This window comes from Macaca fascicularis, chromosome X (assembly GCF_037993035.2).
Source record: "Macaca fascicularis isolate 582-1 chromosome X, T2T-MFA8v1.1".
Classification (NCBI taxonomy): domain Eukaryota; kingdom Metazoa; phylum Chordata; class Mammalia; order Primates; family Cercopithecidae; genus Macaca; species Macaca fascicularis.
In genome coordinates, this window is record NC_088395.1 from 56,465,351 (window position 1) to 56,609,529 (window position 144,179).

Genomic DNA, 144,179 nt, shown 5'->3' on the forward strand with positions numbered 1-144,179 from the left:
GAGTCCATTTTGGTAATTTAATTTTTTCTAGAAAATTATTCTTTCATCCAAGTTTTTGGATTAGAATAGATTGTACAAAATGTTCTCTCATGGTTTAAAAAATATTTTATTAATCTGTGGTTATTTTCAATTTCTCAATTTTAATTTGATAAATTGGACCTTTTTATTTTGTTGGTTGGCTTAGTAAATGATTTATCTATTTGTGTGTGTGCATAAGTGTGTATGCATAGATTTACGCATTTAAAGAGCTAATACTTCACTTTATCAATACTAATGCTTTTTTTATGAAGTTAATTTTATTTTTATCATCTTTGTTAATATCTTCCTTATGTTTCCCCTAATTGTATTTTACAATTGTACAATTGTATTGTACAGTAAAATAGTACCTACTTCACAGGGTTGTGTGTTAATACGTGTGAATTGTTTAGAACAGTCTCTGGCACTAATGGTTAATAAATATTATAATTGTTATTTGTAGTATGTACAATTAAGTCTAATTTATTTAATTCAACTTGTCTTCTAGTTCAAAAATGTAAGTGTCTCAGGCAAGAATTTTTTTCTTGTGAGTCTGTCTTTGGATGCATCCGAAGGGTAGTATTGTCATTATGATTATTTTATACATATTTGGCAATTTCTATTTTAATTTATTTTTTAAGCCAAGATATTTTTGTCTTTTTCTTTCTTTCTAATTTCCATATGGGTGTGAAAATTTTTCATTTCTATTTTTGTTTATGTTTTGTTTTATTGTTTTGCTGCCAAAGGCTATGGTTTCTACTATTTCTATTTTTGGCATTTTTGAAGTTTATTTATAACAGTATATTTTAAAAGCAAATTTACATAAGTACTGAAAGTTGATTAGCACTTGAAAGTTTATTCTCTGTTGTGTGGAGTTTCATATTTAATACCACTTATTTCTTATACACTTGTGGTCGTCACTGAAAGATGAAGTTACCCATTTCCAATTGTATTTTATTCCTCTTTGAACTTTCAGCAATGTTTGCTTTATACATATTAATACTATGTGATTTAGACAGAAAAAGTACATGACACTGTATCTTCTTTATGTATCTTCTTAGCAGATCATATCCCTTCACCATACCTTGAAAGCAGTCTTCTTTGCCTTTGTTTGAGGCTTGCAATTTTTTTTGTTGCATTATTTTTTACTTCTGTTGCTTTTCTCTCTCTTTTGGAAGCACTGGAGAATAATTTTAATTCATGACAATTAACACTTAATAATTAGCTGCCTGCTTGCTGTGATCAGACTGTCTGAGTTTGAAGTTCCATTACTAATTCTGTGACCTTGGCAAAGGACTTAACTTCTCTGTGCTTGTTTCCTCATCTGTAAAATAGGCAAAATAGGGTAAATAGTACCTACTTCATAGGGCTGTGAGTTAATACATTTGAAGTGTTTAGAACAATGTCTGGCACTAATGTTTAATAAATATTACAATTGTTATTTGTAGTAGATAGGCAAACAGAACTTTAATTCTACACTAAGGAAAGTCAAATGCAGATCCTTATAGTATAAAATAATTGTCTGCCATTTTGTTCAAACAAAAAGTAAAATCTCTTTATGTTATATAAGCCCCATGAGTCTTGACTTGAGTCTTGGTGATTAAATCATACCTTGAGGCATTTGGGTAGGTCCCTTATACCTCTAGTCTTAGAGAAGCATGGTGCTTTTTATTTCATAGCAACTGCACACCAGGCACATGTGTAAGACTTTTTTACACACACACACACACACACACACACACACACACACACACACCTCCTTAATATTTTAAGGGAGTCACTAATATTTCCATTTTACAGAGGATATAACTAAGGCTGAGAGAGATTAGACAATTTGTACAAAGAAACAAAACAACTGGAGACTGGGCTCCAACCTAGGTCTTCCAGAATCTGAAGCTCAGATGCTTTCCACTAGAAATGCTTGCTTCTTGAGGAGAAAGACAATCCTTTACACATATTGTCCTGACTACATGTCATAAGAGGCTCTGCCTTCATTTGATCTCAGAATGCAATACTTACTGGCCAATTAAAGACAGTGTGCAGGGTACTCTGCTTAGTGCTATAGTCAGCTCTCCAAAGAAGCTCACGCCAACAACAAAAAAATGTCATTTACTGTTTAGTTACAAGAGATGTGACTGCCTCTTTTTGCAGTCTCCTGGAAGGCATCTCTGCTGGCAAAAGCCTAGCTACAATTTGGAGCAATGACTCTCATTTCTGGTGACACATTAATATTGCCTGAGGAGTTTTTTTAAAAATGAAACAAATGCTGGCCCCACCCACAGAAATTCTGATCTAATTAAACTTAAAGTTGAGCCCAGGCAGCACAGCATTTTAAGCACCCAGATGATTTTATTGTGCAGCCAATGTTGTAAACTTCTAGAATTTTTTTTGAAGCAACTCAAAAAGAAAGATGTGCTTGTTGTTCTGAAATCATGTGCCAAATAGTTTGATTTATTATTGTTATGGTAATGTAAAGAGTAACTGTTGCTCTCAATCAAACCTCTCCCTTCTCCTGTATAATCCTGATTAAGAGATTAAAGAGACCAAATCATGTCAAAGATAACAACCACAAAAATCATCTTTTACCTCTCTCTTCATCATCTATCATATCTGATCTGTTACAATTTTCTGGGTTTTTTTTTTTTTTTTCTGCCATTGAGACATCTCTTCCATGTATCCTTTTTTTTTTTTTTTTTTTTTTTTTCCATTCTCTTTCCCACATCCTAGCCCCAGGACTTGACAATAGAATCTTGTTTTGTTTTGTTTTTAACTCTTTATTTTGAGATCAATGTTGATTCATGTTCACTTGTATGGAATATTATAGAGAGATTCTGTATAATCTTCACCCAGTTTTCCCCAGTAGTAACATTTTACATATCTTGTACAACATCGAGAACAATTTCTTGCTTGACATTGATGCAATCTACGGACCTTATTCAGAATTCACCAGTTTTACTTGCCTCATTTGTTATTGTTAATTTTTATAAAATTTTTGGTAAAATAGACGTGCCATAAAATTTATCACCTTAACCATTAACCATTTTTAAGTTGTACAGTTCAGTAGTGTTAAGGATCTTAATTCATTTTTCTACCTGTAAATTCTCCTTTTTTTGATCCAGTCTGCACACGGTTGCCAAGATGATCTTTTAAAAATAAAAATATAAAGCTACAAAACATATTTAAAATGATCTATGAAACCCTTCATAATGTTTGTGGTTTCTGGCCCTCTAAACTCAGTGAAGTATCACCTCATCCAGCATCACATCTTGACTGGTTTATACAAAGAAGTTACATTTATTTATTACAGAGTTTGAGCACTTTTAATTTTTTTAATCACTTAGTATATTTTGAGAATCTCCATATCAGCATATACTGATTTGCTTCATTCCTTTCAACTAGTTTACAGATTGTAATTGTATGGACGTACCAACATTTATTTAACTACCAACAGACATACAGGATGTTTCCAGTGTTTTGCTATGCTAGAATGCTACAGTGAAGTTCTTTTTTGTAAGTAGAATTGTTGGGTCAAAGCTTATGTGCGTTTTTCATTTTGATAGATATTGTCGAATTTTCCTTTAAAAAGGCTGCAATTAACAAAACACACAAATACACTGTATATTACTATAATTTAAAAAATATTTTCCAAAGTGTGACTTTTAAAATTTTTGAACTACTTATTTCTGTTTGCCCACTTTTAAATGGAACTTTTGTTTATCTTATGGATTTATAAGAGTTATTTTAAATACTACGAAGACTAGTCTCTTGTCAAAATAGTTACAATATTTCTCCAAGTTTGTTTCTTGTCTTTTGACTTTTTTTATACAGGGATGTTTAAATATTAGGTTATCAAATTATGAGATATTTAGGTTTTACATTTTTCTGAAAAACTTTTCTTACTAAAAAATTGCAAAGTAATATCTCTCTTGTTTTCTAGTTTTATGATTTTATTTTTTGCATTTAAACTTTTCATCTATTTGGAATTATTTAAGGTATGAAAATAGGGTAGTAATCCAGCTTTAATTTTTCAAAATAATGACAATAATAATAATAATAATACCAACCAAGAAAATGATTAACAGCTGCTGGTTGTTTACTCTGTCCCATGCAGTATGCTAAGTGAAAATAACTAGTGAATTTTCCCAACAGTATTTATTAATGAAGCTATCCTTTCCCCTTTTGGTTTGAAATGACACCATTTTCATGTATTATAATTCCACATTAGTTTGGACAATTCTTAACCTCTACTGACACAAACTATTTTAATCACTTTACCATTCTTTTCTTAAACAGCTTAATTAATTATTTATATACCATAAAATTCACACATTTAAAGTGTGTAATTTAAAAATTGTTAGTATATGTAAATAGTTGTTAAACTGTGTCCATAGTCTAAGTTTAGAAAATTTCATGATGCCAAAAAGAAAACTTAAACCCACTAACAGTCACCCTCCATGCCCCCACACCCAAAGCAACCACTAATCTACTTTCTGTCTCTATCAATTTGCCTATTCTTGCCATGTAATATAAATGGGGTTATATAATATGTGGCCTTTTTTCTGTCTGGCTTATTTTATTTAGCATAATGCTTTTAAGGTTCACTCATGTTGTAGCATGTATCAATACTTCATTTTTTATTCCTGAAAATATATTTCATTTTATGGATATACTACATTCTATTATCCATTCATCAGTTGACAGACATTTGGATTGCTTTTACTTTTGGACTACTATGAATAATAGTGTTATGAACATCTCCATTAAGTCTTTCAGTGGACATATGTACTTCTCTTGGGTATACATCTAGGCATGAAATTGCTGGGTCATACAGTAACTGTATGTTTAACATTTGAGAATCTTTATTTAACAAAAATGGCCTCCAGCTCCATCCATGTTGCTGCAAATAACATAATTTCATTCTTTTTATGGCTGCATAATATTACATGGTGTATATATACTACATTTTCTTCATCCAGTGAACTATTGATGGACACTTCGGTTGATTCCATGATTTTGCTATTATGAATAATGTTGCAATGAATACACAAACACAGCTCTCTTTTTGATATATATATGAATATATATCAAATATACATCAATATATGTATCAAATATATATATCAAATATATATATCAAATATATAAATATATACATATTTGGAGATATATATATATATATATATTTTTTTTTTTTTTTTTGCCCTTTGGGTAGATACCTGGTAGTCAAATTGCTTGGTCTAATGGTAGTTCTATTTTTAGTTCTTAGGGAAATCTTCATACTACATAAGAATCTCAATTCTATTCCATTGATCTATATCCTTATACCAGCCACACTGTCTTGATTATTGTAGTTTTGTTATAAGTTTTGAAATTGGAAAGGATGAATTTTTGTGTTTCTTTTCCAAGACTGTTTGGGTTATCCTAGGTATTTTGCATTTTCATGTAAATTTTAGGGTCCATTTGTCAAATTCTGCAAAAACAAAGGAGTTGAAATTTTTATAGGGATTGTGTTTAATATATAAATCAACATGGAGCGTATTGCCATCTTAGCAATATTAAGCCTTCTAACTATGAACACTGGATTTCTTTCCATTTACTTAGTTTTTCAATTTCTTTTTCTTAATTAGAAGACTTTTTGTTTACAGAACTTTTAGGTTGACAGAAAAATTGAGTTGAAAATATAGAGCTCCCCTTATACCCCTAATATTCCCGAATTGTTTCCCCTACTATTAACATCTTGCATCAGTGTGTTACATTGGTTACAATTGATGAGCCAATGTTATATATGCTATGGATTTTGACAGGTCATTAATGTCTTTTAATAATGTTTTGTAGTTTTCCATGCATAAGTCTTACACTTATTTTATTATATTTATTCCTACATATATTATTACTGTGATACTATTGTAAATTGATTTTTCTTAATTTCATTTTTGAACTGTTCATTGCTAGCATATGGAAATACAATTAACTGAGTTTTAATATTTACCTTATTTCCTGTAGCTTTTCTGAACACATGTATTACTTCTCATAGTTTTTTCAGTGGATTCCTAGGGAGATAATATACTTATAAGACATGTTGGGGAGAAGGTGCAGCTCCCCGCAGAATGCCTTGTGGTCCAGCCCGGCAGGTGGTGGAAACATTCTATCCCTTGCAGTGGGGCCAGGGGAAAAATGAGGTGGCCCAGGTGCCAAAGGCTGCTGCCAATGCAAGTCGCAATTTTTGAAATCAATATTTTTTTTGCATCATGTAACTGATGCCAATGCTCCTCGAATGAATCCCTAAACAACCCAGCCAACTCAGTGAGGGAAGGAAGGGACTGAGCTGTGAGGAGAGTGAACCCAAGAACCATGTCTACATGGGATTCCTTTAATCCAGAAAGTTGCTAATTGACAAGAGCTTTCAGCTAACCAGATTCACTGAACTGAAGGGCACAGGCTGCAAAGTGCCCCAAAATGTCCTGCAAAAATTGCTGGAATCTTTATAGGAGAACCACTTCCAAGAAGATGAGCAGTTTCTGGTAGCCGTTAATGTCAAAGCTTGCCATTGGAATGGATACTTGTGTCATTCCTTTGAGGCACGATGGGCTTTCCTTGGTTCAAACCACGGATTACATTTACCGATCATAGACGACCCTTTCATGATGGGCAGGATGGCATGTGCCAATGTCCTCAGTGACCTATACACAATGGGGGTCACAGAATGTGACAATGTGCTGATGCTCCTTGGAGTCAGTAATAAAATGACTGATAGGGAAAGGGGTAAACTGATGGGTTTTAAAGATGCAGCTGAGGAAGCAGGAACGTCTATAAGGGCTGGCCAAACAGTATTAAACCCCTGGATTGTTCTGGGAGGAGTTGCTGCCAATGTCTGCCAGCCCAGTGAATTTATCATGCCAGACAATGCAGTGCCAGGGGATGTGCCAGTGTTGACAAAACCCCTGGGGACACATGTGGCAGTGGTTGTACACCAGTGGCTGGATATTACTGGAAAACAGAATAAAATTAAATTAGTGGTCACCCAAGAACATGTAGAATTGGTCTACCAGGAGGTGATGATGAACATAAGGAGGCTCAACAAGACAACTGCAGGACTCATGCACACGTTCAATTCCCACGCGGCCACCAACATCATGGGCTTTGGGATTTGGGGTCTGGAGCAGAGCCTGGCCAAGTAGCAGAGGAACAAGGTGTCGTTTGTGATTCACAATGTCCCAGTGCTGGTCAAGATGCCTGCGGTGAGCAAAGCCTGCAGAAACATGTTCTGCCTCATGTACAGGACCTGCCAGGAGACATCAGGAGGCCTTCTGATCTGTTTACCACATGCGCAAGCAGGTCGATTCCATGCAGAGATGAAGTCCCCCAACTGTGGTGAAGGCCACCAAGCATGAAATTATTGGGATTGAAGAGAAGGGCAACCACACAGCCAGAATCATAGACAAACCCTGGATCAAGTGACCATTCAAAATGTGAATCCCACGCCTGGGGGCCACCTCTTAACCTAGACAGAAATAGCTATTTGGTTTTGTTTTTGAATAGATCTGTTTCCCTTATCATCACTTGAATTAAAGACTATAAACAACAAAATCTCATTGTGTCTACACATCGGGTGACCTTAGGTCGATTTGTAAGTGGATACAATTAATAAAATAAAATACATTGTCTTTTTTCCTGTTACATTAACTGAAGATGTACCTAATCTTGAGGCAGCTTCTGAGTTGAGAATTATTATTATCTGATACTGCTGATTTGTTTTGAATCTTTAGATATGTATCTCTTGCCACATAGGCACTTTTTAAAGGTGCTTTTACATAGCACAGACATTACCAATAGTAGTTAAATAGCAGTTGGTGTCTTTTCATTTTATGTATATTTATCATATAAGTCTGATTTTTTTTTTTAAGTGTTTTGAATGGTTTTCTGGAGAGACAGCATTGGTAAGTGGTACAGGATGGTATCCCAGTGGTAAGAGGGTTGCATGATTCCTTCCAGTCTTTGATTTTAAAAGCCTGGTCTTGTACTCCAGAGCATCTCAGACCCAGGACATTCTCCAATAGTGCATCCAGTTCAACATGAGAAGTGCTTCACTGCATAGAAAACACTTAGAAGAAGAAAAATAAATCTTACTTCTTTTTTGTAGCCTTCCTGATATTTACAGTAATACCATTAACTCTTCTTTATTGATAGCAAAAAATGGATACTTTTTGCCATGTAATTAGGTGTTCTATACTGCAACAAGGAATTGCCTTCTGAAAGGAGGTTCATATATAATACTCATTTACATTCAATATATAATTAGCTATGCAAATAATTTTAAATATAATCAATAATAAAGACTGTTCTGTGGATGGTAGTGTTTAATACATTTTATATTTTGTAGAGTGATTTCAGCCTTTTATTTGCTTAAAATCAGCAACTAGGCCGGGCGCGGTGGCTCAAGCCTGTAATCCCAGCACTTTGGGAGGCCGAGGCGGGTGGATGACGAGGTCAGGAGATCGAGACTATCCTGGCTAACATGGTGAAACCCCGTCTCTACTAAAAATACAAAAAACTAGCCGGGCGTGGTGGCGGGCGCCTGTAGTCTCAGCTACTTGGGAGGCTGAGGCGGGAGAATGGCGTGAACCCAGGAGGCGGAGCTTGCAGTGAGCCGAGATCAGGCCACTGCACTCCAGCCTGGGAGACACAGCGAGACTCCGTCTCAAAAAAAAAAAAAAAAAAAAAAAAAAAAAAAAAATCAGCAACTATTTAGCCTAATTCTTAGCATTATTTTGTCCTTTGCACCAGCACTTTTTTATGCATGCTTTTCATGATCTGTGTTAAATATCTGCATTGCAAACATTGCAGCTTGAACTTAAACTTGTTATTCAAATAAATATTTAATTTTTAAATTGTTCTTGTATAATCAGATGCCCCTTTTAGTATTATTTTAGAAGCATTGGGAGGGTTTTGCCTAAAGTACAATTTATCTGGAAAATCTCGATTTTAGTCTTATAAAATTTTAAGTCTTTCATAGGACCTGTATTATCTTGAATTAAATTTTGTAGTTCTAGAATAAATAGGCAATCTAAAAACGTGTTATCTGGCCGGGCGCGGTGGCTCAAGCCTGTAATCCCAGCACTTTGGGAGGCCGAGACGGGCGGATCACGAGGTCAGGAGATCGAGACCATCCTGGCTAACACCGTGAAACCCCGTCTCTACTAAAAATACAAAAAACTAGCCGGGCGAGGTGGCGGGCGCCTGTAGTCCCAGCTACTCCGGAGGCTGAGGCAGGAGAATGGCCTAAACCCGGGAGGCGGAGCTTGCAGTGAGCTGAGATCCGGCCACTGCACTCCAGCCCGGGCTACAGAGCAAGACTCCGTCTCAAAAAAAAAAAAACGTGTTATCTGTGTTACTTAAAGCAGAGGCTTTCTTATATTTTAACCTATTAAACAAAGAGGAGACATTCCTGTCATTAAGGACAAGGGCACTGGATCCTCAAGTTCGCATCGTCAAAAAAATAAAACGAAAACAACAACAATAAGCAGCACATCGTGCAAGTTTCTTATGCTTTCTGCTCACAGGCACCAAAGCCGCACATGTAAACCAATCGACTTCTTGCCAAAGGAAGCCACCCCTGGAAAGATGAAGCTCCCTGGAGGAGGCTTTAACTTTGACACGTCCACCTCCAGAAACCAGCAGGCAGCATTTATGCATGTGTAACTGGACCTCCAGTCCTAAGTATGGTGTGCAATACAGAAGAGTCTGCTATAGAACTAAAAATAATTGGACATTTTAAAGGAATTAATACAGATGTTGGTCCTCAAAAGTTACAAACCTGTAAAATAAAGTGTTTTGGAACCCTCTGAGTAAGATAAACATAAAATAACACTTGTCACCCACTAACAGAAATAGTTGTATATCTTCCTTACTAATCCGTATTCCTAGTTGTCCTGGCTAGAACATTCCAGAAAAATGTTGAATGGAAGTGGCAATAGTAGACATCCTTGTCTTTTCCCTAATCTTAGGTGGAAAAAGCTTTCATTCCTTCTTTATTGAGTATAATGTTAGCTGTGGGTTTTTCATAGATGCCCCTTCCAGGTTGAGGAAGGTCCCAGCTATTCCTATTTTCTTAATGTTTTTATCATGAAAGAATGTTGGAGTTTGGAAATACTTTCACTGTGTTTTGTTGTTGTCTTTTTTTTTTTTTTTTTTTTTTTTTTTTGGAGGCAGAGTCTCGTTCTATCCCGCAGGCTGGAGTGCAGTGGCATGATCTTGGCTTACTGCAGCCTCCGCCTCCTGGGTTCAAGCATTTCTCCTGCCTCAGCCACCCGAGTAGCTGCGTTACAGGCGCCTACCACTATGTCTGGCTAATTTTTGTATTTTTAGTAGAGACGGGGTTTCGCCATGTTGGCCAGGCTTGTCTCGAACTCCTGTCCTCAGCTGATCCACCCGCCTTGGCCTCCCAAAGTGCTGGGATTACAGACATGAGCCACCACGCCCAGCCTACTGTGTCTTTTAAAACACTCATGTAGTTTTAAAACATTACTATATTAAGATGGTGTATTAATTGATTTTGGATTTTAAGCAAGCTTGAATTCGTAAGTTAAATCAAACTTGGTCATAGTCATAGTTTATGTAATGAGAGTTGGTTTGCTAGTGATTTGTGAATGAACTTTGTGTCTGTATTCATAAGACATACTGATTTGTAGTTTTTGATTCATGAAATGTTTTTGTCCAGTTTCATTTCATTAAAATTTTTTTACTTTACTTTTATTTGACAAATAATTATTGCATATATTTATGGTGTACAGTGTGATATTTTGATACATGTATACATCGTTAAATAATCAAATCAGACTTATTAACATATCTATCACCTCACATATTTATTTTGAGAGCTTTCAAAATCCACTATTTTAGAAATTTTGAAATATAAATTATTATTAACCATTGTCACTATACAATAGATTACCAGAACTTATTTATCCTGTCTCCCTGAAACTTTCCCTGAAACTTTGTAACCTTTGACCAACATCTCGGTACTCCCCATCTACTCTCCACTCCCCTCAGCCTCTTGAGGAGCCCTAATGAGTTAAAAGAAAATTGAAAAAATGGGCTTAGCTGGCAGAAACAGGAAAGGGGTAGAGAGGAGCAAATGTTCTGAGAAATGGGATCAACCACAAATAGCTCACTAGCACACAATCATTCTGTTACAAGCAGTCAGCTCACAGTCCACCTGCACCCAAGAATTTTGTCTGCAAGCATTCAACTCAAGCAGCACAACCTTATAAAATTCCCTTTCAGCTTCTGCTGTTTGCAGACAGCCTTCTTTCTGCTGTCTTGCTTGTTGCTTTCATCTTCTTTCCTCTAATAAATCTGCCTTTCTAAACTCATTACTGTCTCGGTAAATTCTATTACAACCTACATATTGGCCTCAGGCAGTTATTGACCATGACACCTCTGGTAACCACCATTTTATTCTCTACTTTATGAGTTAGAATTTTTAGATTTTACATATAATTGAGATAATACAGTATTCATTTTTCTGTGCCTGGAGTATTTCACATAGCAAAATGTCTCAAATTCATCCATTTTTGTCACAAATGACAGAATTTTCTTCTTTCTAAAGGTCAAATAGTAATCCATTGTGTGTATATTACCACATTTAAAAATTCATCATCAATTAATGAGAACTCCAGTTGTTTCTACATATTGGCTATTGTACATAATGCAATAAACATAGTAAGGCAAACATCTCTTTGACGTACTGATTTTAATTCCTTTGGATATACACCTTCTTATGAGATTACTGGATGATATCATAATTCTGTTTTCAGATTATTGAGGAAACTTTATGTTTCCCATAATGGCTGGGAAATTAGTAAATTTACCTTTCCACCAACAGTGCACAAGGGTTCGCTTTTCTCTATATTCTCATCAAAACTTAAATTTCATCTGTTTCATAATATCCATTCTAAATAGTTGTGAGGTGATGAGGTGATATCTCATTGGGGTTTTTCTTTGCAATTTTCTAATTATTAGTGATATTGAGCATTTAGTCTCACGTCTGTTAGAAATTTGTATGTCTTCTTTGGAGAAATGTCTATTTACGTCCTTTGCCCGTTTTTAAAAAGGTGGTTACTTGTTTTCTTGTTATTGAGTAGTTTGAATTCCTTATATATTTTGGATATTAGCTCCTTATCTGCTTTATGATTTGCAAATATTATCTGCCAATCTGTAGGTTATCTCTCGCTGTGTTAGTTATTTCTTTGCTATGCAATAACTTTTTAGTTGGATGCAATTCCATTGGTCTATTTTGCTTTTGTTGCCTGCACTTTTGAAGTCATATACAAGAAATTATTGTCCAGACCAATGTCATGAAGCTTTTTCTCTGTTATTTTCCTAGTAGTTTTACAGTTTTGATCTTACATTTAAGTATTTAATCCATTTGAATTGATTTTTGTTTATGGCATAAGATAAGGCTCTAATTTCATTTATCGGCATGTGATATCCAGTTTTTCCAGCACCATTTATTGAAGGGACTATCTTTTCCTCAATGTGTGTTATTGGCACCTCTATTGAAAATCAGGTCATTGTAAATGTGTGGTTTTATTGCTGGGCTTTTTATCCTGTTCCATTGGTCAATGTGTCTGTTTTTATGCCAGTACCATGCTGTTTTGATCAATTTAGCTTAGCTTTGACATATATTTAGAAGTGAGAAAGTCTGATGCCTCTATTTTTGTTTTGACTATTCAGGGTCATTTGTGGTTACATACAAATTTTATAAGCTTTTTTTTTTTTTTTTTTTTTTTTTTTTTTTTTTTTTTTTGAGATGGAGTCTCGCTCTTGTTGCCCAGGCTAGGGTGCAATGGCATGATCTCGGCTCATTGCAACCTCTACCTCCCAGGTTCAAGTGATTCTCCTGTCTCAGCCTCCCAAGTAGCTGGGATTACAGGCATGCGCCACCATGTCTGGCTAATTTTTTGTATTTTTAGTAGAGGCAGGGTTTCACTATGTTGGTCAGGCTAGTCTTGAACTCCTGATCTCGTGATCCGCCCGCCTTGGCCTCCCAAAGTGCTGGGATTGCAAGCGTGAGCCACTGTGCCCAGCAGAAGTTTTTTTTTTATTCTGTATAGAATATGATTGAAATTTTGATAAGAATTGTCTAGATTGGTAGATTGCTTTGGGTTATGTGAACAATTCAAAATTTTTCTCTTGTTTCTCTAGTCTGTATTTCATATATTTTTGCTCTCATCTTTATTATTTCCTTCTTTCTATTAACTGTGAGCTTAGTTAGTTCTTCTTCTAGTCTCCTGAGGTAAAGCATTAGGCTGTTTGTTTGAGATATTTCTTCTTTTTTGACAAGGACACTTAGTGCTATAAATGTTCCTTTGAGAACTGTTTTTGGTCCATCTCATAAGCTGAAGTATGTTGCATTACTATTTTTGTTTGTCTAAATATGCTTTTTATGTATTTTTCCAATTTCAATTTTTAATTATCGTGGGTACATAATAGGTGTATATATTGATTGGGTACATGTGGTGTTTTGATGCAGGCATACAATGTGTAATAATCACATCCGGGTAATTGGGGTATCTAGCACCTCAAGCATTTATTACTTTTTGTGTTAGGAACATCCCAGTTTCACTCTTTTAGTTATTTTAAATATACAATAAATTATTGTTGATCATAGTCACTCTGTTGTGCTGTCAAATACTAGATTTTTGTTCATTCTATCTAACTATATTTTTGCACCCAGTATCCATGCCTGCTTTTCTTCTCCCTGCTACAATTCCCAGCATATGGTAACCATCATTCTACTTTCTATCACTATGCGTTCAAATGTTTTATTTTTTAAACTCCACATACGAATGAGAATGTGCAAAATTTGTCTTTCTGTACCTGGTTTATTTCACTTAATATTATGTCCTACAGTTCCATCTATGTTGTTGAAAATGACAGGACTTTATTTCCTACAGTTCCATCTATGTTGTTGAAAATGACAGGACTTTATTTTCTTTTATGGCTGAATAATATTTCCTTGTGTATATGTAACACATTTGCTTTAGTTGTTCATCCATTGATGAACACTTAGGTTGCTTACAAATATTGGCTATTGTAAATGGTGCTGCAATAAGCATGGGAGTGCAGATATCTCTTTGATATACTGTTTTCTTTTTTTAATTTTTTTGGATATATATTGAGCAATGGGATTATGGGATCATATGGTAGTTCTGTTTTTAGTTGAGGAAACTTCACACTGCTTTCTATAGTAGTTGTACTAATTTACATTCCTTCCAACAGTGTATGAAGGTTCCTCTTTTTCTGTATTCCCACCAGCATTAATTTTTGCTTGTCTTTTGGATAAAGCCATTTTATCTTTGGTGAAATATCTCATTGTAGTTTTGATTTTCATTTCTCTGATGATTAATGATGTTGAGCATTTTTTCATACACCTGTTTTCCATTTGTATGTCTCCCTTTGAGGAATATCTACTCAGATTTTTTACCCATTTTTAAATCAGATTATTATATTTTTTTCTACAGAGTTGTTTGAGCTTTTTACATATTCTGGCTACTATTCCCCTATTAGATGAGTAGATTGCACACATTTTTCCCCTTTCTCTGGGTTGTCACTTCATTTTGCTGATTGTTTCTTCTGTTTTAAAAAAAGCGTTTAAGCTAGATGTGATCCCATTTGCTTATTTTTGCATGGATTGCCTGTGTTTTTGAGATATTACTCAAGAAATGTTTGCCTAGACCAACGTCGCGGAGAGTGTCTCCAATGTTTCCTCTTAGTACTTTCATAGTTTCTGGTCTCAGATTTAAGTCTTTAATCCAATTTGATTTCATTTTTGTAGATATCAAGAGATAAGGGTCTAGTTTCATTCTTCTGCATGTGGATATGTAATTTTTCCCAGCACCATTTATGGAAGAGACTCTCTTTTCCCCTTTATATGTTCTTGGCACATTTGTTGAAAATGAGTTTACTGTATATGTGTGGCTTATTTCTGGATTCTCTATTCTTTTTTTTAATTTTGCACATTAATTTTTTATCCTGAGACTTTGCTGAAGTTGCTTATCAGCTTAAGGAGTTTTTGGGCTGAGACAACGGGGTATCTTAAACATACAATCACTTCATCTGCAAACAGAGACAATTTGACTTCCCCTCCTCTTATTTGAATACCCTTTATTTCTTCCTCTTGCCTGATTGCCCTGGCCCAGAACTTTCAATATTATGTTGAATAGGAGTTGTGAGGGAGGGCATACTTGTCTTGTGCCGGTTATCGAAGGGAATGCGTCCAGCTTTTGTCCATTCAATATGATACTGGCTATGGGTTTCTCATAAATAGCTCTTATTATTTGAGATATGTTCCATCAATACCTAGTTTATTGAGTTTTTAGCATGAAAGAGTGTTGAATTTTGTCAAAGGCCTTTTCTGTGCCTATTGAGATAATCATGTGGGTTTTGTCATTGGTTCTGTTTATGTGATGGATTGTGTGTTTTTATTTGTTGTTTTTTTATGTTGAACCCGCCTTGCATCCTAGGGATAAAGCTGACTTGATTGTGGTGGATAAGCTTTTGTATGTGATGCTGGATTTGGTTTGCCAGTAATTTATTGAGGTTTTTTGCATCGATGTTCCTCAGGGATATTGGCCTGAAATGTTCTTTTTTTGTTGTATCTCTGCCAGGTTTTGGAATCAGGATGATGCTGGCCTCATAAAATGAACTAGGGAGGAGTCCCTCTTTTTCTATTGTTTGGAATAGTTTCAGAAGGAATGGTACCAGCTCCTCTTTGTACTTCTGGCAGAATTTGGCTGTTAATCTGTCTGGTCCTGGATGCTTTTTTGTTGGTAGGCTATTAATTATTGTCTCAATTTCAGAACTTGTTATTGGTCTATTCAGGCATTCAACTTATTCCTGGTTTAGTCTTGGGAGCGTGTATGTGTACAGGAATTTATCCGTTTCTTCTAGATTTTCTAGTTTATTTGCATAGAGGTATCTATAGTATTCTCTGATGGTAGTTTGTATTTCTATGGGATCAGTGACGGTATCCCCTTTATCTTTTTTTATTGTGTCTATTTGCTTCTTCTCTTTTCTTCTTTATTAGTCTAGCTAGTGGTCCATCTATTTTGTTAATCTTAAAAGAAAAAAAACAGCTCCTGGATACATTGATTTTTTGGAAGGGTTTTCTGTATCTGTATCTCCTTCAGTTCTGCGCTGATCTTAGTTATTCCTTGTCTTCTGCTAGCTTTTGAATTTGCTCTTGCTTCTCTACTCTAGTTCTTTTAATTGTGATATTAGGGTGTTGATTTTGTATCTTTCCAGCTTTCTATTGTGGGCATTTTGTGCTACAAATTTTCCTTTTAACACTGTTTTACCTGGGTCCCAGAGATTCTGGTACATTTTGTCTTTGTTCTCATTGGTTTCAAATAAATTATTTCTGCCTTTAAAAAAAATTTACTCAGTAGTCATTCTGAGTCAATCAGGTTGTTCAATTTCCATGTAGTTGTGTGGTTTTGAGTGAGTTTCTTAATCCTGAGTTTTAATTTGGTTGCACTGTGGTCCGAGAGACTGGTTGTTATGATTTTCATTCTTTTGCATTTGCTGAGGAGTGTTTTATTTCCAATTATGTGTTCGATTTTAGAATACATGCTATGTGGTGCTGAGAAGAATGCATATTCTGTTGATTTGAGTGGAGAGTTCAGTAGATGTCTATTAAGTCCGCTTGGTCCAGAGCTGAGTTCAAGTCCTGTGTATCCTTGTTGATTTTCTCTCTCATTGATCTGACTAATATTGACAGTGGGGTGTTCAAGTCTCCCACTATTTTTGTGTGGGAGTCTAAGTCTCTTTGTAGGTCTCTAAGAACTTGTTTTATGAATCTGGGTGCTCTTGTATTGGGTGCACATATATTTGGGGTAGTTTTATCTTCTTGCTGCATTGATCTCTTTGCTATTATGCATTGCCCTTCCTTGTCTTTTTCTTTTTCTTTTTTATCTTTGTTGGTTTAAAGTCTGTTTTATCAGAGACCAGGATTGCATCCCCTGCTTTTTTTTTTCTTTCCATTTGCTTGGTTAATCTTCCTCCATCCCTTTATTTTGAGCCCATGTGTATCTTTGCATGTGAGATGAGTCTCCTGAATAGAGCACACTGATGGATCTTGACTCTCTTTCAAAGTTGCCAGTCTGTGTCTTGTAATTTGGGCACTTAGCCTGTTTACATTTAAGGTTAATATTGTTATGTGTGAATTTGATCCTGTCATCATGATGTTAACTGATTATTTTGCACATTAGTTGATGCAGTTTCTTAATAGTGTCATTGGTCTTTATATTTTGGTGTGTTTTTGCAGTGGCTCATACCAGTTTCTCTTTTTGATATTTAGTGCTTCCTTCAGGAGCTCTTGTAAGGCAGGCCTCGTGGTGACAAAATCCCTCAGCATTTGCTTGTTTGAAAATAATTTTATTTCTCCTTCGCTTATGAAGCTTAGTTTGGCTGGATATGAAATTCTGGGTTGAAAATTCTTTTCTTTAAGAATGTTGAATACTGGCCCCCACTCTCTTCTGGCTTGTAGGGCTTCTGCCGAGAGATTCGCTGTTAGTCTGAAGGGCTTCCCTCTGTGGGTAACCAGACCTCTCTCTCTGGCTGCCTTTAACATTTTTTCCTTCATTTCATCCTTGGTGAATCTGATGATTGTATGTCTTTGGTTTGCTCTTCTCAAAGAGTAGCTTTGTGGTGTTCTCTGTATTTCCTGAATTTGAATGTTGGCTTGTCTTGCTAGGTTGGAGAAGTTCTCTTGGATAATATCCTGAAGAGTGTTTTCCAACGTGGTTCCATTCTCCCTGTCACTTTCAGGTTCACCAGTCTATTGTAGATTTGGTCTTTTCACATAGTCCCATATTTTTTGGAGGCTTTGTTCATTCCTTTTCATTCTTTTTTTCTCTAATCTTGTCTTCATGCCTTATTTCAGTAAGTTGATCTTAAATTTCTGGTATCCTTTCTTCCACTTGATTGATTTGGCTATAGATACTTGTATATGCTTCACAAAATTATCATGCTGTTTTTTTTTTAACTCCATCAGGTTATTTCTGTTCTTCTCTAAACTGGCTATTCTAGTTAGCAGTTCCTGTAACCTTTTATCAAAGTTTTTAGCTTCCTTGCATTGGGTTAGAACATGCTCCCTTAGCTAGAGGAGTTTGTTATTCTGAAGCCTACTTCTGAAGTCTACTTCTGTCAATTTGTCAAGCTCATTCTACGTCCAATTTTGTGACCTTTCTGGAGAGGTGCTGTGATCATTTGGGGGAGAAGAGGCATTCTGGTTTTTGGAATTTTCAGCATTTTTGCACTGGGTTTTCATCTTTGTGGGTTTATCTACTTTTGATGTTTGAGGCTAATGATGTGCAGATCGGGTTTTTATGTGGGAGTCCTTTACGTTGATGTTGATGTTGTTGCTTTCTGTTCGTTGATTTTTCTTTTAGCAGTCAGCCCCCTCTTCTGCAGGTCTGCTAGTTTGCTGGAGGTCCACTCCAGATCCTGTTTGCCTGGGTATCACCAGTGGAGGCTGCAGAATAGCAAAGATTGCTGCCTGCTCCTTCCTCTGGAAGCTTCGTCCCAGAGGGGAACTGGCCTGATGCCAGCTGGAGCTCTATTGTATGAGGTATCTGTTGACCCCTGTTGGGAGATTTCTGGCAGTCAGGAGGCACGAGTGTCAGGGACCCATTTGAGGAGACAGCCTGTCCATTAGCAGAGCTGGCACACTGTGGCGGGAGAATCCCTCTTGTCAGCATCAACTGGTCTCTTCAGAGCCAGCAGGCAGGAACGATCAAATCTGCTGAAGCTGCACCAACAGCTGCCCCTTTGCCCAGGTGCTTTTGTCTGTAAGCCCCTGACTGGGGCTGTTACCTTTCCTTCAGAGATGACTTTCCCAGTGAGGAGGAATCTAAAGAAGCAGTCTGCTCCCAGCTGCTTTGAGGCACCCAGCCCAGCCCTCCCAGCCTCCTAAGCACTGTCAGGGGAAAACCGTCTACTAAAGCCTCAGTAATGGCAGACTCCCCTCTCCCCACCAAGCTCAATCTTCCCAGGTTGACTTCAGACTGATATGCTGGCAGTGAGAATTTCTAGCCAGTGGTTCTTAGCTTGCTGGGTTCCATGGGAGTGGGTCCCACTGAGGTCTTGCTCACTTGGCTCCCTGGCCTCAACCCCCTTTCCAGGGGAGTGAACGGCTCTGTCTCACTGTGGTTCCAGGTGCCACTAGGGTATGAAAAGATACTCCTGCAGGTAGCTCATGTTTGCCCAAACAGCCACTCAGTTTTATGCTGGAAACTCAGGGCCCTGGTGGTGTAGGCACATGAGAGAACCTCCTGATCTCCAGATTGCAAAAACTGTGGGAAAAGCATACTAACCCAGCAGGATAGCACAGTCCCTCATGGCTTCCCTTGGCTTGGAGAGGGAGGTCCCCGGCTCCTTGGACTTTCTGTGTGAAGCAATGCCCCACCCTGCTTCTGCTCGCCCTCCATGGGTTGGATCCACTGCCTGATCAGTCCCAATGAGATGAACTGGGTGCCTCAGTTGGAAATTCAGAAATCACCCTCCTTTTGAATTGGTTTCGCTGGAAACTGTGGACCAGAGCTGTTCCTATTTGGCCCCTTCCCTCAGCTAATTGAGTTTATATTGTGCCATTTGTCCATTCCACCAACCTGGAGGATTTGAGATGGTAGGCACAATGGAAATGTTGTATTATGGGCCAGATTTTGCAAATGGATTGAACAACTTGTCCAGTAAAATGAGTCCCACCATAACTGTGCAATTCAGAAGGAATTCCCAAACTGGAATGATTCTAACAAAATTTTCCCTATTATTAAGATGGTAGACCTCCAACAAGGATATACTTCTACTCAATGAGAAAACATACAAACTAAGACCAGCACATACTTGAAATTTTGAGATCTCGGCATGTTGATAAAATCCAAATGCCATACTTCAAAAGATCCTTTTGGCAGAGGAAAATGACCTTGGGAGCCATGTAAGGACTTGCCAGGGTTGTTTTGGGTGCATAGCAAATTGAGATTATACCTTTTGGGATACCATGGGAGATCGTTTCCAAAAGTATTGTTTTCCCCATGATATAATTTTTTCTGGGGCCCAGTGAGTCATTTCATGAGTAAACTGAAGGAAAGGGCATTGTGTACCTATGGGAACTATGGGTTTTTTGTTAGGCCCTAGCCATAATTCCTTACTTGGGGCAAAGATGCCTCCCTTTTGCTCCCAGGTTTGTTTCTCTTTAGGGGTAGATGCTTGTTGATATTGTAAAATAATGTTAGTAAGGGTATTTGTAGGACAAAATGTACATTCCCATACAGGACAGGCCGTCTTTCCTAGGGCGGCACTCTTTGCAATAGCATCAGCTAGATTATTTTCTTTTGCTTTTTCGGTGTTATCCTTTGAGTGCCCAGGAATTTTTATAATTGCAAGTTGCTTTGTCATCTGAATTGCTTCTAGTAACTTTGAGACTTGGTGCCCATTTTGTATGGGCTGTCTGGATGAGGTAAGAAATCCTCTCTGTTTCCACAGCGTGCTAAAATCCTGGGCTACTCTGAAAGCATATTGGCCATCGGTGTATATATTTGCCACTTTTCCTTCAGCTAATTTACAAGCTCTAGTTAATGCTATTAATTCAGCCATCTGGGCTGATTTGATTCCTTGGGGTTGGGTGCTTTCTATTATGTCTGTTATGGAAGTGATGGCGTATCCTGCCTGGTAATGTCCCTGGTTGTCACTTAAATAAGAGCCATCCATGAACCAAATTAATTCGGCATTCTTAATCGGAGTTTCCTGTAAATTTTCCGGAGGAAAGATTAAGATATTAGTTGATAGATTGTGGTCATGTTTCTTTTCCTTTTATTCACCCAGAAGGAGGAGCAGGGTAGCAGGGTTAAGAGTGTTACAGCACTTCAAGGTGATGTTGGGAGCAGAAAGCAGGAGCACTTCATAAGAGGTGAGGCGGCCAACAGAATAATGTTGAATGTGGTGAGAGCTTAGAAGAGATTTCACAGAGTAGGGGACATAGATGGTCAGAGGGGACCCTAGGAAAAATTCTTTGATGTTTTTGCATAAGGTGGCTACAGCTGATATAGCCCTTATACAAGGAGGGTGCCCCCTGCAGCTGCATCTAACCGTTGACTGAAATAACCAATTGGTCTGTGATTGTCACCATGTTTTTGAGTTAATACTCCTAGAGCATTTCCATTTATTTCATTTACAAAGTAGGAATAGGGAAGACTATAATTGGGGTGGCCTAGCGCAGGTGCTTGGGTGAGAGCATGTTTTAGATGTTTGTGTTGTTTCTCCCCCTCTTCCCAGTGGATTGGGTCTGGCTGGGTCTGTTTTAGTTTTTTATGTAGGGGTTGGGCCATTAAGGAGTAGTTTGGAATCCAACTCCTGCAATAGCCCATTAACCCTAAGAATCCTCTCAATTGCTTTTTAATTTTGGGCAGGGGAAAGGTCATAACAGCAGAGATTCTCTCAGGGTTTATTAATAGCCCTCTTGGGGAAATCATATTTCCCAAATATTTAACTTGGGGGAGACAAAATTGTAATTTATCTTTTGACACTTTGTGTCCCTTAGAGGAAGCTGTTGTAATAGGTGGACAGTATCTTCTCTGCATTTTGGTAGGGGGGATAAACACAACAATACATCATCCACATACCCAATTAGAGTAGATTAATTTGGAAATTCATTGTCATCTAAATATGACTTAAGTATTTGAGAAAAATAAGTAGGACTTTCAGAGTAGCCCTTGGGTAAGACTGTCCATGTGTATTGGCAATTTTCCCAAGTTAAAGCTAAACGATACTGGCTATTTTGCTCTACAGGTATGCTAAAGAATGTACTACATATATCAATAACACAGAAGTGGCTGGCAGTGACAGAAATATTGGACAGTAAGATGTGGGGGTTAGGAGCAACAGGGTGTCTAGGAATTATTATTTTATTTATAACTCTTAGCTCTTGAACAAATCTCCAGCCTTTCCCATTGACTTTTTAACTGGGAGGATTGGTATATTGCAAGGGCTGGTGCAGGGTATTATGAGTCCTCTGTCTAAATAGTCCTGAATGATTGGTTTGATTCCTAGTAAGGCTTCAGGTCTAAGGGGATATTACCTTACATTTGGCAAGGGTTTGGACTTATTTAAGGTTATCTTTATAGGAAGTGCTGACTTAATTATCCCAATATCTTTGGAAGAGTTTGCCTATAAGGAGTCTGGTACCTTAGATTCTTCTTGTCCAGAATCTTGATTAACTTTCACAAGCATACATGTGGGCTTTTATAAGTCTTCTATATCTCCAAAGTTGAGAATCATTTCTCTCTTCTGTGAAAATGAGACGTGAGCATTATGGGTCTCTAGGAAATCCTGTCCCAACAGGTGTATGGAGGCACTATCTACTATAAGAAAAACGTGATGCCCCACTAGTTCTCCTAATCGAAATTGAAAGGGATTTGATTTAAAGGTTATAGTAGAAGAGTTTCAAACCCCTGCCATTTGGAATTTTACTTTACTCTGAGGAAGAGCATTTTTAATCAAGGTAGAGTTGTGGACTGACAGTGTAGCACCAGTGATGACAAGGGCTTTGGTATTTTCCCCATTTATGGATATTTCTACTTCTCCTAAAGTATTTAATTAGAAGTAGGGGAAAACCCTCTCTATTCCCTCGAAGCATCCCTATTCTGATTTTTGAGTTGCTCTGGTGCCTTCCTCTGGAGCCCTTTGCCCTCTTTGTGCAAGCACACATTTAGGTTTTTTGTATTCTTTTTAAAAATGTCATTTCTTTTTGCAATAGTGGCAAATTGCTTCCTCTTGGGGTTGCTTAGATCTCTGGGGACCAAGAGATCTTTGCAAACTCCCAACTTGGTTACCGAGTTGTAAACTCATAATTTTAAAGACTGTTTCCTTTTCTTTTTTAATGATTGTTTGTGACACCTGGTCAGCTAGGGTGACTAGGTGGCTAGTGGACAAGGAAGCCCAAGCCACATTATTCCTCTTTATTAGGGTTGCTAACTCCTTATGTAAACCTTAAATATACCCAGAATTTAGTAAGGTGTCACTTCTACCATGCTCAAAGTTTTCAGGAGGTATTCCTGAGAACCATTTGAATGCCTTTTCCAACCTGATATAGAAATCAGACACGGTTTCATTTGGGCATATTTTACATTGTTGCACCTTTGCCCAATCTATAACCTTGGGGAATATCTGTGGTATAGTTTCACAAAGGCGATTGCAAAGCTCTCTGGATTTCTCCCTTCCAGTTGCATCTAGTTCATCAAAATCTTCTAATGGCTGTTTTCAATCTGCTACTCTAAACCATTCTTCAGTTTTGTTTTGGGGGACCAGTGATTCAATCAGCTGACATAGTTCAGAGAACTCTGGATCATAAGTCTTAAGCATTAATTGAATGGCCTTAGCAAACCCAAAGGGACCTTTGGTCGGATTGGGGAATCCATATACTAGGGCCTTTAACTCTGATTTGGTCCAGGGGGTATATATCATGTTAGGACCCCCTCTGCCTGTGGGTTTTACTCTAAAAGGAGCAACTACTATATTATTTTCTCTGGCCATTTCTGGTCCCCCTGTGGCTCGAGGTAAGGAAGTAGGGGAAGGAGGAGGAAAAATGAAATTGTCCGGATAAGGAAGTTCAGAGAGCAAAGGGTCAGGAGGAGCAGAAGGGGAGAGAGTTTCTGGAGTCTTACTGATTTCAGAAGTGGCTTCTACTAATTTCTTTAAATCTGAGACGGTTTCAAAAATTTATTTTATCAACTTCATGAAGAGAGGCAAGCTTATTGTTCCCTCTTTTGGATGATTCTAGGTGCCAGCTAAAGTATGATTCCCATTCATTTTCTTTGATTTGGGAGCCTAATTTTCCTATCTAGCATGCAGAAAAACCAGTTTAGGGATATCAAAAGTTTCCTATTTTGGAAACCTTAAACCTAGGTCATCTTTAGTAAGATCTGCACATTTGCATAAATACTTGCAAGTAAAGGCACCATAATCATTAAACATAAACCCAGCTGGGGTGCCCATAGGGTGCTGCTTTCCTTGACTTTCTTCTTTTTTGGAGGGTTAATTTCCCATCCCCTCTTTCACTCTTTTTTTTTTTTTTTTTTTTTTAAAGAGGAACTGACCTGTGGTTTAAGGTTTTTGTGTGGTTTATCGATATGTGCTACTTGTGGGCAGGACTCTACAGTGTGTCACCACTGAGTCATTTCTATCCTCTTACGTGTCTCAGTTTCTTTCTTCAGAGGTCTATCACCTCTGAGAGGGCTCAAAACGCCAGGTGATCAGCCCTTATATGAGTTTCTTGGATGAGCTTTTAAAAATTACTATTTGCTGGGGAGTTTCCTATAGGGCCACTATACGTCACGGGGGATCAATCTCCCAGTCACCCAAGGGCACCTTTCAGCTGGGAGGAGCAAAGTGCCCTTTCTCTTTAGAGCTGAGGAACTCAGTCTCTCATTTTCTTATGAAAAATAATAGTTTACTTTCTCATGCGAAGTGCGCACAGACAAGCCAATCGAGATTAATTTTGAGAGAAAAGGCAATGGAGAAAGACCCTTTTGAACGCACCTCTGAAACTAATATTGAGATTTTAACCAACTTCCTAGGAGAAAAGAGAGAGAAAAAAACCAGCTCAGAATAAATCAAGGACCATCAACCAAAATGGGAGGTCCGGGGCTCAGGAGGACTTACCAGCTCCACTCGAGGAGAAACTCGAACTCAGTGAGGCTTCAGTGGGCCCCTGATGGTAACTTAGCTCTGGTTTGGGGCAACTCCTTTGGGAATCCTGAGTCTTCTCTGAGGCCCAATGTGTTTGGGTGCCAGATTATTGTCAATGAAAAGAGTCAAATTCTGTAAAATATTTGAAGGGATTTATTCTGAGCCAAATATGAGTGACCATGGCCCATGACACAGCCCTCAGGAGGGCCTGAGAACTTGTGCGGAAAGTGGTCGGGGTACAGCTTGGTTTTATATATTTTGGGAGGCATGAGATATCAATCAAATACATTTAAGAAATACATTGGTTTGGTTCAGAAAGGCAGGACAACTCAAAGCGGGTGCTTTCAGGCTATAGATACATTTAAACATTTTCTGGTTGACAATTGGTTGAGTTTATCTGAAGACCTGGGATGATGGAATGGAATGTTCAGGTTAAGATAAAGGATTGTGGAGACCAAGTTTTATTTTGCAGAGGAACCTCTCAGATAGCAGACTTCAGAGAGACAGCAGGTCGTAAAATGTAAAATTGGACCTAAAAGAGTGCCTGGCTCTTAGTTGATTATCTCCTGGATTTGAAAAGGAAGGAAAACAAAGGGGGAAGGGAATTATCTATAGAACGTGGATTTTTCCCACAAGAGACTTTCCAGGGCAATTTCAAGGTATGGCAACAAAATATATTTTGAGGCTAAATTTTTTTTCCTTGTCTCATGATGTTACGCCAGAGTCAGATTGAAAATAAGTCACAATACACAGGGTCAAATAAAACCCATCTGATGAGAATTTATGGTTTGTAGGGCATGACTCTCTAGACCCCTTAGGCAGGAATTTGGGCAAGATAAATAATCAGAGTTTAGTCCTCAATAGGCTACTTTTAAGTTGGCTTTGCTGGAACTTTACCTAAAAATATGCTATTTCAGTCAAAGTCATGGTAAAATAGCCAGTGTCTCCAATTGTTCAGTTCTAAAAGACTCTTACTAAACTTATGCAAATAACTGTATTGTCATAAAATCACAATCTGAATTTTAGAGAACTCAGAGAAAAATATTAATTTGCTTACAATAACACACTCCACCCAAATGATCTAAACTATTAATATAAATAACTTAAAAGAAGCAAAATTTTGACCCTTCTTTAACCAGAGCAGCAGGTTTCTGGGCAAGAGGTTTGTTCACCTTGAAATTGCCATTTATATGCCAAAGAGCTCATGAGAGCTGTCTATCAGACACTGCAAAATATAGCAGCTCCTCACATAATTAGAATCAGTCCAAGAGAGAAAAGAGGCTCGCTTCTCAGAAGTATCTCCTTGTATCCCCAGGTAGCATGATCCTATGTAAACCACTTTTATTTTATCGTGGAACTCTTTTGGACACCATTATTTCCATTAGCATACGAGTAGCTTCAGTTAACATTCCATAGCATGGCTGTAAATGTCCCTTAAGTGGAAATTATCCAGTCCAGTAGTTGTTTTTGGGAAGAACTCACTGTCTTTTGCCGTACACCCCAATAAATATTCCACAAAAGGCTATGAAGTGGAGAATTTGTCCCAACTAGCATTCCAGCTTCTGCCCTATGTTTTGTGGGTTCAAATAATCTTACTAGTTCCCATTTAGTGTGTCCAACTAATATTTCTCAAAGAGCAGATTGACATGCCTTCAGTTTTATAGTACTAAACAGAGGAAATATCTCCCAGTTAGATACAATACCCATTTTCATAAGACCTTTTAGGTAAAGGGGTCACCACTACCTTACATAAAGTCTGTTTAAATATCTCAAATGTCATAATTCTATTAACCTGTGTTTTTAATGTTCTGGTCCCAGGAACTTTTCTTTTCAACCCCCAGATCATGTTACCTTTCCTGGTGAAAAAGGGTTTGGATTCCCAGCAGGAGGAGGAGGAGCCCAGGGACACAGGCTGTTCTGTCAGTTTTTTTATTTTAATTTATCACACCATTGCTCCAGGCAATGGCAGCTTTCTCTTGATAACCTTTGCCTTCTGATTTTTTTTTTTTAATGTTTCAATTGGGGCAGATAGTGAATAACAATAAAATAAAATTTCTATCATCCTCTGGGATGAGTCCTTTGACTCCTTTTTTTCCCTCTATTTTTTTTTTCACTGTTAATTACCCCAATGTTCTTTAAGCATCTGTAAGACCCATGAGGGACAGCAAATTTTATAAGGCTTCTCAAACAGTCTTATGATTCTGTGGGAGAGGTACCCATGTAAAAGGGGCCCCCTTAACCTCCAAATTTACCATGACCTGGGTAATAGGCATACTTGATGGGAGAATATCCCAGTCATCGTAAAGCCAGTCCCACATAACTTGCATATGAAGCATCTTATTGCTTCATCTTGGGTGTTTCACTTGTTATTTTATAGAAAGAATTGAACAGTCCCGTTCTCAGGGCAAACAGACCTTACAGTGGCATTTATATGATCCACTAGGCTGTTCTTTCAGGAAAAACCTTCTGTTCATTTGGATCACATATAGTCATCAGTGATTGTTGAATAGTGGGTCCTGCATTAACCCAAATAAGCTTTCGTTTCTTAACATTTAAAATTAAGGATTTTGTCCTTAAAGTGGTTACTTTTACAATCTATTATAGTAAAGGTTTCTCAAGCAGCTAATGATACCAGTCTACAAAACGGAACAATTCCTTTACATTATACCCTCTGGTTTTAATAGTTACTTGGTTTTGTCCTTGCCCAACAGTGACTATCTTGTTGGTAACCACGGGTCTCAGAGGTAACTTTTGTTGCCCTGGCTTAACTTTAATTTTTAACCATTTAGTTTTATTTGTATAATTTTTCTTCATTTTCAAGTGAATCTTAAATAGTCTCTGAACTAAGAAGAAGTATTACATTTTCTTTAGCAAAAACCACATCCTTGTTTTTTTATAAACTTCACCCAAAACACTTTTTATGCTCCTAGTATTTTAACTTTTAGTAACCCAAATTCCCAGTGGAAAAAAAACCAGAGGTTACTTAACATGACTTTAAGATTTTAAACTATTAGAGATAATTTGGATATTAAATTTACCATATTAATATTACCAAACATTGCCAAAGTCATGTGAATTAAAAATCATCTGAGCTAGCTTCTATCAGTCTCATAAGCTCTTACTTTTCCTTAAGTTGAATGATTAGAGCTCTTTCATATAGTCTAATAGTAAAAATTAATTCCACATGACACATATAAACATACAGATAAAACAGACATGCAGACAAAAACAAATTCAAAAGATTTTTAATCTGGTTGTTTTCAAAAATCTTCTCCTTTATTTTAGATTATTAATAAATAAAACATTACCCTGAAAGTTGAAGGAGAGAGTTACCATGCCAAGCTTTCCCAAAAGAGAGAAGCAGCAGGGTAGAGCTTCTGAGATATCAATCTGAATAATTTCAAATGGAAATATTATAGAATTTAAAAATTAAAAGCTTCTTGCATTAAGAGCAACTCATTGTTTTTAAATAAAATCTTGTTTTAACCAATTCTTTAGTTTTATATAAGTATATTTTTAATATATACTTATATCCAGCAGCACATCAAAAAGCTTATCCACCATGATCAAGTGGGCTTCATCCCTGGGATGCAAGGCTGGTTCAACATATGCAAATCGGCCGGGCGCGGTGGCTCAAGCCTGTAATCCCAGCACTTTGGGAGGCCGAGACGGGCAGATCACGAGGTCAGGAGATCGAGACCACCCTGGCTAACATGGTGAAACCCCGTCTCTACTAAAAATACAAAAAACTAGCCGGGCGAGGTGGCGGGCGCCTGTAGTCCCAGCTACTCGGGAGGCTGAGGCAGGAGAATGGCTTGAACCCGGGAGGCGGAGCTTGCAGTGAGCTGAGATCTGGCCACTGCACTCCAGCCCAGGCTACAGAGCAAGACTCCGTCTCAAAAAAAAAAAAAAATGCAAATCAATAAACATAATCCAGCATATAAACAGAACCAAAACAAAAACCACATGATTATCTCAATAGATGCAGAAAAGGCCTTCGACAAAATTCAACAGCACTTCGTGCTAAAAATTCTCAATAAATTCGGTATTCATCTCAAAATAATAAGAGCTATTTATGACAAATGCACAGCCAATATCATACTGAATGGACAAAAACTGGAAGCATTCCCTTTGAAAACTGGCACAAGACAGGGATGCCCTCTCTCACCACTCCTATTCAACATAGTGTTGGAAGTTCTGGCTAGGGTAATCAGGCAGGAGAAGAAATAAAGGGTGTTCAGTTAGGAAAAGAGGAAGTCAAATTGTCCCTCTTTGTAGATGACATGATTGTATATCTAGAAAACCCCAATGTCTCAGTCCAAAATCTCCTTAAGCTGATAAGCAACTTCAGCAAAGTCTCAGGATACAAAATCAATGTGCAAAAATCACAAGCATTCTTATACACCAATAACAGACAAATAGAGAGCCAAATCATGAGTGAACTCTGATTCACAATTGCTTCAAAGAGAATAAAATACCTAGGAATCCAACTTACAAGGGATGTCAAGGACCTCTTCAAGGAGAACTACAAACCACTGTTCAATGAAATAAAACAGGACACAAACAAATGGAAGAACATACCATGCTCATAGATAGGAAGAATCAATATTGGGAAAATGGCCATACTGTCCAAGGTAATTTATAGATTCAATGCCATCCCCATTAAGCTATCAATGACTTTCTTCACAGAATTGGAAAAAACTGCTTTAAAGTTCATATGGAACCAAAAAAGACCCCACATTGCCAAGACAATCCTAAGCCAAAAGAACAAAGCTGGAGGCATGATGCTACCTGACTTCAAACTATACTACAAAGCTACAGTAACCAAAACAGCATGGTACTGGTACCAAAACAGAGATATAGACCAATGGAACAGAACACAGCCCTCAGAAATAATACCACATGTCTACAACTATCTGATCATTGACAAATCTGACAAAAACAAGAAATGGAGAAAGGATTCCCTATTTAATAAATGGTGCTGGGAAAATTGGCTAGCCATATAAAGGAAGGTGAAACTGGATTCCTTTCCTTACATCTTATACAAAAATTAATTCAAGATGGATTAGAGACTTAAATGTTACATCTGAAACCATAAAATCTCTAGAAGAAAACCTAGGTAATACCATTCAGGACATAGGCATGGGCAAGGACTTCATGTCTAAAACACCAAAAGCAATGGCAACAAAAGCCAAAATTGACAAATGGGATCTAATTAAACTAAAGAGCTTCTGCACAGCAAAAGAAACTACCATCAGAGTGAACAGGCAACCTACAGAATGGGAAAATATTTGCAATCTACTCATCTGACAAAGGGCTAATTTCCAGAACCTACAAAGAACTCAAACAAATTTACAAGAAAAAAAAACAAACCCATCAAAAAGTGGGCAAAGGATATGAACAGACACTTCTCAAAAGAAGACATTTATGCAGCCAACAGACACATGAAACAATGTTCATCATCACTGGCCATCAGAGAAATGCAAATCAAAACCACAACGAGATACCATCTCACACCAGTTAGAATGGCAATCATTAAAAAGTCAGGAAACAACAGGTGCTAGAGAGGATGTGGAGAAATAGGAACACTTTTACACTGTTGGTGGGACTGTAAACTAGTTCAACCATTGTGGAAGACAGCGTGTCGATTCCTCAAGGATCTAGAACTAGAAATGCCATTTGACCCAGCCATCCCATTACTGGGTATATACCCAAAGGATTATAAATTATGCTGCTATAAAGACACATGCACATGTATGTTTATTGCGGCACTATTCACAATAGCACAGACTTGGAATTGACCCAAATGTCTGTCAATGACAGACTGAATTAAGAAAATGTGGCACATATATATACACCATGGAATACTATGCAGCCATAAAAGAGGATGAGTTCATGTCCTTCATAGGGACATGGATGCAGCTGAAAACCATCATTCTCAGCAAACTATCACAAGAACAGAAAACTAAACCCTGCATGTTCTCACTCATAGGTGGGAATTGAACAATGAGATCACTTGGACACAGGAAGGGGACATCACACACCAGGGCCTATTGTGGGGTGGGGGGAGGGGAGAGGGATAGCATTAGGAGATATAACTAATGTCAATGATGAGTTAATGGGTGCAGCACACCAACATGGCACATGTATACATATGTAACAAACCTGCATGTTGTGCACATGTACCCTAGAACCTAAAGTATAATTTAAAAAGTGCATTTTTAATAATAAAGTCCAATTTTTTAGAAAAACTCTTTATTATAATTTTTTAAAATTATAGCCAATTCATCACAGAACATTTTTATAAATTCCTTTTATACTAACTTTATTAAGACTTAGACCATTCACGAAATGCTTGGACTTTCTGGTTTGTTCTAAATATCCCTCCTTGTTGAACAGCTCAGTTATTTTATTTTAGGACAAAAATTCACCATGTAAGTCTCTCACATAAATTCCTTTTCTTGTAAGCTTTCTTACCAAAAATACTTCTTTATTTCTATAACTTTCTTTGCATCTTTTTTATTTCCTGGTTCCTTTTACCTTGTTTTATACAAAACCTTTAAGTAAGCTTTTAATTAGACAAAAAATATTCAACTTTTAACAAGCACACACATTATGTTAGAATATTTTTCTACAATAGAATTTTCTAATTGTAAATTACCCAGATAATTAATGAAGTACCTACTATTTAATTTAACTTTTGATTCTAGATTATAATGCTTGTCTACAAGTACTTACCCCATTAGATTTACCTAATTATTTTATTTCAATAGTTTACCTAAATTATTTATAAAAACTGTGATAGTCATCACTTAAATTTCTTTTCCTATGAATCATTTTATAGCCTGCGAATTTCAAATGTCTACCTAAGTAAGAATGTTGACATTAAATATATGATTATTTTGCCAAATAATTCAAGATTCAGCTCTTTTCATTAAATTAATATTAATGTCTTATTTATCAAACATTACACAAGCAAAGAACATTCTGTTTTGGGCTGGGCTTATAGTTTAATAACACTTACGCCAAATTTGACACCTTATAGTATTTGGCAGGGATAAATATAAAATCTCTTGATCAATAAATATAAACAAAAATGTATGCTATTAATAAAAATTCTGAAGACATTTCTAATATTACTTTACCAATAATTTTACAGCTAGATTATTAGAGATTTTACTTAAATAATGTGAACTTAAAAAGCAGTTAAGCTTATTATTTAATTTATGAGTACTCTAAGTTTAAGCCAAATTTGGTATCTTGTTGCCAAAAGCACATAAGAAAACGCATGTTTATGCACATAAACACACAAATACACCCTCATACAAAGATTCTATAGCTTTTACTTTAGAATTACGGCCATAAGATTTTAATAAAAACTCATTGGTTTGCAAAAACAATAACAAAAAGAAATGGATGCAAACAGTGTATTTTATCTCAGTAGAAAAGGAACAACAGACTTAGAGTAGGCAGAAAAAAATGCAGAAAGATAGAGAACTTAGGAACTTAATAGTTGCAGGTCAAACTTTGGGCTCTGAGTTTTCCTTGATGTAATTGTGCACTAAAAGACCATAATATGTCCATTTTACACAAACACTGCAAGTAGAAGTGCCATAAAACCAATGTAGTGTCTGAAAGATCATTCTCCTTGTTCTTTTTGTTGTTGTTAGAAGATTATTTGTGGCCTAGAATTTAGTGGAGTGGGTTGAAGTGTGCTGTCTGTGGGTGGGACTCGACAGTGTTTCACCATTGAGTCATTTCTACCCTCTTATGTGTCTCAGTTTCTCTCTCCAAAGATCTAGCACCTCCAAGAGGGCTCAAAGCACAGAATGACCAGCTCCTATATATGCTTCCTGGAAGAGCCTTTTTAAACTAACTTTGTTGGGGATTTCCTATAGGGTCACTGCACGTCATGGGAGGTCAACCCCCAGACAAACCCACTTGGCCTTCATTCACCCAGAGATGCCTTTGGGCTGGGAGGAGCAAAATGTCTTTTCTCTTTGGAGCTGAGAAAACTCAGTCTTTCATTTATCCACAAAAGTGACAGTTCGGTTCCTCACACAAATGCTCAGACAAGTGAATCAAGATTAATTTCAGGAGAGAAGGCAATGGAGAAGACTCTTTAGAATGTACCATTATATTAAAATTAGGATCTTAAACAACAACTTCCTAGGAGGAAAAGAAAAGAAAAAAAAAACAGCTAAGACAACTTCCTGTAAATTGTCCTCAGCCACCCCTAACTTTGTAGCAATTTTCTGCCATTACACATACCAAGGACAAATCCTCTTACAGTACAAGGTAATATCTGGTACATCCAAAAGCCAAATATGTCAGGTAACACAATACAGGAAAGCAGACATTTAGATCTAAGAAGAATCTGCCCATGACTCCTGAAACTCCACAGAGAAAACAGAGTACCCCAAAAAGAAGTGAGTGGCAACTTTGTTCTGAGTTCTTTAAGTTCAGTCATTAGAAGCCTTCTCTAGAATTTTCTTGGTACCAAAGATGGCAAAAGAGAAAGGAGAAATAAGGTGGAACCAAAGTAAACAAAAAAAATATTTTTTTAAGACAGGAAGCAAACACAGAAAGTACACGATTTTGTTTTGTGTTGTTTTGTTTCTTTTGCAGCTGTGAGAAATTTTATCAAATTCAGAGGCTTATACCACATAATTTGGAATCCTCATTCGGATTTGACCAAGTCAGGTAGAGTTGGTGAAATCTGATGGAAGAAAGAGCAGAATAAACAATGACAAAATAACACAAAAATATGATTACTGAGTGTTCTAAAAATAAGGAGAAATTAAGACAAGCTGGTTGTTAATCCTAACTTTAGCCAAGACAAAACCTAATTCAGCTACTTACCTAGGAATGGATCTCAGGCTGAAGACTGTTCTCTACCATTTTCAAAGCAGGAAAAAGCTCAAGCTTACCTTCCTTATTGGAAGGAAACTCAATCTCCAGAAAGGAGTTACCTGTCTTCTTTGTCATAAAAGCAGAAAAACTTCCCTTCCTTGTTGAAAGCAAGTAAAACTCCAGAAAATGAGTTGCACAGCAAAATAAACTTTGGATATGAACCAAATTTTGGAAGATCAGGGATTCCCTGGAGGAAGGAAAGCTCCCAGGCCTCAGCAAATTGTTCTATTGGTTTGAGCCATAAAGATAGCTCAAGCTGGTACCAAGCACTGATAGGGGATTTGTTAAAGGTCAGGGCTGGCCTGGAGCAGTGGCTGATGCCTGTAATCCCAGCACTTTGGGAGGCCGAGGTGGGCAGATCACAAAGTCAGGAGATCGAGAACATCCTGGCTAACACGGTGAAACCCTGTCTCTACTAAAAATACAAAAAATTAGCCAGGCGTGGTGGGGAGTGCCTGTAGTCCCAGCTTCTCTAGAGGCCGAGGCAGGAGAATGGCGTGAACCCGGGAGGCAGAGCTTGCAGTGAGCCAAGTTCACACCACTGCACTCCAGCCTAGGCAACAGAGCGAGACTCCGTCTAAAAAAAATAAATAAAAAATAAAAAAAGGTCAGGGCCATCTCCACTCAGTGTCCTTCCATTGGTCACCAATTTGTGAACCTTAAATATCTGAGGCAGATCTCAGTCAATTTAGAAAGCTTATTGTGCCAAGGTTAAGAATGCACCCATGACACAGCCTTAGGAGGTCCTGATGACATGTGCCCAAGGTGGTCAGGGTACAGCTTGCTTTTATACATTTTAGGGAGATAATACATATAAGATTTACATTGGTTCAATCTGGAGAGGTAGAACAAGCTGAAGTGGGGAGTGGGGTGAGGGGGTGGGGATATCAGGTCATATGTAGATTTAAACATGTTCTGATTGGCAATTGGTTGAAAGAGTTATCAATAAAAATGAATGGGTTATGATAAAGCGTTGTGAAATACTAGGATTTGTCATGGAGATGAAGCCTCAAGTAGCAGACTTTAGAGAGAATAGACTGTAAATGTTTCTTATCAGACTTAGGGTCTGTGTCGATGTTAATGCTGGAGGGGTATTATGAGGTATGTTTAACTCCCACTTCCTGTCATGGCCAGTTTTTCAGGATGAATTTTTGGGTGCCCTGGCTGAGGAGGGAGTCCATTCAGATGTTCGCAGAGGCCTTCAACTTTTATTTTTGGTTTACAGCCTGTATCTTTCTTTTCTTTTCTTTTTGTGTTCCTGTTTCTGTTGTGTCTTTGTCTGGTTTTGGTATCAGGGCAATATTGACCTCATAGAATGAGTTTAGAAGTATTCTCTCTTCCTCAATTTTTTGGGAATACTTTGGGTAGAGTTGGCATTAGTTCTTCTTTAAATGTTTGGTAGAATTTAGCAGGGAAGCCATCAGGTCTCAGGCTTTTCTTTGATGGGAAACATTTTATTATGGCTTCAATCTTGTTACTTGTCATTGGTCTATTTAGGTTTGGGATTTTTTTCATGATTCAATCATGGTATATTATATGCTTATCCATTTCTTTTAGGTTTTCCTATTTATTGTTGTATAGGTGCTCATAATAACCTCTAATAATCCTTTAAGTTTCTGGAAGTACCAGTTTTAATTTCTCTCTTTTCATTTTATTTTCTTTTATTTTAGTCTTCTCCCTTTTTTTCTCAGTCTGGTTAAAGGTTTGTCAATTTTATCTTTTCAAAAACACTTTCCATTTTATTGATTTTTTTGTATTTTTTAATTATTTCAATTTCATTTATTTATGCTCTAGTCTTTATTATTTCTTTTCTTTTACTCATTTTAAGTTTGTTTTACTCTTGCTTTTCTAGTTCTTTATGATGTATTGTTAGGTTGCTTATTTGAAGATTTCATACTTTTCTGATGTAGGCATTGCTGGGCAAGATGCCACAGCCCTGGCATCAGGAAGTGGTTGACTTGTGTGTTGGTAAGAATTTACCAATGACAGTATAGGTTTGAAAAAGGAAAGTTTTATCAGAAAGAAAGAATGCTGCAGAAGAGAGCAGCTGGGTGCCTCAGAAAGAGAGGACTGAGTGCACCATGGTGGATTTTCCTTAGGAGCATCTATGGACCTTACAGTGGGAGCTGAATGGTAATTTACATGATAAATGATTACAGTTGTAGACATTTTGGTACCTTAACGTCAGCAAGGGTTTGCACAATGAGTTTTGGCATGCATACATTCCAGAGATGTATAGAAATTCTAGTTACTTATAAATTTTAAGTTGAAAGAGGCATAGGACCAGGTGCCAAGTTTAGATAATAGGGAAGTCTAATTACTTATAAATTTCTCCCATAAGAAGTTTTTGTCTCCAGATGGCCTGCTTGATAGTCCCCTGAGAGTTTTTGCTGTCTTCATTATATTTCTAAATTCCTCAGATAAGGAGATTTGTCTCTGGGTGGCCTGCTTGATGGTCACCAGGTGATTTTTGCTATCCTCATTTTCCCCCGATAAGTACCTTGGCAAATTTTTTGACCATTTATATTCCCCCACGATCATGTTTACCTGCTGCCTATTGTGGTCTCAAGAAAGGGAAAGCAGCACAGTGAAGAGGGGCATCAAGTCTTTGTGAATACTTCCTGCTGAAAGGGGGAATTGATAGAATAGGTTGTGTTTTTCCCTTTCTTGCTCTCTTTCATGAAAAAGGAATGAAGTGTCACGAAAAACTCATTTATGGGTGGGAAGGCCAGATTCCATTAAGAGTCCCCATGTAAATTGAAGTTGCTGTTGCAGGCCAGTATTAGGATTGCATAATCATCTGAAGATGGAATTGTTGTAGTATGGAAGATATAACCTTAATGAGAGCATTAAAAAGGCAAAGACCAAATATTAAAAGAAAAAATGACAATGAATAAAGGTCCAAGGAATGGGGGAAGCCAAGTGGTTTTGGAAACCAATCAGTAAAGGTTTTGACCTTGCCTTGGTTACTTTGGGAAAGTATGTGTAGCCATTTGGCCAGTTAGAAAGTAACCTTCCTCACTCACCACAGGTTAGGAACCCTGTACAGGGACTGTATAGACAAGATATTAGGCCAGTTTCCCCAAGGGGCTTTTATTGGCTAAGTCAAGTTTGATTCCTTAAAGGAAAGCACACCTTCCCAGTCAAAGCCTTGGTAAAACAACCAGTTTCTCCAATTGCATCTTGTTGGAAAAGAAATAAAATTTTACTGTACTTTTTCAAATAACTATATTGCCATAAGTTGAGAATACTCACAAGTAGTTTCCAAATTCTGGAGAAAACAGGCAGAGAGAAATGAATATGTTCCAAATTTTGTTCACAGAAGTATACCTTACTCAATTTTTAAATGCTGTAAATAGATCAAAATACGTTTTCCTGACTTTGAAAAAATGAAGGATTAGCAACATTTAAAGCAAAAAGTTAGAAAAGATTACTTTAGCTTTCTATTAGTTCAGTGCATTCGGTTAACTCTTGTTCTGATTGATATTCATGAGTATTTTAGTTGTTCATGAGTCCTGTTTTCCTTTATTCCAATGTCACAATCTGCAAAGTTATCAGAAATCTGCATTTAAGAGCACCCCTCAAAGTTCCATAACTGATTATAAACCATCTTTTGAAAAAGATCAAACAAGACAACAATCGTCCGTGAATGACAGAATGTTTTCGGGTAGTCACAGTTAAAAACATGATTGACAAAGGAATTTGGTCATTTCTGTGGTTTACAATAACCTAACATAATAACCCTAATTATGATTGATAGCATATACTCAGACATTAGAATTTTAGAAATCTCATAAAATTTTGGAGAATATATTAATTTTATTCACTAAAATATAGCCTGAAGAAGGTTAAACATTATTTTTATTTTGACAATCCCATGTAACTAAACACGTTATAAGATTAAAACACTTGATATTGTGAAATTGAATTCCAGATTATCATAAGTCACTTATTTAGCAAAAATGATGGCTCAAAAAATTTCTTTAAACTTTACTTATTAAGAAGGAAGACTTGGCTTTCCAAACAATCTGTCTCTTGTCTTTCTCTTCCTTTTTTGGTAGTTTATTTGCAAGGCAAATAAAAATCATTCATTATCTTTTAATATTACATGAAAATCTTGCAAAACTCTTTTTACAGAAAATCTTTCTCAAAACAGAGAAAGCCAAATTTCACCCTTACATTGTTCTACTATTAATGTCAACCCCAATTTTTTAATGAAACCTCACAGACAATTCAATCCAGTCTTAACCAGTTTGACCATGAGGTGAGATTCCTATAAACTTTTTATAATCCTTTACAAATTTTTGTTAAAAAGCAGATCAGTGCCTTAAAAAACCTTGTTTTTTTTTTTTATTCTGGTGCTCAATTTATGGAAAAAACAAATAATATCCTTTTGAATTTACTCAATTGTTCATGCACAGAATTTCTTTTACAAGATTAATTTTTACAAACCTTCCACAACTTGTTCAAACCTTTAGCTTTATCTTATTTAATTTAAAACAATCTTGTAACCCTCCAAAGTAAGCAAAAATTTACATTGCCCTGCCTTCTTATAATCTACTAAAAACACATTTTACTTTCCTTAAACACCTTGCCTGAAAATCTATTTTCAGTACTCTCAATTACATGTTATAATGGTAACTCTTAGCAAGTGTTCATTTTAGTGTAAAACTTGGTAAGTTATTGTAATTATGTACTAGATATAGATAGGATCTGACTCTTTCTAGCATAGTTAGGGTTGTGGTTACCTCCATATGTCCCCAGTCCTTACCAAATTGTTAAGCAGGCAAGTGTAACAGTTTTCAAAAGTCAAAGAAGCAGTTTATAACCTTAAAACATACAGGAAACCTACTTTTGAACCTGTGTAATTTAGATGACATATTTACATTTTGAAGATATTTGTATTTTACCAATAATCTTTAAAATTGCTTTTGTTTTTCAAAGATTAGAGTTATGTGAACTAAAAGGCACTGCAGCTTCTATTTTTCCTTTAAAAATATTTGATCTAATCACTTATTTTTCTCTAGGCCAATTAATTAGAGCTTTTTTATATCAACATTACATACATAACAAATATACAACTACAGAGACAGACAGTGAAAGGACACAAAGATAGATGTGTACCCGCCCCCCACCCGCTACACCCTTGTTCTGCTCTCTAATCTTTGCACAAACCAGAGATTTCGTAAGTTCTGTGAGTACCTGGTTTTCTGCACGTACCAGAGATTTTGTTTTGCACGTACCAGAGATTTTGTAAGTTCTGAGGCAAGGTCACAAGACGTGTTTAAGTAAGATAAACTCTTGCTGCCCATAAACCTGCTCTCCCGCCTCAAAGTTTGAACCAAAATATCAGAAATGGCGGGAACCAATCATAGTTAGCCAAATCGCCTTGTTCAAACACTAGCCAATCATATATCTGATTTGTATAATAACTCTATGCCCACTTTTCTTAGACTATATAACACTGCTCGGAGCTCAGTGGGAGAGCTCTCCTGCCCGTCTCGTTTCACGAGCGAGGGAGAGTTCCAGGTTCGAACCTGTAATAAAGATCCTTGCTGCTTAGCTTTGACTCTGGACTCTGGTGGTCTTCTTCGGGGAATAAACGGTCTGGGCATAACAACAGCAGAAGATCCAGTAGTTACGAGATTTTTCATTTGCCAATCTCCTAATTGGATTACTGGCCTTAGGGTGGAGACCTTCAAGAAACAGGGCTAGGAAAACACGAAGTTTCCAGGGGCCTAATAAGCAGGTTTAGCTGGAAAACAAAAATTTTGAGAGTGATCTATCCACTTTTAATTCTTGGTGTTCCATGAGTAAAACAGGTTTTTGTTTTTGTTTTTTTCCGAAATGGGACCTATGGCATCTTCTGTTTTTCCCAAGCAGCCCCAGGCTATCAGAAGTTATCTCATGTGTGCATTAAGAGTGGCAAGACAAAATGGGGAAAAATAATTCAGTTGACTGAGAAGAAAGAAAAAAAAAAACTTTTTCCAGCAAGAAAGATCCAAGAAGATAAAAGACATAAAGCCATTTTAAGTATAGCTATATCTCAGTTATCCCTTTTAATTAAGCTGACTTTTAACCATAGCGCTCTCAAAAACATCCTTTTACATTCCTTATTGTCAGGCCTCTGAGCCCAACCCAAGCCATCACATCCCCTGTGACTTGCAAATCCGCATCCGCTGTTACTTGCATGTATTCACCTGTGACTTGCACGTCCGCATCCCCTGTGACTTGCACGTATATACGCCCAGATGGCCTAAAGTAACTGAAGAATCACAAAAGAAGTGAAAATGCCCTGCCCAGTCTTAACTGATGATATTCCACTACAAAGAAGTGAAAATGGCCGGTCCTTGCCTTAAGCGACGACATTACCTTGTGAAATTCCTTTTCCTGACTCATCCTGGCTCAAAAAGCTCCCCCACTGAGCACCTCGTGACTCCTACTCCTGCCCGCCAGAGAACAACCCCCCTTTGACTGGAATTTTCCTTTACCTACCCAAATCCTATAAAACGGCCCCACCCTTATCTCCCTTCACTGACTCTCTTTTCGGACTCAGTCTGCCTGCACCCAGGTGATTAAAAAGCTTTATTGCTCACACAAAGCCTGTTTGGCGGTCTCTTCACACGGACGTGCATGACACTTATCACCCAACTTTAGCCAGGTCAAGCGGCCCATATTTCTGGCTTTTGAACTTTGCCAGAAGTAACCTTACAGGTGAAGCCAACAAGCCTCAACTAAGGTTATGACTTAACCATGAGTGTACGAGGTATTTGCAAAGAGGTGATAAGCAGTTTTTACAAAATCTAGAATCTTTAAAGATAGCTCAAAGAAAGGAAGATTTTTAAAAGGAAGCCGAAAGTTGTTTATGGAGGGGGAAAACATCAGCAAATTGCAAAAGTCACATAGTTATTAACCAGAAAGTACTCATTTCCTTAAGCCAGGATTGAATGTGGGCCACCATTGTAAAGTGGCAGAGACCAAAAGAAAGTATACCATGTGGTGACAAGGTCAAGCTCCCAAGGACATACAAGAGGGAAACCTCATCCAGTTTTTTGTTTCAGAGACTTTCAGCAAAGTTTGTTACTGACCAGTTTGCTAGTGGGCTTATGGAGTCCTAAGCCTGTGTTCTATTCTAAGGTATTTCTCCTTGTAACAGAATCATACAGAAAGTCATACAAAGGGCACCAGATTGGCTACAGCTTACAACTAGCCTCATAAATCCTTTTATACCATTAGTCAAACTTTGCAATAGATATAAGCAGTGATTTATACCATTCATTCAATTGGTTTGCACAGGGAGAGAGAGGCCAGAAGCCTGACTGGAAAAAATGTTTACACGTTGCTATGTCAGGCTTCTGGGTTCCCTTCCCCTGAGCTATGGAGTCCTATTGACCCTGGAGCCCTGTGAAGTGGGAGCAGACAAAGAGGTTATCTGCATACCTTCCTCAGGAGATTGCTCAGGTAGAATTGTAATTTTTTCCCACTTCAATTTTAAGCGAAGTATTTTAAGGTTTGGGAAAATTAAACTTTCCCTGTTTGGGGGATGCATTCAAGGGGAGTGTCCTGCGGTATGGAGGCTCAATTACCCATCCACGAAGAGAGGAGAGAGGGACGAAAAAAACAGGAAAAAGAACGTGCTTTTTTTCCCCCCCCAAAGGTGTCCTAGTGATTAAGAAGGCATTTGAGAGAAGCACAGACTGAAGATGGTTGGTTACCCGTCTGGAAAGAGGGAAAAAAGATGTCCCTTAGTTCCTTTCCCTTCCCAGAAAATACCCAGGGTGTACGAGGGAGAGAAAGATGGCATTCCCTTTTATCTTCTGTCCTTATATCTCTGAGTCCCAGCGACCTTAGCAGGTGCCGACCATGGGTGCCAATGCAGCCTTCGCCCATGTAACACAGAGGCATATAGGTCAGAAATATCTGCACTCTCTTACACGCTGGCCTATCCTCTCTTCTACAAGTAAACTTTGAGTTTCCTAGACTTTATCTATGCCATGAATATGAATTTGGCTGTCTTCCATGAAGTGGGAACCCAATCAGCAGAAATTAGTCTTGCTCACTCCCTGTGCCACCTAATATGGTTTGGCTGTGTCCCCACCTAAATCTCATCTTGAATTGTAGCTCCCCAAATCCTCACATGTTGTGGGAGGGACCTGGTGGGAGGGAATTGAATCATGGGAGCAGGTTTTTCCCATGCTGTTCTTGTGATAGTAAATAAGTCTCATGACAACTGATGGCTTTCTAAACGTGCAGTTCCACTGCACATGCTCTCTTGCCTGCCACCACGCAAGACATGCCTTTGTTTCTCCTTCACCTTCTACCATGATTGTGAGGCCTCCTTAGCCATGTGGCACTGTGAGTCCACTGAACATGTTTTTCTTTATTAATTACCCAGTGTTGGGTATGTGTTTATTAGCAGCGTGATAACAAACTAATATACTCACTACTCTGCACCCCTTGGCTTCCATTGTTGCCTGCCTTTGGATCCTTCAGATCTAGTTTTCCTTACTAAGGCTTAAATGTGAAGCTTGGAATTGAGTTTGGGACAAAAAGGTGCCTCCGGAGGGTGCATGGATTCATTTAAATTAAGTCCCAGGCTGCCCTCACCAGATTTGCAGCCAGCAGCCAGCAGGGCTTCTCCTCCATTGCTTCCTTTTCATAATAAGAGTGCTAAGATGAAGCTGTGGAACCAGACCCTCCTCAAACAAGGGAGAGAAAGGAAGTCCTGTAAATTTGGGACTTGGCCTAGTAAGGTGCCTCCCAAAAGAGAGAGAGAGAGAAAAAAAAAAAAAAAAACCTCATTAAAAAGCTCCCTGTATTTGCAAGGCTATGTGAACTCCTGACATGGTGGAGAAAAGAGAAAAAAACAGCTTAGGTGCAGAGGAGGGGTAGCCACCTCCGGAGAAAAAGCCTCTTGCTCTATGCAAATCGGTTCCTTTCAAAGGGTAAAAAAGCCTCTTAATCACTACATCCTCCCCACTTCTAAGAATACACAGAAACCACATTGTACTGAATTACATTTCTGAGGACTGGGCAAAGTGCCCATTCTATCCAGTAATATTTCTGCAGTTTGCAACAACACCTCTAATATTGTATATAAAAAAGAAGACAAGTGCCACAAAAGAAAGAATAAAAATGCCATTAAAAAAGACTGGATTGGAACAAAGCTGACATTTTCTTGTTTTCATTTTTATTTTTTAAATTTTTAATTATTTTATTTATTTTATTATACCTTAAGTTCTATGGTACATGTGCACAACGTGCAGGTTTGTTACATATGTATACATGTGCCATGTTGGTGTGCTGTACCCATTAACTCGTCATTAACATTAGGTGTATCTCCTAATGCTATCCCTCCCCCCTCCCCCTACCCAACAACAGGCCCTAGTGTGTGATGTTCCCCTTCCTGTGTCCAAGTGTTCTCATTGTTCCATTCCCACCTGTGAGTGAGAACATGCGGTGTTTAGTTTTGTGTCCTTGTGATAGTTTGCTGAGAATGATGGTTTCCAACTGCATCCATGTCCCTACAAAGGACATGAACTCATCCTTTTTTATGGCTGCATAGTATTCCATGGTGTATATGTGCCACATTTTCTTAATCCAGTCTGTCACTGATGGACATTTGGGTTGGTTCCAAGTCTTTGCTATTGTGAATAGTGCCACAATAAATATATGTGTGCATGTGTCTTTATAGCAGCATGATTTATAATCCTTTGGGTATATATCCAGTAATGGGATGGCTGGGTCAAATGGTATTTCTAGTTCTAGATCCTTGAGGAATCACCACACTCTCTTCCACAATGGTTGAACTAGTTTACAGTCCCACTAACAGGGTAAAAGTGTTCCTATTTCTCCACATCCTCTCTAGCACCTATCGTTTCTTGACTTTTTAATGATCGCCATGCCAACTGCTGTGAGATGGTATCTCATTGTGGTTTTGATTTGCATTTCTCTGATGGCCAGTGATGATGAGCATTTTTTCATGTGTCTGTTGGCTGCATAAATGTCTTCTCTTTTTTTATCTTTTATTTTTAAATTTATTTTAAAATTATACTTTATGTTCTAGAGTACATGTGCACAATGTGCAGGTTTGTTACATATGTATACATGTGCCATGTTGGTATGCTGCACCCATTGACTCATCATTTACATTAGGTATATCTCCTAATGCTATCGCTCCCCCCTCCCCCCCACCCCACAATAGGCCGTGGTGTGTGATGTCCCTTTCCTGTGTCCAAGTGATCTCATTGTTCAGTTCCCACCTATGAGTGAGAACATGCGGGGTTTAGTTTTCTGTTCTTGCGATAGTTTGCTGAGAATGATGGTTTCCAGCTGCATCCATGTCCCTACAAAGGACACAAACTCATCCTTTTTTATGGCTGCATAGTATTCCATGGTGTATATGTGCCACATTTTCTTAATCCAGTCTGTCATTGATGGACATTTGGGTTGATTCAAAGTCTTTGCTATTGTGAATAGTGCCTCAATAAACATACATGTGCATGTGTCTTTATGGCAGCATGATTTATAATCCTTTGGATATATACCCAGTAATGGGATATCTGGGTCAAATGATATTTCTAGTTCTAGATCCTTGAGGAATCGCCACACTGTTTTCCACAATGGTTGAACTAATTTACAGTCTCACCAACAGTGTAAAAGTGTTCCTATTTCTCCACATCCTCTCCAGCACCTGTTGTTTCCTGACTTTTTAATGATCACTATTCTAACTGGCATGTGATGGTATCTCATTGTGTTTTTGATTTGCATTTCTCTAATGACCAGTGATGAAGAGCCTTTTTTCATATGTTTATTAGCTGCATAAATATCTTCTTTTGAGAAGTGTCAGTGAATGTCTTTTGCCCACTTTTTGATGGGATTGGTTTATTTTTTTCTTGTAAATTTGTTTAAATTCCTTGTAGATTCTGGATATTAGCTCTTTGCCAGAGGGACAGATTGCAAAAATTTTCTCACATTCTGTAGGTTGCCTGTTCACTCTGATGATAGTTTCTTTCCCTGTGCAGAAGCTCTTTAAATTAGATCCCATTTGTCAATTTTGGCTTTTGTTGCCTTTGCTTTTGGTGTTTGAGTCGTGAAGTCTTTGCCCATGCCTATGTCCTGAATGGTATTGCCTAGGTTTTCTTCTAGGGTTTTTATGGTTTTAGGTTTTATGTTTAAGTCTTTAATCTATCTTGAGTTAATTTTTGTATAAGGTGTAAGGAAGGGATCCAGTTTCAGTTTTCTGCATATGGCTAGCCAGTTTTCCCAACACCATTTATTGAATAAGGAATCCTTTCTTTATTGCTTATTTTGGTCAGGTTTGTCAAAGATCAGATGGTTGTAGATGTGTGGCATTATTTCTGAGGCCTCTCTTCTGTTCCATTCGTCTATATATCTGTTTTGGTAACAGTACCATGCTGTTTTGGTTACTGTGGACTTGTAGTATAGTTTGAAGTCAGATAGTGTGATGCCTCCAGCTTTGTTCTTTTGGCTTAAGATTTTCTTGTCTATACAGGCTCTTTTTTGGTTCCATATGAAATTTAAAGTAGTTTTTTTAATTCTTTGAAGAAAGTCAATGGTAGCTTGATGGGGATAGCGTTGAATCTATAAATTACTTTGGGCCTTATGGCCATTTTCACAATATTGATTCTTCCTATCCATGAGCATGGAATGTTTTTCCATTTGTTTGTGTCCTCTCTTACTTCCTTGAGCAGTGGTTTGTAGTTCTCCTTGAAGAGGTTCTGCACATCCCTTGTAAGTTGCATCCCTAGGTATTTCATTCTCTTTGTAGCAATTGCCAATGGCAGTTCACTGATGATTTGGCTTTCTGTTTATTTATTATTGGTGTTTAGGAATGCTTGTGATTTTTACATGTTGATTTTGTTTTCAGAGACTTTACTGAAGTTGCTTATCAGCATAAGAGGATTTTGGGCTGAGACGGTGGCATTTTCTAAATATACAATTATGTCATCTGCAAACAGAGACAACTTGACTTCCTCTCTTTCTATTTGAAGATGCTTTATTTCTTTCTCTTGCCTGATTGCCTTTGCTAGAACTTCCAATACTGTGTTGAATAGGAGTGGTGAGAGAGGGCATCCTTATCTTGTGCCGGTTTTCAAAGGGAATGCTTCCAGCTTTTGCCCATTCAGTATGATATTGGCTGTGGGTTTGTCATAAATAGCTCTTACTATTTTGAGGCACATTCCATCAATACCTAGTTTATTGAGAGTTTTCAGCATGAAGAAGAGTTGAATTTTATCGAAGGCCATTTCTACATCTATTGAGACAATCATGTGGTTTTTGTCATTGGTTCTATTTATGTGATGGATTACGTTTATTGATTTGTGTATGTTGAACCAGCTTTGCATCCCAGCGATGAAGCCAACTTTATTATGGTGGATAAGCTTTTTGATGTGCTGCTGGATTCAGTTTGCCAGTACTTTATTGAGGATTTTTGCCTCAATGTTGATCAGGGATATTAGCCTGAAATTTTTGTTGTTGTTGTTGTTGTGTCTCTGCCAGGTTTTGGAATCAGGAGATGCTGGTCTCATAAAATGAGTAAGGGAAGATTCCCTCTTTTTCTATTGTTTGGAATAGTTTCAGAAGGAATGGCAACAGCTCCTCTTTGTAACTCTGGTAGAATTTGACTGTGAATCTGTCTGGTCCTGGGCTTTTTTTTTTTTTTTTTTTTTTGGTTGGTAGGCTATTAATTACTGCCTCAACTTTCTTTTTTTTGTTTTTGTTTTTGTTTGTTTGAGATGGAGTCTCACTCTGTCACCCAGGCTGGAGTGCAGTGGCACAATCTGGGCTCATTGCAAGCCTGCCTCCTGGGTTCATGCCATTCTCCTGCCTCAGCCTCCCGAGTATCTGGGACTACAGGCGCCCACCACTACTCCTGGCTAATTTTTTTGTATTTTTAGTAGAGACAGGGTTTCACTGTGTTAGCCAGGATGGTCTCAGTCTCCTGAACTCATGATCTGCCTGCGTTGGCCTCCCAAAGTGGTGGGATTACAGGCATAAGCCACCGCACCAGGCCTGCCTCAACTTTCAAACTTGTTATTGGTCTATTCAGGGATTTGACTTCTTCCTGATTTAGTCTTGGGAGGGTGTATGTGTCCAGGAATTTATACATTTCTTCTAGATTTTGTAGTTTATTTGCATAGAGGTGTTTATAGTATTCTCTGATGGTTGTTTGTAGTTCTGTAGGATCAGTGGTGATATCTCCTTTAACATTTCTTATTGTGTCTATTTGATTCTTCTGTTTTTTCATCTTTATTTGTCTGGCTAGTGGTCTATTTTTTAATTTTTTCAAAAAACCAGTTCCTGGATTTATTGATGTTTTTGAACGGTTTTTCATGTCTGTAGCTCCTTCATTTCTGCTCTGATCTTAGTTATTTCTTGGCTTTTGCTAGCTTTTGAATTTGTTTGTTCTTGCTTCTCTAGTTCTTTTAATTTTGATGTTGGGTATTGATTTTAGATCTTTGCTGCTTTCTTCTGTGGGCATTAATGCTTTAAATTTCTCTCTAAACACTGCTTTAGCTGTGCCCAAGACATTCTGGTATATTGTGTTTTTGTTCTCATTGTTTTCAAATAATTGATTTATTTCTGTCTGAATTTCGTTATTTACCCAGTAGTCATTCAGGAGCAGGTTGTTCAGTTTCCATGTATTTGTGCAGTTTTGAGTGAGTTTCTTAATCCTGAGTTCTAATTTGATTGCACTGTAGTCTGAGAGACTGTTTGTTATAATTTCTGTTCTTTTGCATTTGCTGAGGGGTGTTTTACTTCCAATCATGTGGTCAATTTTAGAACAAGTGTGATGTGGTGCTGAGAAGAATGTATATTCTGTTGATTTGGGGTGGAGAGTTCTGTAGATGTCTATTAGGTCTGCTTGGTCCAGAGCTGAGCTAACCTCCTGAATATCCTTGTTAATTTTCTGTCTCGTTGATCTGTCCAATATTGACAGTGAGGTGTCTTCCACTATTATTGTGTGGGAGTCTAATTCTCTTTGTAGGTCTCTAAGAACTTCCTTTATGATTCTGGGTGTTCCCATATTGGGTGTGTGTGTGTGTGTGTGTGTGTGTGTGTGTGTGTGTGTGTGTGTGTGTATGATAATTAGCTCTTCTTTTGGCATTGATGCCTTTACCATTATGAAAGCCCTTCTTTTTCTTTTTTGATCTTTGTTGGTTTAAAGCCTGTTTTATAAGAGACTAAGATTGCAACCCCTGCTTCTTTTTGCTTTCCATTTGCTTGGTAAATATATCTCCATCCCTTTATTTTGAGCCTATGTGTGTCTTTGCATGAGAGATGGGTCTCCTGTATACAGCACACTGATGGATCTTGACTCTTTATCCAATTTGCCACTCTGTGTCTTTTAATTGGGGCACTTAGCCTGTTTACATTTAAGGTTAATATTGTTATGTGTGAATTTGAATCTGTCATTATTATGCTAGCTGGTTATTTTGCCCATTAGTTGATGCAGTTTCTTCATGGTGTTGATGGTCTTTACAATTTGTTATGTTTTTGCAGTGGCTGGTACCAGTTTCTCCTTTCCATATTTAGTGCTTCCTTCAAAAGCTCTTGTAAGGCAGGCCTAGTGGTGACAAAATCTCTTATTCTTTGCTTGTCTATAAAGGATTTTATGTCTCCTTCACTTATGAAGCTGAGTTTGGCTGGATATGGAATTATGCATTGAAAAATCTTTTCTTTCAGAATGTTGAATATTGGCCTCCACTCTCTTCTGGCTTTTAGGGTTTCTGCAGAGAGATCCACTGTTAGTCAGATGGTTTTCCCTTTGTGGTTAACACGATCTTTCTCTCTGGCTGTGTTAACATTTTTTTCTTCATTTCAACCTTGGTGAATCTAATGATTATGTGTCTTGGGGTTGATCTTTTTGAGGAGTATCTTCGTGACATTTGCTAGGACTACTGACTATTGTTTTTCCCATCTCTGTATGATTCTGGTTTCTTCTCTTCCTCAGTAGTGCATATTGCTGAGACTGCAGGAAGCCTTGTAACTGGGCCCACACAACAGTATATTTCTATGTCAATGGTTCTCAAAATATAATCCCTGGAGCAGCAACATTTGCATGTCCCAAGAATTTGACAGAAATGCAAATTCCTTCATCCCATCCCAATCCTGTTTAACTACAAAGAAACTTTGGGCATCTGTCCCAGCAATCTGTGTTTTAATAAGTCCACTTGATTATACGGATAGAAACTAGAGTTACCTTTAGGATATGACACTATAGAATATGATGTTCACAGTAAGTTTCTGGTAGATTCCCTTTAGTTAAATAAGTTTCCTTTCATTCCAGTTTTCTTTGTGTGTTGGAGAGGGAGGGATAACTCAGGAATGGGTACTGCATTTTGTGGGGGAGAAAGTACATGCTTTAAATTTTTAATATAGTGAATTACATTAATAGATGTTAGCTGTATTATTCTTTGAATTCTTTACTGAAATCAAATAAATATTTGGGATGTTTGGGTGTTTAAAAATGTATTCATCAGTGAGATTGGTATATAATTCTTTTGCTATGCACACTTCTCATTTGATTTTGGTATCAGGACTATGTTTTTTTTCTGTTTTCTCTTTCCCAACTTTTATTTTAGGTTCAGGGGTTATATGTGCAGGTTTGTTACATGGGAAAATTACATGTCCCTGGGGATTGGTGTACAAATAATTTCATTACCCAGGCAGTGAGCATAGCACCCCATAGGTAGCTTTTTGATCCTCCCCTTTCCCCATCCTCTTCCCTAAAGTAAGCCCTAGTGTCTATTGTTCCCCTCTTTGTGTCCACGTGTACTCAGTGTTTAGCTCCCACTTACAAGTGAAAAGATGTGGTGCTTGTTTTTCTGCTCTGGCATTAATTCACTTAGGATAATGGCCTTCAGCCATATCCATTTTGCTGTGAAGGACATGATCTCATTTTTTTCTTAATGGCCTGTAGTATTCCATGGTATATGTGCACCACATTTTCATTATCCAGTTCAACATTGATGAGTATCTAGGTTGATTCCTTGTCTTTGCAATTAGGAATAGAGCTGTGATGAATATATGAGTGCATGTGTCTTTTTGGTAGAATGATTTATGTTCCTTTGGGTATATGTCCAGTAATGGGATTTCTGGATTGAATGATAATTCCGTTTTAATTTCATTGAGAACAATTTACATTCCCATCAGCAGAATATAAGCTTTTCCTTTTCTTTGCAACCCTGCTGACATCTGATATTTTCTGAATTTTTAACAGCCATTCTGATCTATGTGAAATGGTATCACATTGTGGTTTTGATTTGCATTTCTCTAAAGATTAGCGATGTTGAGCATTTTTTCAAATGCTTATTGGCCATGTATATGTCTTCTTTGGAAAAATGTCTGTTCATGCCTTTTTCCCATTTTTTAATAGGGTTGTTTTTTGCTTGTTGATTTGTTTAGCTTCCTTATAGATTCTGGATATTAGACCTTAGTTGGATGCATATTTTGTGAATATTTTCTCCCATTCTGTAGGATGTTTTTTGTACTGTTGATTGTTTTCGTTGTTGTTTGCTATGCAGAACTCTTTATTTAATTAGATCCCACTTGTCAATTTTTGTTTTTGTTGCAATTGTTTTGGGAGACTTTGTCATGAAATCTTTGCCAAGGTCTAAGTCTGGAAATGTATGTGCTAGGTTTTTCCCAGTTGTTGTTGTTGTTGTTGTTGTTTTTAAAGTTTTAGGTCTTACATTTAAAGTTTTAACCCATCTTGAGTTGATTTTTGTATATGATGACAAGAAGGGGTCCACTTTCAATCTTCTCCCTTTGGCCGGCCAGTTATCCAGACATCATTTATTGAATAGGGTTCCCATTGTTCATATTTCTGTCAGCTTTGTCAAACATCAAATGGTTGTAGGTATCCAGCTTTATTTCTGGGTTCTTTATTCTGTTATGTTGGTCTATGTGCCTGTTTCAATGCAAGTACCATGCTGTCTTGGTTATTTAAACCTTGTAGTATACTTTGAAGTCCGGTAGTCTGATGCCTCTCGCTTTATTCTTTTCACTAAGAATTGCTTTGACTTTTTGGGCTATTTTTTGTTTCATATGAATTTTAGAATAGTTTTTTCTAGTACCGTGAAAAATCATATTGGCAGTTTGATATAAATGCATTGAATCTGTATATTTCTGTGGGTAGTAACACCAATTTAACAATATTTATTCTATCTCTGAATATGATGATTTTCCATTTTTTTGTGTCATCTCCGATTTATTTCAGAAGTGTTTTGTAATTAATTCTTGTTGTAGAGATTATTCACCTCTCTGGTTAGCTGTATCCTAGCTACTTTATTGTATTTTGGCTACTGAGAATGAAACTGTGTTCTTGATTTGGCTCTCAGGGTGGATGCTGCTGGCATATAGAAATAGTACTAATTTTTGTACATTGATTTTGTATCCTGAAATTTTGTTGAAGTTGTTTATCAGATCAAGGGGCCTTTGGCCAGAGAATGTGGTGTTTCTTAAGGTATAGAATTTTATCACCTGTGAAGAGAGATAGTTTGACTTCCTCTCTTACTATTTGAATGCTCTTTATTTCTTTCTCTTGCTTGATTGCTCTGACTAGGACTTCCAGTACTATGTAGAATAGAAGTAGTGAGATTGGGCACCCTTGACTTGTCATAATTCTAAAGGGTAATGCTTGCAGCTTTTGCCCACTCATTACAATGTTGGCTGTGAGTTTGTCTATTTCAGAGACCTATGAAGAGATTTAGATAACCACACAATAACAGTGGGAGACTTCAACACCCCAACGATAGTGTTAGACAGAAAATCAAGGAGCAAAATTAACAAAGATATTCAGGCCCTAAACTTGACATTTCATCAAATAGACCTAACAGACATCTACAGAACACTTTACTCAACTAAAACAGAATGTACATTCTTCTCATCTGCACACAGCACATGTTCTAAGATCAACCACATGCTTGGCCATGAAGCAATTCTCAAAACATACAAACAACAACAACAAAAAAGTAGCAACCACACTCTTTGACCACAGTGGAATAAAAATAGAAATCAATACCAAGAAAGCCTTTCAAAACCATACAATTAAAGAGAAAATAAACAACCTGCTCCTGAATTACTTTTCAGTAAATAATAAAATTAAGGCTAAAATAAAGAATTATTTGAAAATAATGAAAACAAAGATACAATATACCAGAATCTAAAAGACACAGCTAAAGCAAGGTGAAGAGAAATGTTCACAGCACAAAATGTCTGCATCAAAAAGTTAGAAATATCTCAAATTAACAACCTAAGACCACACCTAGAAGAAATAGGTCTATTTCAATTTTTTATTTGTTTTATTTATTTATTTATTCCTTTTAAATTATATTTTTAAATATTTTTTCAATAGAATAGGTCTCTTATTATTTTGAGGTATGTTTATTCAATGCCAAGTTTGTTGAGGAATTTTAACATAAAGCAATGTTGAATTTTGTCAGAAGCCTTTTCTGTGTCTAATGATGGTCGTGTATTTTTTGTTTTTAGTTCTGTTTATAAGATGAATTATATTTATTGATTTGCATATGTTGAACCAACCTTTCATCCCATGAGTAAAGCCTGCTTGCTCATAGTGGAGTAGATTTTTGATGTGCTGCTGGATTTGATTTGTTAGTATTTTGTTGAGGATTTTTGTGTCTATGTTCACCAAGGATATTGGCCTGAAGTTGTTATCTCTATGTGTCTCTGCCAGATTTTGGTATCAGAATGATGCTGGCCTTATATAATGAGTTACAAAGGAGTCCTTCATTGTCAATTTTTTGAAATAACTTCAGTAGGATTGGTACCAGCTGTTCTTTATATGTCTGGTACAATGTGGCTATAAATTTTTCTGGTCCAGGGATTTTTCAGTTTTTTTTTTTTTTCTGGTCTAGGGATTTTTCAGGATTTTTTTAAATTACTGATTGAATTTCAGAATTAGTCTCTGCAGGACTTCAATTTCTTCTTGGTTCAATATTGGGAGGTTATATATTTCTAGGAATTTGTCCATTTCTGCTAGGTTTTCTAGTATGTGTTCAGAACAGTATTCATAAGAGTCTCTGAAGGATTTTTGTAATTTCTTTGGGTTTGGTGGTAATGTCCTCTTTGTCATTTCTGATTGTGCTCATTTAGATCTTTTCTTTTATAATATTAATATAAACAGTGATCTATTATTATTTATTATTTCAAGAAAACAACTTTTTGTTTTGTTGATTTTTTATATTAATTTATACATCTCAATTTATTTCAGTTCAGTTCTGTTTTTTTTTTCTTCTGTTAGCTTTGCAGTTTGTTTTATTTTTCTATTTCTTCTCAGTGTGGTCTTAGGTTGTTAATGTGAGATCTTTCTAACTTTTTGATGTAGACATTTTGTGCTATGAACATTCCTCTTCACTTTGCTTTAGCTGTGTCTTAGAGTCTGGTATATTGTATCTTCGTTTTTGTTGTTTTCAAATAATTTTTTATTTCAGCCTTAATTTTATTATTTACTGAAAAGTAATTCAGGAGTATATGGTGTATTTTCTGTTTAATTGTATAGTTTTGAAAGACTTTCTCGGTATTGATTTCTATTTTTATTCCACTGTGGTCAAAGAGTGTGGCTGCTATTATTTTTTTTTTAATTTTTTGAGAATTGCTTCATGGCCAAGCATGTGGTTGATCTTAGAATATGCACTGTGTGCAGATGAGAAGAATGTATATTCTGTTATAGTTGAGTAAAGTGTTCTGTAGATGTCTGTTAGGTCTATTTGATGAAACGTCGAGTTTAGGGCCTGAATATCTTTGTTAATTTTGCTCCTTGATTTTCTGTCTAACACTGTCATTGGGGTGTTGAAGTCGCCCACTATTATTGTGTGGTTATCTAAATCTCTTATAGGTCTCTGAAAACTTGTTTTATGAATCGAAGTCCTTGAGTTTTGAGTGCATATATATTTAGGATAGTTACCTAAATGGTATTACCATTATGGCATTACCATTATGTAATGCCCTTCTTCGTCTTTTTTGACCATTGTTGGTTTAAAGTCAGTTTTGCCTGAAATAAAAATAGCAACCCTTGCTTTTTTTGTTTTCTGTTTGCTCAATAGACCATTCTTTATTCCTTTAATTTGAACCTATGTGTGTTATTGCATGTCAGATTAGTTTCTGATATGCAATAACACACATAGGTTCAAATTGCTGTGAAGGACATGATCTCATTTTTTTCTTAATGGCCTGTAGTATTCCATGGTATATGTGCACCACATTTTCATTATCCAGTTCACCATTGATGAGTATCTAGGTTGATTCCATGTCTTTGCAATTAGGAATAGAGCTGTGATGAATATATGAGTGCATGTGTCTTTTTGGTAGAATGATTTATGGTTCCTTTGGGTATATGTCCAGTAATGGCATTTCTGGATTGAATGGTAATTCCGTTTTGAATTCATTGAGAACAATTTACATTCCAACCAGCAGAATATAAGCTTTCCCTTTTCTCTGCAACCTTGCTGACATCTGATATTTTCTGAATTTTAATAGCCATTCTGATCTATGTGAAATGGTATCACATTGTAGTATACAGTTGGGTCTTGCTTCTTTATCCAGCTTGCCACTCTGTGTCTTTCACATAGGGTGTTAGCCAATTAACATTAAAGGTTAATATTGATATGTGAATATTTGATCCTGTCATTGTTTTGTTAGCTGACTGTGATGTGGACTTGGTTGTATAGTTGCTTTAAGGCAGGTCTGATGGTAAGGAATTCCCTTATTATTTCTTTGTCTAAAAAGAATTTTATTTTTCTTTTGCTTATGAAGTTTGCTTTGGTTGGATATGCGATTCTTGGTTGAAATTTCTTTTCTTTAAAGTTGCTTAACATAAACTACCAATCTCTTCTGACTTGTAAGGTTTCTGCTGAAATGTTTGCAGTTAGCCTGAGAGGATTCACTTTGTACATGATTTGCTCTTTCTTTCTTGCCACCTTTCTTTTTCTCTCTACTTTTTCTTTTGCGTTAATCTTTGGGAATCTGATGACTATGCATCTTAAGGATAGCCATTGTAGTATCTCACAGGGGTTCTCTGAATTTCTTGAATTTCTTTTTTTACTTTTTTTTTTTTTTTTTTTGAGACTGAGTTTTGCTCTTGTTGCCCAGGTTGGAGTGCCATGATGCGATCACGGCTCACCACAACCTCTGCCTCCCGGGTTCAAGTGATTCTCCTGCCTCAGCCTCCCGAGTAGCTGGATCACAAGCATGCAGCAACACACATAGCTAATTTTGTATTTTTAGAAGAGATGGGGTTTCTTCATGTTGGTCAGGCTGGTCTCGACCTCCTGACCTCAGGTGATCTACCAGCCTCAGCCTCCCAAAGTGCTGGGATTACAGGCTTGAGCCACTGTGCCCGGCAATAATTGATTTTAAGGAAAACCATAAGCGATCAAAAGTTACTCAAAAAGTAGAGAACCTGAAAAGACCAATAATCATAGAAAAAATTTAAAAGGTGACCAACAATCTAACTTTTAAAAAAGGGACCAGTATCATGTATTTCTTCTGTTGAATTTTACCAGATAATTCTCATGTTATATAAATTCCTTCAAAGGTCGTAGGGCAAAAGCTTTCCCAATGCATTTGAAGAGAAAATGCAGCAGCTGTGCTGGTGCTCATGCACTTGCAGACCTATGACTCCTTGCCAGAGTGATTTTGGCAGCAGCCCCTGGCAGAATGTTGTTGCCAGCAGACTGGGGACACCCTGACCCCTTCAGCACAGCAGGTGCTTAACTTCAAGGAATAGTAGAACAAAGCCACAGGCTTGGTTCCATTACTCCACCACCCCCAACCCCCAGGGTTGGAGCATGCACCCCAGGAGTGCTAAGCTGAAAATTCCACTGAAAGCATCCAGAAATAAAGTCAATTGACTAAATCCATCTTACACCACAGCTAAACCCGCAAGGGCATCAACAAATACAAAAGCAAAAAGTCCCATCCAAAGGACAGCAGCTTCAGAGTTTAAAGGAGCATCAGCCCACACAGATGAGAAAGACCCAGTGCAAGAACTCTGGCAACTCTAAAAGCCAGAGTGTCTTCTTTCTTCCAAATGACTCTGCTAGCTTCCCAACAGTGATTCTCAACCAAACTGAAATGATTGAAATAACAGGCATAGAATTCAGAATCTGAATGGCAAGGAAGCTCATTGAGATATATGAGAAGGTTAAGACTAAGTCCAAGGAACACAGTAAAATGGCCCAAGGGTTGAAAGATGACATAGCTCTTTTAATAAAAAGCCAAACTGAACTTCTGGAAATGAAAAATTTACTATAGGAATTTCAGAATGCGATTGGAAGCATTAATAACAGATCAGGCCAGGCTGAGGAAAGAATCTCAGAGTTCGAAGAATGATCTTTTGAGTCAACACAGGCAGACAAAATTTTTTCAAAAAATGTTTTAAAATATGAAACTTCTGATAAATAAAGGATTATGTAAAGAGATGAAACTTATGACTCATTTGCATTCCTGAAAGAGATTAAGAGAGAGCAAGCAAATTAGAAAATATACTGAAGGATATTGTTCATGCAAATTTCCTCAACATGCTGGAAGGTTTGACATAAAAATTCAATAAATTGGCCAGGTGCGGTGGCTCACGCCTCTAATCCCAGCACTTTGAGAGGCAGAGGTTGCAGTGAGCCAAGATCATGCCATTGCACTCCAGCCTGGGCAACAAGAACCAAATTCTGTCTCAAAAAAAAAAATCAATTATTTCATCTTGGTATTCAAACTTATTAATATGATAATGGGTATATCACTCTCTTGTAAATTTGAAAACTTTTTCTATATATTTTGCTATGAGCCTCTTGTTGTCCACGATTATTCTTATTGGGTCTTATTTTTTCAAACAGGTTTTACTATTTTATTGGTATTCTTAAAGAACCAGCTTTTGAACTTATTGAACAACTCTATTAATTTTATAATTTCTATTTTATTAATTTCTATATCTTCATTACTTTCCCCTATATTCTTTGTCCTTAGAGGTTAATGCATTGTTCTTTCATGAACTTCTTAAGTTAAATGCCCAATTAAATAATTTTTAATCTTTTTTTTTTTTTTTTTTTTTTTTTTGAGATGGAGTCTCGCTCTGTCACCCAGGCTGGAATGTGGTGGTACGATCTTGGCTCACTGCAAGCTCCACCTCCTTACAGGCGCCCGCCACCATGCCTGGCTCATTTTTTGTATTTTTAGTAGAGATGGGGTTTCACTGTGTTAGCTAGGATGGTCTCAATCTCCTGACCTCGTGATCCTCCTGCCTCGGCCTCCCAAAGTGCTGGGATTACAGGCGTGATTACTGCGCCCGGCCCAATCATTTATTTAATAAGTGCTTTTAGGCGTATTCATTTTCCTTTGACTATATCTTAATTGTATCTCATAAGTCTGTGTGTATACAATTTTAATTTTTTATTTCTAAACAGTATCTAATTTATTTTTTGATTTTTCTATTCTTCCAAGGCTATGTGTGTATTTGTGTGTATAATTTTAAAATATTATGTTATATATTTGTTATCATTTTATTTGTAAATTCTAATTTTATTGCTTTATAGACAATGAATGTGGCATTTTTAAGATCTGCATTGGAAACTTTGCTTATATGTTTGTGGCCTAATGCATAAACAATATTAATGAATACAGCACATGTATTTGAGACTATTATGTATTCTCGGTTTTGAAGTGTAAGAATCTAAAAAAAATTCTGTGTGTGTGTGAGTGAAGTGTCTTAATTCATTCAAATTTTCTATAGCCTTATTATATTTGTGTCCATATATCATCAATTTCTGTGTGATAAATTAAATATCTTTCAATGATTGAAGCTTTAAAAATTTACCCTCGTATGCTAGTCAGTTTTGCTTAATATGTTTAAGTCTGTTCTTAATTCATGTATGTAATAATGTCTTTTATCTAGGGTATATTAATTATACTTATTTTGGACTTTTAACTTTTTTACTACAGTACTCACATATTTCTCTTATCTCTTTTTGTTTGATCATGAGAAAGGTGTAGTAAAGTTTCACATTAAGATTGTGAGTTAGCAAATCTCTTTTTGTGTTTTTATTCTCTCTTTTCTTTCTGGCTAGAACTCCTATTAAATAAATATTGGAACATTTATACTGATCCTTTATATCTTTTAACTTTTGTTTTGTGTGTTCTAGCTCATTGTTATTTTGCAGTGAATTCTGGAAAAACTCTTTCATTTAACCTTTCAGTTCATTCATTCATTATTTAGATGTGTCCACTTTTATTTGCAATATTTTCACATTTTTATGACAGTCTGTACTTGTTGCATAGATGTGATATTCTTTTTTATTATTGTGTAGCTATTCATTATACTTTTATTATTGTCTTTTTTATGCTATTACTTTTACTACTTTTGTGTCAACTTTGGTCCATCCTCTCTTTTAAGCTGCTGTTTTTCCTCAAATATATGCTGATGAATTCTTCTGGGTTCATCTTTCCATTTCAGATTTTCTATTTGCCTACCTGTGGATTTTATCTGTGGTTACCACAGCCTACTTCCAAAGATTATCAGGGAGGAATGGAATGTCTCTCTAGAAAGGTGTACCAGTTGCTTATCTGTGGAGCATGAACATTCAATAGTATTCCTGGTACCATCAGCATTCAAATTATCCTCTTTATACTCTGGTCCAATTATCCACACATATAGCTACAGCCTAGTAGCAAAACTCTGCCATCTGATTCTTGCTAGTGTGTGTTGTGTGTGTGTGTGTGTCTGTGTTTGTGTTTGTGTGGTTGGTGTAACCTGTCTTGCTACTTTAAACGTAATCTTGGAACTCCTGCTGCACTCTATATTTGCTATTTCAACTTTAGATCATCTGTGAGCCACAATTTTCTGAGTTCTCTCCTACTTATATTTAGGACTATGGTTTTCTTTGTCAGTCCAATCTTATTTGTGCTTATCTTTCAGGGATTACTCATCATTTATGGTACACTGAAAATATCATGTTGTTTTTTGGTGTTTTTATGGATGCATTTTTTTCTGCCATTTCTTGGGGTTTGAAGCAGAAAAGCAAGGAAGGTGCATGTGTTCAGATCACTGTTTATCTAGTCTGTATTAATCAGGGTTCTCCAAAGGGACAGAACTAATAGAATATATGTATATATGACAGGGAGTGGAAGAATTGGCTCACACAATTACATAGGCTGTCTGCCAGCTGAGGAAGAAAGAAGAGACGTTGGTAGTCTCTCAGTCCAAGTTGGAAAGCCTCAAAGCCAGGGAAGCCATCAGTTCAGCCTTCAGTCTGTGACTGCAGACCTGAGAGTTCTCAGCAAGCAACTGGTGCAAGTCTCAGAGTCCAAAAGCCAAAAAATCCTAGAGTCTAATGTCCAAGGGTCGGAGCAGTGGAAGGAAGCATCCAGCATGGAAAACAAAACAAAACAAAACAAAACAAAAGAGAAGACTCAGTAAGCAATGTTATCCCACCTTCTTCCATCTGCTGTGTTCTAGCTCTGCTGGCAGCTGATAGGTGCCCACCCACATTGAGGGTGGCTCTTCACCTCTCAGTCCACTGACTCAAATGTCAATCTTCTCTGGCAACACCCTCACAGACACATATACATAATACTTTACCAGCCATCTAGGCATTCTTCAATCCAATCAAGTTGACACCTAATATTATCTATCAGAAGCCCACCCATCATCAACTTGGAATCCATACACACCTCCTGAAATTATACTTAATTTCAAAATAAAGACAATAATAAGATAATACTTATGCCTAACATAATACAACTACTCTTTGTATGACCAAAAGCGCACTAATACCTAACCTAAATGTTGTTACATAAAGTTAAAAACACTTAAATGCTAATATGAAGTCAGTAAATCTTATGTTACATGTTAAAGAATAAAGAGAGGAAATAAAACAACGATATTTTCTTCGTACAGCTGTATACATGCACAAACACATTCTTAACAAAATGAGGAAATACTCGTGACAATTATAGTCCTCGTTTCTGCATCTGGTCACATGGTCATAGCTAGTAGATAGATAACTACCTTCTTCTATGCATTCTCTATTCCCTTTGTCTTAAGCAAACACCTTGGATAATCATGATTTTTCACCTAGTGGAGTAACCCAAACCTTCATTCATGAAGGGTCTGAGTCATTTGTAGTCCTGCTTGGATTGGGTTATTGTAGTTTTTCCCGGCTTCATCAGGGTTCTCCCACACATTCCCAACCCAAGTTACCGGGTTCCATTATTTCCAAATCAATGCTTTCACTTTAACAATAGACATGTGGCAAGACTGAGTATGCACTTTTTGTTGTAGGCCAGCCACTCACAAGATAAGAGCTTGTGTCTGATTTTTAGCAATTTCAGCCTTTTGTTTACACAAAATAAGACTCTCAATCAGGGCAATCTTAGAACATTTGAGGCTAAATATGTGCTTCTGTAGCTGGGAAATATATTCCCTAAGCTCATCCTTCTCTTTAATCACCTTGTCCAACGAACTTAGGAGTAACCAACGAAATTCATTATATTCCTTGGTTCTCCAAAAATATTCAAAGGTATCATGCATAGAGTCACTAAACTCCTTGCCTCTCAGGAGTGTTGAGACAGTCTAGTATAAAGAGGTCCCCAAAGAACCTCTGACCGGCCTGCACACTGGGAGGAGTGCACACTGGGGTGGAGCCTCAGGAAGTTCTTGCTATTTGCATGAGGGAGGAGCCTAGCCACTCCTGTTCCAGGGTGGTAACCAGGATTCAGTCTGTGAGGTGGGAAGCCAGTCAGCAGGACTCTCGCTTTGCTGAGAGTCCCTGTTTCATTTTTTTCCCTTTTACCCCCAAACACCCTACCCTCCTCACCCTTCGAAGTGTCTATAAGCCTAATCTTTTATCGTCATGTGACAAAAACCCCATTTTTAGCTGAACTAAGGAGAAAGTCCTGCAACAGTATTAAATGCATCTATTTTGCACAACTCTCTAAACAAGTTACACCAAGGACTATCAGTGTTCTCCATACTATTAGAATTAGAATTCTTAGCATTTTCAGATCTGATCAGATTAAAGAGCCAATTCCAGAAACCCCAAAACAAAATTAAACAAATCTATTCTTAAAATTATGTTCCTCTAGAACCAACCCTGGTATGAAAATCTGTATTACTGAGAGTTCTCCAGAGGGACAGAACTAATAGGATATATGTAAATATAAAAGAGAGTTTATTAAGGAAAATTGGCTCACATGATTACAAGGCAAGGTCCCACAATAGGCCATCTGCAAGCTGGGGAAGAGAGAAGCTGGTAGTGGCTCAGTACAAATCCCAAAGCCTCAAAACCGTGGAAGCTGACAATGCACCCTTCAGTCTGTGGGCAAAGGCCTGAAAGCCCTTGGCAAGCCACTTGTGAAAGTTCCAGAGTTCAAAGGCCAAAGAACTTGGGTTCTGATGTCCAAGGGCAGGAGGAATTGAAGAAAGCATCCAGCATGGGAAAAAGAAGAAAACCAGAAAGCTCAGCAAGCAAGGATATCCCATCTTCTTTCACCTGCTTTGTTCTGGCCATGCTAGCAGCCAATTGGATAGTGCCCACCCACATTGAGGGTGGGTCTTCTTCTCTCAGTCAACTGACTCAAATATCAATCTCCTCTGGCAATGCCTCACAGACACACCGGGAATCAATAATTTACCAGCCATCTAGGCATCCTTCAATCAAATCAAGACACCTAATATTAACCATCAAAAAGTCCAAGATGATGACTAATTTTATAAAGTTCTCCTCTTTTTCTCCTTTTTCTCCTCCTCCCCTTCTCCTCCTCCTCCTCCTTCTTCTTCTTCCCCTCATCTTCTTCTTTCATCTTCTTCTCCTTCTTTCTCTTCTTTTTTCTTCTTCTTATCTTCTTTCTCTTCCTCCTCGTCATTGTTTTGCCTGTAGATTGTCTATTTCATTCCTAAAGGGATCACATTTTCTGAACACAAACAGACCCTCCCCTTTGTACATCTAATTTAGTTACTTCATAGAATTTTTGTACAGAAAGTGTATTCAAAAAGCCATGCATAAGCAAATAATGAGACTGAAATAATGTTATAGACTATTACATATATCCTAAAGCAATTGATAAAAGGAGAATATCCAACAAGACTTTTTAGCTTTCTTATCTTTAATGTATCATTCTATGTTTAACAGTAGAAGTCCATTTTGTTAAACTTGTAATTATATGATACTTCAATACTTTCCTCAGACTTAGTCATCTAACCTTCTTTTAGGACTTATAAGGTGCATAAACTTCACCGATTCTTCCTAATCTTTAGTGTTACGATTTCTCTTATAAATTTATTGTTATAAAAATAAAACATACACAAAATACAGAGAAAAAAGGTAAAGTGAAATCTATTCCCCCACTAAAAGGTGATTTCTCTCTTTTATCAGCAAGAGGTAGAAGTAGTTAATTTAAAAAAACAGGATCATTTCTTTCCTGATATTCTGTAACCTTTTTTTAAAACCTAATAACATGGTCTGAATATTTTCCCAAGTCAACAAACGTAGCTCTGCACTATAAACCTTATTAAATTTATACTATTTTATTATGTGAATTAAAATAGTTTATTTAACTCACCCTTAATGATGGATAGTTAAGTTGTTAAACTTAGGTTGGTTGGTTGTACATCATTTAAAAGTATTTTGCATTTAAAAAGTTTTCTTCTGTATCTTCTGGCACTTGTGCCATTATTTACTTAGGGTAAATTCCGGGAAATGGGAATGTTAGAGTAGCAGTACACTAATTTTATATTTTGAAACGTATTGCCCAATGGCCCCATAGTAGCACACTGATTTACAAATGCAACAATGTGTACAAAAGTTTCTTTCCCTTAACACTTCCAAACTCTGTGCTTTGTCAATATTTTTAACCTTTGCCAATTTGTATATGTGAAAATAAAATTTTCATTTTAAATTTGTATTCCTCCAATTTATCAAGTTTGTAGTAATTTGTTACAGCAGCAGTAGAAAATATACATCCACCAGTTATCTCCAAGGCATTAATCCCTGGCAAACATTAAACTTTTTAACGTTTTCTACACTTTTGTTATTTAAAGAATGTTATATGAATGGGATCATATGGTATTTAATGTTTTGGGATTTGCTTCTTTCATTCAGCAGAATACTCTGATATTGATCCTGTTAGCTCTATATGCCAATAGGTTTTTTTCTCCTTTTTGTTGCTGAGCTATTTTATTCTATAGATGTTCCCCCATTTTTAAAAACATTCAATTATTAAAGGATATTCTCCAGTGAAACTATTTGTACCTCAAGCTTTCTTTTTCAGGAGGTTTTAAATTATGCTTTCACGTTCTTTAATGGTTACAGAACAATTCAGGCTATCAATTTCATCTTGGTTGAGGTCTCACAGTTTGCACTTTTTGATAAATTAGTCATTTATTTTATGTTGTCTAATTTATAAAAATAAAGTTGCTCATACTAGTCCCTTAATATACTTTTTAAATGTTTTTAGGATCTGCAGTCCTGTCCCATGTTTTTTTCCTATTATTCTGATGTGTGTCTTCTTTTTTTTTTTTTTTTTTTTTTTTTGAGACTGAGTCTGGCTCTGTCGCCCAGGCTGGAGTGCAGTGGCCAGATCTCAGCTCACTGCAAGCTCCGCCTCCCGGGTTTACGCCATTCTCCTGCCTCAGCCTCCGGAGTAGCTGGGACCACAGGCGCCCGCCACCTCGCCCGACTAGTTTTTTGTATTTTTTAGTAGAGACGGGGTTTCACCGTGTTAGCCAGGATGGTCTCGATCTCCTGACCTTGTGATCCGCCCGTCTCAGCCTCCCAAAGTGCTGGGATTACAGGCTTGAGCCACCGTGCCCGGCTTTCTTTCTTTTTATCTTTGTGTTTCTTGTTAGAGATTTATTAATTTTACTATTTTGTTGAAGAAACAGATTTTTAAGAAATTTAACTGTTATATTGAGGTATAGTTGAAATACATAGAACTACACATATTTAATGCATACATTTAATGAGTCTAAACATATGTGAAACTCATTATACCATCACCACAGTAGAGGTAATAAACATATTCAACACCTTAAAATTAGTCCTAGTGTCTCCCTCTTTTTGTGTGTATGGTTAGATCAATTAACATTAGATCTACTCTCTTGACCAATTTTGAAATGCACAATACTGTATTGTCAACTGTTTCATTAATTTTTCTATTGGTTACTCTTTTAAATTTATTTTATTTCCAATCCTGCTTTTTATTGATCTTGCTGCTTGTTGAATTTATTTTGCTATTTTTAACGTAATTTATTGAGTTAGGAACATAGATTAGAGATTTTAGACCTTTCTTCTTTTCCAGGGTGTCTTAGTCCATTTGTGTGGCTATAAAGAAATACCCGAGGCTTGGTAATTTATAAAGGAAAAAGCTTTACTTTATTCACACTGTTTTTCTTTTTGCTAAAAGAATGAGCATCTGGTGAAAGCTTCAGGCTGCTTACACACATGGCAGAAGGTAAAGGAAAGCTGGCATGTGCAGAGATCACATGGTGAGAGAGAAAGCAGGAAACAAAGGGCAGATGCCAGCCTCTCTCTTTTTTTTTTCTTTCTTTTTTTTTTTTTTAGCAACCCACTCTCATAGGACCTAATATAGCAAGGAATTACTCATTACTAAGAGGGCAGAGGGCAGCACCAAGCCATTCATGAGAGATTCCCCTCCATGACTTTTCTTCCATTATGCTCCACCTTCAACATTGGGAATCAAATTTCAAGATGAGGTTTGGAAAAGTAAATATCCAAACTATAGCATAGTGTAAGAATTCAGTGGTATAAATTTCTCTCTTAGCACTGCATTAGCCACCTCTTCCAAATTTTGTTTTGGCACTTTAATTGTTATTCAATTCAATGTATTTTTATTTCCCTTAATATTTTCTCTTAGACCTATTAATTATTTCTATATGTGTCACTTAAATTCCAAGTGTATGAAGATTTTCCTGTTGTCTTTCAGTTATTGATTTCTAGTGATTTTATTACAGTCAGAGAATATACTCTGTAAGATTTCAAATTTGTTGTGCTTTTTTTCCCCTAAGACTCAAGATATAGTCTCTATTGTTGCATGTTTTATGGGTTGTTGAAAAAAACGATATACTCTGCTGCTGTTGGGTGAAGTGTTCAACATATGTCAATTATTTCCAGTTAGATGATTCCATTTTTCAGATCTTCTATAGCTTTCTCATTTTCTGTCTAGTAGTTCTATCAGTTGTTATGTTAGGTTGGTAAATTGAGATATTTCTTTTTGATTTGGTCATTTTACTGCTGTAAATTTTCCTCTTAACACTGCCTTAGCTGTGTCCCAGATATTTCAGTATGTTGTATCTTTGTTCTCATTAGTTTCAGAGAACTTGATTTCTGCCTTAATTTCATTTACCCAATAGTCTTTCAGGAGCAGGTTATTCAATTTCCATGTAATTGTAGTTGTGAGTGAATTTCTTAGTATTGATTTCTAATTTAGACTGTGGTCTGAGAGAGTGGTTGTTAGGATTTCAGTTTCTTTAATTTGCTAAGGAGTGCCTTATGCCTGATTATGTAAATGAATTTAGAGTATGGGTCATGTGGAAATGGGAAGAATGTATATTCTGTTGCTTTGGGATGGAGAGTTCTGTAGATGTATATCAGGTCTATTTAATCAAGTGCTGAGTTGAGATCTTAAATTCCTTGTTAATTTTCTGCATCAATGATCTGTCTAATGCTATCAGTGGGGTATTGAAGTCTCCCACTATTATTGTATGAAAATACAAGTCTTCTGTAGATGTCTAAGAACATGCTTTATTAATCTGGGTGCTCCTGTGGTGGGTGCATATATATTTAAAATAGTTAGGTATTCTTGTTAAATTGAACCCTTACCATTAATGTAGTGCCCTTTTTTGTGCTTTTTGATCTTTGTTGGCTTAAAGTCTGTTTTGTCTGAAATTAGGATTGCAACAGGTGCTTTTATCTGTTTTCCATTTGCTTGGTAGGTTTTTTTCCATCCCTTTATTCTGAGACTATGGGTGTTATTGCATGTGAGATGGGTCTCTTGAAGGCAGCATACCAATGTGCATTTTTTTTTTTTTTTTAATTATACTTTAAGTTCTTGGGTACATGTGCACAACATGCAGGTTTGTTACATAGGTACACATGTGCCATGTTGGTTTGCTGCACCCATCAACTCATCATTTACATTAGGTATTTCTCCTAATGCCATCCCTCCCCCAGGCCCCCAACCCAGGACAGGTCCCGGTGTGTGATATTCCCCGCCCTGTGTCCAAGTGTTCTCATTGTTCAATTCCCACCTATGAGTGAGAACATGTGCTGTTTGGTTTTCTGTCTTTGTGATAGTTTGCTAAGAATGATGGTTTCCAGCCTCATCCATGTCCGTCCCTGCTAAAAACATGAACTCATCCTTTCTTATGGCTGCATAATAGTCCATTGTGTATATGTGACATATTTTCTTAATCCAGCCTATCATTGATGGATATTTGGGTTGGTTCCAAGTCTTCATTATTATGAATAGTGCTGCAATAAACATACGTGTGCATGTGTCTTTATAGGAGAATGATTTATAATCCTTTGGGTATATACCCAGTAATGGGATGGCTGGGTCAAATGGTATTCCAGTTCTAGATCCTTTAGGAATTGCCACACTGTCTTCCACAATGGTTGAACTAATTTAGACTCCCACCAACAGTGAAAAAGTGCTCTTATTTCTCCACATCCTCTCCAGCATCTGTTGTTTCCTGACTTTTTAATAAGCCCCATTCTAACCGGCGTGAGATGGTATCTCATTGTGGTTTTGATTTGCATTTCTCTGATGGCCAGTGATGATGAGCATTTTTTCATGTGTCTGTTGACTGCATAAATGTCTTATTTTGACATTTATGTCTGATCATATCCTTTGCCCACTTTTTGATGGGGTTGTTTGTTTTTTTCTTGTAAATGTGTTAAAGTTCCTTGTAGATTCTGGATATTAGCCCCTTGTCAAATGGGTAGATTGCAAAAATTTTCTCCCATTCTGTAGGTTGCCTGTTCACTCTGATGGCAGTTTCTTTTGCCATGCAGAAAGAAGCTCTTCAGTTTAATTAGATCCATTTGTCTATTTTGGCTTTTGTTGCCATTGCTTTTGGTGTTTTAGTCATGAAGTCCTTGCCCACGCCTATGTCCTGAATGGTATTGCCTAGGTTTTCTTCTAGGGTTTTTATGGTTTTAGGTCTGACATTAAAATTTTTAATCCATCTTTAATTAATTTTTGTATAAGGTATAAGGTATAAAGAAGGGATCCAGTTTCAGTTTTCTACAGATGGCTAGCTAGTTTTCCCAGCACTATTTATTAAATATGGAATCCTTTCCCCATTACTTGTTTTTGTCAGGTTTGTCAAAGATTAGATGGTTGTAGATGTGTGGTGTTATTTCTGAGGACTCTGTTATGTTCCATTGGTTTATTTCTCTATTTTGGTACCAGTACCCTGCTGTTTTGGTTACTGTAGCTTTGTAATGTGGTTTTAAGTTGGGTAGCGTGATGCCTCCAGCTTTGTTTTTTTTTTTTTTTTTTTTTTTTTTGAGACGGAGTCTGGCTCTGTCACCCGGGCTGGAGTGCAGTGGCCGGATCTCAGCTCACTGCAAGCTCCCCCTCCCGGGTTTACGCCATTCTCCTGCCTCAGCCTCCCGAGTAGCTGGGACCACAGGCGCCCGCCACCTCGCCCGGCTAGTTTTTTGTATTTTTTTTTTTAGTAGAGACGGGGTTTCACTGTATTAGCCAGGATGGTCTCGATCTCCTGACCTCGTGATCCGCCCGTCTCGGCCTCCCAAAGTGCTGGGATTACAGGCTTGAGCCACCGCGCCCGGCCTAGCTTTGTTTTTTTGCTTAAGATTGTCTTGGCAATGTGGGCTCTTTTTTGGTTCCATATGAGTTTTAAAGTATTTTTTCCAATTCTGTGAAGAAAGTCATTGGTAGATTGATGGGGACAGCATTGAATCTATAAATTACCTTGGGCAGTATGACCATTTTCACGATATTGATTATTCCTTTCCATGAACACGGAATGTTCTTCCATTTGTTTGTGTCCTGTTTTATCTCATTGAGCAGTGGTTTGTAGTTCTCCTTGAAGATGTCCTTCACATCCCTTGTAAGTTGGATTCCCAGGTATTTTATTCTCTTTGTAGTAGTTGTGAATGGGAGTTCACTCATGATTTGGCTCTCTGTTTGTCTGTTATTGGTGTATAGGAATGCTTGTGATTTTTGCACATTGATTTTGTATCCTGAGACTTTGCTGAAGTTGTTTATCAGCTTAAGGAGATTTTGCACTGAGACAATGGGGTTTCCTAAATATACAATCATGTCATCTGCAAACAGGGACAATTTGACTTCCTCTTTTCCTTATTGAATACCTTTTATTTCTTTCTCTTGCCTGATTGCCCTTGCCAGAACTTCCAACACTATGTTGAATAGGAGTGGTGAGAGAGGGCATCATTGTGTTGTGCTGGTTTTCAAAGGGAATGCTTCCAGTTTTTGCTCATTCAGTATGATATTGGCTGCCTGTGGGTTTGTCATAAATAGCTCTTAATATTTTGAAGTATGTTCCATAAATACCTAGTTTATTGAGAGTTTTTAGCATGAAGGGCTGTTGAATTTTGTCAAAGGCCTTTCCTGCATTTATTGAGATAATCATGTGGTTTTTGTTGTTGGTTCTGTTTATCTGATGGATTACGTTTATTGATTTGCATATGTTGAACCAGCCTTGCATCCCAGGGATGAAGCTGACTTTATCATGGTGGATAAGCTTTTTGATGTGCTGCTGGATTCGGTTTGCCAGTATTATATTTAGAATTTTCGCATTGATGTTCATCAGGGATATTGGTCTAAAATTCTCTTTTTTTGTTGTGTCTTTGCCAGGCTTTGGTATCAGGATGATGCTGGCCTCATAAAATGTGTTAGGGAGGATTCCATCTTTTTCTACTGATTGGAATAGTTTCAGAAGGAATGGCACCAGCTCCTCTTTGTACCTATGGTTGAATTCAGCTGTGAATCCCTGTGGTCCTGGACTTTTTTTGGTTAGTAGGCTATTAATTATTGCCTCAATTTCAGAGCCTCTTACTGGTCTATTCAGAGATTCAACTTCTTCCTGGTTTAGTCTTGGGAGGTTGTATGTGTCCCGGAATTTATCCATTTCTTGTAGATTTTCTAGTTTATTTGCACAGAGGAGTTTATAGTATTCTCTGATGGTAGTTTGTGTTTCTTTGGGATCAATTGTGATATCCCCTTTATGATTTTTTATTGCATCTATTTGATTCTTCTCTCTTTTCTTCTTTATTAGTCTTGCTAGTGGTCTATCAATTTTTTTGATCTTCTCAAAAATCAGCTCGTGGATTCATTGATTTTTTGAAGTGTTTTTTTGTGTCTCTATATCCTTCACTTCTGCTCTGATCTTAGTCATTTCTAGCCTTCTTCTAGCTTTTGAATTTGTTTGCTCTTGCTTCTCAAGTTCTTTTAATTGTATTGTTAGCGTGTCGATTTTTGATCTCTCCTGCTTTCTTTTGTGGGCATTTAGTGCTATAAATTTCCCTCTACACACTGCTTTAAATGTGTCCCTGAGATTCTGGTACGCTGTGTCTTTGTTCTCATTTGTTTCAAAGAACATCTTTATTTCTGCCTTCATTTCGTTATTTACCCAGTAGTCACTCAAGATGAAGTTGTTCAGTTTCCATGTAGTTGTGCAGTCTTTAGGGAGTTTCTTAATCCTGAGTTCTAATTTGATTGCACTGTGGTCTGAGAGACAGTTTGCTGTGATTTCTGTTCTTTTACATTTGCTAAGGAGTGCTTTAGTTCCAATTATGTGGTTAATTTTAGAATAAGTGTGATGTGGTGCTGAGAAGAATGTATATTCTGTTTATTTGGGGTGGAGAGTTCTGTAGATGTCTATTAGGTCTGCTCAGTGCAGAGCTCAGTTTAAGTACTGAATATCCTTGTTAACCTGCTGTCTCGTTGATCTGTCTAATGTTGACAGTGGGGTGTTAAAGCCTCCCATTATTATTTTGTGGGAGTCTACATCTCTTGGTAGGTCTCTAAAGACTTGCTTTATGAATGTGAGTGCTCCCGTATTGGATGCATACCTATTTAGGATAGTTAACTCTTCTTGTTGAATTGATCCCTTTACGATTATGTAATGGCCTTCTTTGTCTCTTTTGATCTTTGTTGGCTTAAAGTCTGTTTTATCAGAGACTAGGATTGAAACCCCTGCGTTTTTTTGCTTTCCATTTGCTTGGTAGATCTTCCTCCATCCCTTTATTTTGAGCCCATGTGTGTCTCTGCATGTGACATGGGTCTCCTGAATACAGCACACTGATTGGTCTTGACTCTTTTTCCAATTTGCCAGTCTGTGTCTTTAAATGGGGTGGTTAGCCCATTTCCACTTAAGGTTAATATTGTTATGAGTGAATTTGATCCTGTCATTATGATGTTAGCTGGTTGTTTTGCCCATCAATTGATGTAGTTTCTTCATAGCATCGATGGTCTTTATAATTCGGCAGGTTTTTGCAGTGGCTGGTACCGGTTGTTCATTTCTATGTTTAGTGCTTCCTTCGGGAGATCTTGTAAGGCAGCACTGGTGGTGACAAAATCAGCATTTGCTTGACTGTAAAGGATTTTATTTCTCCTTAACTTATGAAGGTTAGTTTGGGTTGATATGAAATTCTGGGTGGAAAATTCTTTTCTTTAAGAATGTTGAATATTGGCCCCCACTCTCTTCTGCCTTGTAGCATTTCTGCCGAGAGATCTGCTTTTAGTCTGATGGGCTTCCCTTTGTGGGTATCACGACATTTCTCTCTGGCTGCCCTTAACATTTTTTCCTTCATTTCAACCCTGGTGAATCTGACAATTATGTGTCTTGGGGTTGCTCTTCTCAAGGAGTATTTTTGTGGTGTTCTCTGTATTTCCTGAATGTGAATGTTGGCCTGCCTTGCTAGGCTGGGGAAGTTCTCCTGGATAATATCCTGAAGAATCTTTTCCAATTTGGTTCCATTCTCCGCATCACTTTCCAGTACACCAATCAAACGTAGATTTGGTCTTTTCACATAGTCCCGTATTTCTTGGAGGCTTTGTTCATTTCTTTTTACTCTTTTTCTGCTCTAACCTTGTCTTCTCGCTTTATTTAATTAATTTGATCTTCAATCACTGATACCATTTCTTCCACTTGATTGAATCAGCTATTGAAGCTTTTTCATACATCATGAAGTTGTTGTGCCATGGTTTTCAGCTCCATCAGGTCATTTAAGGTCTTCTCTACACTGTTTATTCTAGTTAGACATTTGTCTAACCTTTTTTCAAGGTTTTTAGTTTCCTTGCAATGGGTTCAAACATCCTCCTTTAGCTTAGAGAAGTCTGTTATAACTGACCTTCTGAAGCCTACTTCTGTCAGCTCGTCAAAGTCATTCTCCGTCCAGCTTTGTTTCATTGCTGGTGAGGAGCTGCAATCCTCTGGAGGAGAAAAGGCACTCTGGTTTTTAGAATTTTCAGCTTTTCTGCACTGGTTTCTCCCCATCTTTGTGATTTTATCTACCTTTTATCTTTAATGTTGGTGACCTAAAGATGGGGTTTTGGTATAGATGTCCTTTTTATTGATGTTGATGCTATTCCTTTCTGTTTGTTAGTTTTCCTTCTAACAGTCAGGTCCCTCAGTTGCTGTCTGTTGGAGTTTACTGGAGGTCCACTTCAGACCGTTTGCCTGGGTATCACCAGCAGAGACTGCAGAACAGCAAATTTTGCTGCCTGATCCTTCCTCTGGAAGCCTTGTCCCAGAGGGGCGCCCACATGTATGAGGTTTCTATCATCCCCTACTGGGAGGTGTCTTCCAGTTAGGCTACATGGTGGCTAGGGACCCGCTTGAGGAGTCAGTCTGTCTCTTCTCAGAGCTCAAACGCCATGCTGGGAGAACCACTGCTTTCTTCAGAGCTGTCAGACAGGACCGTTTAAGTCTGCAGAAGTTTCTGCTGCCTTTTGTTCAGCTATACCCTGCCCACAGAGATGGAGTCTATAGAGGCAGTAGGCCTTGCTGAGCTGTGGTGGGCTTCACCCAGTTCAAGCTTGCAGGCTGCTTTGTTTACCTACTCAAGCCTCAGCAATGGCAGATACCCCTCCCCCAGCCATGCTGCAGCCTCACAGCTTGATCTCAGACTGCTGTGCTAGCAGTGACCAAGGCTCCGTGGGCATGGGACCCACCGAGCCAGGCTCAGGAGAAAATCTCCTGCTCTGCCGGTTGCTGAGACTGTGGGAAAAACACAGCATTTGCATGGGAGTGTCCCATTTTTCCAGGTACAGTTTGTCACGGCTTCATTGGCTAGGAAAGGGAAATCCCCTGACCCCTTGCACTTCTCAGTGGAGGTGACTCCCACCCTGCTTTGGCTCGCCCTCCATGAGCTGCACCCACTGTCCAACCAGTCCCAATGAGACATATCAGGTACCTCAGTTGGAAAAGCAGAAATCACCTCTCTTCTGCATCAATCATGCTGGGAGCTGCAGACTGGAGCTGTTCCTATTTGGCCATCTAGCACTTACTCTCTGCATTGGTTCTTTATCCAGCTTGCCACTCAGTACCTTTTAATTGGGGGCATATAGCCCATATACATCCAATGTTAGCATTGATATGTGTGGATTTGATGCTGTCATCATGATTTTAGCTGGTTTTTATGCAGACTTGATTGTGTGGTTGCTGAATAGGAGATTGTTTCCCCATTGCCTGTTTTTGTCAGATTTGTAGCAGATCAGATGGTTGTAGATGTGTGGTGTTATTTCTGAGGTCTCTGTCCTGCTCCATTGGTCTATATGTCTGTTTTGGTACCAGTACTGTGCTGTTTTGGTTACTGTAGCCTTGTACTATAGTTTGAAGTTAGGTAGCATGATGCCTCCAGCATTGTTCTTTTTGCTTAGGATTGTCTTGATTATATGGGGACTTCTTTGATTCCAAATAAAATTTAAAATAGTTTTTTTCTAATTTTGTGAAGAATGTCAGTGGTAGTTTGATGGGAATAGCATTGAATCTATAAATTATTTTGGGCAGTGTGGCCATTTTCACAATATTGTTTATTCCTATCCATGAGGATTGAACATTTTTCCATTTGTTTGTGTCCTCTCTTGTTTCCTTGAACAGTGGTTTGTAGTTTTCCTTGAAGAAGTTTTTCACATCCCATGTTACCCATATTCCTAAATATTTTATTCTCTTTGTAGTGATTGTAAATTGGAGTTCAGTCATCATTTGGCTCTCTGCTTGCCTATTGTTGGTATAAAGGAATACTTGTGATTTTTGCACATTGATTTTGTATCCTGAGACTTTCCTGAAATTGCTTATCAGTTCAAAAAGGTTTTGGGCTGAGATGATGGGATTTTCTGAATATAAAATCATGTTGTCTGCAAACAGAGATAACTTGTCTTCCTCCCTTCCTATTTGAATACCCTTTATTTCTTCTCTTGCCTGATTGCCCTGGCCAGAACTTCCACTGCTATGTTGAATAGGAGTGGTGAGAGGGGGCATCCTTGTCTTATGCTGGTTTTCAAAGGGAATGCTTCCAGTTTTTGCCCATTTAATATGATCTTGGCTGTGAGATTGTCAGTAAATGTTGCAGGGAAAACTGGCTAGCCATATGCATAAAACTGAAACTGGACCCCTTCCTTACACCTAATAAAAGAATTAACTTAAGATGGATTAAAGACTTAAATATAAAACCTAAAACCATAAAAACCTTAGAAGAAAACCTAGGCAATACCATTCAGGATGTAGGCATGGGCAAAGACTTCATGACAAAATGCCAAAAGCAATGGCAACAAAAGTCACAACTGACAAATGGGATCTAATTAAACTAAAGAGCTTCTGCACAGCAAAAGAAATTATCATCAGAATGAACAGGCAACCTGCAGAATGGGAGAAAATTTTTGCAATTTTCCCCTCTGACAAAGGTCTAATATTCAGAATTTACAAGAAACTTAAACATATTTACAAGAAAAAAGCAACCCCATCAAAAAGTGGGCAAAGGATATGAACAGATACTTCTCAAAAGAAGACATTTATGTGACCAACAAACATATGAAGAAAAGCTTAACATCACTGATCATCAAAGAAATGCAAATCAAATCCACAATGAGATACCATTTCATGCCAGTCAGAATGATGATTATTAAAAAGTCAGGAAACAATAGATGCTGGCAAGGCTGTGGAGAAGTAGGAACACTTTTACACTGCTGATGGGAATGTAAATTGGTTCAACCATTGTGGAAGACAGTATGGTGTTTCCTCAAGGGTCTAGAAGAAGAAATACCATTTGACCCAGCAATCCCATTACTGTTATATCCATTATTATTATATCCCATTATTATTATATCCCAAAGGAATCTAAATCATTCTACTATCAAGATACATGTACACGTATGTTTATGGCAGCACTACATACAATAGCAAAGACATGGAACTAACCCAAATGACCATTAATGATAGATTGGATAAAGAAAATGTGGTACGTATACATTATGAAATACTATGCAGCCATAAAAAAAAAGAATGAGATCATGTCCTTTGCAGGGACATGGATGAAGCTAGAAGCCATCATCCTCAGCAAACTAACACAGGAACAGAAAACCAAACACTGCATGTTCTCACTCATAAGTGGGAATGGAACATTGAGAACACATGGACACAGAGAGGGGAACAACACACACTGGGGCCTGTTGGGGAGTGGGGAGTGAGGGGGAGGAACTTAGAGAACAGATCAATAGGCACAACAAACCACCATAGCACACACATACCTATGTAACAAACCTGCACGTTCTGCATATGTATCTTGTTTTTTTTTTTTAGAAGAAATATAAAGCGAAAAAAAATTAACTCAAAAGTAATCTTAGATCTAAATACAAAACCTGAAACTATAAAACTTCTAGAAGAGAACATAAGAGAAAAATCCCTGTGATCTCGACTTACTTAAAGATTTCTTAAATAATGACACCAAATTATAGTCCATAACAGAACAAATTAATAAACAATTTTACCAAAATTTGAAAAAATTTGCTCAGCCTTTGCTTGTCTAAGAAGAACCTTATTTCTTCTTCACTTAAAAAGCTTAGTTTGAACCCCATCAAAAAGTGGGTGAAGGATATTAACAGACACTTCTCAAAAGAAGGTATTTATGCAGCCTCAGGCACATTAAAAAATGCTCATCATCACTGGCCATCAGAGAAATGCAAATCAAAACTATAATGCGATACCATCTCACACCAGTTAGAATGGAAATCATTAAAAAGTCAGGAAACAACAGGTGCTGGAGAGGATGTGGAGAAATAGGAACACTTTTACACTGTTGGTGGGATTGTAAACTAGTTCAACTGTTGTGGAAGACAGTGTGGTGATTCCTCAAGGATCTAGAACTGGAAATACCATTTGACCCAGCCATCCCATTACTGGGTATATACCCAAAGGATTATAAATCATGCTGCTATAAAGACACATGCACATGTATGTTTATTGCGGCACTATTCACAACAGCAAACACTTGGAATCAACCCAAATGTCCATCAGTGACAGACTGGATTAAGAAAATGTGGCACATATACACCATGGAATACTATGCAGCCATAAAAAAGGATGAGTTTGTGTCCTTTGTAGGGACATGGATGCAGCTGGAAACCATCATTCTCAGCAAACTTTCCCAAGAACAGAAAACCAAACAGTGCATGTTCTCACTCATAGGTGGGAATTGAACAATGAGATCACTTGGACATGGGAAGGGGAACATCACACACTGGGGCCTATTGTGGGGAGGGGGAACGGGGGATAGATAGCATTAGGAGATATACCTAATGTAAATGATGAGTTAATGGGTGCAGCACACCAACACAGCACATATATACATATGTAACAAACCTGCACGTTGTGCACATGTACCCTGGAACTTAAAGTATATTAAAAAAAAACAAAAACAAAAACAAAAAAAAACAAAAAAAAACTTAGTTTGACCAAGTATAAAATTCTGGGTTGGAATTTCTTTAAGAATGTTAAATATTGGCCCCAATTTCTTATGGCTTGTAGGGTTTCTGCAGAGAGTTCTGCTGTTACTCTAATGGGCTTTCCCTTTTTAGTTAACCTGACCTTTCTTCTCATGAAGTATCTTACTGAGACTGAGGTTCTCTACATTTTCTGACTTTGAATGTTGGCCTCTGTAGTTTGGGTAGTTATCATGAATGATATCCTGAAATTTGTTTTCCAAGTTGCTTCCACTCTCCCCATCTCTTTCAGGGAAACTGATGAATCATAGGTTTGTTCTTCATATAATCCCATATTTCTTGGAGGATTTTTTGGTTCCTTTTCATTCTTTTTTTTTCTGTTCTTGTCTGACTGTCTTATTTCAAAAAGCCAGTCTTCAAGCTCTGAGATTCTTCCCTCCACTTGGTCTATTCTGCTATTAATACTTGTGATTGCATTATAAAATTATTTCAATGTGTTCTTCAGGTCTATCATGTCAGTTCTTGGAGGTTTTTTTTGTTGTTGTTTTTCCTTTTTATTCTTTTTTTTTCCTATTCTTGCCTGATTGTCTTATTTTAAAAAGCCAGTCTTTAAGCTCTTAGATTCTTTTCTCCACTTGGTCTATTCTGCTATTAATACTTGTGATTGCATTATAAAATTATTTCAGTGTATTCTTCAGCTCTATCATGTTGGTTACATGGTTTTCTATGCCGGCTATTTTGTCTGCACCTACTGCATCGTTTTATTGTGACTCTTATCTTCCTTGGATTGGGTTTCAATGTACTCTTGCATCCCAATAACCTTTATTTCTATCTATGTTTTGAATTCTATTTTTGTCATTTCAGCCATCTCAGCCCAGCTCAGAACCCTTGCTAGAGAGGTCATATGGTCATTTAGAGGTAAAAAGGCACTCTGGCTTTTTTAGTTGTCAGGGTTATTGTGCTCATTTTTTCTCATCTTTGTGGCCTCACGTTTCTCTAATCTTCAAAGTTGCTGACCTTTGGGTGAGTTTTTTTTTTTCTTTTATTCTATTTGATGACCTTGAGGATTCTATTGTGTTATAAGGTGCATTCAGCCAACTGGCTTCACTTCTGGAAGATTTTAGAAAGCCACTGCTCAGCTCCCAATTCCTGGGTTGCATGCTCTAACTTTGGGGGAATTGCATTGAGCTCCAACCTTGTTTTCTGGATCCTCGAAGTTGGAAATCCACTGCACTAGATGTGGGAGGAGCATAAGGTGCTCCCAGACTGCTGGTCACTACACTTTGATGGCTAGTGTCAGCCAAAGTGTTTTATCATGTGAAAGCAGTAAAATCTGCCCTTGTTTGCACATGCCAGCAGCAGAGGGAGCACGGTAGGATTCATGCTCATCAGCTGCAGCAGTGTGCTGTAGGTGCCAGGGTGCTGGTAGGTGCCAGGGTGCCTACCTCTGTGAAGGCATTTACCACAGTGGTGGAAGCTATGTGTCTAGGGAGGATGGAAGGGGCTGATAGCAACTGTGTGTGCCCTTGTGTTGGTGGTGGTATTGGCATGGATTTAGAGGAGCTACCTTTGGGGCTCACTTTGCTACTTGAATCTGTGATTTTGCGTCTTCTGCCACATTAGAGAAGTTTTCAGCCATTATTTATTCAGATTTCAGTCCCATTCTCTCTCTTCTCTCTTTCTGGAACTCTGATGATATGAATGTTGCATCTTTTGTCACTGTTCCACCACCTCCTGAGGTTTTGATATTTTTTCAAGCTTACTTCTTTATGTTTTTCAAATTAGTTTAATTCTATTGATCTGTTTTCAAGTTCACTAATTCTTTTCTCTGTCAATTTCACTCTACTACATCTAGCATGTTATTTGTTTCAGATTATTGTATTTCTCCATTTTATAATTTCTGTAATTTTCTTATATTTCTTTGCTGATATTTTTATTCTTATTTATTTCAAGTGAATTCACGATGTCTTATTGAATTATTTTTATGATTGTTGTTTTGAAATTCTTGTCAGATAATTCTAGTATCTGATTCATTTCACTGTTAGCATCAGTTGGCTGTGTTTTCTCATTCAAGATTTAATTTCCCTGTTCTTGTTATTATGGCTGACTTTTTAAATTGTGTCATTTATATAAGTTAGGATAATCTAGATTTTAGTTAATTTTTTATTTTAACGGGAAGTCACTCTGTTTAAATTTGGCATGCAGACACCAACCTACTTTTGTGGGGTGTGGTTTCAACAGCAGTCTGACCTAGTACTTGTTATTTCAGGATACCATCTGCTGATGATAAATGGAGAGTATTTCCAGGTCTGAGGGACTACAATGCATTACTCCTTTTGCAGTTGTTTCCAGCTATGTGGTATTACTGGGTATGGAAAGTCTTCACTCATTTTTAATTTTTAAAAATGATTTTAAGTCTTTATGTATCATTTGTGGCAACATGGATGAGCCTGGAGGACATTATATTAAGTGAAGTAAACCAAACACAGAAAGAAAAATAGCACATGGTATCATCCATATTTGGTAGCTAAAAAAGTTGCTCTCATAGAAGTAGAGAGAATGGTGCTAGGTAGAGGCAGAGAAGGGTAGCAGGGAAGAGGAATAGTGAGAAGTTGCTTAACAGACAGAAAATTGCAGCTAGATAGGGAAATAATTTCTAGTATGCTATAGCACAGTAGACTGACTATAGTTAACAATAATTTATTATACGTTTCAAAATTGCTAGAAGAGGTTGGACATGGTGGCTCATTCCTGCAGCCCCAACACATTTGGAAGGCCAAGATAGGAGATTTCCTTGAGCCTAGGAGTTTAAGACCAGCCTGGGCAACATAGTGAGACCTCATCTCTACAAAAAACATTTTAAATTAGCTCAGCATGGTGGCACATGCCTATGGTTCCAGCTATGTGGGAGGCTGAGGCAGAAGTATTGCTTGAGCCTGAGAGGTTAAGGCTGCAGTGAGCCATGATTTTGCCACTGTACTCTAGCCTGGGTGAGAGAGTGAGACCCTTTCTCAAAAAAAAAATAATAATAATAATAATAATAATAATCCAGAAGATTCCGAATGATCTCAACACAAAGAATTGATAAATGTTTGAGGTAATGGATATTCCAATTATTCTAATTTGATCACTACATTGTATATATGTATCAAAATATTATCTGCACTCCATTAATATGTACAAGTATTATGCATTAATTAAAAATAGAAACAAGTTATGGAGGAAAATTTATTTTAAATCTTTGTGTATCAGGAAATTAACTCTTTGTTTATAATATGTATTGCAAATATTCTTCCAAGTTAATTTATTTTTCAACCTTATTTTTGATATCATTTGTGTTGCTTTGTTTTTTCTAAAGGCTATGACGTTGCAATAAGTTGAGTTTACCATGCTATAATCTATATCACAGGGCTTCTGCCATATAATATCTATAGTACAGATAACATTATTGGAAGCATTATGTAGAGCAACAACAAATAAATTCCTTTCAGCATAACATGTAAGAAACAGAATCCTTACAACTGGATCATCCTGAGTTTTATTTTCTTGTTTTATTCAGTTATATCTTCTGAGAATTTACTATAACAGTGATTCTTAATTAGAATATTCTCAATTACTTCTTAATTAGAAGTATTTAGACTTCTGTGGATTTTTGTAATACTCTGAAATTGCCTGCAAAAATTTGTGTGCTTATGCATGTAAGATATGTACATTTCTATAGAGAGAGGTTCCTCAGCATTCATCAGATTCTTTTATTTATTTATTTATTTATTTATTTATTTATTTATTTATTTTGAGATGAAGTCTCGCTTTTGTCCCCCAATCTGGAGTGCAATGGCATGATCTCGGCTCACTATGACCTCTGCCTCCAGGGTTCAAGCGATTCTCCTGCCTCAGCCTCCTGAGTAGCTGGGATTACAGGTGTGTACCACCACGCTCAGCTAATTTTTTGTATTTTAAGTAGAGATGGGGTTTCACCATGTTGGCCAGGCTGGTCTCAAACTCCTGACCTCAGGTGATCCACCTGCCTCAGCTTCCCAAAGTGCTGGGATTACAGGCTGAGCCACTGCGCCCGGCCCAGATTCTTAAATGGATTCATGGACCCCAAAGGATTAAGATCAACTGCACTATCTTTCTGACCACTGCAACTATTAAATGAAGCAATCTTGTGAAGTAAAAAGAAAAGAGAACTTAAATTCAAAATTGAATTATAGTTCCAACTCTGCCACATATAACTGCACCACTTCCATTCTCAAAGCCTCTGTTTGCACATTTTTTAATCATAGATAAAATCATATAAGGTCCTTTCCAGTACAGTTAGAGTTACCTGGTTCTTTCTGTACCCACTGATGTAACACAAAATGATTCTGGCAAAAAAAAAAAAAAAAAATTCACTAATTACAAAATTCTAAACTAAGACAAGAAGAATGTTTTATATTCTATAGTACGCTGTAGTTTATTGTTTGAGTCTCTTAGTCTTTTTATTGGCTTTTTCTTCAGTGGTAAATGGGATCAAGGATCTAACTCCCTGTATTAACTGCTCTTTAGTATCATACAAGATAAAACCTGCAGTTTATGAATTGCTTGATATTTGTTAGGTGTTGTGTTGAGTGTTGTATACTATTTCTCATCTTCATGACAGCAATGCTAAGTAGGTATTATTTCTATTTTATTGGTCCAAAGTCACAGAGCTCATGAGTACCTGAACTAATATTTAAACTAGGTTAGTCTAGCTCAAAAGCTATAATTTTTTTCACCTACATATTAATTTAGATAGGTGATGTTTTATCACTGATGAGTCAGTGTTTCTCATTTATTTCCCTGGAAAGAAAATAAAACCCAAATGCAAGATCAGATCAAGACCTTTAGAAGTTCTAGGCCAAAAATACTTGCTGTCTGCCCATTTCATTTCTACCCAATAATGTAGTTCAATGTTTTTTGCAGTGGCTCACACCTGTAATCCCAGCACTTTGGGAGGCCAAGGCGGGCGGGTCACTACATCAGGAGATCGAGACCATCCTGGCTAACACAGTGAAACCCTGTCTCTACCAAAAAATACAAAAAAATTAGCTGGGCGTGGCAGCGGGCGCCTGTAGTCCCAGCTACTCGGGAGGCTGAGGCCGGAGAATGGCGTGAACCCGGGAGGCGGAGCTTGCAGTGAGCCGAGATCGCGCCACTGCACTGCAGCCTGACAGTGAGACTCCGTCTCAAAAAAAAAAAAAAAAAAAAAAAAAAAAAAAAAAAAAAAAAAAAAAAAAAAAAATCGCATTAAAATAAGTGTAAAGACATTCAGTTAGCAATTCCTTTGCTGGGACTTTTTCCGCATTATGCTTCATTAATTATATAGCAAAACAAGAGGATATAAAATATATTTGCAGTATCAAAGGATTGAATTAAGAGTTGCTTTTTTCTTCCCTATTTTACCACCACTCAATACAATGTTTGTCAAGAGGACTTGAAAGATAATTCTGGAAACCTTTTCAATGGCAAAGAGAGGGACCAGTATTGGGATAATGATACATGTTTATATGAGATAATTATGAGTGGGAAGTCTCAAGATTTCTGTTTATGGAGGTGGAGATAACTATTGATGGGAACAGATGAGCAGGTGGTGAAACAAGGCATAAAATCTTCAATGTAAGTTATTACACCCATCATTAAAAGTAAGAATAGAGTTGTATCTCCACATACTTGTTGGAAAGGTCAAATATTGTTTAAACTGGTTATGGGACACCTCAAGGAGTGTTACTGCTTTCTCATAGTTATCATCTGGCCCTAGTCTTCACCTCCAGTTGGTTTTTAATGCAAGAATAATCTTTCTGAAACCTACCTCTGATCATTTTCTCTTCCTCCTTAAATTTTTTCAGTTGTCTTAATTTCTTAGCCTGGCATTCATAACTTTCCATAATTCTACCCTCTTTACATAACTTTATTTTCTGCTCTTTTACATATATACTCCACTGTACCATGTATGTCGTCGCACACTTCCCAGAACACATCACACTCATTTTCATACCCTATAACTGTTTATGTTGCTGTTTTTGCCTGGAAAGCCCTACTTCTTCCTCTGCTTTACTAATTGAATCATCTTTATTTCTGAAGACCTAACACAAGTCCTCCATTCTCTCTGAAGCCTCTTCTAACTCCTCCAGTCCATATGGATATTTATGATTCTCTGGAAACATTATACTAAATTTATCTTAAGAGAGTCTAATTTTCTATTTGTTAATTGTATTTCTACAATCAGACAGTAAGCTCCTTGGGGATAGAAAGTATCACTTAGTCTTTTTTATTTTCTCTCACAGCACTGTGAAGAGGCCACATCATCCTATATATCTGTGGACTGAAACAGTAACTTAGTGTATATGTCAAAGGATTAGGGCTGGTTTATAAAGGAAAGGAAGAAATTAAAGATGATGTCAGCATTCTTAAGCTGAGTAACTGAAATAGTAATGTGCCTATCCCCCAGAAAAGGGTACAGTCAGTATATATTGAGATAAGTGGTGGTTCCTTCCAAGTAGAAGATTCTTTGGGAATGGAAATCTCAATGGAGGAAGGCAAAGCCATTTACTCCTTCTTTTTCTCTCAATTTCCCCTTCTTTGACCTCCTTGACTGTGTCCCTTCTTTCTCATGTCCTGTAGACTCAATATAAATCCATACTTAGACCCAATAAGAGCAAAATGTTGAAGTAAAATATGTTTTCTACAACATCTTAGCCATAGACCTCATAGCTCTTCTTTCCACTCTATTGGAAACAATCATTTTGTTCATTGCCTGATATTATTGTTAGTGCTCACTTTTCAACTATGTTCAGCAAAAGTTTCCCAAAGAACAACATCATGTTGAGAATGTGAATTTACCACTCTGGGTAGATTTAATAAAAGTTGGCCTGGGATACCTTTTTCAGTTAGAACCTGGATCTATTCTTTCCTCTTATTCTCTCTGCAGGTGAGAAGGCAATATAAGTGCACATGGAATGAATGTGACTGACATGACTCTCTTTTTTCTTTTATGTGCTAATTTGTCAAAAAGACAATTGAGACTATGGACTGGAAAATATAGTTTTTTCTACTCAGATGTGAATCTTCTTAGCCAATGAAATTTTTTTTTTTTAAATTGCAGGCACCAATTTCTTCTTTGGAGTTTTATTTCTTCTTTGGAGAAAAACTTTTCATTTTACTTTAGGCATTATATTTCTTCTTCGGAGAAAAACTTTTCATTTTACTTTAGGCATTATTGACCCTATTTTACATAGCCACCAGTAATAAATTAGCCTCAAGGTAGGGTTGCTAGATTTAGCAAATGAAAATAGAAGACACCCAGTTAAATTGAATTTCTGATAAATAACAATTTTTTTGTATATGTGTGCTTTGTGCAAGATTTTGGAAATACTCATACTAAAATGTATTTGTTGTTTATGTGAAATTTGAATTTTACTGAGTGTACTGTATTTTATCTGGAAACCTTACCTTAAGTGTGAGTCCAGACTGCATCTCACATCTCATTTTCTTTTGTGTGTGAATACTGGAGACGTTCCCAATACAATAAGCAGTGGCATGAAACAGGTATGTGTTTACATAGATAAATATTGAGTTGGTGTATAAGCTTTCAGTACAAGACCAGAGATGGAGAAATATCAGATTTGCCCAAAAAGCAACTGTCATCATGGGTAACGGCATAAGAGTCAATTAAAAGCTGGTAGATTTCTATTTTAAAATGTTCCATTTTTTACCACTTGATCTGACTTCTAAATTGCTTTTCTTTTACATTATCTGTATTTGTCAGTTGAGAAATAGCAAGGATGTAAAGAATATAAGAAGCCTTATTGTAATCATCTAATGACATACACATGGGCCAAATTGGCCCTTTGTTAAGTCTCTGCTGCACCTAGGCTGAGAACAGCTATTCCGTTGTATTCTTCCAGTGTGACATACAGGCATAGCAGCTAAATGCATTCCTTTTGGAGTTTGGTGAGATGAGGAAGGCTGGGAAAGAAATAGGGATAAAAGTATCCCTACATTGAAGAGCCTGGAACATGGCCATTTATTTTACAAAGCTGGAAAACAGGTCTTGTCGAGGCCCTTCTGAATCTGTGATACTCTTTAAGATCTTGTGAGTCAAGGAGGAAATAAAAAAGGTAGGGTGGGAATTTAAACAGCTTAGATAGAAGATTCTTCAAGTTGCAGAATGTCTCCTTCCTCTTCTTTCTCTCGGAAGAGCAGCCCTACGACTAGAGTGACAAAGCCTGATTTCCACATCACAACTGCCCCATCTTTCCTGTGGTTGCAGCTGTTCTAAGCACTATTGCATTCTGGTAAAAATAGTATATCTAACACCTGCCTAACAGGCTGACTGAGAAGACTTATCTCTCATATGAACTTTTGTTTGCATCTTCCTACCTCTGGGGTCTTTGACCTGACTACCTCTGTTCTTGAGGCTAAAGGCAAATGAAAACAATGTCAAAACTATCTGAAGAAATTATGTTACAGTCAAATCTCATGAATTTAGACATTCTGGTTAAATATTGAATAATCTAGAACAAGACTGGGATGGATTTAACTTCTGTACTATATATGATAAAAGTTTGCTAAGCAAACACACCATAAACAATTCTTCTGAAACTGGATCCTTTCCTTACTCCTTATACGAAAATTAATTCAAGATGGATTAGAGACTTAAATGTTAGACCTAATACCATAAAAATCCTAGAAGAAAACCTAGGTAGTACCATTCAGGACATAGGCATGGGCAAAGACTTCATGTCTAAAACACCAAAAGCAACGGCAGCAAAAGCCAAAATTGACAAATGGGATCTCATTAAACTAAAAAGCTTCTGCACAGCAAAAGAAACTACCATCAGAGTGAACAGGCAACCTACAGAATGGGAGAAAATTTTGGCAATCTACTCATCTGACAAAGGGCTAATATCCAGAACCTACAAAGAACTCAAACAAATTTACAAGAAAAAAACAAACAACCCCATCAAAAAGTGGGCAAAGGATATGAACAGACATTTCTCAAAAGAAGACATTCATACAGCCAACAGACACATGAAAAAATGCTCATCATCACTGGCCATCAGAGAAATGCAAATCAAAACCACAATGAGATACCATTTCACACCAGTTAGAATGGCGATCATTCAAAAGTCAGGAAACAACAGGTGCTGGAGAGGATGTGGAGAAATAGGAACACTTTTACACTGTTGGTGGGATTGTAAACTAGTTCAACCATTATGGAAAACAGTATGGCGATTCCTCAAGGATCTAGAACTAGATGTACCATATGACCCAGCCATCCCATTACTGGGGATATACCCAAAGGATTATAAATCATGCTGCTATAAAGACACATGCACACGTATGTTCATTGTGGCACTATTCACAATAGCAAAGACTTGGAATCAACCCAAATGTCCATCAGTGACAGACTGGATTAAGAAAATGTGGCACATATACACCATGGAATACTATGCAGCCATCAAAAAGGATGAGTTTGTGTCCTTTGTAGGGACATGGATGCAGCTGGAAACCATCATTCTTAGCAAACTATCACAAGAACAGAAAACCAAACACCGCATGTTCTCACTCATAGGTGGGAACTGAACAATGAGATCACTTGGACTCGGGAAGGGGGACATCACACACCGGGGCCTATCACGGGGAGGGGGGAGGGGGGAGGGATTGCATTGGGAGTTATACCTGATGTAAATGACGAGTTGTTGGGTGCTGACGAGTTGATGGGTGCAGTACAGCAACATGGCACAAGTATACATATGTAACAAACCTGCACATTATGCACATGTACCCTAGAACTTAAAGTATAATAATAATAAAAAAAAATTCTTCAAGAGTGAATATTTAACAAAATATGGAGCGCATACTTTTTTTCCGAGCCTTCAGAAGCACCCATCTAGAAACAGAATTGATGTACTGGGTGTAAATGCTCATCTGTCAGGTCCCAATATATCTCTGCAAGCCAATTTTTTTAAAAATCCAGTTTGATTACTATGTTTTCTTAAAAGAATTACCCTTGCATTTATTTAAAATATTATACTTGTCACTAGTTCAAATTGCTTTTTCCTCCTGTCATAAAATTAGGGAGGTTCAACTGTTTCAAGCAATAGAAAAGTCTGTTTTGCTTTGTTAGTAAGAGCAGCTAGTTTTGAAGGTGCTTCAGCATTTTCCTTGGTGCCCATACAACAATTCTCATAAGCACACTCCAGTATGACTCCATCTTTTTCACGCAGACTTACAGTATAACTCAGATGGCGTATTGACAAAAGAGAAATAATTGCTATAATCTCTTTTTAAAACTCCAGCTCCTCTGATAATCATAATTAACTTTAGTCCTCAGTGACCAGCTGCTCATGCCTTAAAGAATGGCTTAGAAAGGGACATCAAAAAGGATGCTTAGCATTGTCTCAGCACCTAGCAGGAAGTGTATTGCGGGGCTGGCTAACAGCTACAATTTAATCCTTGAATCATCCTTCTAATTTGGTCAATAAGAATGATTCAAGACAAAGTGTGTTAGGGCCTGAGAAGTCAGCCTTGATTTTACAAGTTATAATAAATGGATCAAATAATATTTTAGATCACATTATTTTTGTTTTTAAAATCTGCATATTGGGTGAATTTGCTCTGTAAAAATTTGTTTCTGATTATGTTAAATGAAAAATCAGAATTATGAATGTCACAGGGTGGCATTCTGGTCCTCCTGGTCTAATAACAGCCCTGTGCACAGCATACAGTAAGTCCTTTGGTCTGAGAAGTTAAAACCATACTTGAGTTTGTTCAAAATTTTCCTGGAACTGCTTTTGCTGATTTATTTTCTGAGTTGAACACTTTTCATTTCTCTTCTCTTCCCTTCTCTTCTCTTCTCTTCTCTTCTCTTCTCTTCTCTTCTCTTCTCTTCTCTTCTCTTCTCCTCTCCTCTCCTCTCCTCTCCTCTCCTCTCCTCTCCTCTCCTCTCCTCTCCTCTCCTCTCCTCTCCTCTCCTCTCCTCTCCTCTCCTCTCCTCTCTCTCTCCTCTTCTCTTCTCTTCTCTTCTCTTCTCTTCTCTTCTCTTCTCTTCTCTTCTCTTCTCTTCTCTTCTCTTCTCTTCTCTTCTCTCTTTTCTTTTCTTTTCATGATACCCCTAACCTAGGGAAAGCCTAACACTCTGGACCAATGTGCAGGTGGAGGGGGAATCCAGAACAGGATCAAAGCATGCTATAATGAAAACTAAAATGACCATCTTTTTTTTTCATGTCTTAAAAATAGAAAAAAAGAGTGTAGAGTAAGAATTTGTGCAAAAAAGGACAGGGGAACAAGAAACAGTGCAACAGCCCTCAGGCAGAAATGTGTCAAAAGATCTGTGTGACTGCAGCTGAATGAGTGAAGAAGAGAGTGATAAGCAGTATATATATTTAATGTATGTTCATTTATGTGTAAATTATGTACATGAACTATAGTAAAATATATATTGTACATTAAAAATATTCACAAAAAATTATAAAAAGATAAAATAAGCCCCCTCCACTGGGGTGCACACACCCTACAGTGGAAATCATTGCTCTAAACATTGGAAAAGAGCTACAACTTAACAGAATGCAGTTGCATGTACGATTGCTACCAATCATACAAATATTTTCTTCTCAGCTTTAATGAGCACTCAGAATATAAAGGGGTTGTTATGATGCACAAATTTAGATCTCAAGGATATAAATATAGCTGTCATTTATTGAATGCCTGCTGCAGACTAGTCATAATACTAGGTACCGAACATTCCTTATTTTACTTAATCCTTGCAGCACACCTGCATCGGGGCATTTTTCCAGTTTTACAGATGAGAACGTAAAGTCTCAGAAGAACGAATGTTCCAGATTGCACAGCTAGTAAAATGGTTAGAACTAGAGCTACAAATTCTGTGCTGCTTCTACCTCACCACCTGGTAGACAAAGGAAATTATGCAAATATAATGAGTCGCTGAACAGTATTTGAACCTACATTTCTCTGATGCTGGAGTCCACACCTCTTCCTTGAAGCTGTACAGGCTTTAATAAGGTTAACTGTTTAAGCCGCTTCTCTTTCTTCTTCTGCTGAGGGAATAGGGTTCTCCAGTGCAGGACCAATTAATGAGAAAACAATCACCTTCCAATGTTTTGGGGGTAGTTTGCATTTTATTTTAAACATTTGTATGTATGTATGTATGTATGTATGTATGTATTTATTTTACAGATGGGATTTTGCTGTTTCCCATGCAGGAGTGCAGTGGCATGATTATAGCTCACTGCAGGCTCAAACTCCTAGACTCAAGGCAACCTCCTGTTACCAGGAAGACTGGAAGTCCTTGGTCCTTGTCATTCTTTAAAGAAAGAATTTCACCAACTATTTATCTTTGCTTTTGTTGCATTTGCTTTTGGGTTCTTAATCATGAATTATTTGCCTAAGTCAATGTCTAGGATAGTTGCTGATGTTACCTGCTAGGAAATTGTATGGCTTCAGATCTTAGATTTAAGTCTTTGATCCATCTTGAGTTGATTTTTGTATAAGGAGGGAGCTAAGGATCCAGCTTCATTCTTCTACTTGTGGCTTGCCAATTATCCAGCACCATTTGTTAAATAGGGTGTCCTTTCCTCACGTTATATTTTTGTTTACTTTGTCAAAAAATAGTTGGTTGCAAATACTTGGCTTTATTTCTGGGTTCTCTATTCTGTTCCATTGGTTTATGTGCCTTTTTTCCCCCCAATACTATGCTGTTTTAGTAACTATAGCTTTGTAGTATAGTTTGAAGTCAGGTAATGCAATGCATCCAGATTTGTTTTTTGTTTGTTTGTTTGTTTGGTCTTGCTTTGGCTATGCGGAATCTGTTATGGTTCCATATGAATTTTAGAATTGTTTTTTCTAGCTCTGTGAATAACGATGATGGTATTTTGATGAGAATCGCATGAAATCTGTAGATTGCATTTGGCCATAGGATCATTTTTATAATATTGATTCTACCCATCCATGAGCATGGTATGTGTTTCCAATTGTTTCTGTTGTCTATGGTTTCTTTCAGCACTGTTTTATAATTTTTCTTGTAGGGATCTTCCGCCTCCTTGGTTAGTTATATTCCTAAGTATTTTACTTTATTTTTTGCAGCTGTTGTGATAGGGGTTGGGTTCTTGATTTGATTCTCAGTTTCATTGTTGATGGTGCATAGCAGTGCTATTGATTTGTGTACATTGATTTTGTATTCTGAAACTTTACTAAATTCATTTATCAGATCTAGAAGCTTTACAGATGACTCTTTAGGGCTTTTGAGGTATACAATCATGTTAGTGATCCACAACAAGAGTTTGAGTTCCTCTCTACTTATTTGGATGCCCTTTATTTTTTTCTCTCATCTGATTACTCTGGCTAGGACTTCTAGTTCAATATTTAATAGCAGTGGTGAAAGTAGGCATCCTTGTCTTGTTTTAGTTCTCAGAGAGAATGCTTTCAACCTTTTTCTGTTCAGTGTAATGTTGGCTGTGGGTTTGTCATAGATGGCTTTTCTTACCTTCAGGTATGTCCCTTGTATGCTGATTTTGCTGAGGGTTTTAATCAAAAAGGGATGCTTGATTTGATCAAATGCTTTTTCTGCATCTATTATCATTTGATTTTTGTTTTTTGATTTTGTTTATTTGATGTATTACATTTATTGACTTGTATATATTAAACCATCCTTGCATCCCTGGTATGAAACCTACTTGATTATGACCATAAAATTGGTGTCAATTCTTCTTTGAATACCTGATAGAATTCAGTTGTGAACCCATCTGGACCTGGAATTTTTTTTGTAGGCAATTTTTTTATTACCTTTTTAATCTCGCTGCTTGCCAGTGGTCTGTTTAGAGTTTCCATTTCTTCCTGATTTAATCTAGAAGAGTTGAATATTTCCAGGAATTTATCCATCTTCTCTAGGTTTTCTAGTTTGTGTACATAAAAGTGTTCATAGTAGCCTTGAATGTTCTTTTGCATTTCTGTGGTATCAGTTGTAATATTTCCTGTTTCATTTCTTATTGAGCTTATTAGTATCTTCTCTTTTGTTGGTTGATATCATTAATCGTCTCTCAATTTTGTTTATCTTTTTAAAGAACTAGCTTTTTGTTTCATTTATCTTTTGTATTAATATTTTTTGTTTCAATTTCATTTAGTTCTGCTCTAATTTTTGTTATTTATTTTTTCCCACTGGGTTTGGGTTTTCTTTGTTCTTGTTTCTTTAGTTCCTTGAGGTATGACCTTAGATCGTCTCTCTGTACTCTTTCAGATTTTTTATGTAGGTATTATGATAAACTTTCCTTTTTAGCACCTCTTTTGCTCCATCTCAGAGGTTTTGATAGGTTATGTCACTATTATCATTCAGTTCAAAGAATTTTTAAATTTCCATCTTGATTTCATTGTTGACCCAAAAATTATTCATGAGCAGATTATTTAATTTGTATAGTTTTAAGGTTCCTTTTGGAGACAATTTCCAGTTTTATTCCACTGTCGTCTGAGATACTTGATACAATTTTTATTTTCTTAAGTTTATTGAGACTTGTTTTGTGGCCTATCACATGGTCTATCTTGAAGAATGTTCCATGTGCTGATGAAGAGAATGTGTATTCTGCAGTCGTTGGGTAGAATGTTCTGCAGTTGTTGAATGTTCTCTTAAGTCTATATTTTCTCAAGTGTAGTTCGAATCCATTGTTTCTTTGTTGACTTTCTGTCTCATCAACCTGTCTAGTGCTGTCAGTGGAGTATTGAAATCTCTCGCTATTATTGTGTTGCTGTCTTTCTCATTTTTCAGGCCTAGTAATTTTTTTTATATAAAGTTGAGAGCTCCCATGTTAGGTGCACATATAATTAAGATTTTAATATTTTTTGTTGGATTGATTATTTTGTCATTAGATAATGTCCCTCTTTGTCTTTTTTGACAGTTGTTGTTTTAATGTCGCTTGTCTGCAATAAGAATAGCTATTCCTGCACGTTATGCACATGTACCCTAGAACTTAAAGTATAATAATAAAAAAAAAATAGCTATTCCTGCTTTTTCATGTCCATTTTCATGGAGTATCTTTTTCCACCCCTTTACTGTAAGTTTCTGTGAGTTTTCTATATTAGCTGAATCTCTTGAAAGACAGCAGATACTTGTTTGGTGGATTTTTATCCATTCTGCCATTCTGTATCTTTTAAGTGAAGCATTTAGGCCATTTACATCTAATGTTGGTATTGAGATCTGAAGTACTATTTTATTCATCATTCTAGTTCTTGCCTGAATACCTTTTTTTCTTTGTGTTATTGTTTTAGAGACACAGTAAGATTTATGTTTAAGAAGGGTTCTATTTTGGTGTATTTCGGGGTTTTGTTTCAAAATTTAGAACTCCTTTTAGCATTTCTTGTAGTGCTGCCTTGGTAGTGGTGAATTCTCTTAGCATTTGTTTGTCTGGAAAAGGCTTTAATTTCTCCTTCATTCATGAATATTAGTTTTGCTGGATACAAAATTATTGGCTGTCAATTATTTTGTTTCGGAAAGCTAAAGAGAAGACCCTAATTCCTTCTGGCTTGTAGGATTTCTGCTGAGAAATCTGCAGTTAATCTGATAGATTTTCCTTCATAGGTTACCTGATGATTTTGCCTCACAGCTCTTAGAATTCTTTCTTTTGTCTTGACTTTGGATAACCTGCTTACTATGTACCAAGGTGATGATCCTTTTGCAATGAGTTTCCCAAGTGTTCTTTGAGCATTTGGATGTCTAGATCTCTAGCAAGGCCAGGGAAGTTTTACTTGATTATTTCCTCATTTGAGTTTTCTAAACTTTAAGATTTCTCTTCTTAGAGACACCAATTATTCTTAGGTTTGGCTACTTAACATAATGCAAAATTTCTTGGAGGCTTTGTTCCTGTCATTATGATATTTGCTGGTTATTTTACCCCTTAAATGATGCAGTTTCTTCATAGCACTAATGTTCTTTACAATTTGGCAAGTTTTTGCAGTGGCTGGTACTGGTTATTTTTTTCCATGTTTAGTGCTTCCTTCAGGAGCTCTTGTGAGGCAGGCCTGGTGGTGACAAAATCTCTCAGCATTTGCTTGTCTGTGAAGGAGTTTATTTGTCGTTCACTTATGAAGCTTAGTTCGGCTGGATATAAAATCCAGGGTTGAAAATTATTTTCTTTAAGAATGTTGAATATTGGCCCCTACTCTTCTTGCTTGTAGGGTTTCTGCCAAGAGGTCCCATCAAGAAGTCTGATGGGCTTCCCTTTGTGAGTAACTCGACCTTTCTCTCTGGATGCCCTTAACCCTTTTTGCTTCATTTCGACCTTGTAAACCTGACAATTATGTGTCTTGAGTTTCCTCTTCTCGAGGACTATCTTTGTGGTGTTCTCTGTATTTCCTGAATTTCAATGTTGGCTTACCTCGTTAGGTTGGGGAAGTTCTCCTGGATAATATCCTGAAGACTGTTTTCTAACTTGGTTCCATTCTCCCTGTCACTTTCAGGTACTTAACTCTGATTATAAATAATATCTAATTTGGCATGTTTTTGCAGTGGCTGGTACTGGTTGTTTTTTTCCCCATGTTTAGTGCTTCCTTCAGGAGCTCTTGTAAGGCAGGCCTGGTGGTGACAAAATCTCTCAGCATTTGCTTGTCTGTAAAGGAGTTTATTTGTCATTCACTTATGAAGCTTAGTTCGTCTAAGGATATATCCTGAAGAGTGTTTTTCAACTTGGTTCCATTCTCCCCATCACTTTCAGGTACACGAATCAAATGTAGATTTGGTCTTTTCACATAGTCCCATTTTTTTTTTTTTGGAGGCTTTGTTTGTTTCTTTTCACTCTTTTTTCTCTAATCTTGTCTTCTCACTTTATTTCATTAATTTGATCTTCAATCACTGACACCCTTTCTTCCACTTGATCAAATCAGCTATTGAAGCTTTTGCATGTGTCACAAAGTTCTCATGCCATGGTTTTCAGCTCCATCAGGTCATTTACTGTCTTCTCTACCCTGTTTATTCTAGTTAGCCATTCAATCTAGGTAGATTATTATTTATAATCAGAGTTAAGTTTTCATCAGTGTAAAATGATTTACTGTAATATGTTTTTGCAAGCCTCATGGAAACTAAAAACAAAAACCTATAACAGATCAAAAAAAAAAAAAGTGGGAGCAGAGTAAGATAGCAAAATAGAAGTCTCTACCAATCATCCCTTCCCCCACAGGAACACCAAATTTTACAACTATTTACACAAAAACAGCACCTTCTTAAGTACCGAAAATCAGGTGACAACTCACAGTATCTAGTTTTATATTCATATCACTGAAAGAAGCACTGGAGCAGGTAAAAAAAAGGGCTGAATTCTACCAAACATTTAAAGAAAAATACAAATCCTACTCAGACTGTTTCAAACAGTAGAGGAGGAGAGAATGCTTCCAAACTTATATGAGGACAATATTATCCTGATACCAAATCTAGACAAAGACACAGTAACAACAAAAATAAGCCAGTATTACTGACAAATATTAATACAAAAATTCCCGCATAAAGCTAGCAAACCATCATATTTAAAAGATCATTGATTTTGACTAAGTGGGATTTATCCCAGGGATGCAAAAATAGTTCAACATATGCAAATCAATTAATGTAACACATCATATCAACAAAATGAAGGACAAAAACCGTATCATCATTTCAATAGATGCTGAAAAAGCATTTGATGAAATTCAAGAATTATTCATGCTAAAAATGCTTTAAAAACTGGATGCACTACAGTAACCAAAACAGCACGGTACTTGTACCAAAACAGAGATATAGACCAATGGAACAGAACAGAGCCCTCAGAAATAATACCACACATCTACAGCCATCTGATCTTTGACAAACCTGACAAAAACAAGAAATGGAGAAAGGATTCTCTATTTAATAAATGGTGCTGGGAAAATTGGCTAGCCATAAGTAGAAAGCTGAAACTGGATCTTTCCCTTACTCCTTATACGAAAATTAATTCAAGATGGATTAGAGACTTAAATGTTAGACCTAAAACCATAAAAACCCTAGAAGAAAACCTAGGTAATACCATTCAGGACATAGGCATGGGCAAGGGCTTCATGTCTAAAACACCAAAGGCAATGGCAACAAAAGCCAAAATTGACAAATAGGATCTAATTAAACTAAAGAGCTTCTGTACAGCAAAAGAAACTACCGTCAGAGTGAACAGGCAACCTATAGAATGGGAGAACATTTTTGCAATCTACTCATCTGACAAAGGTTTAATATCCAGAACCTACAAAGAACTCAAACAAATTTAAAAGAAAAAAACAACCCAACCCCATCAAAAAGTGGGCAAAGGATATGAACAGACATTTCTCAAAAGAAGACATTCATACAGCCAATAGACACATGAAAAAATGCTCATCATCACTGGCCATCAGAGAAATGCAAATCAAAACCACAATGAGATACCATCTCACACCAGTTAGAATGGCAATCATTCAAAAGTCAGGAAACAACAGGTGCTGGAGAGGATGTGGAGAAATAGGAACACTTTTACACTGTTGGTGAGACTGTAAACTAGTTCAACCATTGTGGAAGACAGTGTATCGATTCCTCAAGGATCTAGAACTAGAAATACCATTTGATCCAGTCATCCCATTACTGGGTATATACCCAAAGGATTATAAATCATGCTGCTATAAAGACACATGCACACGTATGTTTATTGCGGCACTATTCACAATAGCAAAGACTTGGAATCAACCCAAATGTCCATCAGTGACAGACTGGATTAAGAAAATGTGGCACATATACACCATGGAATACTATGCAGCTATAAAAAAGGATGAGTTTGTGTCCTTTGTAGGGACATGGATGCAGCTGGAAACCATCATTCTCAGCAAACTATCACAAACTATTTTGTGTTCTGTATCACAAAAGAACAGAAAACCAAACACTGCATGTTCTCACTCATAGGTGGAAATTGAACAATGAGATCACTTGGACACAGGAAGGGGAACATCACACACCGGGGCCTGTTGTGGGGAGGGGTGAGGAGGAGGGATAGTATTAGGAGACATACCTAATGTCAATCACGAGTTAATGGGTGCAGCACACCAACATGGCACATGTATACATATGTAACAAACCTGCACGTTGTGCACATGTACCCTAGAGCTTAAAGTATAATAAAAAAAAATAAAAATTTTAAAAAACTGGATGTAGAAGGAATCATATCTCAACACAACCCATATATGACCAATCCACAGCTAAAATTACATGAATGGGAAACACTGAAATCTTTCCCTCTTAGATCTGGAAGACAACAAGGATGTCTACTTTCACCACTGTTATTCCACATGGTATTGGAAGTACTAGTTGGAGCCATCAGACAAGAGAAAGAAATAAAGAGCATTCAAGTTGGAAAGGAAGAAGTCAAGTTATCCTTGTTTTTAGATGATATAATCTTATATTTCAGAAAACCTAAAGACTCCAGCAAAAAACTATTAGAAGAGAGAAAGAAACACAGTAAAGTTTCAGCACATAAAATTAACATATATAAATCAGTAGCATGTCTATATGTCAACAGTGAACAATTTGAAAAAGAAATCAAGAAAAATAACTAATGGGTACTTGGCTTAACAGTTGAGTGATAATATAGTTTTTACAACAAATCCCCATATTACAAGTTTACCTATGTAATAAAGCTGCACTTCTATTCCTGAAATTAAAATAAAAGTTAAAAAAAGAAAGTCATCCCATTTCCAGTTGCTACAAATAAGATAAAATATCTAGAAATTAAATTAATCAAAGAAGTGGAAGATCTCTACAATAAACACTAGAAAACATTTATGGAAGAAATTTCAAAAGACCCCCAAAATGTAAAGGTATTCTATGTTCATGGATTGGAAGTATCAATATTGTTAAAAAGTCCATACTACCCGAAGCAATCTACAAATATAATGTAATAACTATCAAAATATTAATGACATTCTTCACAGAAATAGAAAAAAAATCCCTAAAATTTATATGGAACCATAAAAGACCTAGAATAGCTAAGACTATCCTAAATAATAACAACAACAAGAAAAGAAAACTGGAGGAATCACATTATCTGACTTGAAATTATACTATGCAGCTATAGTAACCAAAATGGCATGGAACTGGCATAAAAACAGACACATAGATCAGTGAAACAGAATGAAGAACCCAAAGATAAACCCATACATCTAAAGTGAGTTCATGTTTTACAAAGGTGCCAAGAATAAACATTGAAGAAAGGGCAGTTTCTTCACTAAATAGTGGTGGGAAAACTAAATGTCCACATGCAGAAGAATAAAACAAGACCCCTATCTGTCACCAAATACAAAAATCAAACCAAAATGGATTAAAGACTTAAATCTAACACCACAAACTACTAACAGAAAGCATCGAGGAAACTCTCCACAACATTGAAGTGGGCAAAGCTTTCTTAAGTAATACACCACAAGCACAGGAAACCAAAGCAAAAATAAAAGAAATGGAATCATTTCAAGTTAAAAAGCCTCTTCACAGCAATTGACACAAGAAACAATTGACAAAATGAAGAGACAACTCAGAATGGGAGAAAATATATGCAAATTACTCATGTGACAAGACATTAATAACCAGAATATATAAGGAGCTCAAACAACTTTATGGAAAAAAATCTAATACTCCAATTTAAAAATGGGCAAAATATCTGAATAGACGTATATCAAAAGACATACAAATGGCAAACAAGCCTATGAAAAGTGTTCCACATCATTGATTATCAGAGAAATGCATATCAAATCTACAATGGGATATCAGCTCAGCCCATTTAAAATGGCTTTTACGCAAATGTCAGGCAATACCAAATGCTGGCTAGGAGATGGAGAAAAGGGAACTCTTTTCACTCTTGTACAGTCTTGGTGGAAATGTTAATTAGTACAACTGCTATGGAGAACAGTTTAGAGGCTCCACAAAAAGTAAAAATATAGCTACCAGGAGTCTTGGGGGGGATCATGGCGGATGTGAGGCAAGACTAGATTGCATCTCTGACTTCGATGGACAGAGCAGCATACGAAGGCTTGCATTAGAAATTTTTGCTCCAGAATGACTGCAGGAATAAATCAGGACATCTGAGAAGACCCATAAACACCCTGAAGGAAGCATATTGCTCCTGCAAGACCTGGGAGACACCCAAATACTGTGAGTGCCCAAACTGTGGAGTCAGAAAAGAGAGATTGTCCACCCTTGAACACACACCTTTACTGGAGAAACTGAAGGCCTAGCTTATCAGAGAAGATTTTGACTTTACTTAGAGCTGAGTTAATTTAGAGACCCAAGCAAAAAACAAGGGTAGAGGAAGCAGTGGGAAAAGCTCTGGGACCTTGCTGGGTAACCTAGCAAGCTGTTTTTGGTTGACCTCACATGGGTCCTTCAGGAAGGTGGCCAGAAGCACTGGGAAAAGGCCACAGGGAGAAAGACATCTTCAGCTGAACTTCGTAACAATTTGAACTGATGAAGAATCCTCCTGGCCAGAACTCAAGGAAGGGTGTGAATCTGCCTTGCAGACTCCACAGGCATGGGAAGAAGGAAAGCCATATTTGCTTTTACATCTGGGAGGCAGGTAGCCTGGGGTGAGTTCTCAGCCCTGCTCACCCACTGCCTGGAAATAGACTCAGTGCTGTTGGGTGGGGCACGGAGGGAATGAGAACAGCCCTTTGGAATGCATGGGAGCTTGGGTAAAGCCTGTGACTGCTGGCTTTCCCCCAGTTCCCTGAAAACCTTCATGACATAGTGGAGACAATCATAATCCTCCCAGGAACATAACTCCATTTACCTGGGAACCTCACCCCCCATCTCCCACAGCAGCTGTAGCAAGACCCACCAAAAGAGAGTCTGAGCTCAGACATACCTAACCCTGCTCCCAACTAATGGCTCTTCCCTACCCACCCTGGTAACTGAAGACAAAAAGCATATACTCTTGGGAGTGCTAGGTCCCCGCCTACTGCCTGTTCCACGCCATACTAACCTAGCTGATGCTCTCTGGAAAGCGCCACCTCCTGGCAGGAGGACAACCAGCATAAAAATAGTGCATTAAACCACTTAAGCTAAAAACCTTCACAGAGTTTATTTCACCCCCTCTGCCACCTCCACCAGAACAGGTGCTGGTATCCACAGCTGAGACCCACAGATGGTTCACATCACAGGACTCTGTGCAGACAACCCCCAGCACCAACCCCCAGCCTGGTAGACTTGCTTGGTGGCTAGATCTAGATGTGAGGCAACAATCACTACAGCTCAGCTCTCAGGAAGCTACATCCATAGGAAAATGGGTAGAGTACTACAACAAGAGAACACTCTGTGGGACAAAAGATTCTGAACAACAGCCTTCAGTCTTAGACCATCCCTCTGACAGAGGCTACCCAAATGAAAAGAAACCAGAAAACCAACTCTGGTAATATGACCAAATAAGGTTCTTTAACACTCTCCAAAAAAGTCACACTAGCTCACCAGCAAGGGATCTGAACCAAGAAGAAATCTCTGATTTACCTGAAAAATAATTCAGGAGGTTAGTTATTAAGCTAAGCAGGGAGGCATCAGAGAAGGAGGAAGCCCAATGTAAGAAAATCCAAAAAACAGATGACACAAGAAACGAAGGGAGAAATATTCAAGGAAATAGCATAAATAAAAAACAACCAAAACAGTCATCAGGTTATCTAAAGTTAAGATGAAGGAAAGAATCTTAAGATCTGTGAGATAAAAGCACCAGGTAACCTATAAAGGAAAACCTGATCATCATGGTGGACAGGAGGCAGGATTGCAGCTCTGACTTGGACAGACAGAGCAGCGTGCAGAGCCTCACATTGTGAATTTTAGCTCCAGATTGATTGCAACAAATAAGCAATCCCAAGAGAACCCAAAGACCCTCTGAGGAAAGCAGAATGCTCTTGCAGGACCCAGGAGACACCTCAAATACTAGGAGTGCCCCAATAAAAGAAGTGGCAGAAGTGGGAAGGAGTGATCCTTCTCTCCTGAACACACACCCCCACTGGAGGAACTGAAGGTCTGTTTGTGGGAGAAGTTTCCAACCTTACCTGGAGCTGAGTCAATTTAGAGAGCCAAGTGAAATACAGAGGTAGAGGAAGCAGCAGAAAGGCCCTGGGAGCTTGCTGGGTCCCCAAGCAGGTCATTCCTGCCTGGTACCACAGGGATCCATTGGGAGGGCGGCCAGAGGAGTGGGGGAAAACAGCACAGAAAGAAGAAAATCTCCAGCTGAACTTTTTAACAATTTGAGCAGGCCAAGAAGCTTCCTGGCCAGAACTTATGGGAGGGCAAGAATCTGGTGAACAGACTCTACAGGCAGGGGAAGAACCAAGCCCTTTAATTTCGCAGTTGGGAGGTGGGTAGCATGGGGCAGGTTCTCAAGCCCAGCTCTCCCACTGCCTGGAAACAGACTTGGGGCTGTAGGGGGAGCACGGTGGGAGTGAGACAGACCCTTCAGTTTGCATGGGAGCTGGGTAGGCCTGTGACTGCCAGCTTTCCCCCACTTTCCTGACAACCTGCATGACTCATTAGAGAAAGCCATAATCCTCCTAGGTACACAAATCCATTGACCTGGAAACCTCACACACATCCCCCACAGCAGCCACAGCAAGACTCGCCCAAGAAGAGTCTGAGCTCAGACACACCTAGCCATGTCCCCACCTGATGGTCCTTTTTTACCCACCCTGGTAGCTGAATACAACAAGCATATAATTTTGGGAGTTCGAGGGCCCCACCCACCATCAATTCCTCTCCATACTACTACAGCTGATGCTCTCTGGAAAGCACCACCTCCCAGCAGGAGGCCAACCAGCACAAAAATAGAGCATTAAACCACTAAAGCTAAGAAAACTTTGGAGTCCATTTCACCCCCCTGCCACCTTCACCAGAACAGGTGCTGGTATTCTTGGCTGAAAGACCCATAGACGGTTCACATCACAGGACCCTGTGCAGACAATTCTCAGTACCAGTCTAGAGCTGTGTAGATGTACTGGGTGGCTAGACCCAGAAGAGAGACAACAATCACTGCAATTTGGCTCACAGGAAGCAACATCCATAGGAAAAGAAGAAGAGTACTACAACAAGGGAACACCTCATGGGACAAAATATTCTGAAAAACAGCCATTAGCCCTCCCTAGACTTTCCATCTGACAGAGCCTACCCAAATGAGAAGAAACCAGAAAACCAACTCTGGTAATCTGAAAAAACAAACTCCCCAAATCACACAAGTTCACCAGCAATTAATCCAAACCAAGAAGAAAAATTCCTGATTTACCTGAGAAAGAATTCAGGAAGTTAGTTATTAAGCTAATCAGGGAAGCACCAGAGAAAGGGGAAACTCAATGCAAGGAAATCCAAAAAATGATACAGGAAGCAAAGGGAGAAACATTCAAAAAATAATACATAGTTCAAAAAAACAATTTAAAATTCAGGAAACAATGGACACACTTACAGAAATGTGAAATGCTCTGGAAAGTCTCAGCAATAGAATTGAACAAGTAGAAGAAAGAAATTCAGAGCATGAAGACGAGGTCTTCAAATTAACCCAATCCAACAAAGACAAAGAAAAAAAGAATAAGGAGATATGAGCAAAGCCTCCAAGGAGTCTGGCATTATGTTAAATGATCAAATCTAAGAATAATTGGTGTTCCTGAGGAAGAAGAGAAATCTAAAAGTCTGGAAAACATATATGGGGGAATAATCGAGGAAAACTTCCCAGGCCTTGCCAGAGACCAACACATCCAAATACAAGAGTCACACACACAAAAAAAAAATACAAAAAAAAAAATAAAACAAAAAATGGTTCTTGAAAAGATAAATTGATACACCATTATTGATATTAACCAAAAAAAGAAGAAAGTAAACACAAATAACTTCAATAAGAAATGAAACAGGAGATGTTACAACTGATATAACTGAAATACAAAAGATCATTCAAGGCTACTGTGAACATCTTTAGGCACATAAACTAGAAAACCTAGAAGAGATGAATAAATTCCTAGAAAAATACAGCCCTCCTAGATTAAATCAGAAATAAGTAGATACCCTGAACAGATCAATAAAAGGCAGAGAGATTGAAATGGTAATTTAAAAATTACCAACAAAAAATGTCCAAGACCAGACAAATTTACAGAAGAATTTTACCAGTTCGTTAAAAGAAACGTTGGTACCAATACTTTTCACATATTCACAATGTAGAGAAAAAAGGGAACCCACTCTAATTCATTACATGAATCCAGCATCACCCTAATCCCAAAACCAGGAAAGGACATAACCAAAAGAAGAAACTACAGACCAATATCCCTGACGAACATAGATGCTAAAATCTTTAGCAAAATACTAGCTAACCGAATCCAACAACATATCAAAAAATAATCCACGATGATTAAGTGGTGTTCATACCAGGGATGCAGGGATGTTTTAAGATATGCAAGTCAATAAATGTGATACACCACATAAACAGAATTAAAAGCAAAAATCACATAATTATCTCAATAGATGCAGAAAAAGCATTTGACAAAATCTGGCATCTGTCTATGATTAAAACTCTCAGCAATATTGACATACAAGAGATGTACCTCAATGTAATAAAAAGCCATCTACGACAAACCCACAGCCAAAAAAATACTGAATGAGGAAAAGTTGAGATGGTCTGGCTTGGCGGGTCCCACCCCCACGGAGCCCAGCAAACTAAGATTCACTGGCATGAAATTCTCGTTGCCACCACAGCAGCAGCCTGAGATGGACCTGGGACACTCAAGCTTGGTGGGGGGAGGAGCATCCACCATTGCTGAGGCTTGAGTAGGCACTTTTACCCTTACAGTGTAAACAAAGCCTCCGGAAATTTCGAACTGGGCAGAGCTCACTGCAGCTCAGCAAGGCTGCTGTGACCAGATTGCCAGATTTCTCCTCTCTGGGCAGGGCACCTCTGAAAAAAAGGTAGCAGCCCCAGTCAGGGACTTATAGATAAAACCCCCATCTCCCTGGGACAGAGCACTTGGGGGAAGGGGCCGCTGTGGGCACAGCTTCAGCAGACTTAGAAGTCCCTGCCTGACGGCTCTGAAGAGAGCAGCGGACCTCCCAGCACAGCGATGGAGCTCTGCTAAGGGTCAGACTGCCTCCTCAAGTGGGTCCCTGACCCCCATGTATCCTGACTGTGAGACACCTCCCAGTAGGGGCCGACAGACACCTCATACAGGAGAGCTCCAGCTGGCATTTGGCAGGTTCCCCACTGGGATGAAGCTTTCAGAGGAAAAAAACAGGCAGCAATCTTTGCTGTTCTACAGCCTCGGCTGGTGATACCCAGGAAACAGGGTCTGGAGTGGACCTCCAGGAAACTGCAGCAGACCTGCAGCAGAGGGACCTGACTGTTAGAAGGAAAACTAACAAGCAGAAAGGAAGAGCACGTCCACTCAAAGACCACATCCAAAGGTCACCAGCATCAAAGAACAAAGGTAGATAAATCCACAAAGATGGGGAGAAACCAGTGCAAAAAGTCTGAAAATTCCAAAAACCAGAACACCTCTTCTCCTCCAAAGGATCACAACTCCTTGCCAGAAAGGGAACAAAAGTGGACAGGGAACGAGTTTGACAAATTGACAGAAGTAGGCTCCAGAACGTGGGTAATAACAAACTCTTCCAAGCTAAAGGAGCATGTTCTAACCCAATGCAAGGAAGCTAAGAACCTTGAAAAAAGGTTAGATGAATTGCTAACTAGAATAACCAGTTTAGAGAAGAACATAAATGATATGATGAAGCTGAAAAACAGCACGAGGACTTCATGAAGCATACACAAGTATCAATTGTCTAATTGATCAAATAAAGAAAGGATATCAGAGATTAAAGATCAACTTAATGAAACAAAGTGAGAAGACAAGATTAGATAAAAAAAAATTAAAAGGAACAAACAAAGCCTCCAAGAAATATGGGACTATGTGAAAAGACCAAATCTGTTTGATTGGTGTACCTGAAAGTGATGGAGAGAATAGAACCCAGTTGGAAAACACTCTTCAGGATATTATGCAAGAGAACTTACCCAACCTAGCAAGGCAGGCCAACATTCAAATTCAGGAAATACAGAGAACACCACAAAGATACTCTTCAAGAAGAGCAACCCAAAGACACATAATCGTCAGATTCACCAAGGATGAAATGAAGGAAAAAATGTTAAGGGCATCCAGAGAGAAAGGTCGGGTTACTCACAAAGGGAAGCCAATCATACCAACAGCAGATCTCTCGGCAGACACCCTACATGCCAGAAGAGAGTGAAGGCCAATATTCAACATTCTTAAAGAAAAGAATTTTCAACCCAGAATTTCATATCCAGCCAAACTAAGCTTCATAAGAGAAGGACAAATAAAATCCTTTACAGACAAGCAAATGCTGAGAGATTTTGTCACCACCAGGCCTGCCCTACAAGAGCTCCTGAAGGAAGCACTAAACATGGAAAGGAAAAACCGGTACCAGCAACTGCAAAAACAAACCGAATTGTAAAGACCATTGACACTATGAAGAAACTGCATCAACTAATGGGCAAAATAACCAGCTAGCATCATAATGACAGGATCAAATTCACACATAACAATATTAACCTTAAATGTGAACAGGTGAAATGCCCCAGGTAAAAGACACAGACTGGAAAATTGGATAAAGAGTCAAGACCCATCAGTGTGCTGTATTCATGAGACCCATCTCACATGCAAAGACACACATAAGCTCAAAATAAAGAAATGGAGGAATATTTACCAAGCAAATGGAGAGAGAGAGAAAAAAAGCAGGAGTTGCAATCCTAATCTCTGATAAAAAAACACTTTAAACCAACAAAGATAAAAAGAGACAATGAAGGGCAATACATAATAATAAAAGGATCAATGCAATAAGAAGCACTAACTATCCTAAATACATATGCACCCAATACTGGAGCATCCAGATTCATAAAGCAAGTCCTTAGAGACCTACAAAGAGCCTTATAATCCCACACAATAATAATGGGAAACTTTAACACCCCACCATCAATATAGACAGATCAATGATACAGAAACTTAACAAGGATATTCGGGACTTGAACTCAGCTCTGGACCAAGCAGACCTAATAGACAGCTACAGAACTCTTCACCCCGAATGAACAGGATATACATTCTTCTCAGCACCTCTTCTCACTTATTCTAAAATTGGCCACATAATTGGAAGTAAAACACTCCTCAGCAAATGCAAAAAATGGAAATCATAACAGTCTCTCAGACCACAGTGCAATCAAATTAGAACTCAGGATTAAGAAACCCACTCAAAACCACATAAATACATGGAAACTGAACAACCTGCTCCAGAATGACTACTGCATAAATAACGAAATGAAGTCACAAATAAAGATGTTCTCTGAAACCAATGAGAATGAAGACACAATGTACCAGAATCTCTGGGACACATTTAAAGCATTGTGTAGAGGGAAATTTATAGCACTAAATGCCCACAAGAGAAAGCAGGAACGATCTAAAATTGACACCCTAACTTCAAAATTAAAAGAACTAGAGAAGTAACAGCAAACAATTTCAAAAGCCATCAGAAGACAAGAAATAACTAAGATCAGAGCTGAACTAAAGGAGATAGAGACACGAAAAATGCTTCAAAAAAACAATAAATCCAGGAGCTTGTTTTTTGAAAAGATCAACAAAATAGACCACTTCCTCGACTAATAAAGAAGAAAAGAGAGAAGAATCAAATAGATGCAATAAAACATGATATAGGGGATATCACCACTGATCAAACAGAAATACGAACTACCGGCCGGGCGCAGTGGCTCAAGCCTGTAATCCCAGCACTTTGGGAGGCCGAGGCGGGCGGATCACAAGGTCAGGAGATCGAGACCACAGTGAAACCCCGTCTCTACTAAAAATACAAAAAATTAGCCGGGCGCGGTGGCGGGCGCCTGTAGTCCCAGCTACTCAGGAGGCTGAGGCAGGAGAATGGCGGGAACCCGGGAGGTGGAGCTTGCAGTGAGCCGAGATCGCGCCACTGCACTCCAGCCTGGGCAACAGCGTGAGACTCCGTCTCAAAAAAAAAAAAAAAAAAAAAAAAGAAATACGAACTACCATCAGATAATACTATAAACACCTCTATGCAAATAAACTAGAAAATCTAGAAGGGATGGATAAATTCCTGGACATGTACACCCTCCCAAGACTAAACTAGGAAGAAGCTGAATCCCTGAATAGAACAATAACAAGTTCTGAAACTGAGGCAGTAATTAATAGCCTACTAACCAAAAACAAAGCCCAGGACCAGATGGATGCACATCTGAGTTCTATCACAAGTACAAAAGGAGCTGCTACCATTCCTTCTGAAACTATTCCAAACAATAGAAAAAGGGGGAATCCTCCCTAATTCATTTTATGAGGCCAGCATCATCCTGATACCAAAACCTGGCAGAGACACAACAAAAAAAGAAAATTTCAGGCCAATATTGCTGATGAACATCGATACAAAAATCCTCAATAAAATACTAGCAAACCAAATCCAGCAGCACATCAAAAAGCTTATCTACCACGATAAAGTCGACTTCATACCTGGAATACAAGGCTGGTTCAACATACGCAAATTAATAAACATAATCCATCACATAAACAGAACCAATGACAAAAACCACATGATTGTCTCAATAGATGTAGAAAAGGCCTTCGACAAAATTCAACACCACTACATGCTAAAAACTCTCAAAAAACTAGGAATGCGTCTCAAAATAATAAGAGCTATTTATGACAAACCCACAGCCAATATCATACTGAATGGGTAAAAACTGGAAGCATTCCCTTTGAAAACCGGCACAAAACAAGGATGCCCTCTCTCACCACTTCTACTCAACATAGTATTGGAAGTTCTGGCTAGTGCAATCAGACAAGAGAAAGAAATAAAGCGTATTCAAATAGGAAGAGAGGAAGTCAAATTGTCTCTGTTTGCAGATGACATGACTATATATTTAGAAAACTCCATCATCTCAGCCCCAAATCTCCTTAAGCTGATAAGCAACCTCAGCAAAGTCTCCAGATACAAAATCAATGTGCAAGCATTCCTATACACCAATAGCAGACAAACAGAGAGCCAAATCATGAGTGAACTCCCATTCACAATTGCTACTAAAAGAATAAAATAACTAGGAATACAGCTTACATGGGATGTGAAGGACCTCTTCAAGGAGAACTACAAACCACTGCTCAAGGAAATAAGAGGTGACACAAACAAATGAAAAAAAATTCCATGTTCATGTATAGGAAGACTCAATATCATGAAAATGGCCATATTCCCCAAAGTAATTTATAGATTCAATGCTATCCCCATCAAGCTACCATTGACTTTCTTCACAGAATTGGAAAAAACTACTTTAAACTTCATATGAAACAAAAAAAGAGCCTGCATAGCTAAGACAATCCTAAACAAAAAGAACAAAGCTGGAGGCGTCATGCTACCTGACTTCAAACTATACTACAAGTCTACAGTAACCAAAACAGCATGGTACTGGTACCAAAACAGATATATAGACCAATGGAACAGAACAGGCACCTCAGAAATAATATCACACATCCACAACCATCTGATCTTTGACAAACCTGACAAAAACAAGAAATGGGGAAAGGGTTCCCCATTTAATAAATGGTGCTGGGAAAACTGGCTAGCCATATGCAGAAAACTGAAACTGGACCCATTCCTTACACCTTGTACAAAAATTAATTCAAGATGGATTCAAGACTTAAATGTAAAATCTAAAACCATAAAAGTCCCAGAAGAAAACCTAAGCAATACCATTCAGGACAGAGGCATGGGCAAAGACTTCATGTCTAAAACACCAAAAGCAATGGCAACAAAAGCCAAAATTGACAAATGGGATCTAATTAAACTAAAGAGCTTCTGCACAGCAAAACAAACTATCTTCAGAGTGAACAGCAACCGACAGAATGGGAGAAAATTTTTGCAATCTATCCATCTGACAAAGGGCTAATATCCAGAATCTACAAACAAATCAATTTATAAGAAAAAAACAAAAAGTGGGCAAAAGACACAAACAGACACTTCTCAAAATAAGGCATTGATGCAGTCAACAAACGTATCAAAAAATGCTCATCATCATTGGTCATTAGAGAAATGCAAATCAAAACCATAATGAGATACCATCTCATGCCAGTTAGAATGGCAATCATTAAAAAGTCAGGAAACAACAGGTGCTGGAGAGGATGTGGAGAAATAGGAACACTTTTACACTGTTGGTGGGAGTGTAAATTATTTCATCCATTGTGGTAGATAGTGTGGTGAATCCTCAAGGATATAGAACTAGAAATACCATGTCTCAGCAATCCCATTATTTGGTATATACCCAAAGTATTATAAATCATTCTACTATAAAGACACATGCACACATATGTTTATTGCAGCAGTATTCACAATAGCAAAGAATTGGAACCAACTCAAATGTAAATCAATGATAGACTGGATAAAGAAAATATGGCACATATACACCATGGAATACTATGCAGCCATAAAGAAGAATGAGTTTCTGTCCGTTGCAGGGACATGGATGAAGCTGGAAATCATCATTCTCAGCAAACTATCACAAGAACAGACAATCAAACACTGCATGTTCTCACTCATAATTGGGAGTTGAACAATGAGAACACATGGACACAGGGAGGAGAACATCACACACCCGGGCCTGTCAGGGGTTGGGTGGCTAGGGGAGGGATAGCATTAGGAGAAATATCTAATGTAGGTGACGGATTGATGGGTGCAGCAAACCACCATGGCGCATGTATACCTATGTAACAAAACTGCACGTTCTGCACATGTACCCCGGAACTTAAAGTATAATAAAAAATTATTTTAATTAAAATATTTTAAAATCTAAAAAAATGACACAATGAACTTTGGGGACTCCGGGTGAAAGGGTGGGAAGGGTGTAAGGGATAAAATACTACAAATATGGTGCAGTATATACTGCTCAGCTGATGGGTGCACCAAAATCTCACAAATTACCACTAAAGAACTTACTCATGTAACCAAACATCACCTGTTCCTCAGTAACCTATGGAAATAAAAAATAAATAAATAAAATAGACTGTGAGACTGCAAATATATATTCACAATAGCCAATATTTGGAAGCAACCTAAGTGTTTACCACCAGATGAATGAAGAAAATATAGTACGTATGCACAATCGAGTATTATTCAGCCATAGAAAGAATGAGATCTTCTTGTGTGCAACAACATGGATACAACTGGAGTTCATAACCTTAAGTGAGATAAGCCAGTCACAGAAGGACAAACTTTGCACCTTTTCACTTATTTGTGGGAGCTAAAAATTAAGACAATTAAAACTCCTGGAGATAGATTGTAGAAGGATGGTTACCAGAGGCTGAGAAGGGTAGTGAGGTATGGGGGAAATTTGGGGATGATTAAGTATTACCAAAAAATAGTAGAAAGGAAAACTGAGAGGTGGTATTTGCTAGCACAACAGGATGACAATAGTCATAGATAATTTAATTGTACACCTTAAAATAATCAAAATAATATAATTGGATTGTTTGTAATACATAGGAGAAAGGCTTTAGGTGATGCATTCTCCATTTGCCTTGATGGAATTAATATGCATTGCATGCCTTTATCAAAATATCTCATGTAATCTACAACCGTATACACCTATTAACCCACAAAAATTAAAATTAAAAAATGTTAAAAAACATAAAAAGCAAGAAATTAAAAACGTACTACCAGAGAAAATTGCAAAGGAAGAAAAACGAAAAGGAAAAAAGAGAGAACCAACAAAGCAACCAGAAAAAAAAAAAAATAACAAAATGGCAATAGTTAAGTTTGTATCTAGCAATAATAACATTAAACGGAAATGGAGTAAACTCTCCAATCAAAAGACTTAGCATGGCTAAATAGATAAAAAGACAATACCCAACTACATGTTTTCTTTAAAAAAAAATCTTACTTCACCTATAAAGACACATATAGACTGAAAATTGAAAAAGTGTAAAAAGATATTTCATTCAAATGAAAACCAAAAAAGAGCAGGAGTAGCTATACTTATATCAAATAAAATAGATTTTGAGAAAAAAAATCTATAAAAAGAGACAAAGAAGGTAATTATATAACAATTAAGGGGTCAATTCAGAAACAGAACATAAGAATTGTAAATGTATATGGACCCAACACTGGAGCGCCCAGACATATGAAGCAAATATTAGAGTGAAAAGCGACTCCACCAAAATACTGTTAGAACTAACAACAAATTGATTAAAGAATTAAATACAAGAATAACATACCAAAATCAGTAGCATTTCTATATGCCAACAGCAAACAATCAGAAAAAAAAAAAAAAAAAAAGAAGAGGGATCTTGTCGTGTGCAACAACACTGGCAGCAACTACAAATAAAATAAAATACCTGGGAACAAACTTAACCAAAGAAGTGAAAGGTCTCTATAATGAAAACTATAAAACACTGATGAAAGAAATTGAAGAAGAAACAAAAAAGGTGGAAAGATACTCCATGTTCATGGATTGGAAGAATAAATACTGTTAAAATGTACGGACTACTCAAAGTAATCTACAGATGCAGTACAATCTCTGTCAAAATACTTATCACATTCTTAAACAGAAAACAATCCTAAAATTTATTTGGAACCCTAAAAGGCCCCAAATAGCCAAAGCCATCCTGAGAAAAACAAAGAAGCTGGAGGCATCACATCACTTGACTTCAAATTATACTAAAAACCATAGTAACCAAAATAGCATGATGCTGGCATAAAAACAGAAACAGACAAATGGAACAAAACAGAGAACCCAGAAATAAATGTATGTATTTACAGTCAGCTAATTTCCAACAAAAGTTTCAAGAACATGCACTGGGGGAATCACACACTCTTCAATAAATATTTATGGTGAAACTGGATGTCTATATGCAGAAGAATAAAATTAGACCTCTATCTCTTGCCATATACAAAATTCAAAACAAAGTGGATTAAATATTTAAATCCAAGACCTGAAATTATGAAACTACTAGAAGAAAACATTGGAGAAACATTCCAGGATATTGGTCTGGGAAAATATTTTTTAAGCAAGACTTCAAAAACACAGTCAACCAAAGCAAAACTAGACAAATGGGATCATACCAAGTTAAAAAGCTTCTGCACAGCAAAGAAAACAATCATCAAAGTGAAGAGACAAACCACAGAATAAAAGGAAGTATTTGCAAACTACCCATCTGACAAGAGATTAATAACCAGAATAAACTAAAAGCTCAAAAAAATTCAACACGGAAAAATCAATTTGACTAAAAGATGGGCAAAAGATCTGAATAGATGTTTTTCAAAACAAGACATACAAATGGCCAACATGTATATGAAAAAATGTTAACATCACTAAACATTTGAGAAATGCAAATCAAAACTACGATATCATCGCATTTCAGTTAAAATGATAATAACAAACGCTGACAAGGACACAGAGAAAGGAGAGCTCTTATACACTGTGGGAATGTATAAGAGCCACTAAGGACAATGGTATGGAGGTTCCTTGCAAAACTAAAAATAAAACTACCATATGATCCAGCAATCCCACTGCTGGGTATATATCTAAAACAAAGAAAAGCAGTATATTGAAAAGATATCTGAACACCCATGTATATCACAGCCACTATTTCTGATAGCGAACATATAGAATCAACCTAAGGGTCTACAAAGATGAACAAAGACTAATGTGATATGTATACACACTGTAACGTTATTCAGCCATAAAAAGTAATGAAATCCCGTCAACTGTAACAGCATGGATGTAGCTGGAGGAGATTATGCTAAGTGAAATAAGCCAGGCACAGAAAGACAAATATTGCATGTTCTCACTAATATGTGAGAGCTAAAACAATCGAAGTCATGGAGATAGAGAGTAGAATGATGGTTACCAGAGTTAAGGAAAGGGAGGGAAAGATAAAGTGGGGATGACTAATGTGTCCAAAATTCAGTCAGATAGAATGAATAAGATCCGGTATTCAGTATCACAATAGGATGACTATCGTTAACAATAATTTACTGTATATGTTTAAATAGCTACAATAGTAAAATTTGAATATTTCTAACTCCAAGAAAGAATAAGTACTTGTGAAGGATACCAAAAGCAATCCTGATGTGATCATTACACATTGTGTTCCTGTATCAAAACATCACACATGCCCTATAAATATATACATTTATTATGTACCCATAATGAGTAATGAATTTTTAAAAATTCAGTATCTGTGTTGAGATGGGGGAACCAAAAGGCAATACCAGAACTGTAGATGAAAAGGAAAGTACTAGCAGTAGGCATGTTTGAATATAGTTAGAAAGAAATAGGGTAGGATAAAGATCTTTAATCAACTACTGCATTTGAAATCATGGGTCTTGCCACTCTGGATGTAGTTTCATTTCTATTAACCAATGAACTTACGTGGTACAAATATAACATTAAACCAAATTAACTTGGTACTGGAATTGATCTTCCTTGGCACCTTATTAAGGTTGCCAAAATGAGAGCTATGGGTGGGGATAGGATTCTTGAAATTCTGCAGGTGGGAGCTGACTTACGGAAATTTATGTTTTGATATTTTATCTTTGTGATGCTATCACATCCTAAGCTTGTGGATTGGAAAATTTCTATCTACTTGGAAATTAAATATGGTCCTTTAAAAAAAAAAAAAAAAAGGTTGTCAGAACCATCTCTTTAATTCTCGGATCAAAAAGTGTTGAGTAATAACATCCCATGGAGTTTTTGATTATTTTTAGATGATCAGTTTTCTCTGCAAATATTCTTCAGGTTTATATAAGGTGGTTTGACAGAAAAGAGTATAGTCTCTGTCATTAAACTAATTTTTATCTCTGTGTCAATACTAATTTGACAAAGAATAATTAATAAATAGACCTTTCTTGGGCACTTACTATATATAGAACACTGTACTAGGAATAAAAAATATTAAAACTGACCTTACCCTTAAAGGTCTAAAAATCATATAGGAGAGACAAGATACACATACCTGAAAGAAACAAAAACACAAAACATAATATAGTTGTTAAGTGGTATGGAACAATGTAGAAAAGTGGCTAAGAACACATGCTTTGGAGTCATTCATTCTTTCACAAACCTTTAACGAGCACTTATTATATGTTATGTACTATGCTAGGTTTTGGAGATACAATGATTAGCAAGACCAGAGAATGCAAATTAAACTCACAATAAGGTATCACTACACATCTTTTACAAGGCTAAATTTTTTTTAATTGTATATTACACTAAATGCCTGCAAAGATGGACAGAATCTGGATAATTCCTACATTGCTGGTGTGAATGAAAATTGGCAAAGTCACTCTTGCAAAGTCACATTCTCTGACCTCTTAGAGGTTAAATTCTAGTTGGGAGAATCAGATAATGTACCTAACCTTTCTAAGCCTCTGTGTCTTCATCTGTAAAATAATGAAAATCCCATCTACTATGCAGGATTATAATAAGACCATAGGTCAATTAGTCAATTAGAAGATTAGACAGGTCAATATTTGTAAAATCCCTGGCATGCAGGAGATACTCAAGCCATAGGCTATAAGGATTATATATCTTCTCAAAAAACATGTGTTTCCTCCCAAAGGGAGCTGTGGTGTAACTGAAATATAATGGATCTTTTGGTGTTTTTTGAATTTTGACTTGTTCACTTAACCGTGTGACTACAGTAAAGTTCTTTATGCACTCTGAAGCTATACTTTCATGTATAAAATGTACATAATACTCGTTTCATAGAGACGATTTTTAGGATTAAATAATATATTTGTAAAATGCCTATTCCTTTACCTGACACATATCAGGTGTTTCTTCAATAGTCAAGTTCACAGGATTTATTGACCAAAGAGCACTGGACTAATCAGGTCCCTTGTGATAGATGAGGAGGCCTTGAAGAACATGAAGGAATGAATAATAAAGTAGTTTTCGAAGACTTCTCCCCAACCACCACCAGCAGCAGCAACAATTGGAAGCATTTTAGAAACGAAAATCCTTAGAACCTATGCTAGATCTACTGAATCTGAAACTTTGGGACTAGGAAACAGTGATCTGTGGGTTTTTAAAAAACTTTTACTTTGAAATAATTATAAATTCATTGATAATTGTAAGAAATAATACCAGGATAACCCATATACCCTTTACCCAATGGTGTCATATTGCATAGCTATTGTACAATACAACAACCATGAAATTGGCATTCACACAATCCACCAGTCTTATTCCACTTTACCAGTTTAACTTGGAGTGTGTGTGTGTGCGTGTGTGCGTATGAGTGTGTGTTAGTTCTGGTACATTCATGTGGCTATCACTACAGCCAAGATACAGAAAAGTACTATCACCACAAAGGTTCCTCATACCACCCTTAACTCATTCCCTCCTGCCCTCTCCCTAATTACTTGCAACCACTAATCTGTTCTCCATTTTTATAATATTGCCATTTAAAGAATGCTTTATAAATGGATTCATATAACATGTCAGTATGTGCCCTTTTGAGATTGGCTTTTTTTACTTAACTTAATTCTCTGGAGATTTGTTCAAGTGTTGCATGTATCAGTAATTATTTTTATTTTTGAGTACTATTTCATGATAGGAATGTACCACAGTTTAACAAGTCTCTCATTGAAGAACATCTGGTTGTTTTTAGTCACTGGCTATTATGAACAAAGCTGCTATGAATACTCATGCACAGTTACTGTGTAAGCATAAGCTTTTATTCATCTGGCATAAATGCGCAAGTGTGCAATCACTGGATTATATAGACTGCATGTGTGATTTTGTAATAAACATTATACTCTTCGCAAGAGTTACTTTGCCAATTTTCATTCACACCGGTAATGTAGGAATTATACAGATTCTGTCCATCTTTGCCAGCATTTAGTGTAATATATAATTTTTTAAAAAAATTTAGCCTCATAAAAGATGTGTAGTGATATCTCATTGTGAGTTTAATTTGCACTTCCTTAATGGCTAATGTGATTGGTTAAGTTTATGTGTCAACTTGGCTAGGCCATAGTATATACAAATATTCAATCAAACATGTCTTATGTCACTGTGAAGGTGTTTTTTTAGATAAGATTCACATTTAAATTAGTAGACTTTGAGTAATGCAAATTACTGTCCAAAATGTGTCATAACGTCTATGGGCTTAATCCAATCAGTTGAAGACTTTAAGGTAAAGACTGACCTCCCCCAAAGAAGAGGGAATTCTGTCAGCAGGCTGCCTTCAGACTTAAAACTGCAACATCAATTGTTTCTTAGGTTTCCAGTCTACTGACCTACTCTGCAGATTTTAGACTTGACAGCCTCCACAATCACATGAGCCAATTTCTTAAAATAAACCTTTATTTCTGTCTCTCTACATATGTACATCCTATTGTTTCTGTGTCTCTTTAGAACCCTGATTAATACAGATAATAAGGTTAAATATTTTTATGTGTTTATTTGCCATCTCTGTTTCCTCTTCAATGAGATATCTGATTATATTTTTTTACCCATTACATAATTGGATAGTTTATTTTTATAATACTGAATTTTGGGAATCCTTTATATATTCTGTTGACATGACCTTTGTTGGATACATAGTTTGCAAATATTTTCTCCTTGTCATTTTATATTCTTCACAGGTTTTTATGCAGAACAAAATTTTTTAATTTGGTGAGGTTCAAAATATCAATTTTTCCTTTTTTAAGTTATACTTACAATGTCAATTCTAAGAACTCTTCACATATTTCTAAGTGCCCAAAATGTTCTACTATGTTTTTTCCTAAAGGTTTTATAGCTTCATGTTTTACATTTAAGTTTGAAATCTATTTTGAGTTAATTTTTATATAAGGTTTAATGTTGAGTTTCTTTTTTTTTTTTTTTTTTTGGCTATGACTGTTCCATTGCTCTAGGTCCGTTTGTTAAAAAGACTATCCTTCCTCCATGAAATTGCTTTTATACCTTTGTCAAAAATACCTTTGTCTCACCTGTGTGAGATTATTTCTGGGTCCTCTAGTCTGTGTATCCATTTGTCAAAAATACCTTTATCTCACTTGTGCAACTATTTCTGGGTCATCTAGTCTGCTCCAGTGATCTGTGTGTCTATCCCTCCACCAATACTACCCTGTCCGGAATGCTGTAACTGTATAATAGGCTTTAACATCCAGTAGAGTGATTCCTAACACTTTATTCTTTTTCAAGATTGTTTTAAAACATTGGCTTTTATTTTTACTCAGAGGAAGGCCGTGCTCTCCATCTTACTTCTACGTCTGTCCTTATACTTTTTGTAGTCCCTGTACCATACAACTGAGATCTCAGAAGAAAGATGCCAATTTCCATTGTTGTCCAGAGATTACTCACTAAGAGGCAGGAATGTGTTAGCACTGGAGTCAGATGTCCATACCTGCTAGCTTCAAGGCCACCACTAACTAGTCCCTATAGCCATGGGCAAATTACCTGATGACTTTGTGAGTCAGTTTCCTTGTTTATAAGATTGGACTACTAACAGTATCTATCCCATAGGGTTGTGAGGAATCCTGGGTAGTGGAATTATAGGTATTTCTTCCTTCCATTATAAGTTGATAATTTCGTGATTTTTAAATAATAAACATGTATATAAAAAATTGTTTTAGCTACTCCAGGGCTAATGCCTTTTTATATAATTTTAGAATAAGATTGTTTATATCTGCAAAAGACTTTTCTGGGATTTTGATAAAATTGCATTAAACCTATAGATCAATTTTTGGAGAATTTACATATTTAGTATGTTGAGTGTTTAAATCAATAAACACATATGCCTCTCCGTTTATTTAGGTCTTCTTTGATTTCTTTCATCATCATTTTATAATTTTTAACATACAGAGCCTGTGCATGTTTTGTTCGATTAATACCTAAATATTTCATTGTCTTTGGAGTGAATGTAAATTGTATTGTGTTTTCTATTTCAGTTTCCACGTGTTCATTATTAGTATATAAATGTTATTGATTTTTGTGTGTCAATGGTGTGTCCTATGATCTTGCTGAATTCACTTATTAGTTCTGGAAGTTTGTTGTATATCCATTGAGATTTTCTACTTGAATAATCATATTATTCACAAATAGAGACAATTGCATTTCTTCCTTTCCAGTCTGTATGCCTTTTATTTCTTTTTCTTGCCTTATTTCACTGGCTGTGTCAAATAGCAGTGTTTTCCTGATCGCAAAGAGAAAACATTGTCTTTCACCATTATGTAGGTGTTAGCTGTAGGATTTTTGCAGATGCTCTTTATGAGATAGAAAAAGCTTCCTAGTGAAACAAACTTGAGAAAAAAAGAGGAAAATATACAAAACACAGTGTAAGAAAATGGACTGTATGTGTTCAAAACCAGTAAAGCCTTGCAAAAAGTTACTATAAAATGTTTCCTCTAATTTTATCCCATCCTAACTACTATATTTGTGTATGCACACGTGTGTGTGTGTGTACCTATCGTCAACCTATCACCATAACTGCACTCATCTATATATTTTAAGTAGTAATAGATTCCTTAGTATCACTATGTAAATAAGTTAAAAATGCAACTTTATAAAACAGATAAAATACTGAAACCAAAAAAGACGTTTTCTTCTAGTCCTAGGCTGCTGAAAGTTTTTCTTATGACTGAGTATTGGATTTTGTCAAATGTTTTTTGTTGTCAACTATAATCAGTTTTTCCTCTTTATCTTGTTAATATAGTGGATTACATTGAATAATTTTCAAATTTTGAGCCATCCTTGCATAGCTGGAATAAATCCCACTTGTTTACGGTGTAGAATTCTTACACACACACACACACACACACACTCTCAAATTAATGGTTTTATTATTTTTTTTAACATTAGCAGAGGAGCTCAAAACAGACTGATGTTCATAGATATACTTTAAATGTAATGAAGAGTTGAAGTATGCACATTGAGGAGAAGAAAGAGATTTTTATTACCAACCTTTTCCTCGTTTGCAGTTTTTAAATAGTAGAAACTAAACATGCATTTTTTTTACAATCTTAACTTAGGATGAAGTAATACAACTACGATCAGTCACTTAGGTTGCCTTTGTGGACAAAATTTAAATAAAATTTTATCTGGGTGTTACCATACTTATTAGTGGATTGGCTACATAATCACCTTGGCTTCTTAAGTCTGAGAATCATCAGAACACAACAAAAGAGCATTTCCATGAAGCCCAGAGAAAACGTGATAGCAATGATATACACATCAGAAGGCAGATATATTATACATCACAATGATGAGTGTTGATGTCCGTTCCCTTTCTGACTAAAATTATTACTTTCACTCAAACTAGCTGGAAGTGAACCAAACAGTTACAAATTCAGAATGAAGAATAAAATTATTTTCTCTTCACATAGAGAAGGGACACTCTTTTGGCCCCATTTAAAGTAAATTCTGTGCTGAGTTCTTGCTCCTTTAGAAGGGTAAACTGAAGGTCAGTTATTGCTAGCAAAACTAAAAGTGGCTCCTTTTCCATCTTGAAGGTGTTTCACATGAAAATGCTGTTGGTTTGGCTTTAAGCTCTCTGGGAAAGAAGAGATGCAGAGGTGGCAGGTTGGCATTGCAAGACCTCTTCATATGAGACACCCTTGCCCTGTGCTGTCAGGGAGAGCTTGGGCCACCCTGCTGTCTCTGAGAGAACCTGAGGTACCCACACACCTGTGGAATGGAGCAGAGGTTTTTATCTGGGCTTCTTGAGGACTATAAGCCACTGTATTTTGCCAGTCAAAAACTATGGAGCAGTCAAAAACCCCAAAAATTAAAAACCCAATTTTCCAGAGAAGCAGCCTCTAAAATAAATGCCAGTTGGTGAGGATAGATGAGAAGGCCAAGTCAGTGCCAAGTCAGATGGGCCAAATTCTTTGAAACATGGGACAACAGTGACTTGGGCAAAATCACGGAAGCGAGCAGTTGATAAAGCCACTATTACCACCACCCACTATCTCCCAGTATCTATGCATGGACAGACTTTGTTTCTCCAATTGCAAAATGGGAATAATAAAGGCACCTACTTCAAAGGGTTGTGAGGGTTACATGAGGTAATATATATATAAAATATTTATCCAAGAGGTCTGCACATACTATGTACTCAATATATGGTAGCTACTGTTAATATTTCATAATTATTAGACACTGTCATTCAGAATAATTGCATAAGATGGTTCATTTAGGTAGAATGTATATTTTTTTAGTTATCAGTTCTGTAAATCTCTCTTCCAGAGGCAGGCTATAAAAGTTGTGGGCCTGTAACTCCAGCACTTTGGGAGGCCAAGGCGGGTGGATCTCGAGGTCAGGAGATCGAGACCATCCTGTCCAACATGGTGAAACCCCGTCTCTACTAAAAATACAAAAAAAATTAGCTGGGCATAGTGGTGCATAGTGGGCAACAAGAACAAAACTCTGTCTCAGAAAAAAAAAAAAAAAGTTGTGGAAGAGCTGTAGTGTTTGCTAATGTGACCTTTGTATGTAATTTTTAACCAGCAGGTAGGACATTTTTCTGAGGGAAAATATTGCTCAATTCTCTCCAAGCTGGATAATCTAGTGTACATGTGTGGTTTTCACTTGATTTTTGGTTTGTTTTAACCAGAATTGAGATATGGGGAAACTTTAGGGGCAGAAACATATCCTATATACCACCATTGGAAATATTTTGTTTTTTCTCATGGAAATCAAGTTAAGAAAGGAAAGTGAGGGATAAGATAGACATAAGAAATGGGAGAATTAATATTGTTATCAGATACATTAAGTCAGTTAATCCTCACAACAGCCCTGTGAGATAGATAGTACTATTAACCTGAATTTGTGGATGAGGCTCAGAAGAATTAAGTAACTTGACCAGAGTCACAAAGTTATTAAATAACCTGCCCAAGCCAGGACTTGAGCTCAGGACTCTGCCTCTAAAATCTACACTCTTTGTTGTATATTATCCTATCTCCCCATGGGGAAACTTTCTTTGTCTACCAGCTTTCCTTCCTATTACTTACTTTTTCTTTACCTTCTGCAAATTCTTCCTCAAAGTTAACAGAGAGAAGAGAGAAAAAGATAACAATTTTAAAATTGAGAAAAACTCTGGAAAAGCATAAAAGCTTAGAAGATACTAAGAAACACTTGTAGTGATTTCAAGATTGACATCAGGGTTGATAGAATTTGGGGTTGGGCAAAGAGGAAAAATACATTATCAGTACCAATGATCAATGAGCTGGGCATGGGATTCACCTGCAATCGAATTCATTTCTGCACTCAACAGATATTTTCTGAATACCTACTGTTTGCTTGACTCTCTTCTAAGCATTGTTCATCTAGTGGAGAATGCAACAGAGAACATCCACATGAGTGGAGGTTCCACTCCAGTGGGTACAATACATAAGCAAATTAAAAAATGGCATGAAACATTAATTACTAACAAGAAAAGGTAAAGTAGTATAAGAGTACAGGGTGATGGAGTGCATTCTGGTTTAACTACAGTGATTGGGAGAAACATCTCTAAGACATAATATCTAAGCAGAAATTATATGTTGGCAACAAAGGCCACTACTACATAGTGACTGGCAGGTGCCTAGAGCCTTCAGGGAAGATCTGAAAGCAGAAGTTCATTGAGGGAGCCCAGTCAAAGCTTCAAAGCTGAAAGTGGGAAGAGTTGCTGACCCTAGGCAGAGGAGTAATTATAAAAAATGTTTGGTAACAGGGACAGAGATGTGGTTCCGACCCCACCCACAGCAAGTGACCAGAAATTCATAAGTGATCTCAGAAAGGGATGCAGGTTTTCTTCTTTGAGAGGCTGGAGGAAAATGAGGTGAGCATAACTTTAAAAGTGTAGATTATAAAAAATGACAAATATTACAGATATGATTTTTTCCATATTTTCTTTCCAAATAAAGGCAAACAGAGGCCAAACCTATTACAGTCCTGTGACAAGTAGTGCAAGTGAAAACAAAATGATTGTAGACCATATTCAGTTGGCTAGAGTTTTGAGTATTTTTTTTTTTTCTGAATGCTATTGCCTTTGAGGAAAACAGAGAAATGTCAAGTACCCAAGGGATCTGGGAGAAGTGGATCACATACACATTTTTGTCATTCTTGATGATAGTGGTGGAGGTGCAGGACATTAACACTGATAACGTTGCTGACGTGCTTGTCACACTAGCATCAGGAAAAATTCAACAATGATTATTTCTAACTCCTACTTTTTTTTTTTTTTTTTTTTTGGAGACGGAGTTTTACTCTGTCACCCAGGCTGGAGTGCAGTGGTGCATTCTCGGCTCACTGCAACCTCTGCCTCCCAGTTTCAAGCAATTCTTCTGCCTCAGCCTCCCGAGTAGCTGGGACTATAAGCACACACCGTCACGCCCAGCTAATTTCTTTTCTATTTTAGTAGAGACGGGGTTTCATCGTATTGCCCAGGCTGGTCTCGAACTCCTGAGCGCAGGCAATCCACCTGCCTCGGCCTTCCAAAGTGCTAGGATTACAAGCGTGAGCCACTGTGCACAGTCTCCAGCAGCTTTAAGAATTGCTGACTAGTGGCCTTGTCAGATAAACCCAAATAAGAAGGGATAGTCAAGGACAGTTTAGCTGCCTTAAGATTGTAAAATGCTGTTGAGACAATCAGGCATGGACGAACAGAGAACTGTACAAAGACAAGTTTTATGAGACCTATAATCACACTAATAAATTATCCAAAAGAGTAAGGTATTAAAAAGTCGAAACCATTGGGGAATGTAGGGAGATGGGAGGTATGCACGAATAAAAGAGCTGGCTACACATTCTGGTAGAGAAAGCCCAAACTTAAGTTCTGGATCCCTTTTAGTGCACCATCCTAGTGTATCTTCAAGGTTCTTTCATGGCAGAGAAAGTGGCCTTTCAGGATGTTTGGAGGCCATATATTTGGCACAATATCTCCCAGTATCCTCCCACCTGTGAGATGCAAAAAGACTCATGCAGGGTGTTAGTGTCCTCAGTTCTCAAATGTGATTTCTAGAAAATTCATTGCATCAAGGTAAGAAAAATGATTACATCTCATTTCAAGCCTCCTATTGCCACTGTAATTCACTAATTAATAACTTTGTTTTTCTCAGATCTGGGATGTGATTTTATTTTTCCCTGATCGTGTGCGCACGCACGCGCGCACACACACACACACACAGTTTTAATAAACGTGCTAGAATCAAGTGATAAGGAAGTTAATCTGTTTTTAAAAATAAATATGAGGTCTGTAATTGCTGTCTACAATGTGGCTTAGACTTTTTTTTTTTTGAGACAGAGTCTCACTCTGTCACCCAGGCTGGAGTGCAGTAGCATGATCTCAGCTCACTGTAACCTCCACCTCCCAGGTTCAAGCGATTCTCCTGCCTCAGCCTCCTGAGTAGCACCCACCACCACGCCTGGCTAATTTTTTATTTTTAGTAGAGATGGGGATTTTGCCATGTTGGCCAGGCTGGTCTCGAACTCCTAACCTCAGGTGATCCACCTGCCTCAGCCTCCCAAAGTGCTGAGACTACAGACATGAGCCACTGTGCCCAGTCTGTTTGGTTACACAATGTATTCAATTAAAGAAAATTATTACAGGCCATGATCCATGACCCAAGGTGGAATGGCTTTACTGAACACCTGTTTGAGTTTCTTTACTAATTAAATTTACATAAACTGGACCTGCTAGTGAGTCAACAAATGATGCTTAAAGTGACAATTCCTCTTTGATTTATAAATCTCTCAGGTTTTGCAGGTTCCCAACTCCAAATGTGAAGATAGAAGCATTAAAATAAATGTGTCACCTCTCAAGGTGTTAGTTTGAACTCAATAATGACTTAATCTCTGACCTTTCTAACTGCGCACAATGCTATTTGTTTTTACTCTATATTTTTGACCTTTAAAATCTAACTAGGGACATTAAACTGGATACATGAAAAGATAATAATCATACCATAAGGAAAACAAATACCATCTACATGACTTTCAGCAAACCTCGCAACCTCTCTAACCAAGTTGGAAAAGTACGTATCTATTGAGGCTATACATTCTAAACAGCAAGACTATATGGTGGTGTCAGAGACTTAATTCATTGGTGCAGTAATTTATTTATTTATTTATGTATTCAACTAATGTTCCTAGATCACCTATAACATGCTAGATTCTTTGCTAGGTTCTGGGAGCAAAAAGTAAAACTAGATAACACCAAAGTTCAAGACATTTACAGTCTAGGAGAGGGAGAGGGATATGTCAACAAACAAGGACAATAAAGGGTCATGGGTGCCACTGCAGAAATTACAGTATGCCCCAATAATAAAAATTATGGCCGGGCAGGGTGGCTCACGCCTGTAATCCCAGCACTTTGGGAGGCCGAGGCGGGCGGATCACAAGGTCAGGAGATCGAGACCACGGTGAAACCCCGTCTCTACTAAAAATACAAAAAATTAGCCGGGCGCGGTTGTGGGCGCCTGTAGTCCCAGCTACTCGGGAGGCTGAGGCAGGAGAATGGCGGGAACCCGGGAGGCGGAGCTTGCAGTGAGCCGAGATCGCGCCACTGCACTCCAGCCTGGGCGACAGAGCGAGACTCCGTCTCAAAAAAAAAAAAAAAAAAAAAATTATGGCTACTACTTATTGACTGTTTTCTATATGCCAAACATGGTGTTAGGTGCTAAAGGTAACAATGCCAATGACTAAAACTTATTGTGTGCTATTAAATCTTCACCTCTGAAACAGATTTATTATTCCCACTTATAGTTGGAGAAACTGAATCATGGAAAGGTTAAATAATTTGCCCTATGTCACCCAGCAAGAAGTGGTGCATAAATAAATTTGATCCAAATAGTTGGGTTCTAGGGTCTGCACACTCAACCATGAGAATGTTTATCCCCCAAAGAGAGACCTGGCACTTAAATGTTTAAGTCTAGCAAAGAGGCGTATACAGTCAAATAAGGTAAATGACAATCTGGTAAGGAGAATTCTAAATGTATCCTCTGAAGATTCTCATTCCCCAGTTATTCAATTAAATACTAATCTAGGTTCTGCTGTGGAGGTATATGTAATTAAGGTTACTAATCAGCTGATTTTAAAATAGAAAGATTATCCTGGATTATTTGGGTTGTCATAATGGGTCCTTAAAAGCAGAAAAGGAAGCCAGACAGTTTATCAGAACTATTTGGAAGAGAGAGGCAGGAGAGACAAGGCAGAGGGGAGATCAGATAGATGTGAATGAGAAGGACTCAGTTTGCTGTTTCTGGCTTTGAAGATGAAAAAAAAAAAAATCCAAAAATGTGGGCAGCCTCTAGGAGATGAGAATGATGCTCAGCTAACATACAATAAGGAAATGGGGACTACATAAAATTGAATTAGACCAACTACCTAAATGAGTTTGGAAGAGTATTCTCCTTAAGATTCTACAGATGAGAGCCCAGGCCAGAATAGCTTGATTTTGCCCTGTGAGACCTGTAGCAGAGAAATAAGACAAGCCACACTGTGCCCGAATTTCTGACCTACAGAAACATTGCAATAATAAATTGTGTTTTTGGAAGATGCTAAGAGTGTGGCCATTTGTTACAGCAGCAATAGAAAACTGATGTGTATGCTTTGAAAACTAAAGCAAAGAGGAAAGGTGCTGCCCATTTAACCCTAAAATTTTGAGAGGAAACAACAAAATATAAAAGATCTCTGGATCTCCAATCTACTACTCTGTAAATTAATGAAGGTAGCATGTAGAGTGACTAGATATTTTAAGTTTCCTTTTAGATTTAAAATACCAGTTGTGCAATTATATTCAATTTGAAAGTATATGATATATTTGTGACTTTATAGAATTTTAGAGCAACAGAAATCTTAGAGTTTATCTAATCTGCTTACTATCTAACTCTTGAATTATCACAGCAACTCCATTTCCCCATGCATTTATTCTTGTATTCATTCAATAAATAGTTATTGGCCAGGCTTGGGGGCTCATGCCTCTAATCCTAGTGCATTGGGAGGCTGAGGTGGGAGGATAACTTTAAGCCAGAAGTTTGAGAACAGCCTGGGTAACATAGCGAGACCCTATTTCTACAAAAAATAACAATAAAAATAAATAAAAATTATACAGGCATGATGGTATTGGTATGTGCCTGTAGTCTCAGATACTTGGCTGGCTGAGGCATGAAAACTGTTTCTGCCCACAAGTTTGAGGCTGCAGTGAGCTATGACCATGCTACTGCACTTTAGCTTGAAAAACAGAATGAGACTCTGTCTTTAAAAAAATAGATAGATAGGCAGATAAATAATTCCTAAGCTACTAAAATGTTCCAAGTCCTTTGGGTAAATGAATTCCCAACCAGATAGTGTAGCCCTTGAAGCCAAAAGCTCTCATGTTGAAGGAGTCCCCACATCATACAAAATCTCTCTTGTAAAGAAGTCTTGATACGACAAAAGGTGGTATTCAGCTTCCCTCTCCCTGTATATCAGAAGTTACACATTCTAATGACTTCAGAGCCTGAGCAGATAATTTAAGTGAGAAAGGTGAGAACACTATAAAAGGGAATGCAAGAGAAGCTGACACAAACAAGAGGGTGCAACTCATTCAAAGCAACAGCCATTTATCCATCTACAGCCAAATGTTTTTACGGAGAAATATGAGTCCAGCATTAACCAAAGAAAGATAACATAGCATGGTTAATTAATGATGTGGGCTCTGCCATGTTCACCACTCTTATTCAATATAGTATTGGAAGTCCTAGTCAGAGCAATTAGGCAAGAGAAAGAAATAAAGTAGATCCAAGTTGGAAAACAGGAAATTAAACGTCCTTCTTTGCAGTCAACATAATCTTATATACAGACAAATCTAAAGAGTTCACTACAAAAACGTCTAAAACTGATGAATATATTCAGTAAGGTTGCAGGATACCGTTAAGAGACAATAATCAATAGTGTTTCTATACACCAATGACAAACTAACTAAAAAGAAATCAAGAAAGCAATCCCATTTATAGCAACTACCAAAAGAAAACCTAGGAAAAAAAAAATCTTACCAAAGAAGTGAAAGAGCTCTACAATGAAAACTATCAAACGCTGATGAAAGAAATTAAAGAGCACACAAACAAATGGAAAGACATCTCATGCTCATGGATTGAAATAATTATTATTGCTAAAATGAACTTACTGCACAAAGAAATCTACAGATTCAATTCAATCCCCATCAAAATACCAATGACTCTCTTCACAGAAATAAAAAAATCAAAAAATTTGTATAGAACTGCAAAAGACCCCAAATATCCAAAGCAATCTCAATAAAAGACAATAAAACTGAAGACATCACATCACCTGATTTAAAAATATACTACAAAAACATAGTGACTGAAAGAGCTTGGTATTGGTATAAAAACAGACATATAGACCAATAGAAAAGAACACAAAACACAGAAATAAATGTACATACTTATAGCCAACTGATTGTCAACAAAGGCACCAAAAACATTGGAGAAATGACACCTTTTAAATATGTAGTGCTGGGAAAACTGCATATCCATATGAAGAAGAATAAAACTAGACCCCTATTTCTTACCATATACACAAAAAATCAACTCAAAATGGATTAAAGTCCTAAATGTAAGACCTGAAACTATAAAACTACTAGACGAAAAAAAATAGGAGAAATGCTTCAGGATGTTGCTTTGACAAAGATGTTATGAGTACGACTTCAAAAGCACAGGCAACAAAAACAAAAAATAGACATATGAGACTATATCAAACTAAAAGCTTCTGCACAGCAAAGGACACAATTAAAAGAGTGAGGAAAAACTTATATATATATATATATATATATATATATATGAAATATACAATACACAGTGTATTATATATATAATATATAACATTATACATATAACTATATATGTAATATAATAGAAGGCCACTCACTAATAACAAAGAATGAAATCCTGTAATTTTAGGCAACATGGATCAGCCCAGGGGACATTATATTAAGTGAAGTAAGTCAAGCACAGAAAGATAAATATCACACGTTCTCACTCATATGCAGAAGCTAAAAAAAAAAAGGTTTATGGAACTGGAGAGTAGAATAGAGGTTATTAGGAGGCAGAGCAAGATGGGATAATAGAAGGCTCCAGCTTTTGGCCTCCTACCTCTGCAAGGACACCAAGTTAAGAACTATCTACACATTAAAAAAGAAAAAAGAAAAAAATAAACACTTCATAAGAACCCAAAATTAGGTGAGCAATCATAGTACCCAGATTTAATTTCATATCACAGAAAGAGACACTGAATAGATAGAAAAAAAAACAGTTCTCAATACCAGACACCACTCCCCCATGATGCCCTTGCCCCACCCTCCGCAGCAGTGGCCTGGTGTGGAGAGCATCTCTGGGTGTTGGGAGAGAAAGAACACTGCAATTGTGAGGCATTGAACTCAGTGCTGGCCTGTTAGAGCAGAAAGGAAAATTTGACCAAATTCAGCAGATGCTTGTTCATGGAGGGAGCATCTGAATCAGCTCAAGCAACAGGGAAATTGGCAATCCAAGTGGTCTAAATTTGAGTGCCTGAAAACATCACTAATGAGGATTACAGCTTTCTGTGTCTCCAAATAAACTTGAAAGGCAGTCTAGACCATAAGGACTGAAACTCTTAGGTGAGTCCTACTGTTGAACTAGGCCCAGAGACAGTGGACTGGGCGTCACGGGGAGGGAGGGGCACATGACATACTGAGACACCAGCTGAGGTAGCCAAAAGAGACCTAGAATCACCCCTTGCTTAACCCCAAGCTTCACAGCTCACAGTTCCAAAAGAGGCCTTTCCTTCTGCTTGATGAGAGGAGAGGGAAGAGCGGGGAGGGCTTTGCCTTGCATCTAGGACACCAGTTCAACCAAAGCAGGATAGGGTACCATTCAAAGTTGTGAGGCCCCAATTCTGAGCCCTAGCTCCCAGATGACATTTCTAGACACACCCTGGGCCAGAAAAGACCCAGTGCCTTGAAGGAAAGGACAGATCCAGTCCTGGCAGCATTCATCACTTGCTAACTGAAGAGCCCTTGGGCCCTGAATAACTAGCAGTGATACCCAGGTACTACATCAAGGACCTCGGGTAAGCCACTGAGACGTGCTGGCTTCAAGTGAGACTCACAACATTACCAGTTGTGGTGGCTATGGGGCAAAACTCCTTCTGTTTGAGGAAAGCAGAGTGAAAAGTAATGGGGACTTTGTCTTATACCTTAGGTACCAGCATGGAAACAGGGGAACAGAGCATCAAGTGGGCTCTTAGGGTCCCAAGTTTTAGGACTTGACTCTTGAATGGCATTTTTGGAACTGTCCTGGACCTGAGGGGATCCCACTGGCCTGAAAGGTGAGTCCCAGGCCAGGCACCATTTTCAACAAGCTGACTTAAGAGACCTTGGGACTTAAGGGCACATCAGTGGTAGTCTGGCAGTACTGTTAGTGGCCTGGGGTGGTGGTGGCTATGAGGTGAGGCTCCTCTGCCTTTGGAAAAAGAGGGAAGAGTGGGAAGGACTGCATCCTGTAATTTCAGTGCCAGCTCAGCAGCAATAAAACAGAGCACTAAGATAGACTTCTAAGGTTTTGACTCTAGTCACTGACTCCCTGATGGCACCACTGGACCCACGCAGGGCCTGGGGAACCTCATCACCCCAAAGGGATGAACACAGGTCTGGCTGGCTCTGCTGATTGTAGAGCCCCAGTGCCTTGAGCACACATAAACAGCAGCCAGAAATTGCTTACAGCGGGATTTGGGTGAGACCAGCACTGTGCTGGCTTCAGGTCTGATCCAGTGCAGTCATAGTGGGGGTGGTCACAAGGGTGCTTGTGTCAATCCACTCCCAGCTTTATGTGGCTCAGAAAAAAGGAGAGAGATTCTGTTTGTTTTGGAGTAAGTATGCCTAGAAAAAAGTCTCTGCCTGATAATCCAGATAATTCTCCCAAACCTTGTCCAAGACCATTAAGGCAGTACTTCTATGAATCTGCAAAAACCACAGTATTACTGGTCATGGGTTACCCTCTAAAGCAGACACAGCTTATATCATAACACCCAAGTCCTTTCAAATATCTGTAAAGCCTACCCAAGAAGAGCAGCTACAAATAAGCTGAGACAGTGAAGACTATAATAAATAGCTAACTCTTCAATGCCCAGAGACTGAAGAACATCTACTAGCATCAACACCATACATAAAAACATGACCTGACAAAATGAACTAAATAAGTCACTGGGGATAAATCCTGAGGAAACAGAGTTATGTGAACTTTCAGATAGAGAATTCAAAATAGCCGTGTGCACTTTGGGAGGCTGAGTTAGGCGGATCACAAGGCCAGGAGATCAAGACCACCCTGGCCAACATGGTGAAACCCCATCTCTACTAAAATGCAAAACATTAGCTGGTTGTGGTGGCACGCACCTGTAGTCCCAGCTATTCAGGAGGCTGAGGCAGGGGAATCACTTGAACCTGGGCGGTGGAGGTTGCAGTGAGCCAAGATTGTGCCTCTGCACTCCAACCTGGTGACAGAGTAAGACTCCATCACAAAAACAAAACAAACAAACAACAACAAAAAATAACTGTGTGGAAGAAACTCGAAATTCAAGATAACAAAAAGAAGGAATTCAAAATTCTCTCAGATAAATTTAACAAAGAGATTAAAATAATTAAAAAGAATCAAGCAGAAATTCTGGAGCTGAAAACATGCAAATTGGCATACTGAAGAATGCATCAGAGTCCTGTAGTAACAAAATTGATCAAACAGAAGAAATAATTAGTGATCTTGAAGATAGGTTATTTGAAAATATACAGAGAAGACAAGAAAAAGAATAAACAATGAAGCATGCCTATAGGATCTAGAAATTAGTCTCAAAAGTGAAAATCTGAGTTATTGACCTTTAAAGAGGTGGTAGAAAAAGAGATAGAAGTAGAAGCTTAATTCAAAGAAATAATAACCATGAACTTCCCAAACACAGGGTTAGATATCAATATGCATGTACAAGAAGGTTATAAAACACCAATCAGATTTAACCCAAAGAAGACTACCTCAAGGCATTTAATAATCAAACTTCCAAAAGTCAAAAATAAAGAAGGGATCCTAAAAGCAGCAAGAGGAAAGAAACAAACAATATACAATGGAACTCCAATATGTCTGGCAGCAGACTTTATAGCAGAAACCATACAGGCCAGAAGTGAATGGCATGTCATATTGAAAGTACTGAAGGGAAAAAAATTACCCTAGAATAGTATATCTGGATAAATACCCCTCAATCATGAAGAATAAAGAATTTCCCAGACAAACACAAGCTGAGGGATTTCATCAATATTAGACCTGTCCTACAAGAAATGCTAAAGTATTTCAATGAGAAAAAAGAGGACATTAATGAGCAATTTTTAAAAATTACCTGAAGGTACAACACTTATTGCTAATAGTAAGCATACAGAAAAACACAGACTATTATAACACTGTAACTGTGATATGTAATCTACTGTTATCCTAAGTAGACAGATTAAATGATAAACCAATCAAAAATAATAACTACAACTTTTCAAGACATACTCATTAAAATAAAATATAAATATAAACAAAAAGTTAAGCAGGGGGATAAAGTTAGGGTGTACCATTTTTATTAGCTTTATTTTTACGTGTTTGTTTATGCAAATAGTGTTAAGTTATAATCAGGTTAAAATAATGGGTTATAAAACATTACTTGCAAGCCTCATGATAATCTCAAATCAAAAAATGTACAGTTGATACACAAAAACCAAGAGCAATAAACTAAATTATATTGCCAGAGAAAATAAACTTCACTAGAGGAAGACAGGAAGAAAAGAAAATAGGAAGCGAAGACCATAAGGGAAATGGAAAACAAATAAGAAAATGGCAGAAGTAAGTCCTACTTATCAATAATAACATTGAATGTAAATGGAATAAACTCTCCAATCAAAGACAGAGACTGGCTGGATGAATGGAAAAACAAGATTAATTGATCTGTTGCATGCAAGAAACTCACTTCACCTATAAAGACACACACAGACTAAAAATAAAGGGATGGAAAAAGATATTCCATGCCAATGGAAACCAAGAAAAAAGCAGGAGTCACTATACTTAGAAAAAATAGATTATGAGACAAAAACTATAAAAGGAGACAAAGAACATCACTATATTATGATAAGCCGGTCAATTCAGCAAGAAGATATAACAATAACTATGTATATGCACCCAAAACTGGAGCACCCAGATATATAAGAGAGAGCTAAAGAGAGATAGGTGCTAATACAAAAATAGCTGGAGAGTTCAACATCCCATTTTCAGCATTGAACAGAACTTCCAGACAGAAAATCAACAAAGATTAGACTTAATCTGCACTACAGACCAAATGGATCTAGTAGATATGTACAGAATATTTCGTTCAAGAGCTGCAGAATACACATTCTTTTCCTCAGTACATATATCATTCTGAAGCATAGGACATATATTAGGTCACAAAACAAGTATTAAAACATTCAAAAAAATTAAAATAATATCAAGAAACTTCTCTGAACACAATGGAATAAAACTAGAAATTAATAACAGGAGGAATTTTGGAAACTATAAATACGTGGGATTTAAACAATATGCTCCTGAATGACCAGTGAATCAATGAAGAAATTCAGAAAGAAATTGAAAAATTTACTGAAACAAATGATATACAAAAACTTATGGGATACAGCAAAAGTAGTATTAAGAGGGAAGTTTATATCAATAGCTGTAAGTGCCTATATCAAAAAAGAGAAAAAACTTTAAATAAACAATCTAATGACACATCTTAACTAGAAAAGCAAGAGCAAACCAAATCCAAAATTAGTAGAACAAAAGAAATAATAAAGATCAGAGCAGAAATAAATGAAATTAAAATGAAAAAACCAAAAAGACCAATAAAACAAAAATTGTCTTGAAGAGTTAAATAAAATTGACAAACCTTTAGCCAGACTAAGATAAAATAGAGAAGTAACAAATAAATAAAATCTGCAATACAAAAAGAGATGTTATACTTCATGCTGCAGAAATTCATAGGATCATTAGTGCCTGCTATGAGCGACTACATGCCAATAAATTGGAAAATCTAGAATAAATGCACAAATTCCTAGATATATGCAGCCTACTGAGATTGAACAAGGAAGAACTCCAAAACCTGAGTAAAGCAATAGCAAGTAATAAGATTGAAACAATAACAAAAAGACATGCAGTAAAGAAAAGCCTGGGACCTGATGGCTTCACTGCTGAATTCTACCAAACATTTAAAGAAGAAATAATGCCAATTTTACTCAAACTATTCTTGAAAATAAAGAAGTGAATACATCCAAACTTATTTTACAAGGCCAGCATTATCCTGATAGCAAAACCAGACAAAGACACACACACAAAAAAAATACAGGCCAATACCTCTGATGAATATTGATGCAAAAATTCTCAACAAAATACTAGCAAATGGAATTCAAAAATACATTCAAAAAAGAATTCATTATGATAAAGTGTGATTTATCTCTGAGATGCAAAACAGTTGAAAACATACAAATCAATCAATGTGATATGTCATAACAACAGAGTAAAGGGTAAAAACCATATTTAATCATTTCAATTGATGCTGAAAAAGCATTTGATAAAATTAAACATCCCTTCGTGATTTATAAAAACCTTCAAAAACTGGTTGGGGATAAAAGAAACACAACTTAACATAATAAAAGCCATATATAACAGACACACGACTAGTTTTTTTAAAAAACTAAAAAGTCCCTCCTCTAATATCTGGAACACAATAAGGATGTCCACTGTCACCACTGTTATTCAACATAGTACTGGAAGACCTAGTTAGACCAATCAGACAAGAGAAGTATATAAAGGACATCCAAATTGGAATGGAAGAAGTCAATTTATCCTTCTTTGCAGATGATATAATCTTATATTTGGAAAAACCTAGACTCCTTCACAAAAATGTATTAGAACTGATAAAGAAATTTTCAGGATGCAAAAATCAACATACAAAAACTAATAGGAAATCTATATATAAACAGTGAACAATTTGAAAAGAGAAATGAAAAAGTAATCTTATTTGCAATAGGCACACATAAAATTAAATACCTAGGAATTAATCAAAGAAGTGAAAGATTTCTATAATGAAAACTATAAAACACTGATGAAGGAATTTGAAGAGCATATCAATAAATGGACAAAGATTCCATGATCATGGATTGGAAGAATCAATATTGTTAAAATGTTCATACTACCCAAAGGAATGCAGATTTAATGCAATTCCTATCAAAATACCAACTATATTCTTCACAGAAATAGAGAACAAAATCATTAAATTTTTGTAAAACCACAAAAGACCCAGAATAGTTAAAGCCATTCTAAGAAAAAAGAACAAAACTGGAGGAATCACATTACCTGACTTCAAATTATACTGCAGAGCTACAGTAACTAAAACAGTATGGTACTGACATAAAATCAGTCACATAGACCAATGGAACAGAATACAGAACTCAGAAACAAGTACACACACCTACAGTGAACTCATTTTTGACAAAAGTGCAAAGAACATACACTGGGGAAATGACACTTGCTTTAATAAATGATCCTAGGAAAACTGGATATCCTTATGCAGAAGAATGAATCTAGACACATATCTCTCACCATATACAAAAATGAAGTCAAAATTGATTAAATATTTAAATATAAGACCTTAAACTATGAAACTACTAGAAGAAAACTTTGGGGAAAATATTCAGGATACTGGTTTGGGGAAACATTTCTTGAGTGATACCCCTTAAGCATAGGTAACAAAAGCAAAAATGGACTGATGGGATCACATCAAGTTAAAAAGCTTCTGCATGGCAAAAGATAAAGTCAACAAAGTGAATAGACAACCCCAGAATGAGAGAAAATATTTGCAAACGACCCATTTGACAAAGGATTAATAAACAGAATATATAAGGAGCTAAGCAACTCTATAGGAAAAAAACAATAATCGAATCCAAAAATGGCAAAATATTTGAATAAACATTTCTCAAAAAAGACATACAATGGCAAAAAGGCATATTAAAAGGTGCTCAACATCATCAGTAATTAGAAAAATGCAAATCAAAACTACAATGAGATATCATTTCACCTCAGTTAAAATGGCTTATATCCAAAAGACAGGCAATAACAAATGGTGGTTGGAAGGTGGAGAAAATGAAACTGTAGCCCGTTCTCACAATGCCACTAAAGATATAACCAAGACTGTGTAATTTATAAAGAAAAGAGGCTTAATTGATTCACAATTCATTATGGCTGAGGAGGCCTCAGGGAAACTTACAATCATGGTGGAAGGTGAAGTAAACATGTCCTTCTTCACATGGCAGCAAGAAGGAGAAAAGTGACCAAAAGGGGGGAAATTCCCTTATAAAACCATCAGATTTTATGAGAACTAACTCACTGTCATGAGAACAGCATGGAGGTAAACGTCCCCATGATTCAATTACCTCCCATTTAGTCTTTCCCATGACATGTAAGAGTTATAGGAGCTACAATAGAAGATGATATTTGGATGGAGAAACAGCTAAACCATATTATTTAAGCTCAGACCCTCTAAAATATCATGCCTTTCCAACAGTCCCGCAGTCTTAACTCATTCCAACATCTCATTTGATACAAGGCAAGTCCCTTCCACCTTTGAGCCTGTAAAAACAAAAGCAAGTTCGTTACCTCCTAGATACAATGAGGGTACAAGCATTTGGTAAATATACCCTTTCCAAATGGGAGAAATTGGTCAAAATGAAGAGGCTACAGGCCTCATGCAAGCCCAGAATCCAGTAGGGCAGTCAAATCTTAAACCTCCAAAATGATCTCCTTTGACTCCGTGTCTCACATCCAGGTCACACTGGTGCAAGAGGTGGGCTCCCATGGCCTTGGGCAGCTCCACATCTGTGGCTTTGCAGGGTATAGCCCCCTCTCAGCTTCCTTCATGGGCTGGCATTGAGTGTCTGTGGCATTTCCAGGTGCACAGGGCAAGATGTCATAGGATCTACCATCCTGGGGACTAGAGGGAGGCGGCCCTCTTCTTACAACTCCACTAAGCAGTGCCCCAGTGGGGACTGTATGTGCGGCCTCCGACCCCACCTTTTCCTTCTGCACTGCCCTAGCACAGGTTCTTCCTGAGGCTCCATCCTGCATCATACCTCTGCCTGGACATCTAGGCATTTCCATACATCCTCTGAAATCGACATGGAGGTCTCCAAACCTCAGTTCTTGTCATCTGCACACCTGTAAGCCCAACACCACATGTAAGCTACCAAGGCTTGGGGCTTGCATTCTCTGAAGCCATGGCCCAAGCTGTACCTTGGACTCTTTTAGCCACTACTGGAGTGGCTGGGATGCAAGGCACCAAGTTCCAAGGAGGCTGCACACAGCAGGATGCCCTGGACCCAGCCCACAAAACTACTTTTGCCTCCTAGGCTTCTGAACCTGTAATGTGGGGGGAGCTCCTGCAAAGGTCTCTGACATGCCCTGGAGGCATTTTCCCCATTGTCTTGGTGACTAACATTTGGCTGTTCGTTACTTATGCAAATTTCTGCAGCAGGCTTGAATTTCTCCTCAGAAAATAAGTTTTCTTCTCCAACACATCATCAGCCTGTAAATTTTTAAACTTTAATGCTCTGCTTCCCTTTTAAACATAAGTTCCAATTTCAAACCATATCTTTGTGAATACACAAAGCTGAATGCTTTTAACAGCACCCAATTCACCTCCTGAATGGTTTGCTGCTTGGAAATGACTTCTGCCAGATACCCTAAATCATCTCTCTTAAGTCCAAAGTTCCACAGATCCCTGGGACAGGAGCAAAATACTGCCAACCTCTTTGGTAAAACATAGCGAGAGTCACCTTTATTCCAGTTCCTGACAAGTTTCTCATCTCCATCTGCAGCCATGTCAGCCTCGATTTCCTTATCAATATTACTGTCAGCATTTTGGTCAAAGCCATTCAACTTGGAAATTCCAAGCTTTCCCATATCTTTCTGTCTTTTTCGGAGCCTTCCAAACTGTTCAAACCTCTGCCTGTTACCCAGTTCCAAAGTCACTTCCACATTTTGGGGTATCTTTATAGCAGCACCCCACTCTCTGTGGTATCAATTTACTGTATTAGTCTGTTCTCACACTGCTAATAAAGACATTCCTGAGACTGGGTAATTTATTTTAAAAAAAGAGCTTTAATTGACTCACAGTTTAGCATGGCTGAGGAGGCCTCAGGAAACTTGCAATCATGGAGGAAGTGGAAGCAAACATGACCTTCTTGATATAGTGGCAGAAAGCTCAAACTGTGAGGTGGAAGCCTGAGCAAAAGTGGCAAAAGCACCTTATAAAACCATCAGATATTGTGAGAACTCACTCACTATCACAAGAACAGCATGGAGGTAACCGGCCCCATGATTCAATTACCACCCACTGGGTCATGCCCATGGCACATGGGGATTATGGGAACTACAGTAGAAGATGAGATTCGACTAGACACACTGCCAAATCATATCAGGAACCCTTGTACACTGTTGGTGGGAATGTAAATTAGTAGAACCACTATGGAGAATAGTTTGGAGATTCCTCAAAAAACTGAAAATTGAGCTACCATATGATCCAGCAATCTCACTGCTAGGTATATATGTAAAAGAAAGGAAATCAGTATATCGAAGAGATAGCTGCACTCCCATGTTTGTTGCATCACTGTTAACAATAGTTAATATTTGGAAGCAACCTAAGTTTCCATTAACAGATGAATGGATAAAGAAGAGGTGGTACATATAAACAGTGGAGTACTGAAGATGGCTGAATAGGAACAGCTCCAGTCTTCAGCTCACATTGTGATCAACACTGAAGATGGGTGATTTCTGCATTTCCAACTGAGGTACATGATTCATCTCATTGGGAATGGTTGGACAGTGGGTGCAGCCCATGGAGGGTGAGCTGAAGCAGGATGGGGCATCACCTCACCAGGGAAGTTCAAGGGGTCAGGGGATTTCCCTTTCCTAGCCAAGGGAAGCTGTGACAGACTGTACCTGGAAAAATGGGACACTCCTGCCCAAATACTGCACTTTCCCCAAGGTCATAGCAACTAGCAGACAAGGAGATTCTCTCGCGTGCCTGGCTGGGCAGGTCCCACACCCACAGAGACTTGCTCATTGCTAGTGCAGCAGGCTGAGCTCGAACTGTGAGGTGGAAGCCTGGTTGGGGGAGGGGCATCCGCCATTGCTGAGGCTTAAGTAAGCAAACAAAGTGGCCGGGAAGCTCGAACTTGACAGAGCCCACTGCAGCTCAGCAAGGCCTACTGCCTCTAGACTCCACGTCTGTGGGCAGGGCATAGCTGAACAAAAGGCAGCAGACAACTTCTGCAGACTTAAACGACCCTGTCTGACAACTCTGAAGAGAGCAGTGGTTCTCCCAGCACGGCATTTGAGATCTGGGAACAGACAGACTGCCTCCTCAAGTGGGTCCCTGACCCTTGTGTAGTCTAACTGGGAGACACCTCCCAGTAGGGGCTGACAGACACCTCATATAGGTGGGTGCCCCTCTGGGACGAAGCTTCCATAGGAAGCATCAGGCAGCAATATTTTCTGTTCTGCAATATTTGCTCTTCTGCAGCCTCTGCTAGTGATACCCAGGAAAACAGGGTCTAGAGTAGAACTCCAGCAAACTCCAAAAGACATGCAAATGAGGGACTTGACTGTTAGAAGGAAAACTAACAAACAGAAAGGAATAGCATCAAGATCAACAAAAAGGTCATCTACATCAAAACCCCTATCTGTAGGTCACCAACATCAAACAACAAAGGTAGATGTAACCACAAAGATGAGGAGAAACCAGAGCAGAAAAGCTGAAAATTCTAAAAATCAGAGCACATCTTCTGCTCCAAAGGATTGCAGCTCATCACCAGCAATGGAACAAAGCTGGATGGAGAATGACTTTGATGAGCTGACAGAAGTAGGCTTCAGAAGGTCAGTAATAACAAACTTCTATGAGCTAAAGGAGCATGTCCAAACCCATTGCGAGGAAGTTAAAAACATTGAAAAAATGTTAAACGAATGCCTAACTAGAATAAGCAATGTAGAGAAGACCATAAATGACCTGATGGAGCGGAAAACCATGGCATGAGAGCTTCATGATGCATGCACAAGCTTCAATAGCCAATTTGATCAAGTGGAAGAAAGAGTATCGTGATTGAAGATCAAATTAATGAAATAAAGTGAGAAGACAAGGTTAGAGAAGAAAAGAGTAAAAAGAAATGAACTAATCCTCCAAGATATATGGGACTACGTGAAAAGATCAAATCTACATTTGATTGGGGTACCTGAAAGGGATGGGGAGAACGGAACCAAGTTAGAAAACACTCTTCAGGATAGTATCCAGGAGAACTTCCCCAACCTAGCAAGGCAGGCCAACATTCACATTCAGGAAATACAGAGAACACCAAAAAGATACTCCTCGAGAAGAGCAATCCCAAGATACATAATTATCATATTCACCAAGGTTGAAATGAAGGAAAAAATGTTAAGGGCAGCTGGAGAGAAAGGTCGAGTTACCCACAAAGGGAAGCCAATCAGAATAACAGTGGATCTTTCAGCAGAAACCCTACAAGCCAGAAGAGAGTGGGGGCCAATATTCAACATTCTTAAAGAAAAGAATTTTCAACCCAGAATTTCTTATCCAGCCAAACTAAGCTTCATAACTGAAGGACAAATAAAATCCTTTACAGACAAGCAAATGATGAGAGATTTTGTCACTACTAAATATGCCTTACAAGAGCTCCTGAAGGACGCACTAAACATGGAAAGAAACAACTCGTACCAGTCACTGCAAAAACATGCCAAATGGTAAAGACTATCAACGCTATGAAGAAACTGCATCAATTAAGGGGCAAAATAAGCAGGGAACATCATAATGACAGGATCAAATGCACACACAACAATATTTACCTTAAATGTAAATGGGCTAAATGCCCCAATTAAAAGACACAGACTGGCAAATTGGATAAAGAGTCAAGACCAATCAGTGTGCTGTATTCAGGAGACCCATCCCATATGCACAGACACACATAGGCTCAAAATAAAGGGATGGAGGAAGATCTACCAAGCAAATGGAAAAAAAAAAAAAAAAAACGCAGAGGGTTGCAATCCTAGTCTCTGATAAAACAGACTTTAAACCAACAAAGATCAAAATAGACAAACAGGACCATTATGTAATGGTAAAGGGATCAATTCAACAAGAGCCAACTATCCTAAATATATATGCACCCAATACAGGAGCACCGACACTCATAAAGCAAGTCCTTAGAGACATACAAAGAGACTTAGACTCCCACACAATAATAATGGGAGACTTTAACAACCCACTGTCAATATTAGACAGATCAACAAGACAGAAGGTTAACAAGGATATCCAGGAATTGAACTCAGCTCCGAACCAAGCAGACCTAATAGACATCTACAGAACTCTCCACCCCAAGTCAACAGAATATACATTCTTCTCAGCACCACATTACACTTATTATAAAATCAACCACATAATTGGAACTAAAGCACTCCTCAGCAAATGTTAAAGAACAGAAATCACAACAAACTGTCTCTCCAACCACAGTGCAATCAAATTAGAACTCAGGATTAAGAAACTCACTCAAAACCACACAACTACACGGAAACTGAACAATCTGCTCCTGAATGACTACTGAGTAAACAACGAAATGATGGCAGAAATAAAGATGCTCTTTGAAACTAATGAGAAAAAAGACACAACATACCAGAATCTCAAGGACACATTTGAAGCAGTGTGTAGAGGGAAATTTGCAGCACTAAATGCCCACAAGAGAAAGCAGGAAAGATCTAAAATCGACACGCTAACATCACAATTAAAAGAACTAGAGAAGCAAGAGCAAATACATTCAAAAGCTAGCAGAAGGCAAGAAATAACTAAGATCAGAGTAGAACTGAAGGAGATAGAGACACAAAAAAACCCTTCAAGAAATCAATGAATCCAGGAGCTGGTTTTTTTAAAAGATCAACAAAATTGATAGACTGCTAGCCAGACTAATAAAGAAGAAAAGAGAGAAGAATCAAATAGACGCAATAAAAAAATGATAAAGGGGATATCACCATCGATCCCACAGAAATATAAACTACCATCAGAGAATACTATAAACACCTCTACACAAATAAACTAGAAAATATAGAAGAAATGGATAAATTCCTGGACACATACGCCCTCCCAAGACTAAACCAGGAAGATGTTGAATCTCTGAATAGATCAATAACAGTCTCTGAAATTGAGGCAATAATTAATACCCTACCAACCAAAAAAGTCCAGGACTTTTCTATTCTTCCTGCTACTCTTTATTTAATTTTAGACAGTTGTTTCTACTACATGATCCACTTCATTACCACTTTTTCTCTCTTCAGTCCACTCCAATCTGGTCTCCTTCCCAATCAGTTCACTCTAACCACTCTTGGCAAGGTCTTTGATGACCTTTCTGTTGCCAAACATACTGATGACTTTCTTCCTTCATCTTAAACCCTTAAAAGATTTGTTACAGTGGTCCACTCCCTCCTTCTTCAGCTCTCTCCTCTCTTGCTTTCTGTGTTGCCATACTTTCCTAATTTTCTTCCTGCTACCCTCACTACTCAGTCTCTGCTATATGCTCCTCCTCTTTCAGACCTTTTATAGTGTCCCAGAACTCAGTCCTGGGCTTTCTCTTCTCTTTCCTCCACTTTATTCTCTTTCTCTTTCTTTTCATTTAGAGAGTGAATAGGTCAATCAGATGATCCAAAATTTGATTTTTTAAAAATTAGTTTATATTCTATTACTATCGCAATGAAAAGACACAAAGATGAAATTATCATAGAGAACTTTCTTTCCACGTGAGGTTATGTTCATGGACCCCCATGGAGTTCTGAGCACCTCAGAGAAATGAGAGAATTCTGGCCATATAGAACATATAAAGTGCAGAAATTCCACAGTCTATACATAACATGTTAATAGCTCAACATATATTTTTGAAAATAGATTGTTTTTACTATCAAACTGGTCAGCCTCAATAATGGCTTCAGCATTTGGGCCTTATCTATAATAATTACAACAACTACTACTGCCAATTTAATGATAACCTACAATGGTCTAGGCTCTGTACCAGGTGCTTTACATATAGCATCTCATCCTACCTTCACACAATCCTGAGATACAGATAATACCATCACCGTTTTTTCATTTGAAGAAACTGAAGCACAGAGGCATTAAATTGATAGTTGAAGACTATAGAGTCAGTTTATGAAGAAGCTATGTTTAAATTCCAGGTTGGCTAGGATTTAACTGATTTCAAAACTGGCTTTTTAGTACTATGCTAGTATAGGCCATTCTCACATTGCTATAAAGAAATGCCTGAGACTGGGTAATTTATAAAGAAAAGAGGTTTAATTGGCTCATGGTTCTGAAGCTATACAGGAAGCATAATGGCTTCTGGTTTTAGGAAGGTCTCAGGAAGCTTCCAATCATGGCAGAAGGCAAAGAGGGAGCAGTTGTCTTACATGACAAGAGCCAGGAGCAAGAAAGGGGGGGCATGCTATACACTTTTAAAGGACTAGATCTCACAAGAAATCACTCGCAATTGCAAGGACAGTACCAAGGGGGATAGTGTTGAACCATTCATGAGAACTCTGCCCCCACGACCCAATCACCTCCCACCAGGCTTCACCTCCAATATTGGGAATTACAATTCAACATGAGATTCGGCGGGACACAGATCAAAATCCTACCAATGCTCATCATCTAATTTACTGACTATACTTAAATTGTCCTGCAATTTTGGAGAACATATATAGTTCAGAAGAAAGAGGTTAACTGTGTGATTTTTTTAGAAGAAATTTTAGAAGTATTTCTTTTTCATCAATGAGAATGCATGAAGTCCTGCTACACAGAGCAACAGAGATGAATCTTACAAATATAAAGTTGAGCATAAAATGCCAGACTCTAGGTAATATATACTAATTGATTCCAGGTACATAAAGTCCAAAAACAGGTACAACTAATTTTTTTGTGCTAGAAACTAGAATGGTGATAATCTTAGAAGAGGGTTTTGACTGGCAATGAGTAATGAAGGTTGCAAGGAATATTCTGTTTCTTGATCTGGCTGCTGATCACACAAATGTGCTCATAGAGCTCAACACACATGATTTGTGTGTTCTCTGTCTATATGCTATACTTCAATAAGTTTACTTTAAAATTATTCATTTCAATTTAACTATGTGGCTGGATATGAATTCACATATTCTTCAAGCCAGTGCTCCTATTATTGGACTACTGCAATTCTAATCAAGAGTCACAAACATATATATCCTTACTCGTTTCACTCAAACTGACTAGGTTTGAATCCTAGCTTTGCCATATACTAGATATGTGACCTTGAGCAATGACTTAAGAGCTCTGCACCTCATTTTTCTCATTTATCAAATAAGAATAATTAGTATCTACTTGTAAGAATGCAATGATTTAATTGCTACCCCTTAGCTAAAGATCACCAAAGCATCATAATTATTCCCATAATTATTCTCATTACTTTGCTGATTCCATTGAACAATTGCCTTGATCAGACAAGTCTTCAAGTCCCTGCATGGACAGTTATAAATGTCTTCTAAGAAGTAATGCACAATGTTTTTAAAATCCTGGAAGCACAGCTACTGGAAAATCCTAAGATTTTGAATCCACTCAATGTCATCTGCACAATTGTTACTTACCTAATTTCCAGAGAAAATTGTAAAAAGTGATTCTTCCACAGAACATACTCATACCCACAAAGCTCAGGCTCTAGGGAAAATTTCTCTTCTTGACCTGAAGAACCTAACGTACTCTCTTTGACTTACTACCAATATGCTTGTCCACATTGCCAAGGGCCTTCTCTTTTTTATTGCGCTTATTCTTTTATTCTGAGACATAATTAAAGTTTCTATTCAAAAGTAACTTGACTTTCTCTGCGTTCAGATGAATTAACTAATTCCCTGTATTCATATGTCTAACTTAGCTTTTCTGCTTCCATGGCTGCTTCATTTTATGAGGCATATTGTTCAGAAAATCTACATATTATTCAAAAATGTATACACATCAGAAAATTATACACATCAAAATCACGCATTTCTATGCTTTCCATTCTAATTTTTTATCTGTTGAGCAAAGTCAATAGAAAATTTTAATAATCCAACAACAAACACAAATTGAGTTATTTTTGCCTAATGACTGATAGGAAGTTCCCCCGTCCAAAACTTGCTACAAAATTTTGTAACCTATTTGTATTTAAGCTGGTTTTTCTATATCAGGAAAGCTCCCATTGCCTCTTTTCTTGGAATCCTAAAGCTATCCTAAATCCTGTCTCTCAGTCTAGAGTTCTTATTCTCTTCAGATTATGCCCCATGCTCTGCACTATTTTTCTTCTGAAGAGGATTTGGATTTCATGTAGAAACCCATTTAAAATTGTACTACCATTCAAATATTCTTTGTCTCATCTACCATTTAATGACTCTTATTATTCACTCTCTATCCTTTTCTGCCTATGTCGTCATCATGCAGTATAGTTCTTTCTTTGGCTAATGTCCTCTGGCTGCATTTCTTCACAGAAGCTTATTCTTCCTATCTTCTCTTTTTGGTTATTTCTAGTTTTTCTCCATCCAGTCAGATATATTTCTTGTCATTTTCTTTCCAAGTTATGTGTTACCAGCTATTCTCTTTTTGATTATTTCTATATATTTTGAGTGATTATTACACCACACACTAAATTTTCACCTACATGTTGTGAACGTGTGACTGTGTATTCCGTCTGGTATCATGACCCTGTAAACTTCTCCCATAACAACGTATTACTAAGTTATTAATTCTAACTGAAAATAAACTGTACTTGCTTATTTGACTGATGTTGCTCTTTCCAAGCAATATTGTCAGTAAGGGACTACAAGCTACCTTTCCACTGCACCCCACCTCAAGAACTAGAAAATGAGAGCTATTTGAGTGTATTTTCAGAATTACATTTTAGGATCAGCACGTCACTAATCAAGGAATATAGATGTAAAATTATCTGAGGAGACAAAATGACTTTTGGGCCCTTAAAGCATAGGTATACTGTGACCTGGCTGCCTGTGTTAGCATAATAAGAAAGAATGAACCACAAAGGCATAGGGAAAAGTTGGTCCCTGAAGTAAACATTGGCAGCAACCAATGGATAAAGGTGACTTAGCCACTTGACTTCCAGTATTTTCAATCCTATAATCAATATCATCTCTGTTGGGAGATGAACGCACAGCACTAGCTTTGATTTATGTCATTAAACTGTTAATTTATGATCTTATGAATCATCGTTTACCCAACAACCATCCTAGTATATCCTATCATACGTCTTTCAGATGATTTTGCTTGTGTCTGCTCTGATTAATGATGTAGGCTTATAATTTACATTCAAAGGACAAGCAAATAGCTCTAATTTTCTAGTTCTGATTTTTATTTGGCTTCCTATTTAGGCTTTCAGAGGGGAAATGCGCTGAATGCATAGACATAAGTACTTTAGGTAGGCATCACAGTCCTGTTTCTCACTGGAAAATAATAAATCGACATTCTCCTGTCTATCTCAGTCTCATCTGCTGTTTCATTTGTGTGAGTCAGAAACTCAGGGCCTGCAATATTCTGGCAGCTGGTAAAAGTGAGACCTTTGGACCTGCAAAACATAACAAAAGCCAGCAAGGCAACACTTAAATAACTGCTGAGACAAACTGAAGTTGACATCTAAAGTTTGTCATTATATATTTAAATAATTGCAAGAACACAATTTCTGGGACATTATGAATATTGACATTTTGAAATAAACTGTTACACCTGTTAAAGTGAACTAAATATGGCCTGAGAGGGGCTCTGTACTTCTATATTTGAGTCTTGACCTAACTTAATAGGTAGACAAGATTGAAAACCTAACAGAAGTGTGCGCCTGTAACAATAGCTGAGTCTTGGCCAATTCCAGAAGCCATACTTAACCACTCATACACTGCTGAGTGTCCAAACTGTGTTCAAATAAGGCAAACACCAACCTGTAACCAATCCAGCTGTTTCTGTACCTCACTTCCGATTTCTGTACATCACTTTCCTTGTTTTGTCTATAAATTTATTCTGACTACAAGGCATCCCTGGAATCTGTTTGAATCTGCTGTGATGCTGGAGGCTGCTCAATTCATGAATTTTTTTTTTCCTGCTTAATTAAACTCTGTTTAATTTGTCCAAAGTTTTCTTTTAACACGTCAGCCTCTTAAATGTATCCAACAGACACTAAATACTGTAGCAACTTGAGATCTGCCGTTAAAATATAATAACAGATTCTTCTTCAACAGTTGAAAAATTTATATTGTATATTTTTTCTTTAATATTTCTATTTATTTTTCTAAACGTAATAGA

At 37.4% G+C, this 144,179-nt stretch overlaps 1 long non-coding RNA gene and 1 pseudogene across 2 annotated transcripts; one reads left to right on the forward strand and one right to left on the reverse strand.

Moving 5' to 3' along the window:
* Positions 1-709: 709 nt before the first annotated feature.
* LOC135969353 (uncharacterized) lies at positions 710-99,170 on the reverse strand. 2 transcript variants are annotated; one of them, XR_010584542.2, is made up of 2 exons: positions 98,734-99,170; positions 710-1,339 (listed from the first exon to the last, which is right to left on the reverse strand). It is a non-coding gene; the product is annotated as an uncharacterized lncRNA (long non-coding RNA). The 2 variants fall into 2 exon arrangements; XR_010584541.1 differs by lacking the exon at positions 98,734-99,170 and adding an exon at positions 37,110-38,480.
* Positions 6,006-8,773, forward strand: LOC107128441 (selenide, water dikinase 1 pseudogene; annotated as a pseudogene).
* Positions 99,171-144,179: the final 45,009 nt, after the last annotated feature.